This window comes from Amblyraja radiata, chromosome 4 (genome assembly GCF_010909765.2).
Source record: "Amblyraja radiata isolate CabotCenter1 chromosome 4, sAmbRad1.1.pri, whole genome shotgun sequence".
Classification (NCBI taxonomy): Eukaryota; Metazoa; Chordata; class Chondrichthyes; order Rajiformes; family Rajidae; genus Amblyraja; species Amblyraja radiata.
The window spans coordinates 81,359,518-81,497,808 of NC_045959.1; the positions used below are offsets into that span (position 1 = coordinate 81,359,518).

Consider the following 138,291-nt stretch of genomic DNA (forward strand, 5'->3'; position numbering starts at 1 on the left):
CGCAGCGGGGAGAGGGAGTGCGCGGCCCGGGGCAGCGGGGAGAGGGAGTGTGGGGCCCGGGGCAGCGGGGAGAGGGAGTGTGGGGCCAGGGGAGAAGGAGTGAGCAGCCCGGGGCAGCGGGGAGAGGGAGTGTGGGGCCCGGGGCAGCGGGGAGAGGGAGTGTGGAGCCCGGGGCAGCGGGAAGAGGGAGTGTGGGGCCCGGGGCAGCGGGGAGAGGGAGTGTGGGGCCCGGGGCAGCGGGGAGAGGGAGTGCGTGGCCCGGGGCAGCGGGGAGAGGGAGTGTGGGGCCCGGGGCAGTGGGGAGAGGGAGTGCGTGGCCCGGGGCAGCGGGGAGAGGGAGTGTGGAGCCCGGGGCAGCGGGAAGAGGGAGTGTGGGGCCCGGGGCAGTGGGGAGAGGGAGTGCGTGGCCCGGGGCAGCGGGGAGAGGGAGTGTGGAGCCCGGGGCAGCGGGGAGAGGGAGTGTGGGGCCCGGGCAGCGGGGAGAGGGAGTGTGGGGCCCGGGGCAGCGGGGAGAGGGAGTGCGTGGCCCGGGGCAGCGGGGAGAGGGAGTGTGGGGCCCGGGGCAGCGGGGAGAGGGAGTGTGGGGCCCGGGGCAGCGGGGAGAGGGAGTGCGTGGCCCGGGGCAGCGGGGAGAGGGAGTGTGGAGCCCGGGGCAGTGGGGAGAGGGAGTGTGGGGCCCGGGGCAGCGGGGAGAGGGAATGTGGGGCCCGGGGCAGCGGGGAGAGGGGCATAGGAGGGGGGGAGACGTTCTAGTGTGGGGGCAGGCGAGGGAGTGCCAGGGGGGGGGGGAGAGTTGAGGGGTGGGGATAAGGCCTAGTGTGTGTGAAGTTGCGGGGAGGTTTACAATGTTTCTTATTGAATGTCCCTTGTCTAGTCTGAAATAAAGTTCATCATTGGATCAGAAGAAATATAATTGTGTGTGTTATATGATTATATACATTTATATCACATTCATGTATGTGTGTTTATAAACATTTTATTCTTTAACAAGAATTAACAGAATTATGAACTAACAGAATTATGAATCAAACCCTATATCACACACAAAAACTTCCCCCGCAATGTCAATTACCCTGCGAGTCGGGTCGGTTCCGGTTACTACAAAATCAACTCAAACACTGCTTGTGAGCCATTTAAAAAGAAATGATTTAAAAAACATTAAAAAAGACAATTACCAGAGTCAAATGTTATTCTTGACAAGAAGTATGAACTGACAGAATTATGAGTCTAACCCTATATCACACACACAAACTGTTGCCCCGCAACATTGATTACACTGCGAGTCGGGTCGGGTCAGGTAGGCTCCGATTACTAAAATGGGCGGGGAAAAATGCCCAGGATCCCCTCCGTAGCGTACTACACGTCAGCCCATTGTATTTCGCAGGAGTAGCCCATTTTGCTCTGCTCTAAGATCTTTGGTGTTAGCTGTGAGGAGGATGCTCGGAGGCTGCAAGATGACTTGGATAGGCTGGGTGAGTGGGCAAATGCATGGCAGATGCAGTATAATGTGGATAAATGTGAGGTTATCCACTTTGGTGGCAAAAACAGGAAAGTAGACTATTATCTGAATGGTGGCCAATTAGGAAAAGGGGAGATGCAACGAGACCTGGGTGTCATGGTACACCAGTCATTGAAAGTAGGAATGCAGGTGCAGCAGGCAGTGAAGAAAGCAAATGTTATGTTAGCATTCATAACAAAAGGATTTGAGTATAAGAGCAGGGAGGTTCTACTGCAGTTGTACAGGGTCTTGGTGAGACCACACCTGGAGTATTGCGTACAGTTTTGGTCTCCTAATCTGAGGAAAGACATTCTTGCCATAGAGGGAGGACAGAGAAGGTTCACCAGACTGATTCCTGGGATGGCAGGACTTTCATATGAAGAAAGACTGGATAGACTCGGCTTGTACATGCTAGAATTTAGAAGATTGAGGGGGGATCTTATAGAAACTTACAAAATTCTTAAGGGGTTGGACAGGCTAGATGCCAGAAGATTATTCCCGACGTTGGGGAAGTCCAGAACTAGGGGTCACAGTTTAAGGATAAGAGGGAAGTCTTTTAGGACCGAGATTAGAAAATCATTTTTCACACTGAGAGTGGTGAATCTGTGGAATTCTCTGTCACAGAAGGTAGTTGAGGCCAGTTCATTGGCTATATTTAAGAGGGAGTTAGATGTGGCCCTTGTGGCTAAAGGGATCAGGGGGTATGGAGAGAAGGCAGGTACAGGATACTGAGTTGGATGATCAGCCATGATCATATCGAATGGCGGTGCAGGCTCGAAGGGCCGAATGGCCTACTCCTGCACCTATTTTCTATGTTTCTATGTTTCCACTCTGCAAACCTTTTGCTGGAAGCTTGGCATGTGCACCTCGGATTGTGGTTACATAGCAAAGCACATTCAACGTGAGGATTGGTTCTAGATAAAACACCGTTTGAGGAGGAAACAAAAGAGGTATTGAATTCAGAAACCTTTTGCCCACATTCCCGCACTACCCAGGAGTCATAGAGTCATATAGCATGGAAACAGGCCCTTCAGCCCAACTGGCCCACAACAACCAACATGTCCTATCTACAGGTACACAAAAATGCTGGAGAAACTCAGCGGGTGCAACAGCATCTATGGAGCGAAGGAGATAGGCAACGTTTCAGGCCGCAAAGAAATTAAAAGAAAAAAAAAATCCTCAAGGCTTGTCCTATCTACAATAGTCCCACCTGCCTGCATTTGGCCCATATCCCTCTAAACCAGTCCTATCCATGTACCTGTCTAAATGTTTTTTAAACGTTGCCATAGTGTGGATCATGTCTACACCAATATCAAGCACGCGTATAGAGCCATTCCCCTCCCCCAACTCGGCCAGTCAGATCATCTCTCCCTCCTGCTCTCCCCAGCCTACACCCCCCTCAGACGCAGTGCCAGGCCCACCATAAAGTTTGTAACAACCTGGCCTGAAAATGCACTCTCCAAACTACAGGAGTGCTTCATACAGACAAACTGGGACATATTCGAACACCAGGATCTGGAAACATTCACAGGAACGGTACTGGACTATATCAAGTTCTGCATCGGAAACGTGACTGTGGACAAAAACATTCAGGTTTTCCCAAACCAGAAACCCTGGATGTCCAGCCAGGTCCGCACACTCCTCAGAGCCCGCGATGCTGCCTTCGGGTCAGGTGACAGAGCTCTGTACAGGGCTGCTCGAGCCGATCTGGAAAGTGGAATTAAAAAAGCCAAGGCGGACCATAAGAGGAGCATAGAGTCCCACCTGTCCAGCAATAATACACGGGAGGTATGGCGGGGCATACAAGACATCACAAACTACAGAGGCTGTGCCACAACGACAGAAGACCTGAGTGCGCCGCTGGCAGAGAAGCTAAATTGCTTCTTTTCCCGCTTTGAAACATCACAACAGCAGCACTCACCTGCTACAGCCCTGCTCCCACCCTCACCTGGCTCCTGTACTACTCCACTCACTGTAAGGGAGCACGATGTCAGACGGGTGCTCCTGGCAGTGAACCCCAAGAAGGCTGCCGGCCCAGATGGAGTACCTGGTAAGGTGCTCAAAGCGTGTGCCCACCAGCTCACCATCATCTTCACCAGAATCTTCAACCTCTCCCTGGACCAGGCAGTTATCCCGTCCTGCCTAAAATCAGCCACAATCGTCCCAGTGCCGAAGAAGTCTCCCATCACCAGCCTAAATGATTACCGTCAACTCCGGTAATCACGAAGTGCTTCGAGAGATTGGTCCTCCAGCACATCAAGGACTATCTCCCTCCAGACTTCGACCCCCACCAATTCGCCTATCGCCCAAACAGATCCACAGAAGACGCCATCACCGTAGCTCTCCACTCTGTGCTGAGCCACCTGGAGCTGGGGCAGATCTACGTCCGGATGCTCTTTGTGGATTACAGCTCAGCTTTCAATACTATCATTCCGGACATTCTCATCGACAAACTGGTCACTCTCGGCCTCCCCACTCTCACATGTGCCTGGATAAAGGACTTCCTCACCAACCGGCCCCAGACTGTGAGACTCGGCCCCCACCTCTCCTCCACTCGCATGTTGAGTACCGGCTCCCCACAGGGCTGTGTGCTAAGCCCCCTCCTATACTGTCTCTACACCCACGACTGTAGTCCGGCCCACAACAACAACCGCATCGTCAAGTTTGCTGACGACACTACAGTAGTCGGACTCATCTCAAGGGGAGACGAGGCAGCCTATAGAGAGGAAGTCCTGAAGTTGACAGCCTGGTGCTCAGAAAACAACCTGGCTCTGAACACCAAGAAAACAAAAGAGCTCATTGTCGACTTCAGGAGGCACAGCACCGACTTAGCCCCCCTATACATCAACGGCGAGTGTGTGAAGAGGGTCTACACCTTCCGGTTTCTCAGCGTCCTCATCTCCGCTGACATCTCCTGGACAGACAACATCACAGCGGTCATCAAGAAGGCTCAGCAGTGGCTGCACTTCCTGAGGGTCCTCAGGAAGCACAACCTGGACCTCCAACCTGCTGCTGACCTTCTACCGCTCGTCCATTGAGAGCCTGCTGACATACTGCATTAGAGCATGGTACGGCAGCTGCACCATGGCAGACAGGGAGAGGCTTCAGAGGGTAGTTAGGGCAGCACAGAAGATCATTGGCTGCCCTCTCCCCTCCCTGATGGACATTTACACCTCCCGCTGCCTCAGCAGGGCGAAGAACATCATCAAGGACAGCTCTCATCCTGCATTTGGCCTGTTCGACCTGCTGCCCTCAGGGAGGCGCTATAGGTGCATCAGAACAAGGACAAACAGACTCAAGAACAGCTGCTTTCCAAAAGCCATAACCTCCCTGAACTCACACATGTACTGACTTCACAGCCTAACCCCCGGACTTCCATTTATCCACCTACTGTAATTTGTACTGTAACTGTAATTTTTTTTTAATATGTGCAATAACCCATACTGTATATAGGAATCCTATTTATTCACTCTATTCATTCATTGTCTTTTTATAGATATGTATATAGCGCCGCAGAACTGTGCACCTTATCCCCCCCCCCCCCCCCCCCCTCCCCCCTTTGTTTTGTTTTTTGTTTTTTGCACTAATTACATGTCTGCACTGAGTAGGAGCTGCTTTTAATCTCATTGTACATGTGTATAGTGACAATAAAATGGCATTCTATTCTACTTGCCTCAACTACCTCCTCCGGCAGCTCATTCCATTCACCCACCACCGTTTGTGTGCAAAAGGTAACACTCAGGTTCCTAATAAATCTTTCCCTCACCACCTTAAAACTATGTCTGGTTCTCAATTCCGCTATTCTGGGCAAGAGACTCAATCTATTCCTCTCATGATTTTGTACTGCTCTATAAAATCACACCTCATCCTCCAGCGCTCCAAGGAATAGAGTCCCAGCCTACTCAACATCTCCCTATAGCTCAGGCCCTCGAGTCCTGGCAACATCCTTTGTAAATCATTTCTGTGCCCTTTCCAGCTTGACAAGGAGCTGGGAGCTTCCTCCACCAAGTGGCCTTATCCATCATTATGTTGGAAAACATTAATTGTAATGTACAGGAAACCTTAGTTGTGATTTCTTGGTATTTCTCTCCTTGAGCGTTATTCAACATTTTAATTGTGGCTGGGTAAACAGTTCATTTAAACTTAAACCAAACTCAGCTGACATCCACGCATGGATGTTTCTCTAGAATTTAAATTAGATTTGTTTATTGTCACATGCACCAAGATACAGTGCATCGAGCTCCAATGCATCGAGCACATCACTGGACTTTTCACTTTTGTAAATGGCACCAAAATATGACAAATCGTGTATATGTGAGCTGTTCAACACAAATGTTGCTGTGCAGTGCATACGTGACAACAAAGAACCATTCTATATTCTATAACCATTCTATATTCAAAATGTAGGCTCACTGCCACCTTCTCAAAGGTATTTAATGACCGGCAATGAGCAATATCCACATAAGGACACGAAGTGCTGGAGTAACTCAGCAGGTCAGGCAGCATCTCTGGAGAGCTGGAGACCTGGAAAGTATGCCTCCCCATGTTCTCTAGTGATACCACCTGACTTACTGAGTTACTCCAGCACTCTGTGTCCTTTTGTGTATTAACCAGTATCTGCAGTTCTTTGGTTCCAGCAATATCCACATTCTGTGAATAAAAAGGCACACTCTGGTTGTGTTGAAGCTGGAGCTGCCTTTGGAGTCAGTGTAGTCATAAAACATAGGGTATAATGCAGCAATGCGCCATTGAACCAGTATATAATAGTTCAATCAAGCTTCCTCCCACTACTCTCCTACCAGCCATGTAGCACATCTGTTGGTAAATAGCCAATCTAACACTTAACATAACAAGAGAAAGTGGTTAAAAATTCTCAGCAGGTCAAGCGGCTCCACACTGTGATGGTGGAAAAGGCTAATTCAGACCTGGCAAGATGCCTGGATAATCCAAAGCCATTTGAAAGCTCATGCATAACCAATTATATCCGGCACATTGCACACACACTTAACACCTTAATTGTCCAGCCATAAGTCACTTGGCTGTTTAATTTTGAGAGAAGATAGATACAAAATGCAGGAGTAACTCAGCGGAACAGAAAGCATCTCTGGAGAAAAGGAATGGGGGACTTTTTGAGTCAAGACCCTTCTTCAATCTTGACCTGAAACGTCACCCATTCCTTCTCTCCAGAGATGCTGCCTGACCTGCTGAGTTTAATCCAGCATTTTGTGTCTATCTATAGTGTAAACCAGCATCTGCAGTTCTTCCCTACACATAACTCTTTGAGAGATCGGAATTTTGAAACAACAAAATTAAATGTAGTGTGCACAACATTTATAACTAGCAATATTTTATAAAACCATGTGGAAGAAGGAACTGCAGATGCTGAAAATAATGATAAGAACACAAAATGCTAGATTAAACTCAGCAGGTCAGGCAGCATCTCTGAAGAAAAGGAATAGGTGACGTTTCAGATCGAGACCCTTCATGAGTGAGAGTCAGGGAGGGGGACACTGGAGGTAGGGAAGGTACAGAACAAAGCAGAGCCTGCATCAATGACTTGGGAAAGGTGGAGACCACAATGGTCCATTGTTGGCTGGGGACGAGATGATAACGAAGGAATACAAACAGTGAAATTAGCAAAACTAGGGTGGGGGTGATGGCAGAGAGAGGGGTTACAAGGGTTACTTGAAGTTGGAGAAATCAATTTTCATATCACTGGGTTTTAAGCTGCAATGCATGTTAATGACGAAAATAGAGTCTGCTTGTAAAAACACCCGAAGCAGAGGAAGGAGTTCAGCTGACAGCCTTTCAGAAAAAGACTCAAAGTTCTGGAGTAACTCAGCGGGTCAGGCAACATCTCTGGAGGACATGGATAGGCGATGTTTTGGGTCAGGACCCTAATGATTCATGTGGAGGAAAGTGTTGGTGGAAGTTGATTGGATGAGAACATACAATGCAAGATTAGCAAGTTTGCAGATGATACAAAAGTGGGTGGTTTTGCAGATAATGAAGATGGTTGTGAAATATTGCAGTAGGATCTTGACCGATTAGCCAGGTGGGCTGAGGAATGGTTGATGGAATTTAATACAGAGAAGTGTGAAGTGTTGTATTTTGGTAGGGCTCTGGGGAGTATTGGAGAGCAGAGGGATCTAGGAGTGCAAGTGCATGGTTCCTTAAAGGTGGAGTCGCAGGTACACAAGGTGATCAAAAAGGGCGTTTGGCACATTGGCCTTTATCAGTCAGAGTATTGTGGCTGAATAAGGATCTTGACCCAAAACGTCACCCATGCCTTCTCTCCAGAAATGCTGCCTGTCCCGCTGAGTTACTCCAGCCTTTTGTGTCTATTGAGTGTATACCTGTAAGTTGGGAGGTCATGTTGCAGTTGTATAAGCCATTGGTGAGGCCGCATTTACAATATTCAGTTCTGGGCACCATTCTATAGAAAATATGTTATCAAACTGGAAAGGGTACAGAGAAGATTTACAAGGTTGATGCCAGGGCTAGAGGGTGTGAGCTAGAGAAAGAGGTTGAGAAGGTTGGGAGTGCAGGAGGATGAGGGGTGATCTTATTGAGCTGTATAAAATCATGAGAGGAATAGATCAGGTAGATGCACAAAGTCTCTTGCCCAGAGTAGGTGAATCCAGGGGCGGAAATCCCGGGGGGCGGGCCAGGGGGGACACGCCTCCCCCCCCCCCCCCCCCCCCCCGTTTTGAAAGGTGGGGGATGAGCCCCCCCCCATTTTTTGTAATCCGGATTTTAAAACCCGGTGAAATCTCCGCTTTCCGTGAGACAGTGGAGGTGGGACTGATGATCGAGGGAGGGCGCCGATTGGACGAGAAAGACGTTGGTCAGCAGGCAATGGGGGCGGGACATGATGGTTCAGCGCGAAGATTGGAGGAGGGAGGTGTCGGTCAGGGAAGTAAGGGGGTTGGACTAAGGATAGAGCGCGGTGATTGGAGGAGGGAGACGTCCGTGGAGCAAAGATCATGGAGCAGAGCTTGAATTGCATGCGCAGGTCATAGGTCACAAGCGAAAAACACTCTCGGCAGCCCTGGACACAGACCTGCGCCTCATCCGCAGCCAGGATCGATCCCGGGTCTCCGGTGCTGCAATCGCTGCCGAACCGCCACTGGACCATTCCCGTCCCCACCCGTGTGGCCCCACGCCCAGGGGTAGCCAGAGACATTGAGTGTCAGACGGGAGCAGTGCCTCCAGACCCACAGCCAGCGCAGAGAAGCAGCGCTAAACCCAGCTCAACCCTGCCTGTTTAAGAAGAAACTGCAGATGCTGGAAAAATCGAAGGTAGACAAAAATGCCGGAGAAACTCAGTGGGTGAGGCAGCATCCATGGAGCGAAGAAATAGGCAACATTTCGGGTCGAAACCATTCTTCAGGCTGATGAAGGGTTTTGACCCGAAATGTCACCTATTCCTGGTCCGTATCGAACTTCTCCAAATGCGAACGCTTCAAGTTACGCTTCTTGTGTGGTGGAAAGGGAAGGGGGGGGTGGGGGGGGAATGCTAGGATAAAATACCATATATTTGCATTTATATAGCGATCCTGCTGCAAAATTTTTAAGTTGAGAGTTGTATTGTATTTCAAAGTGGGAATTGGATGATAGGGACAGAGATGCTACACAGAGATTTTGATAGGAAGGAAACGTTTCAGCAGCTGAGTAAAAGATTGGTCAAATGGTAGGTTCAATGAAGATCGGGTGAGGAGGATTGGGGGTGGGGGAAAAGTATCTATAGCTTGGGACTTGCCTAAATACGTACTGAGATGGATTATCATTCCACACCAAATTTCTTAGACAATAATACCTTTTATGTAATTATCAAAACATTTTGCTGGATATGGATCAACAGACTCTGTATGGTACATGCTCGTAAATTTGTAAAACAAATGTTATTCTTTAAGTACTGTTGTTTCTGGGATGGGATGACTGATAACAAATAACCTACATTCTATATTTTGTCATAATGTGACTGAAACAATGGCATATTTTGTGATATTTATTGTGATAGAATGATACAACTGAGTTTGGGCAAGATATTACCTTGCGGCTCTAAAGTGGGAAGCGGCTGTAAAAGGCAGCGCTGCTTGGGGGGGGGGGGGAGTTCCTTTCAGAGCGTGTGGGTAGTCTGTCCAGGGGTAAAGTTGCGGGGAGAGCAGGAGCATTGAGAAGGAGGGAGTTGGCCCGGGGATCATCCAGCTCAAGAGCGGGTCAGCGGGCGATGGATAACAGAACAGCGGGCGGTGGAGCTTACTCCATATGTCAGTGCGAGTAACCTCAATTGATCCCTTGTTCGCGCTAACATAGGAGTAAGCTCCACCGCCCGCTGTGATGTTATCCATCACCCCCTGACCCGCTCCGCTCTGTGATCTTTGCTCTTGAGCTGGTCCCCTCACTGTTCAGACAGAGAGCACTGCCAGAGGTGAGCGGGTCGGTGGAAGGCGCTAGGATGGCAGTCGGTTCCGCTGTCCGGTGATGGAGGCCGCTAGTAGCCACGCGAGCTGCTTCCTTCCCCGGCCACAAGGCGGTAGCTCCGCGCCCGGAGCGCCGCGGCAGCGGTGAGTGAGTGAGTTACTGGCATGAGCCCGACCCCCTCCTTCTCAACGCTCCTGCCCTCCCCGCAATTTTACCCCTGGCTCTGAAAGGAACTTCCCCCGAATTGGTCCCTTGATAAATTGAACTAGTATTAAGATGACAACTGATTCATGTTGTCCCGGTGTGCTCCCGTTTTTCCCACCATCTTTCCACATGCCGTCACCCTCCACCCCCCACCCATTCAGAAAGATGGAGACTTGAAAGCTGTGGGAAAATTGAATTGGTACTTTATTTATTTTTATTTTTATTTTTACGGAGAGAACGGAGAGAACTGCACATGCGCGGTTTAAGATTTTGTTTTAAAAGCCGACTGACTGTCATATTACTCATGACACGTGACTTATTTATAATCATTTATTTATATTTCTATGAAAAAATTTCCCAATTGGGCCCCGCACCTCCTAAGGCCGGCCCTGGCTACACACACACTCATGTTGGAGTCTAAAACATGAATGATTTATTTCCAAGTCAACGGTTACTGACTGATTTACTGAGCATGTGCGAGAATGAGCAAAGCTCATATGCATAAATTACAGGGATATTGCCGAGAAGAGAATGTCAAAATATTATCTGTTAAAAGCAAAATAGGTCAATATTTCGATATAATATTCAAGATAAAAAGTTAAAAAAAAGTAAAACAGAAACAGAAACAACTTGAAGCACACGGTATTGGGGGTTCAGTATTGATGTGGATAGAGAACTGGCTGGCAAACAGGAAGCAAAGAGTAGGAGTAAACGGGTCCTTTTCAGAATGGCAGGCAATGACTAGTGGGGTACCGCAAGGCTCAGTGCTGGGACCCCAGCTATTTACAATATATATTTATGATTTGGACGAGGGAATTGAATGCAACATCTCCAAGTTTGCAGATGACACGAAGCTGGGGGGCAGTGTTAGCTGTGAGGAGGATGCTAGGAGGCTGCAAGGTGACTTGGATAGGCTGGGTGAGTGGGCTAGTGCATGGCAGATGCAGTATAATGTGGATAAATGTGAGGTTATCCACTTTGGTGGCAAAAACAGGAAAGTAGACTATTATCTAAATGGTGGCCGATTAGGAAAAGGGGAGATGCAACGAGACCTGGGTGTCATGGTACACCAGTCATTGAAAGTAGGCATGCAGGTGCAGCAGGCAGTGAAGACAGCGAATGGTATGTTAGCATTCATAGCAAAAGGATTTGAGTATAGGAGCAGGGAGGTTCTACTGCAGTTGTACAGGGTCTTGGTGAGACCACACCTGGAGTATTGCGTACAGTTTTGGTCTCCAAATCTGAGGAAGGACATTATTGCCATAGAGGGAGTGCAGAGAAGGTTCACCAGACTGATTCCTGGGATGTCAGGACTTTCATATGAGGAACGACTGGATAGACTCGGTTTGTACTCGCTAGAATTTAGGAGATTGAGGGGGGATCTTATAGAAACTTACAAAAGGGGTTGGACAGGCTAGATGCAGGAACATTGTTCCCGATGTTGGGGAAGTCCAGAACAAGGGGTCACAGCTTAAGGATAGAGGGGAAATCCTTTAGGACCGAGATGAGAAAAACATTTTTCACACAGAGAGTGGTGAATCTCTGGAACTCTCGGCCACAGAAGGTAGTTGAGGCCAGTTCATTGGCTATATTTAAGAGGGAGTTAGATGTGGCCCTTGTGGCTAAAGGGATCAGGGGGTATGGAGAGAAGGCAGGTACGGGATACTGAGTTGGGTGATCAGCCATGATCATATTGAATGGCGGTGCAGGCTCGAAGGGCCGAATGGCCTACTCCTGCACCTATTTTCTATGTTTCTATGTAACAGCGTCTACTCACATTGCCACTGTTCCGTGTACTGTACTGCAGGTTACAAGATCAAGCTAGATCAGGGCTGCCAACTCTCACGCTTTGAGCGTGACACTCACGCATTTCAGCCAATTCTCACGCCCTCACGCTGAAGACGGAATTCTCACACTGACAGGCTGTCTTCAGTCCCTGCACAGCAAAGATCCTATAGCGGAGCTATAGGATCTTTGCTGCACAGTTTGGCTCTTTGCGCCACATGATGGCGATCAGCACGGATTGGGGAAGCGCGTCGGTCCTGGGCAGCGGGTGTCAGCGCTTTTGTGCGCCGTCTGCGAGCGCTGCCCTTCCGGCTGCCGCGGCAACCTCGCTCCCTAGCTCCCCCCCTCCTGTCCAAAGGTCTTATAGCTCCGCTATAGGATCTTTGCTCCTGCCGTTCAACTCACACGGCAGCGCCAGCGCCGCCAATCCACACTACACCGTGCCCGCCAGACTCCCCATTGGGTGGCCCGGGAAAGAGAGGGAGGGGAGAAAGAGAGAGAGAGAAAGAAAAAAAGGGAGGGATGGAGGCAAAGAGAGACAGGGGGAGGGAATTTAGAAAGGGGATGAAGGAAAGGAAGGAGAAAGGGGAGAAAGAGGAAGCATGGGGAAAAAGAGGGAAGGTGAGGAAAGAGGGGGAGGGGAGGAAAGAGAGGGAGGGGGGAAGGAAAGGTGTGTGTGTCTGTTTCCCTGTGTGTGTGTCCCTGTGTGTGTGTGTGTGTGCCTCCCTGTGTGTGTGTGTGTGTGTGTGTGTGTGCCTCCCTGTGTGTGTGTGTCTCCCCGTGTGTGTGTGTGTGCCTCCCTGTGTGTGTGTGCGTGTCTCTGTGTGTCTCCTTGTGTGGGTGTGTGTCTCCCTGTGTGTGCGTGTCTGTCTCCGTGTGTGCATGTGTGTCTGTGTGTGTCCCTGTGTGTCCCTGTGCCTCCCTGTGTGTGTGTGTGTGTCTCCCCGTGTTTGTGTGTGTGTGCCTCCCTGTGTGTGTCTCCTTGTGTGTGTGTGTCTCTCTCTGTGTGTCTCCCTGTGTGTGTGTGTGTGTGTGTGTGTGTCTCCCTGTGTGTGTGTGTATCCCTGTGTGTGTGTCTCCCTGTGTGTGTGTGTGTGTGTCTCCCTGTGTGTGTGTGTGTGTCTCCCTGTGTGTGTGTGTGTGTGTCTCCCTGTGTGTGTGTGTGTGTGTCTCCCTGTGTGTGTGTGTGTCTCCCTGTGTGTGTGTCTGTCTGTCTCCCTGTGTGTGTGTGTCTGTCTGTCTCCCTGTGTGTGTGTGTGTCTGTCTCCCTGTGTGTGTGTGTGTGTGTGTGTCTGTCTCCCTGTGTGTGTGTGTGTGTGTGTGTCTGTCTCCCTGTGTGTGTGTGTGTCTGTCTCCCTGTGTGTGTGTGTGTCTGTCTCCCTGTGTGTGTGTGTGTCTTCCTTTGTGTATGTGTCTCCCTGTGCGTCTGTTGTCACATCCTGGCCTTAGACAGGGCTGCCAACTCTCATGCTTTGAGCGTGAGAGTCACACATTTCAGCCAATTCTCACGCTGATGACAGAATTCTCACGCTGTCTTCAGTCCCTGCACAGTTTGTCTTTTTGCGCCACATCACAACGATCTGTGCGGTCTGTGGAAGCGCGTCAGTTGGCGGCTGTGAGTGACGTCGTATCTCTTCTCTTCTTTCTTGGTTGGATGTGCAGCCGCCGACAACATGAAGCAGCCGGTGATAAAACTAACCAGGTGAACCGGTTGTAAAACATGGGGAGGACCACAATGAGGCCAAACATCTAGGACAGGGTTCGGCAACCTACGGCACACGGGCTGAATCCGGCCCGTAACCCGAAAAACCACGTTTTTTTTCAATTCGTTTTTGCAGGGTCGGGGCAGGCGAGCCGACCTGAGAACTGCAGTCAGTCCCTGGGACGCAAGCTGATCTGGGAATGGCAGCCAATCCCTGGGCACGCAGAATGCCAACTTGATCATTATGGACAAATTGGGCCAGCCACGTACATGTTGTATAACTCTATGAAGATCTGAATGGGCGTAGAATGACCATTTAAGCAAAATTGCCCCCACTTTCCCAATTTTGATTCTTGAGATTAATATCCCTTTGCTCTGTTAACAGCGTTAAAGTACTTATGAGGTCGAGTCAGGAAAGGGAACATGTTATTTCTTTTTTGTTTGCTTTAATTTGTTAGTTGATTGTTTGTTCAGTGCCATCATTTCTGAAATGGTCTTAAAGTAACTTAACTGTTATAAAGCAGTAATAAGTGATTTTTGTCCAAGCAATTGGAACTTGCATAAAATGTTTGCATTATTAGCAGGACTGCCAACTCTCACGCATTGAGCGTGAGACTCATGCATTTCACAAAATTCTCATGCTCTCACGCTGATCACAAAATTTCTCACGCTCAAATATCTGCGGGTGCTGAAAGTTCAAAATAAAGCAAAAATTGTTTTAGAGGTGAGTAAAAACCATGAGGGGAATATCAGGTGAATGCATAGTCTTTTTCCCAAGATATGTGATTCAAGCACTAGAGGGGATTGGTTTAAAGCAGGGCTATCAAACTACCGGCCTGCGGGATGATTTTGGGGGGGGGGGGGAAAGTAGTTTAGTTTCTCCCATGCAGATGGTGTGATAGGTGAGACACGGCGGCGGTGGTCCCAGCACCAACCCCCCTCCCCCTTCCCCCCTGAGGCACGGCACACACCTCCCACCCTCACTTCCGGCGGCTCTATGTCCGTCGACCGCTCAGTCCACACCCCATGGAGTTTTAACCCCGGCCCGGAGCCAGGAGCGGACCGGGTGAGTGGGGGCGTTGGTGCCGCCTCCGGAGCCTACTATGGGAGGGGGAACCCCCCCTCCCACACCCTCCACCCCTCGATCGCTACGCTCCCTCGCAATTTCTCACTCTCAACTCTCACCCAATGTTGGCAGCCCTGAGCTAGATAGAAAGCCACAGTGCCATACAACACAGAAGCAGATCATTTCCCCCACTGTGCATATACTGGCTCTGATCATTTTGAATGGGAAAGTGGGCTCAATGAGCAACATGGCCTGCTCCTGTTCCATTTGTTGGTCTCAGTGCTTTCTTTCTATATCTCAATAATTCAGAGGATTATGTCAAGAACAATTATTTGTCATATGCACTGGAACAATATCATTCTCGCTGCAGTTAGAGTTGCACATTGGTGCAGCGGCAGAGTTGCTGCCTCGTGGTGCTAGAGACCCGGGTTCAATTCCAACAGCAGGAGCTGTCTGTGCAGTTTGCACATTCTCCCTGTGACCGCATGGGTTTTCTCTGGATACGATACGATAGAACTTTATTTATCCCAGGAGGGAAATTGGTACCCTGGTTTCTTCCTATATTGCAAAGACGTGCGAATTTGTAGGTTAATTGACTTCTGTAAATTGTCTCCAGGGTGCAGCAAAGAACTAGCATATGGGTGATCGTTGGTCAATGCGGACTTAGTTGGCCGAAGGGCCTGTTTCCATGCTATATCTCTAAACTGAGCTAAACCTTTATAGGCATGTTAAATGCAAAATTTGACAAATGAATATACCATCAATTATTATTTATGATAGGCAAGCCAGATTGTGATAATGCAAGTCAAAATACACTTTGTAATGTAAATCCATGGTAATTTGGTGCTGAGGTAGAATTATGGTTAGGGTTGTGCAGGGTGTGTTGCAAGTAGCATGGCTGTGGGACCTGTCTATTAGGTCAGGCTCTACGATCTGAGAAAGAAAAACTGAGCTAAAATCACAGATGGATGACAGCCAGCAAAAATGTACAACAAGGATCTCACAGTCCTGCTATGTACTTAATGCTGCTACTCCGCAAAGCTCTTTTAGATTTTCTGATTCTGATGATTAATTGAAATGACAAATAACGAACAGTAATAAAACACAAGGAAAATATCAAATAGTCACATCAAATCTGTCTGCGTTGATATGCTTCGGAAGGAACTGCAGATGCTGGTTTACACCGAATATAGACACAAAATACTGGAGTAACTCAGCGAGACAGGCAGCATCTCTGGAGAGAAGGGATGGGTGACCTTGAGGAGAGTCTGAAGAAGAGTCTTGAATCGAAATGTCATCCATTTCTTCTCTCCAGAGATGCTGCCTATCCCGCTGAGTTACTCCAGCATTTTGTGTCTTATCTCTGTCTGCGTTGATATGCTACCAGCGTCAGGAGATAGGACCATTTGTCATGCACAATGCGCGCTGTCCGGTGAGTCCTGGCGGAGACGCCGGCGGGCGGGCGTTGTTGTGCAGCAAAGATCCTATAGCAGAGCTCAGCTATAGGAGCGTTGTTGTGCAGAGCTCAGCTATAGGAGCGTTGTTGTGCAGAGGCCGGGCTCGGGGAGGGGTTTAAATGTAGGACCAGGGGGGCAAGATGGCGGGTAGGGGAGAGCTGGCGCTTCTTTATTTATTTAATTAATCGTTACACCGCCGTAGAAACCATCCGTTCGCCCCCACCTCGCATGCAACAATTGCAGTTGTGTTTTATTTTGTTAATCTACAACTCTATGTTGTAATTTTTTTAATAAAGTTTAAAAAAAACCTCTTAAGAGGACAAAAAAAACTTAGTTGTGGAATGTTCTGGAGTTGTTAAATTCCTAAAATCTCTTCTTAGTTTCGGGCTCGGTTTTTGAAATGATTTTGTTTTCCACCCAATTTGTTGCAGATTTGTCGCTGGTGCAGGAGGAGCTGCAGGAGGATCTGGACGGATGTGAGTGGGGCTGGAGATCAGGGGCGGGATCCGTCCGGGGGTCGGGGTTTGGCCTGTGCTGGGATCCAGGGGCTGCAGGTGGGAGTCACAAGGCCGAGGGACGACCTTTCCCTTCCTATTTCCCCCACCCCTTGCTTGCTCGACCCCTTCTTGCCGTGGGCCGCCCTGTCTCTCCACCCCTCCTTCTCTCCACTCCCCACCTTCCCTCCCGTTCCCTGACCCGAGGGCTGCCCCCTCCCCGGGGCCCTCCACGACCTGAGGGACCCCCGGCCACTCCTCTACCCGGGCCTGAAGGCCGCTCATTGCCCCCGACCCTTCCCCTCCTGGCCCGATGGGTCGACCCATTCCCTCCTCGGGCCCGAAGGCCGCTCCTTGCCCCCTCCCGAGCCCCCCTCCCCCGGCCCGAGAGGCCGAGCCTTCACCTTGGTTGAATCAAGGGATATGGAGGAAAAAGCAGGATCATGGTACTGATTTTAGATGATCGGCCATGATCATATTGAATGGCGGTGCTGGCTCGAAGGGCCGAATTACCTACTCCTGCACCTATTTTCTTTCTATGTTGAAGGCCGCTCCCCCGGCTATCCTGCGCCATCGTCTCGGGCTCTTCCCCTGCACACCCCCACTGCCAAAAATGGGGTTGACTTCAGCAGCTGGAGCGGAAAATAAACCCGAAAACGCCCTAAAAACAAATACCACCCGACCGGTTGCCTGCTGAATAAGATTCACGTTGTCAGGCACAGTGCGAGCGGGCAGACGTGTCGAGACGTTGTCACTTTTTGAAAATGCTTCAAGTGTTTGGGTTTATTGTTTTCAAGGGAATGTAGTTGGCAGAAGGAGAGGAGCTGAAGTACAAGGAATTAGGAAATATGTATTTAAAATAAGTGTTAAAAAGCTTAGGTTTGTGTTAAAAGTGGATCATTTTGAATATAAAGTCAGTAGCAGCACATTGAACGCAATGGTTCTCTAATCGGTTAGCTGAAGTTGTCTGTTGTCACATTGTCTTCCTGTTGAAAATGTTTGGTGGAGTGTAATTTTTTAGCAGGGTTTGCCCAGCTTGATGCCTGCGTTGAGTTGCGCAATCAAAATACTTGGCAGACCACTGGCATCCAGTTGATTTTTTTTCCTCCCTCCGATTATTTTTAAGGTGCTGTCTGACTCCATGCTGGGTTGAACCTACGGGTGCCCTCCAATATTTAGTCCAAGTGCCCATTTTTCATATGTGACTTGGATGGTGAGTGGCAGCAGGCTGTCCAACTGCATCATATACCAGGCCTGATCCTATCCTTATCTGCTTTGCCAGTTTTCAGTAGGTAACTAGTCACAATTAAACTTCCTTCTTTGGCCCAAAAGTGTTGTCAATGTGGTTGAACGTCCAACAAGTTTCACAGAAGAAATTTAGGAAGTTGAGCACTTTAATTGTTTTTTTTTAATTATTTGACATAGGCTGTCAAAATGGCAGCATGAATTGTTGGCTCTGTAAGGAAAACATTAGTGTATTATTGGATTAATGAATGTTTTCTTTTTTTTTTAAATTGAGTAAGAATGTAGTGCAGTTTGTTTTGAAATTTGAAATCTGTGCATTAACCATTTGTTAGTGATCACTTTTAGTTAGTGATCACTGATTTTTGATTGTCCTTCACATTTCATCAATCAGATTGTCTAAAATGTATATACACTAGTCCTTGATATTTGAGAGAGTTAGAACAAAATTCACACAGATAAAGTAAACATGAATGTAGTGAGACCAACTGATGTTACCATTAAGGGTGCAAAGTATACAGCAGCCTGTCCCTCCATGAATCTACCAACCTGCATTATATTCCTGCTTTGCTACAACCTCAACCCATCCATAATCCTGACCCTAACTCTGAAATGTGCGCTTGGCACATAGTACTGATTCCAGAATGAGCCTGAAATCCATCTACGTCCCTGACCCCTGGTGTTCCCAATTCAGACCTTGACTCCAACCACACATTCCAGATACTGGCTCCAACTGCAAGCCTACTTGCATTCCTGACCTCTGTTGTTCCCGATCCTGGCTGCACATTATTGATATTTTATTATTTGCCAGCACAAGACATCAAAAGCAACCTGTCTCAAAGCAAACAGGATTCACTGGATATGATGAGAGAGAATTCTGAATGAATGCACTATATTTATTTATAATTAATGCTTTACAAAGGCCAGTGTTGCGAGTACACAGATCGTAGGTGTCATGATCTGTACATCTTCAGTGGCCAATGTCTAAAGCAACTAATAATTGTTAAAATAAATGTATAGGAATACAGTTGTTGGACCAAAGGATGGTCAAGGTCTATCTAATTTGTTTTCTATCAACCTGATTGTTACATGAAAGATGGTAGATGGAACGAGTATTTTTGTATGTTATCCACAGAAGCATTTTTTAATTTAATGTACAAACACAGGTGATATGTCATTTTTAACACTTTAAAAGCTTGCTAAATATTTATAAACCTTGTGGAAGTGCTGTAGAATGAATCTTTGTTGTTCGAGCTTGTGAATCAGTGGACCTCAGATTTGCATCAGATTTTTCTCTACTGGTGATTTCCTGTTATCAGCTGGGTCATTTTGGGGGAGGCATTGTAAATTGCAAAAGTGTGGATAACTTGGATATAGTTGACGATCTTGTTTTGTACACTTCAAGTGGCATTGGCAGAATCCTGAAATATTTCACCTGTTTTTCAACGTTTACCAGAGATGATGGATAGAATTTCTTAAACCGAGTATCAATTTGAAATATATGGGAGAGGAGCATGCAATGAAGGAAATTGCCTATATATTAGAATCCCTCCGTTCTAGGTAGATATGGGAAAGGAGGATGACTTGTGTTATACTGCGTATGTGCTTTGTGGAATAATTTCAGGATATCATTCTGTGAACCTAGTATTTGTAGTCTGGCAATTTCTGTGTCTCTAGATCTATGTGAAAGCAAGTTTTTTGCATGAATACCTGAAACGTTTCAGTTTTGATATATGAGATGGACATGGTGTAAAATACAGATCAGCACAAGTAAAATTGCTTCATTGCATGGACAGATTTCTCTTGACAGTAGATGTGTAGACTGTTGTCTCTCAATTGTGCATTTAGTCCCAACTTGAGTTCTCATTAATGATTGTGATATAGTTTTAGGAATGACATGGACAAACTGGATTTAAATCCATGAACGGCTTTCATCATAATTGCAATTCAAGCATTTCCTATTGGCAATTAACTTTCCAAGCCACCCATTGCTGTAATAAAGTCATTTTGAAATATCTTGGGATGATGTAGTCAGCAACTACAATGGCATGATAACAACTTATTTAAAAATTAAAATCTTCTACATTTTAGTGGACATTTGGAGAAAAAAGGGGTACAAAAACAGATTGGGAAAATATTCAAGAGAGCATTTTTAATTGTTGGCTTCACTTAAAAGTGAAAAAGCCAGCCATTTTGATGATCAATCGGGATCTATTGTAACATTTTAGGGTGCAGTTTTAAGATTGTAGCATTTGCTCATAAGGTTATGTGATAGAAGAATTATACCATTCGGCTCATCAAGTTTACTCTGCCATTCAGTCATGGCTGATCTATCTCCCTCCGAACCCCATTCTCCTACCTTCTCTACATAACCTCTGGCACCTGTACTAATCAAGAATCTATCTCTGCCTTAAAAATATCCACAGCCTCTGTGGCAAAGAATTCCAAAGATACACCACTCTCTGATTAAAACAATGTCCTTTAATTCTGAGGCTATGACCTCTAGTCCGAGATTCCCACTAGTGGAAACATCCTCTCCACATCCACTTTATCCAAGCCTTTCACTATTCTGTATGTTTCAATGAGGTCCCCCCTCCAGCGAGTACAGGCCCAGTGCTGACAAACGCTCATCATAAGTTAACCTACTCAAGTCAAGTCAAGTTTATTTGTCAAATGCACATACAAGATGTGCAGTGAAATGAATGCGGATTGTGCAAAAAACGACAGAACAGATAGAACAGAATTAGTATTTACATATTAGGAAAAACCCCCAGCAATCTTGAAAAGACAAAACACAACAGTAAATTGGTACAGTAAATTAGTCCCTGGTGAGATAAGAGTTTACGGTCCTAATGGTCTGTGGTAAGAAACTCCATCTCATCCTCTCTGTTTTCACAGCATGACAGTGGAGGCATTTGCCTGACTGTAGCAGCTGGAACAGTCCGTTGCTGGGGTTGAAGGGGCCCCATAATGTTGCTGCCTCTGGATCTGCACCTTCTGATGTATAGTTCCTTCAGGGGGGCGAGTGTAGTTCCCATAGTGCGTTCGGCCGAACGCACTACGCTCTGCAGAGCCTTCTTGTCCTGGGCAGAGCAGTTCCCAAACCAGATTGTGATGTTGCCGGACAAGATGCTTTCTACAGCCCCTGAGTAGAAGTACTCATTCCTAGGATCATTCTTGTAAACCTCCTTTGGACCCTCTCTAGAGCCAGCACATCCTTCCTCAATTGGTGCCTAAAATTGCTCACAATATTCCAAATGCGGCCTTACCAGCCCCTTATTGAGCCTCAGCGTTATATCCCAGTTTTTGTATACAGGCCCTCTTGAAATATATGCTTTCTTTGTCTTTTATGAGTTTGCTTTCTTTATGTCTTTTGTGTCTTTTAACTCTTCCTGAAGGCACTACACATTCGATGATGAAGAATGTAGGAGACATTGAAATTCCAATGCTGTTTTTCTACGGATCATGGGCATTTCCTACATGTTTGAGTCAATAGAGAAAACCAATTGAATTCTATTATGCATCCAGCTGGCTCTGATTATCGTCCCTCTATATCAATATTGATATTGATATATCAATATTGCTCATTGCTCTGCTGAATTAGTAGCAGGTTCTTAATGTAGATCTTAGCAACCAATTGGTTCCAGGATAAGAATGATTGCAGGTATGGGATAATTAAAACTGAATTTCCATATTATACATATATGTACATGGGGCATTTGTCAGATGACTTTTTGTTGCTTGGATCTACTAATAAACTGACGGCTTTGCTGCCAGGGAGATTTTTGTTCTGCAATGTAGTTGGAGAGAGGTTACCTGTAGAAAGTTTTATGGTTTGTTCTGGGATGATTTGACATAAATTGCTTGCAAGTTATTGATATAACGTGAAAGTTTTCTTATCGGAATTGTTATCCGATCTCCAGGCATAAGGGGTAGAATTGCTCTTATACCTATTATCCCCTCTATTCAATGTTGAAGGCAACATTCTTGACAATCCAATAGAAATTTGAATGAGATAAAAGTTAGGTCTGCAGCTCCTTAGCCAACTTATCTAAACTGAAAATCCGATCCCTCTCTACCTTGGCTGAGACAGGAATTTCACACCCTTTTTTTCAGACCTTTGGCATTCTCTCAGACTCTTCAAGGTCATGTATGATTAATGTTGGCAAGCTGTTTAACATGAAGTATTGCCTCATCCTACTCTTAACCTGGCACCCATCCAGTTACTGGATAGTAATCAGGTTATTGCAGTTGCAATGGATGTGAACTGGAATAATGAAATTCTCACTTGCTACAGCTTTAAAGCCACATTAGATAATAACACCAAACAATACGATACATTATCAGTTACTCTAAGTAAACTGGATCATGGTTCAAAGGCCAAAGTATAATAGAGTAACTATAGTCTTGGAAAGTCCATAGTGGTTCGAAGGGTTGTTGTTAGGCTTGTGCAGATGGTTCAAGAACCTGATGGTTGATTGGAAGAAGCTGTCTTGATCCTGGGGCTAAAGGTCCTTGGGCTCCTGTAACAACATCCCGATGGTAGCAGTGCGAAGAAAGTATTGACTGTATGTCTTCGATATTAGCTGCCTTTTTGAGGCACTGCTACCTGTAGATCTCTTCGATGGTGGGGAGGTCAGTATCCATGAAGGATCAGGCAACGTCCCCCACGTTATGCAAACTCCTTTGCTGTTGAATGTTTGAGTTTCCGAGCTAGGCCCTTGTGCAACCAGTCAGTATTCTTTCCACCTTGCACTCGTAGACGTTCTCTAGCATGTTCGATGATATGCTGAATATCCTCAAACTTTTGAAGGAGGTAGAGGCGTTAGTGACCTTGCTTTGTGATTGCATTAATGAACTTGGCCCAGGACAGATCTTCAGATATATGTGCCCAAAATTCTGAAGCTGTTGACTCTCTCCACCACCATCCCTCAGTGAAGGCGAGTGTGTAGTCTCTGCTTTTCTTTCTGGAAGTATCTTTCTATTTAGATTATTTATTGAGTCTTGGAACAAGCTTACTGAACCTTTGAGTGAGCCTTCAAATTCCTCTGTAATCAAGCCGATTATATAAATGGCTTCATGAAATCATTGAAGTTATTTTAAACGAGCGTAAAACAAACTAGTTGGCGCGGACTCGGTGGGCCGAAGGTTCTGTTTATGTGCTGTATCTCTAAACAAAACTAAAATGATTTCACGTGACAATAAAAGCACCATTGAACCACCTGTCACCTCACACTCTCTTTATACTGGCTATCCTCCCTCTCTACCATCAGTCCTAATGCAGGGTCTTGAAACGTCAATAGTTCCTTCCTCCCGACTCAACCTGTTGATTTCCACCAGCAATTTATTTTTTGCTCCAGTTTCCAACATATGCAGTCATGTGTGTCTCCACATTTACGTTGAGTTTATCAAGGTGGAGAAGTGATAGAAGCTAACACTGCTTTACAGAATAGCCCCTTGAGTTTCTGTATCTACTGTGAATAGGCAGGTGGTTTATAACAATGTAGATTTTCCTGTTTATCAGCACTGTATATAAGGAATCATTCAAATTTACAAATTAAACAGGTTGCAATTGCAAATAACATTTCTGATGTCTCTGCCAGTTGGTGTGGATGACTACAGCTCAGAGTCTGATGTCCTTATACCTTCAGCCTTGGATTTTGTCTCTCAAGACGAGATGCTAACACCGTTGGGCCGACTGGATAAGTACATTGCTAGTGAGAACACATTTAACAGGTATGATGTGGAGAAGTGCATTTATGCAGAAAATCTCGGAACTATTTATCCTCTATTTTAATATCTATTTTAATCTTCTGTAAATTAATATTTCTGTTTCAATAAGTAAATTTTATACCCCAAAATTCCGAATCATGTTAGATGGCTTTGTTAGAGTTAATTTAACATCCATAAGGGCTATAAAATTAATCCTTATTTGGGGGCTTTTGTGGGGAATAGGGGGTACAGTATTATTTGGGTATTGCATGGTTAAGATAAAGCCTACTTATAAAGTACTTGTATTTAAAACTCCCAAATATAATATTTTTCATAAATAGTTTATTGCACATGATCTATTACCATAACATCTGATATACTCTTTGTTGCCAAACCATAAACATAAGCACTGTTTCTATTTTACATTATGCATTTATCAAATGGGTAACTGCATGGGTGGTACTGAGTAATTATAAGAAGGCATATTTAAGTTCTCAAATGTGCGGTCTCAACCCGAAATATCGATAATTCCTTTTCCCCTCTCCAAAGATACTACTTGCCTGCTGAGTTCCTTCAGTAGTAGTTTTTTTTCTGCTTTAGATTCCAGCATCTGCAATCTCTTTTCTCGAGCTTTAAGTTCTGGTCTGTGTTGTGTTAATTGCATTTGACTTCTGCAGTTGTGGGGTTTTTTGATTGGGTTTGACATTTCTTTAGGGAAGAGCAATTGTCTACTTTGTACTACAAATCCCTGTTGGGAAATATACTTGAGACGAGTGAGCATTGAGGAAAGATGGGTTCATTGCCAGTTATGAAGCATGCCTTGATTGTAACGTAGAGCCTACAGTGGGGATTGTTCTTAGAAATGGAGTCTACATCGATTAACTCCATTTGGGAGAGTAGCAGGGTTAATTGTGGTTCACTTCTTTGATTATGTTTAGATACATTTCCCAGCATCTTATGGCGAATTGCATTTCTATACTGATTTGTCACAATCCTTTTTGTGAAAAAGAATTGCATTAGAAACTAGTCTATAGTAGGTGCTAATTTAACAACCGTGGAAGGACTGTGAATGCAGTTTATTGTAGTTCATTGTAGTCCTCCAGTTAAGTGAATCGGTAACTGGCATTGCTGAATTTGTCATTGAGGCTCTATTCTTTCCTCTCAACCCCATTGATAATTTGGCTCACCATTGCTCTTCAGTGAAGAAGAGAATCTAACAGGAATAATAAAAATTTATGAAGACTGCATTATTATTTAAAGGTTTTTGATCGCTAATCAATACCAGAATGCTTATCACAGTAGCGGAGAGTCTAGGAGCTGAGGTGAAGTGAAAATATTTGAACCTTTGCTCTTGTCAATCAACACTTGGCTTCTGACTTTGTATGTATGTGATGTGTTTGAGTTAAGTATGTGTGTGCAATTATCTTAGGGAAAATATAAGCCTGCATGCAGAAAGCACCCAGGAGCCCCTCTTCCAAAATGCAGTGAAAAATGCTTGTTCTTTTTCTTTGTTGTTAGCATGTTGGTGCCACTACTGAAGATTTCTGAAGTCTTGTTTCACATTTTCAAAATCATGAAGGGTAACAATATCATTTGGAGTGATAGAATTCAGAAACCTATGTAAAAAGTTGGAAAGGCCCATGCAGGGGCAGCCTTTATGACGTGCCCTGACATGGAGTTCAATGTACAGAAGGATCCTGGTAAATCCTGGCAAAGTTCCTGCCAGCTCCTGTTATTGTAGACTCCTCGGCACTTGTATGTAGAAGCATATTTCTGAGACATAGAAACTTAGAAAATAGGTGCAGGAGGCGGCCATTCAGCCCTTCGAGCCAGCGCCGCCATTCATTATGATCATGGATGATCATCCACAATCAGTAATCCTTGCCTGCCTTCTCCCCATACCCCTTGATTAGCTAGCCCCAAGAGCTCTATCTAACTCTCTTTGAAATGCAACCAGTAAATTGGCTTCCACTGCCATCTGTGGCAAGAATTCCACAAATGCACAACTCTGGGTGAAAACTTTTTTTTCTCATCTCAATTTTAAATGGCCTCCCCTTTATTCTTAGACTGTGGCCCCTGGTTCTGGACTCCACCAACATTGGGAACATTTTTCCTGCATCTAACTTGACCAGTCCTTTTATAATTTTATATGTATCTATAAGATCCCCCCTCATCTTTCTAAATTCCAGTGAATACAAGCCCAGTCTTTCCAATCTTTCCTCATATGACAGTCAAGCCATCCTGGGGATTAACCTCGTGAACCTACACTGCACTGCCTCAATAGCAAGGATGTCCTTCCTCAAATTAGGAGACCAAAACTGCACACAATACTCCAGATGTGGTCTCACCAGGGCCCTGTACAACTGCAGAACGACCTCTTTACTCCTATACTCAAATCCTCTCGTTATGAAGGCCAACATGCCATCAGCTTTCTTCATTGCCTGCAGTACAAATACAAGCATTCATTAATTTGACTAGATGTTAACATTGTAATTTGAGTTTTCACCTAATGATCTTTTGGAGTTTTAGAAAATCAGGTTAGATTTTCAGTGAGCTGAGCACTTACTCTGTCTGTGACACCAATAGCAATGGATCCACCACTGCCAGTTGTGGGTGAATATACTGACTCCTTTCCACGTGCTACCAAATTGCAACGCAACACTTGATTGAAATAGTCATGCTATTTTCTGCATATAATAGCAACATTGGGTGCAGATTGCAAAATATATTTTCCAAATGCAGTGAAGTAACGTTGTTACAAAATAAAATTGGGGAAGGAAATAGCATTCGGAATGATTCATTGATCTGCTCAAAGCCTTCCTGTAATAAAATGCAGCATCTCTTGCCGCTTGGGAATCCCTCGCCCAAAGTTGGGAAAGTAATGAGAATTTGAGCGCAGAAGACGTGCATAAACAGACAAAGGAGCACAAATTCTCATAATCTGTCCACCTGGTCATTCTGTAGAAACAAAGAACTGCAGATGCTGGTTTATACCAAAGGTAGACCCAAAGTGCTAGAGTAACTCAGCGGGTCAGGCAGGATCTCTGGAGCAAAAAGGATGGGTGACGTTTCGGGTCGGGACCCTTCTTCAGACTGACGACTTCTCCAGCACTTTATGTCTATCACCTGATCACTATGTTGGGCAACTTGTCTTGCATTGGCTTTGAATTAATTCGGAAATTACAAAATCACAGGTGTCCTTGATTCTGAGATGCGGAAAATAAACAAACGTAACCTTAAATGAACAAGCATGGCAGTACAACATGAAATAAGACACGTGAATGGGCTTGCATAAATTATAAATTACAAAAAGCATGTATCTGAGAACATTTCCCCCAGGAGCTCTTCTGGTAATAAACTAGTCACAAAAATACTCATCAAACATTGCCATTTATTTCCTGCAGCTGTGTCAATTTTGGATCCAAGGTTTTTCATGACATCCCCAAGTACTTGGTCATCATTGAAGTATTCTTTCAAGTGTAAATACTACATAGGAAACATGGCAACCAGATTTTACCGAGCAAGATTTCACTATAGCAGCAATCCGATATTGAATTGATAATCTGTACTATTTCTGGCAATAGTCGCTGGGGAGAGCTGTTCTTAGAAATGGTGCCATGTGATATTTTGTGTCCACTTGAGACGGCAAAAGGGCCAATGATTTAATGATTCACCCAGAAAACGCCATTTAACACTCACACTGTACTGCATTGGAGTTTTAGCCAAGGTTCTGTTCTTCATTCTCTTTAATGTAATTCAACTCCCCAATCACATGACTCGAGAGCCATATGGAGTCAAATTATTTATGTATCCCAATTATTTTGCCGGTGCTGGCACAAAGGGCCGAATGACCTACTCCTGCACCAGTTGGCCATTGTCTATAATTCCATTTTCATTTTTGAAGCAAATTATTTTACTGCTCAGACTCTTGTATTTTGGTTGAAACGGAGGTCACTGTAACTCTCCTTCATGCTCGAGAGAAGTTCCCGCATACTCGCAGCCTCAGTTTGGTCGAGGAAAATTTTTCAATATACTGAAAATTTTTCCGCAAGCAAAAATTGGTCGGCAGGGTTCTTTTGAATTGACTTTGCAATGAAATGTTGTCAAGTCTGCTTGGAACTGCTGTCATTTCACACTGACTGCCAGCAAGTTCAGAATGTCTGTGTATATGTGTGTGTTTGTGAATGCTGAGATCCGAAACCTCTGACTGCAAGTCATTGCTGATTTTCTGATTCATCTCTGGCTGTTGATTTTATGGCATCCAATGCAATAGTAAGAATTTCCAGCAATTGTCCAGCATTAAATGGACAGTCTGCCCATGTAACCCTTGACATATTGAACCAGGTGCAGGAACATAGTTTATTCTCTTCAATGGAGAGGAACAGATACAAGGGACTAATGTATCATGTTTGAGTTTCTCTAATTGATAAAGTAAGGGGAGGTTGTTTAAGTTGTGGAAATGTTAATAATTTTATCGGTTTAAGTGGTTTGAATAGCGGAAACATTCAAAAAAATTCAAAGTTTTGTAGAAGTTTTTCTTGTGGATGGGCTTGTTCTGATTACACTCCTTTTTAGACGCATGTCACAGGACTTCCCATCACAGTGCAGATGTTTGCTGCCAATGATCAAATCTGCTCTATCCAGAAAGTGCAATAGTTAAGAGCAAACATGGCAACTTGCCACCAACCCTGATATTTAACATTGATAAAAATACATCTATTGGTTGATCAGACCACGACTTGTGTTCAGGTGACATTCGTTCCTCCCCTTGGACCTAGTCTCCTGATCCAGAGCCATCTTGAGGATTTCTCCACTGCCTCTGTGGTGTTCTTGTTGGCTCTTCTCCTCTCCATTTTGTTGATGCCCAGTGCACTCAAGGCTTTGTAGAGCGATTGCACTGCAAAACCTCTGCAGCCAACCTCGATGGGCATACACCTTGCCTTCCAGCCCTGCTTGTGGCAGTCTATGACCAGCTCTTCATACTTGGTCATCTTCCCCTCGTGGACCTCCTCCAGGCGAGCTTCCCACGGCACAGTCAGTTCCAACAAGACAATGTTTTTGGTTGCCTCTGAGACCAGGAGGATGTCTGGCCTCGGGTGGTTGTGGCAATATGCTGTGGGAACTTCAGCTATTTCACCAGGTCTACAGAAAGCTGCGAGTCCTGCGCAGATTACTTGTGCGGTTAGAATAGCACTGTATTGAACACCCAGTTTATAAAAACATTAACAACATTGTTCTTGGTGTTGATTTCTCCAGTGTTTAATCATTATATAACTTATTATTAATTTTAAAGGAGCTCCTATGACTTTAGGCTTGTACCGTATGGAAATGGGCCATTTGGCCCACCACATCCATGAGAATAGACCCATCTTCCAGCAGTTGGCCCATTGCTTTCTATGCCATGGCGATTCAAGTGTTCATTTAGACACTTAAATGCTGTCAGTGATGGCTTGCATGGGCGCAGGGTTTTCTGGAGCTCCTTCCTAATGGCAATATTTTGTATGTTCAAAGTTAATAAGGAAGACTAGGCGGGAATATCAAAATGATCACCTGCACCTGAGGAAAATTTTTTTTTGTGTGGTATTTGGTAAAATAATAGCAATATGAAGACGCCATGACCAAAGCAAAGATACTAGAGCGGAGACGGAAGCCGGTTATGGAAATGGCGCTAAAGATTTACGCATGACCTACTACGGCTTTTTCGTCGAGTGGACTATCTTGCTCCGCTGTAGTATCTTTGCTGCCTACCATGTGGGAACGAGTTGAAGGCTTTACTGAAGTCCATGTAAACCCTATCTCCTGTACTGCCCTCATAAATACAACTTTTCAAACTAGTCGATTAAATTGATCATACAGTATCTCCCCATGTCAAAGCCATGTTGCCTATCTGATTAGTCCCTGCTTTTCCAACTGATCATTAATCCTATTGTATGAGCTTGTCAGTGTGTACTGGGAAGCAGTGTTACTGACCTGCAGTTTTCCTTGCTGAAAAGCAGTTCCACTTTGTCTTTTACCCTATATATCTTTGGAAGTACAACTGACTCAGTATTAGTGCAATGGCTAACAGATAGCAGCTAAAGTAGAGTGAATAAACCTAAGAAATATTGGAGTTATTTTCATTTCCAGTCTAAGCCTTTAAACCTTGATGTTTGTGTAATCTAACATAGTGGTACAAAGGCGTGGTACAGATCTGCATTTAGCCTTCTGCTCTCTTCAGTCTGAAGAAGAGTTCCAACTCAAAGCCACACCATTCCGTTTTCTTTAGAGATGTTGCCTGATCCACTGAGTTACACCCACTCTTTGTGTCTGCTTCAGTATTAACCAGCATCTGCAATTCCTACCTGCAAGTTTAACTGCTGGGAGATATGGGATGGCATGTAACAATCATTATGGGAATGTTTTCATAACCCAAATAGATAGTATCAAAATGTCCCTGTATTAGTGCATTTGAGATACCTACTTGATGTAGGCCTAGGCCGCTGTGTGCTGTTCTCTACTATGGAGCATAGCATGTCGTCACTAAGTGTTGTAACTTATTGAAAGGTAATAGTTTATGTTCCAAGTACCTGGCCTATGAGCAAAACTGATGCTTTTTAATGTGACCAGGATTCTGTGAAATGTATTACTTTGCAATGAAATACTACTAGTATCAGTTGATGAACAACTTTTTTTGGTTCATTTTGAAGCAGAGCATCAAAATAGATTATTTTACCGCACCCAAGTCTGTGCATGCTTGTTTGTGGTATAGAAGGTTGGGAAATTATCTTATTGATTAAATAGCATGTTTAATATTAAGAATAACTTTGTTTATCAAGGGCTTCTGGTGAAATGTTGAAGTGTTTTGAGTTTTTTTTTTTTTTTTCCTTTAACAGACAAATGGTAGCAAGAGGTTTGCTGGATACGCTGCGGGCAGTCAGCGACGATGAAAAAGACTGCCTCGCAGTGCTCGAGAGAATAAGTAAACTAGCAGAAGATCCAGGTAATCAGTTTCTATAACCAATCCATAATGTGGTGCAGTGCTTAATAAGGAATAGAGAGAGTTTATCTTAACTGCTGTGTTTATATCTTTTGATTCACCTGTATTGATTTCTTGGCATAACCAAGTTTACTCACCTTGCTGTCCATAAATACATTCCCTATCAGGAGTAATTAAGGATTCTATATGGAGGTATTCTGCTTTCAGAATTCCTTACCACAGGTAGATAGGATGGCCAAAAAGTCTTTCAAAACATGAGCCTTCATCAGTCAGAGTATTGAATATAGAAGTTGAGAGGTTATGTTGCAGTTATATAAGACGTTGGTGAGGTTGCATTTCAAGTATTGTGTTCAGTTTTTGGCACCATGTTGTAGGAAAGATGCCGTCAAACTGGAAATGGTGCAGAGAAGTTTGCGAGGATGTTGCCAGGACTCGAGTGTCTGAGCTATAGGGGGTGGTGGGGTGGTGGGGTGGTGTGCGGCGGGTGGGGTGGTGTGCGGCGGGTGGGGTGGGGTGCGGCGGGTGGGGTGCGGCGTGGGGGGTGGGGGTGCGGGGGGGTGGGGTGGTGTGAGGGGGGTGGGGTGTGGTTGGCGGGGGGTGGGGTGTGGGGGGGGGTGGGGTGGGGTTGGGGTGATGTGGTTAGGGGTGGGTGGTGTGGGGGTGGGGTGGTGGTGCGGGTTGAGGTGGTGTGAGGGGGGTGTGGGGGGGGTTTGGTGGGGGGGTGGTGTGGGGGTTGGGGTGTGTGAAGGGGGGTAGGTGTGGGAGGGTGGGGGGAAGGGGGTAGGAGGGGTCCGTGGGGGGGAGGGGTGTGTGGGGGGAGGGGGGTGTGGGGGCAAGGGGGGTGGATGGACTCCACTCAGCGGCCACTGGCCGTGGCACCACACAGCACCTCCCGACCCCACATAGCACCTCCAGACGCCACACAGCGGCTTCCCCGACTCCACGCAGCCGGCTTACCCGACTGCACACAGCCGGCTTTTCCGACTCCCCTCTTGCGGACTCAATCAGCACTTCTTGCGGACTCTGTCCCGCCTCCGGGGCGTTATTCTCCAGCGGGTGCCGGAAGGGACGTTACCTTCATGGTGACTGACAGGCGAGAAGACCAATCTGCGATTAGTCTCGCGATCTCACAATTTTTTAAACCTTCATAACTTTTGTATAATTCCACCGATCGGAAAAAAACTTGGTGGGTTGGAGTAGAGAAGAACGGTGAGTAAGATGGCGAAAAAAATCCTATCGATAAAGGGTACTGGTTTTGCAAATTAAAAAAAATTTTTTTTTTAAACGGAAGTGGTCAAGATGAGAGTTTTAGTAATAGTATAGATGGGCTAAACGCAGACAGGCGGCAGTGGAGTAGATGGGGCATATTGGTTGGCGTGGGCAAGTTGGGCCAAAGGGCCTGTTTCCATGCTGTATGACTCTATGACTAAATGGAACTAAATTTATGAATTTGAGCACAACACCAGACATACTATGCTCTATATTGTGTTTAACATTTGTGGCTACAGTGAATACACAAAAACATATTTAACCGGGCGCACTCTGGCCTTAGTGCCAGATTGGTAGATTTTCCAGACTAGTGGATGGTGTAATTCAACACAATAGATGTTGCATGGTATTAAGATGTTGCCGGTGAACCTGGTATTTTTCTTGGGGAAATCAGGGTTCTAGTGTGCAGAGGGAGTGTAAGAATTGGAGCCCTGGTCTGCTGAAGGGTATATTAATGGAGTAGATTAATGCATTTGCACCAAATTAACCTCGGAAGCATCTAAAAGTGTGTATTTCCTTTGCCCCATCCGCAGTTCCCCAAAATTAGGAAGTGAAATATAATACACTGAAGATTGAAACTAATTTACTCTGATTTGTTATATGTTTGTTCAAAAGGCAATCTTTTGGAGTTTTTTGATGTTCAAGCACTGATAAAGCAGTTATTTGGGATATTTCAGACTGCAGTTCATTCATTTCAAAGTGTGACAGAATGCTATACAAGTTATGCCCAGCAACAAATTATAACGTTCTGTTATTAACCAGGGTTTCCTTTGGCAAATGTAATATGCTTAGCGCTGGTAAATCACTTGTCCTGCATATTAATTTATTGCCCATTATTAGTGATGACTGATGCAACCCATTGTCAGTATAAAATTTCATTCCTAGTTACTGTAACCTACAAACAGAATTTACAACACGTTTTGTTTAAACCCATTCCAGGAATTGAAGCGAATTTGAATAGGCAAATGACAATGATTTTGTGACTGTTGCTAGGGTGCTATTTTCTCTGCTCTAATGGTTGAAGCTTAGATTTTACCATTAGCCCATAAAGGAGAGGAATGTCATAAAAACTCCAAATATGTAAATAAGAAAATAGTATAATCAGGAGAGACGACATAAAGATGAAAGTTTTCCACTTGCCAAAATATTTTGAACTGTTTGATAGTATTGAAAAACAGTGGGCGGCACAGTTGGGCAGCAGGTAGAGCTGCTACCTCTCAGTGCCAGAGACCCGAGTTCAATCCTGACTTTGTGTGCTGCCTGTGTGGAATTTCCATGTTCTTTGCGTGACCATATGGGCTTTCTCCATGTGCTTCGGTTTATTCCCACATCCCCAAGATGTGTGGGTTTGTAGATTAATTGGCCTTTGTAAATTATACCTAGTGTGTAGGGAGTGGATGAGAAACCAGGATAACATTGAACTACTGTGAATGGGTAATTGATGGTCGGACACAGTGGGCCAAAGGACTTGTTTCACAGGTGTATCTGCAAAAGAAATGGTGTCATTAATGAGTGATGTTCATTTTTGCCCTGCCGATTAATTAAATAAATCTATTAGGGTGATGTTTGTTTGGGTAATGCGATTCGTACTTTGCCACATTAACAAATAAATCAGATTGACATGACAGGAAGTACATTTTAAATACATATTTAAATAACTTGTAGAATAGTTTAGATGATTCATTAAATTCCTAATTTCAGAGCACACTACAATGACATTTATATGGGTGATTTGCTGGTCCCTTTTTCAATAGGGTAGTCTTGAGATGGGCGACTGGAGTTATTTGGGAGTCTCGAGTAAGTTGCAACATTGGAAAATTAAATAGAAAATCAAATGCAAATTTGAAAGTCAAAAGCCATGAACGCAAGGTAGTTGAGGAAAATAATTTCTACCATTGCCATATTCTCAACTTTACAAAGATTTTGAAGCGCTTAATCCAAGGGAGGCAATTTAGCAATGTATGTTCTATCTCTGCACATTTTAAAAAAAAACATCTTCTCTTCAGAATACACTCATAATAAATCATCAGGTCAACAGTGTTTCAGATAATTTTGTTCACTGATCATTGTGTAATGTAAACTATGCTTTTTACAGAAGCAAATGTTCGTGCAGAGTTGATGGAACAGGTGCCTCACATTGCCATATTCTGCCAAGAAAATAGGCCTTCCATTTCTTATGCTTTCTCCAAATACTTATTGCCCTTCATGGTTAGATGCCTTGCAGATTCAAACAACCAGGTAAATATCTTTTTTTTTTCTTTGAATGTGCCAGTAAATGTTTTATTTTTACTTAAACGCGCTCAATTTTTTTCCCCCATTTGATTGCAATCCTATGAAAACTTTTGGTTTACCAGAGGTGTAGGCTTAATACATTGATGCCCTTTTCCTGATTTGTTTATTGTTACATTGCTCTCTTTCTATATATTTAAACAACGACAAGCTAGTAAACTGCTTATTATGGCCTAATTGTCTGCAAGCATATTTTTCTTATGAACCATTTCCACTTCTCCAAGACCCTGACATGCGGAGTTACTGTCTGATAACTACAGGAAGCTATCTAATAACTCACTTTTGCGGCCATTTAAATCTGTTTCTGAGTGGGGCGTGTGTGTTGGATCCAAGGTTAAGTCCATGCCACAAGCATTCTGACAGAAACCTCGGTTTGGATATTGGGGTTTTACCCCTTCCTTCCGCCACAAACAGGTACACCACCAAAGGTTAGCTAACCCTGCACTAACTGGGGATTGCACTCAACACTTCAGTTTTATAATATTCAACACATGCTGATTTGAGCCATGGTTGCAATGTCTAAGTTTAATGGACATCAAACTCGTGGACAGACAATGTTCTCCAAGCTCCGTCATGGGAAGAGATTGCAGATTTGTCAAAGGGAAAGGTTGAAGGAAAAGCTCAAAGCCCCCTTGGGGTAAAAATGCCACCTCCACTGGTGGGTGGTTATTGAAAATCTGAAGGGCATGCTTCAGGAGATCACAGAAACTCTGTGCAGGCAACAAGAAGCAAACTGTTTTATAAACTGCTGACGAGATCCCCCATCTATGGAGGAGTCTGCAGTTTCCACATTGGCCTTTTTGATCACTGGAGCCAATGAAACCAGAGTGAAAGCAAGTCATCCTCTATTCCGAGGGAGTATGAAGGAGAAGATTACATGCAGTTTAATACTCTTTCCATCATCGCATTGTCAATTGAATCATTCATGTATTTTCAGTTGACTTTTCATATTCTGAATAGTCATCCGTTAGATTTGGAATCTCGCCCCTGCCCCTCTCTTTACACTGACTCTCTTCCCTCTCGATCCTCTCTTGACTGAAAAGACCACCCATTCCTCCCCCTCAGATGATGCCTGACCTGCTGAATTCCTCCAAAAGCTTTTTGCTCCAGGTTTCAGCATCTGCATTCAGAATCATAGTCATAAAGCAAGGAAACGAACCCTTTGGCCCAACTTGCCTTGTGAACCAAGATGCTTCATCTACACTAGTCCCACCTGCCTGTGCTTGGTCCATATCCCTCTAAACCTTTCCTAACCTGCCCAAATGTCCCAGTGTACAATTGACTATTTGATAGATTCTATTAATATGTTATTAGATTTTGTTAATTGGTTAGATGTGTCTTAGCTTGAAGGATTGTGCTATTTGAATTTCTCCCAGGTGTAATTAAAACATTGTGAAAGTTCTCATGCCATATTTAAAAGTTAATTAACTGTTGTAATAAATTACTTTATAATAAAAGTATTTCTATTTATATCAGTCAATTGATTAAAATATACTGTATAAATGTTATCTTTTTGAACTATGGTCTTTTGTGACAGGTCAGCTGATAATTTTGTTTATTATTTACAGGTGAGAAAGACCAGTCAGGCATCATTGCTCGTGATATTAGAACAAGAGATAATAGAAAGATATGACGTGGAGACCAAAGTATGTCCTGTTCTACTGGATCTAACTGCCCCAGAGAGCAATGATGATCTGAAAACAGAAACTGTAGCAGTAAGTGAAATGCCTATTATTTTTAAGTATAATTGTCTGATAAAATTGAAAGCTTTGGCATGTATATTGGCATGTATACCAAAGTATAGTTAGAAGGTTTGTTTTGCATGCTATCCAATCAAATTTGATACTATAGATAAAGACAATCAAACCAAACTCAAAATACAATAGATAGAACAAAGGGGAAGATCAGTGCAAATTGTAGTTGTCAGCATTGCAGCACAATAATTCCAAAGACAAAGTTCTATGTCCACAATGAAGTAGAGAGGGCGGAGTTGGATTCATGGGAGGTGGTCTTGGAGGGGAGGATGCTCCTCAAACTGCAGAGCAACTTGGACAATGCAGCTCACCCCCTCCATGACGCACAAGTCAACCTGAGGAGTACCTTCAGCAACAGACTGGTTCCACCAAGATGCAGTACAGAAAGCCATAGGAGATCCTTTTTCCCTGAGGCTATCTAACTGTACAGTTCCTCCCCCTTGGTCGTGGGGTAGACTGATCTCCCCTTCTCCTCCCCCCCCTCCCCCTTCCCCCAAATCTTTGCACATTCCCAATAATTTCCACTCATCACTTAATTTCATGTTTCATGCATGTTGTGTTTTGTGATTCCTGGGATACATGATGTTGTGTTTTCCCTCCTGGGATACATAAAGTTCTATCTTATTGTGATAATGTACCCTAGCTCATGGAAGGACAGTTCAAAAGCCTGACAACAGAGGGGAAGAAGCTGTTCCTGAATCTGGTGGTGCAGGCTTTCGGATTCTGTATCTTCTGCCCGACGGGAATGGGAAGAAGGAATGGCCGGGGTCAGAAAGGTCTTGATTAGTGTTTCAGTCAGACCTAGAGCAAAGATATTTGGGAGGAGATTTGACAGGGCAGAACAAGATCATGACTGATTTAGATTTAGTAAATAGAGCCAAACACAGTAAAATGTTGTGGAAGATAGGGGAAGTTAGGAGAAATGTTTTTACTTCAGAGGGAAGTTTGCATCTGGAATTCACTACCTGTGAGGGTGATGGAAACAAAATAATTTGGTGCCTTAAGTGAAATCTGGATAAGCACTGGTTTGCAGAGTTGGGTGAGGAAGCCTAAGAGTGACTGGACTGCTTCACGTGGATTTGACATAGTTTTGATGGGACCAGTGGTGTCATTGTGTCACATTTATGAAGTTAGAAATAGCTTGTTTCAACCTAGTTTATATTGGCCAAACTAAACTGTTTCGGATTTTAAATGAGAGGTATTCCGGTTGTATGTTTTGAGTTATTCCACTTGTGATTTTTGAAAGATTAAGACATTTTTCTTTTTTGTCTTTTCATTACTGCCATTGTTTACTTTTACCTTGATTATAGATAATGTGCAAAATGGCTCCCATGGTAGGGAAAGCTATCACTGAAAAATATATACTGCAACGATTCTGTGAAATGTGCTGTGATTGTCGGATGTTCCATGTTCGGAAGGTCAGTATATGTAATCTGATTTGTTGGATTCTCTAACTTTTTTAGTTAATACAGGAAGAACAGAGCTCCTTATTGCTATAGTTCAACCTCACCACTGTTCATTTTACATTAACTTTACATTAAAAGAACAAAAATTTAAATGGGGTGCAATTCCTCAAAAGTGTTCAGGAGCGTTTTCTCAAGCAGTATGTAGAGGCTCCCACACGTGAGAGGGCAACACTGGATCTAGTATTGGGAACAGCAAGTTAATGAAGTGTTTGTGGAGGAGCCTTTTGGGACCACTGACCACAGTTCAATTAGGTTTAAGATAGTTATGGATCGGGACAGAGAGGGCCCACGTATTAAAATGCTCAACTGGGGTAAAGCCGACTCTGAGGGTATGAGAGAAGTTCTCGCTCAAGTTGACTGGAGCATGTTATTTGAGGGGAAAGGAATATCGGCCAAGTGCCGATGAAAGCTCAGGATACGTACGTCCCCGTTAGAGTGAAGGGCAAAACAGGCAAATTTAAGGAAGCTTGGCTGATGAGGGAAATTGAGGTATTGGTCAAAAACAAGAAGGATGCATGGGACAGGTATAGGCAGCTGGGATCAAGTGCATCCCTGGATGAGTTTTGGGAACTAAGGAGTAAACTGAAAAAAATCAGAAGTGCAAAAATCAGACGGGTAACTAGAGAGAGTGGGACCTCAGGAGTCAAAGCCACAAGAGATGGGCAAGGTCCTCAATGAGTATGTCTCCTCTGTATTTACCAAGGAGAAAGACAGTAGGATGGAGGAACTTGGGGCAGTCAATGAAAGTCTTGAGAGCAGTCAGTGTTACCGTCGAAGAAGTACTGAAGGCACTATCGTGTATAAAGGTAGACAAATCTCCAGGGCCTGATCAGATATGTCCGAGGACATTGTTACAAACCAGAGAGGGAATTGCAGGAACCCTGGTTAAAATTTACAAGTCAATAGACAATAGGTGCAGTAGTATGCCACTCGGCGATTCTAGCCAGCACCGCCATTCACTGTGATCATGGCTGACATCCACATTCAGTACCTCGTTCCTGCCTTCTCGTCATCCTTAAATAGAGGAGAGGTGCCAGAAGACTGGAGGGTGGCAAATGTTGTGCCTCTTTTCAAGAAGGGCTGCAGGGAAAATGCTGGAAACTATAGGCTGGTGAGCTGTAGTTGGAAAGTTACCAGAGATTATTCTGAGGGATATGTTATACAGGCATTTGGACGGGCAAGGGCTGATTAGAGATAGCATGGTAATGTAAGTGGGATGTCGTGTCTCACAAATCTGAGTTTTTTGAAGACGTGACCAAAAAGGTAGATGGGAGCAGAGTTGTAGATGTCGTGTACATGGATTTCAGCAAGGCATTTGACAAGGTTCCACATGGTAGGCTGCTCTGGAAGGTTAGATCTCATGGGATCCAGGAAGAGATGGCTGAATGGATAGCAAATTGGCTCCGTGGAAGGTTGCTTCTCAGACTGGAGGCCTGTGACTAGTGGTGTGCCTCAGGGTTCAGTGCTGTGCCCGTTACTGTTTGTCATCTACATCGATGATTTGGAGGAGAACATGAAGGGCAAGATTAGCAAGTTTGCTGATGATACAAACGTGGGTGGTTTTGCAGATAGTGAAGATGGTTGTGAAAGATTGCAGCAGGATCTGGATTGATTGGGCAGGTGGGCTGAGGAATGGTTGATGGAATTTAAAACAGACTGAGAGTGAGGGGAAAGGGAAACGACAGATATAGACGGTGATATAGAGAGATAGAACAAATGATTGAAAAATATACAAAAAAGTAATGATGATAAAGGAAACGGGCCATTGTTAGCTGTGAGTTGGCTGAAAACGAGTTACAGACAATGAGACTAAAAAACGGTGTTGGATACATGACTACTAGAAAAGTGAACTAAAATGTTCACTTTGATTGGATTGATGTATTCAAAAGAGAGTTAGATGTAGCTCAGGGCTAACAGATTCAAGGGATATGGGGAGAAAGCAGGAACAGGGTACTGATTTTGGATGATCAGCCATGATCATATTGAATGGCGGTGCTGGCTTGTTGGGCCGAATGGCCAACTCGTGCAACTATATTCCATGTTTAAGTTGATTTTATAAGAAGGTTTGACTTCTCTTTTCAGGTGTGTGCTGCCAATATTGGGGATATATCTAATGTTGTTGGTCGGGAAGCTACCGAAGAATTGCTGGTAAGTATCATAATCTGATGATTAACACAACATAGCAACTCCAACCTTTGACTATCAGGGGTACAAAAATAAATTTAAAGTGTTTTGACAAGTGTTCAAAATAATAATGTGCCAGGTATATTGTTATGAATAAGTAACAAGGTGAAGAGTTTTGCTGATCTTGACAAGCACTGTACAGTAGTTGAATCAACCCACTAGCAACAATGAATTCATTTACTTGCTGTTCACTTTTAATGAACACTGTTTTATGTAATGAGACAGCAATTTGTCAAGGTTATTTGTGCACCAACATAGTGTTAGTAAGCACTTCAAGAACAAATACTGACCATCGATACTGTTTCCTATGGCAGCTCTCGAGGATATATTTCTATTTTAATGGGCAATAAAAACTACTTTCAAAAGGTAGAATTAAGTAGGTTTTAGTGTTTTTTCCCATTTATTTGTTTCCTATTTCCTTCTTTTCCTCCCTTTCCCTAGAAGGCTCATCCTGGGGGTAAGGTTCAGCAGATGCCGCCAGCCTTCTGGTAATTACCTAAGGACCATCCTTAACGTGTGCACCTTGGCAGTGAGTGTCTGTAGGTTATTTGAGCAAGGCAAGAGTGAGGTTATTAAAGCTGATTTTGACCCCTGCCCCAACATGTGCCTTCAGTAGGGGTGGGAGGGAGTGGTAGAAATTGGATAGAACTTAGTGCCTCTGAAATTTTAGGCACTAAGAGCAATTGATGCACTACTCCTGCATTTGCCAAGATTGGAAAAACTAAGCAGAGACCAGTTTAAATACTGTATAATTTAAATGTATAGAGCTCCGTTTACATCTCGCATCATCACAGTTTGCTTTCCATATATTCCCTGCTGCTATTGTTGGGATATAATATAATCTAGTACATTTTGAAGTGTCAACTTTGTGAACTCTCTTTATTTTATTGTGCATTTTAGTTTCAAAGGATCCAATAGTTAAATCCAAGAAATGAACTTTGCACATGGCATTGAAACTCATTTTTAATCCCATAACCATTTTAAACATTCCCTATTCCTGGCATGCTGTTGAATTCTTTTGTATTTACCACTTAAACTTTAACATCAATTTTAAGTTATATTGTACTTGGGTCTGTTATTTTGTTGGAAACTCAGAATTTAATTTTGAAATGAATACTTTAATGCAGTTGAAATCTATAATTTCTGTGAATTATATTTTTGTATGCTACAGTCTCAAATGATGTGGCAACTATGATTGAAAATACTGTTTTCTTGGGTTTTTCTGTGTAGTTACCAAGGTTCTTCCAGCTATGCTCTGATAATGTGTGGGGAGTGCGGAAAGCATGTGCCGAATGCTTTATGGGTGTTTCTTGTGCAACCTCTCAGGAAGTTCGTAGAACAAAACTGTCTTCACTCTTCATTAATCTGATCAGCGACCCTTCACGTTGGGTAAGTTTAAAAAGTATTTTCTGTATATGGATGTTGTGAACATCAGAGGTAGGGAATGAAGTGACCACATTTGTTTTGCTGTTCTTGTTATGTGATTTCTCTGATTCCCATGTTCAATGATTTCCAGAGGCCATCCCATTCAGGATCTGTAGTTTTTTTAAATCTGTAAGACCAGATACAGTGACCTCCATAATGTTTGGGACAAAGATCCATCATTTATTTATTTGCTTCTGTACTCCACAATTTGAGATTTGTAATAGGAAAAAATCACATGTGGTTAAAGTGCACATTGTCAGATTTAATTAAAGGGTATTTTCATACATTTTGGTTTCACCAGGTAGAAATTACAGCAGTGTTTATACATAGTCTCCCCATTTCAGAACACCATAATGTTTGGGACACATGCCTTCATAGGTGTTTGTAATTACTCAGGTGTGTTTAAATGCCTCCTTAATGCAGGTATAAGAGAGCGCTCAGCGCCTAGTCTTTCCTCCAGTCTTTCCATCACCTTTGGAAACTTTTGTTGCTGTTTACCAACATGAGGACCAAAGTTGTGCCAATCAAAGTAAAAAAAGCCATTATGAGACTGAAACAAGAATAAAACTTAGAGACATCGGCCAAACCGTAGGCTTACCAAAATCAACTGTTTGGAACATCATTAAGACGAAAGAAAGCACTGGTGAGCTTACTAATCACAAAGGGACTGGCAGGCCAAGGAAGACCTCCACAGCTGATGACAGAAGAATTCTCTCTATAATAAAGAAAAATCCCCAAACACCTGTCTGACAGATCAGAAACACTCTTCAGGAGGCAGGTGTGGATTTGTCAATGACCATTGTAAGCAGAAGACTTCATGAACAGAAATACAGAGGCTACGCTGAAAAAAGCAAACCACTGGTTAGCCGCAAACATAGGATGGCCAGTTTACAGTGTGCATGTAGTACTTAAAAGAGCAACCACAGTTCTGGAAAAAGGTCTTGTGGACAGATGAGATGAAGATTAACATATCAGAGTGATGGCAAGAGCAAAGTATGGAGGAGAGAAGGAACTGCCCAAGATCCAAAGCATACCACGTCATCTGTGAAACACGGTGGTGGGGATGTTATGGCCTGGGCATGTATAGCTGCTGAAGGAACTGGCTCACTTATCTTCATTGATGATACAACTGCTAATGGTAGCAGCATAATGAATTCTGAGTTGTGTAGGCACATCCTATCTGCTCAAGTTCAAACAAATGCCTCCAAACTCATTCTACGGCAAGACAATGATCCCAAATCTGAAGAAGGGTTACGGCCCAAAACGTTGCCTATTTCCTTCGCCCCATTGGTGCTGCCGCACCCACTGAGTTTCTCCAGCAATTTTGTCTACCAATGATCCCAAGCATACTGCTAAAACAACACAGGAGTTTTTCAAAGCTACAAAATGGTAAATTCTTGAGTGGCCAAGTCAATCACCCGATCTGAACCCAACTGAGCATGCCTTTTATATGCTGAAGAGGACTAGCCCCCAAAACAAGCATAAGCTAAAGATGGCTGCACTACAGGCCTGGCAGAGCATCACCAGTGAAGACACCCAGCAACTCAAAGACTTCAAGCAGTCATTGCATGCAAAGGATATGCAACAAAATACTAAACGTGACTACTTTCATTTACATGACATTGCTGTGTCCCAAACATTATGGTGCCCTGAAATGGGGGGGACTATGTATAAACATTGCTGTAATTTCTACATGGTGAAACCAAGATGTTTAAAAATGGCCTTTATTAAAATCTGACGATGTGCACTTTGACAATATGTGATTTTTACTATTACAAATCTCCAATTGTGGAGTACAGAGGCAAATAAATAAATGATGGGTCTTTGTCCTAAACATTATGGAGGGCACTGTATGAGCTTCCAATTGACACCAAAACAGCTTTCCAATTTCTTCTATTTCCTGATGATTTTGATGATTGATTTTTTTTTAAGGAAGGATTTGTGGCTATCGCAGTTTCTACAACTCCCCAGTTTCGAGCCAATCTTTGTGGAAGCAGCCGCTATTATAGAGCCTCCTGATTTCTTGAAATTCAGCATAGATTTGGTGCCTTTAGCTTTGACTCTTGCTTCTTTTTAGGATTTAGTGTTCAATCAGGTTCCAGATTTCTGAGATGCATTTGTCTTATTCACAAAGCCAGCATTCCATGGAAGCCTAAATGGAAAATATCCTGTGCTTCATTCTTCCTGTGCAGAACAATATTGGAGATGTCCTGTAATAAAGTTCTTTCCATTTCCTCCAAAGTTGATGACAGGCAGTGAGGCTGGAACGGTGAGCGGAGAGATTCCAATAGTCAGAAGTAATTGTACGTATTTGATAAGGCAGAATTTCAGTCACCACAAAATTTATGAGGGAATTAGAAGAGAACCTGCCACGACCATTTTTCTTAAACTAACCAGATGTATGGATACTGATTTACAGAAGTATGCTCCATTGTGCAGTAATGCAGAAGCTTTTAGGTGGGCATTGAGAATTTTGGGATGACTTAACGTTTTAAAATGAACTTGGGTACATGCAGTATATATTTAGCATGCCCTAAAGAAAACTGATAGCTACAGTCAGTTTGAGGAAGAAAAATCAATTTTGATGTTGGCTTACTGTTCATTTTTCTTAATCTCTTTTAGCAACTAAGTGTGCACTGATAATGCATAATTTTAACTCACTCATGCTGGCATTTGTTGTTTGTTTCGAATTAGATTATTGAGCAGTGCAGCACAGGAACAGGTTCTTCAGTCCATTATGTCTGTACCATACAGGAGGATTAACTAAACTAATTATTTCTGCTTGCACGTGATCTGTATGCCTCCAGTCCCTGCATTTTCCGCCACCCCAGAAGAACATTCCAGGCACCTACAACTGTGTTTGAAAAAAAACTTGCTCCATACATCTCCTTTAAATCTTCCCCCCTCTTGACCGCAAAGCTATGCCCTCTGGTATTTGACATTTCCACCATTCCATCTATGGCTCTTATAATTTTATCAACTTTTATCAGGTCTCCCCTCTGTCTTTAACACTCTAGAGAAAACAATCCCAAATTGTCCCTGAGGTTATGGTGAGTCATCTTAATGGTCATGATAAACCAGTTTCCATTAAGCATAGTTAACTCTAAACATCTAAATATCTGTTGCGCTGCTACTAGTAAGAATTTCCTTGTTCTGTTTCGACCATATGACAATAAAACACTATTGACTCTTGACATTTATGCATTTTGTCTCAATCATCAGTTCCTATATCATCCATTCTTGATACTGATTCGGAACTTATGTTTTATTTTGTTCAAATTGCCTGCAAAGCCCATGCAATTTCCTAATCCCCAGTGGTTTTCATTCACTTTCCAGAGAGGGCAAACTAGTGGCAGAGGCAAATTAACTTGATCCTTTTCTCTCCTCTGTTCCTTTTGAATTGATCTCAAAGCTCGACTGAAGATTTTAATCAGCAATCCATTATGAAAATGAACAGTATTTTGGGACTTCAACAGCCTTCTGAAAGAATGTTCATATGATTAGATGCATTCCTTCTAAATTCCCACGCCAAAACTGCCACATATTACATCTGTTTTGAAGAATTGCTGCTTGATGTCCCTTTTGTGCAACCCTTCTCAATGCAACTGAAATAATGTTACATCAGTAAATTGAGAGTTTCCCAAGGATAACCTCACTGAGGTTGGTGGGTATATGGAATGAGCTGCCAGAGGAGGTAGTTGAGCCAGGTACTATAGCAGCATTTAAAAAACGATTGGACAGGTACATGGATTGGGAAAGATTGAGGGGATACATGTCAAACAATGTGCAAATGGGGCTAGCTTAGATGAGGATCTTGGTGGGCGGCATGGGCAATTTGGGACGAAGGGCTGTTTCTGTACCGTGTGACTGATTTTTTTTTTCAAATGAATATTTCTCAATGTAAAAGTTGGTATTGAAAATTCTTCTGGCCTTCATAATATAGCTGGCCTTATTGTAGGGAAGTATTAATTGTTTGCGGGCAGCACAGTAGTACAGCGGTAGAGTTGTTGCCTTACCGTTCCAGAGACCCGGGTTCGATCCTCACTACGGATGCTGTCTGTATGGAATTTGTACGTTCTCCTTGTGACCGTGTGGGTTTTCTCCAGGTGCTCCGGTTTCCTCCCACATTCCAAAGGCGTGCAGGTTTGTAGCTTTGGTTGAAATTGGCCCCAGTGTGTAGAATGGTGCTAGTGGACAGGGTGATCACTGGTCAATGCGGACTCAGTGGGCCAAAGGGCCTGTTTCAGCACTCTATCTCAAGTCTACATCTTGTGGGAATGTATTGGTGTTAATTTATTTTGTGCTCTGATACTCACAGGTTCGTCAAGCTGCCTTCCAGTCGTTGGGCCCTTTTATCTCAACCTTTGCAAACTCTTCTGCTGCTGGTCATTACTTCAAAGAGGAAGATGTGCCTTCTTCCACGAATGTACTGAAGAGTGAAGCAACTGAAAAGAATGACAGGTGTGTTGCGTAATAAATGTCTCAATGTACCAACTATGTTCTTGATAAGAGTAACCATCACTGGGTTTCCTGTACCTCTTAGTGGCCGTCTAGATCAATTTGAGGGTCATTTCATAAACCTAAATGAACCAATGCAGTTTAATAATAATCCAACTCGCCAAAAGAGCAGCACAGTGGAGCAGCAGTAGAGCTGCCTCCCTACAGTGCAAGAGATCCTGACTGTGGGTGCTGTCTATGGAGTTTGTACATTCTCCCTGTGACCGACTGGGTTTTCTCCGGGTGGTCCGGTTTCCTCCCACATTACAAAGACGTGCAGGTTACTTGGCTTTGTAAATTGCCCCCAGTGTGTAGAATATGGGTGATCACTGGTTGGCGTGAACTCGGTGGGCAGAAGGGCCTGTTTCCATGCTGCTTCTCTGAACTAAACTAAACTGTGCACATGTGATTTGAGTTTGTATTTCCTGCTTTATTGAGTCAATATGCTGATGTTCTAATCTAATGTTATTTATTATAGTGCGTCTATCTTGGGATTTATTTCAATGCTATTGATTGGTGTTCCTCGTTGATATTGATATTAGGCATCAAATTGTTTGCAAACGTCTCATTATTTGATATCGTCTCAACTTTCATAATTCAAGTGATATTTGAAATGCACAAAGCCTCTTTGTCCAGTGAATAACATTTTAATTATTAATGCTACTCAAGAGTTATAACCTGAAAGGTTAAGATTTTGGGGATGTGCTACATTACTTTATCAGGAAAGGTTTAAGCAGTGAACTAACTGCAGCATATTTAACTTTGTTATTAATTATTATTTGTAATATTCTTGTTTGTTCATCTTAGTTCAAAATGTGCAGCAGAACCAGAAAAAGTTGCAGGTGAAGCCACGGAACAAATTCCAGGCTGTGGCACTGTGGAGTCATTAAATAGAGATCCTGAACTCTCTCCGAAAGGTGAACTGAAGGGTGACAATGAATGGAGAAGTGATCTCCATCAAGATCAGACAGCATCATTGCAGTCGCACTCTGATTCCTACATATGCACTAAATCTCAATCAACTGAAGCAAACACAGTTTTCAATGAAAGTTGTTTGCCAAATTTACACTGCACACATTCAGCGCAATCTACACAAGAACCTTGGTCCAGTTCAGAAAAGAATGATGCTCCAGTGGACATGTACAACTCGTTCCATTATTGGAGGACTCCTATCCCGACAATAGATCTTGATTTGGAACTGGAGCCACTCCAATGTTCAGATAAGCAAGAAAGAAAAGATTCAACACAGACAGAAGCATCATTTGGTTGTCCAAGCTTTAGCACAGCTACCAGAAAAGAACTGGAAGAAATGTTGGAAAACCTGGAACCACACATAGATGATCCAGACGTCAAAGGTACAAATTTAGTTATCATTATTTGAGTGATTGTACCTAAGATGGGCAGGATCCAGAGAATTATATAATGAATCAGCAAAGACAAAAGCTACTTAGCCCATCTTTTTCTTGTAGTCCCTTCATTTTTGAACAATGCTATTGCTCTTTTCCCATCTGGAAATTAAGATTTGAATCAACTTAATAACCTGCCCTGCAAACTGTGCAGAGTATTCCTCTACTGTATTTATTGAATTATGTCTGATACGAGCATTCAAAAGCAGATGAAGAACGATTTGAACTGTATGTTCTATATTGAAACAAAGTTTATGATAACATAACTTGCCAAAGAGTTGGCGGTTTAATTTCAACAGAAATCCCTGTGCACTTATGGTTGCAAATTGATGTCATGAAAGTCAAGCAGTGAGCAAAAGAGTAAGAAAAGGTTGTTTTAGATTTAAGAATGAAAGCGAGAAAGAATTTTGCATTCTGCGGAGTCCAAATAAGACAGGAGTAGGGATGCTCAATTTTGAGCAAATCTCTGTGCTGATCTGGGCCAAGAATAGGCCAGTGGGAATAACTTGTTTAGTCCTTCTTGCTTTTGAAAGTGGGCATGGATGCGTTGGCCTAAAAGCCTGTTTCCATGCTGTATTGCTCTATGTCCATGATTCTTTGTGTAGGATTGAGTTGAACTGGGCAAACTTGTATGCCTTTACATTGAGAAGGTTCTAGGCTTTGGATATTTAAATGAGAGGATATTCTGAAGTAAATTGGGAATAGCTTTCCCATTTTAATGGGGCAATACAGTAAAGGAGGAGGCATAAATCCAGGATTATGAGCAAATGACACGTATGTGCCAGTTGCTCAAAAGCAAAGGCTATTGAAGTGTGCAGGTCAAAATGGTCACAATCTTGTACAGAAATGAGAAAAGTGTGTAGTGGACTTTATTGTATAGGAATTAGGGAAGCATTTCATCTTGAAATTATCTTTATACTTATAAAACTCTGCTCGTGTGTCTTTGTGTGTGTTTCACATCTCCTCTAAAACACGACGCGCTAACAGTGAAATGTTTACATATTCCGATGTTTACGCCATGATGTCAAAAACCACCTTATCTGAAAATTTCATGCATAAATATCGAGTTATTTATGAAAATATTCACAAATCTTAAATAACTGAGAAAATAAATGAGATGGTCTCGCTGATGACGTCACAATGGATCTGACAGCCTGCCTCCACTCGCGCTGCGAGTTACCTACCTGTTCTGTCTTCTGTACTTTTTGGCTTCTTAACTTTTATTTCTTTAAATTTGTCACTTAATGTTTTTAAACTGCTGCTCTGGTCGTGCTACGCGCTCTGCTGGGCTTCTTGAAGTTCTAGAACATGGCGGCTGCGGCGCAGATGAGGGTGCGGGGAAGGGCGCTAGGTAGGTCGAAGGTTGTCGTGGCGGCCATTACTCCCTCTGGGAGAGGCCGTCTATGGAGACCTGTGATTCCTCCGTCGATCGCAGGGACTCAGGGAATCGTGACGCCTTTTCTTCGCTGTTGATCCCGATCCTACCTGGCGATCTCTGGCCGTCACGGGGGACGACATCCTCTCCGTCTCCCCCGACCGATCGTCCGTCACGCGGGTGGGTGAGCTTTCCCCCCCCCCCCACCTCCTCTCCCCCCCCCCCACCTCCTCTCCCCCCCCCCCCCACCTCCTCTCCCCCCCCCCCCCACCTCCTCTCCCCCCCCCACCTCCTCTCCCCCCCCCACCTCCTCTCCCCCCCCACCACCTCCTCTCCCCCCCCCCCACCTCCTCTCCCCCCCCCCACCTCCTCTCCCCCCCCCCCTCCTCCTCTCCCCCCCCCACCTCCGCTCCCCCCCCCCCCACCTCCTCTCTCCCCCCCCACCCCTCTCTCTCCCCCCCCACCTCCTCTCCCCCCCCCACCTCCTCTCCCCCCCCCCACCTCCTCCCCCCCCCCCCCACCTCCTCTCCCCCCCCCCCCTCCTCCCCCCCCCCCCCCCCTCCTCTCCCCCCCCCCTCCTCTCCCCCCCCCTCCTCTCCCCCCCCTCCTCTCCCCCCCTCCTCTCCCCCCCCCCTCCTCTCCCTCTCCCCCCCCTCCTCATCCTCCCCCCTCCTCTCCCCCCCCCCTCTCCCCCCCCCCTCTCCTCCCCCCCCCCTCTCCTCCCCTCCCCTCTCCTCCCCTCTCCTCTCCTCCCCTCCCCTCTCCCTCCCCCCTCTTCCCCCCCCCTCCTCTCCCCCCCTGCTCTCCCTCTCCCCTCCTCTCCCTCCCCCCCCCTCCTCGCCCCCCCCCCTCCTCTCCCCCCCCCCTCCTCTCCCCCCCCCCTCCTCTCCCCCCCCTCCTCTCCCCCCCCTCCTCTCCCCCCCCTCCTCTTCCCCCCCAGCCCATGTCCTCCCCCCCCCCTCCTCTCCCCCCCCCCTCCTCTCCCCCTCCCCCCTCTCTCCTCTCCCCCCCCCCCCCCCTCCCCCCCCCCTCCTCCCCCCCCCCCCTTCCCCCCCTCCTCCTCTCCCCCCTCCTCTCCCCCCCCCCCCCTCCTCTTCTCCCCCCCTCCTCTTCTCCCCCCCCCCCTCCTCTCCCCCCCCCCCCCCCCTCCTCTCCCCCCCCCCTCCAGAGATTTGATCTGGCTTGAGTCTTTGAAGGCTACACATTAAATTATGTTGTAGTAGTTGATTCAAGAGGTGAATAAAGGCGTGTGTAAGTGATTTTAGAATTACAAGTTTAATGCTTATATAATGTGCATGGTTAACAAAGTTAAGATGAGGATTGAATGTCAAGATTCCAGTTCCAATTCCAGTTTGAACAAAGTAAAAATAGATAACCCTGAGTGGTAATGGTTGGGAATGGATAGTAGTGGTAGTCGTTTATGAATCATACTTTGTATAGTTTTGAGAGTGGTCACATAAGTAGCACACTTACGGGATTCACAACATGCTGGAGAACATTGTCTTTCTCTTTCTGTTTTCTCTTTCTCTCCTGGGAACAGAGCATTCTGTCCTCAATACATCCTGTCATTCAATGTAGTAATAACCAGTCTGTCTCTAATTGGGTTCCATGATATTTAATACACTTACCCAATGGTATTAAAATGTTTGAAATTGTTCATTGATTTTTTTAAACAACCTTATCGATTGTAAAATTTATACAAGGATTGTCTTGAAAATATAACACACATCTTTCCTTAAATTAGCAACAAGATCACAAAAGTAAGTGCAAAAATTACTTTATTTTTGTCTTGCAGCACAAGTGGATATTTTAACTGCTGCACTGCAAGCTTCGGATCTTGACTTTGAGGACGAAACATCTGTAGAGTCACTGTTTAATCCAACAAGGTTGCAAACGGAATCTGCTGCAGTTGATCCTAGAAGGGTTGAGCAAGACAATGTGCCTTTAACTGCTGACATTTCAGCCATTGTTGAGGTAGGGGAGCCGTCATGGGGTTTAGGACTTTGACTTTCTTTTAAATAAATGACCAACTGCATTGGCAAAATCCAGTGGTTGATCAAAGCTTAATTGTTTATTGATTAATTGTGGCTGTATATTGATCTGATTTTATAGTACAGGCACCTCACGTTTTACGGGGGGAGGAGGGAGGGGGGAGGGGGGAGTAAGGGCTTGAAAACAGCAAATCAAATTATGTGACTAGGTTGACAATTAAAATAAGGATAAATCACATCTGACAACGTTATAAAACTTTCCCTTCCATCTGTACAATTCATTACCTGAAGTAAGTGCATGATGCTAGACATTGGAGCATAAAACTAAGCAAATCACACGTTTATGCTCTATTTGGGAAAAATATATCCCAGAAGCAGATATATTTCAGCATAAAATGTAACAGGAAAGCATTTGAGATTTCTTTCTATTTAGCAATACTGAACTTTGAAAGCTGATGTGCAAGTTTGCCAGGCCTGAATCTAAACGCATTATTGTGAAAATAGGGGTGTGGAAATTAAACTTCAGCAGTAATTAAACAAAGTGTTATTCCAAAAGTGCGTAAAATGCAAGGTGCCTGTACACTAAAAGTAATGTGTTCATGTCGGGTGGCATTAAATTTGAAAAAGTAAAGTAGACCAGACAAAGCTAGATATGCATGGGGGCTGCCAATTATTTGATCACTCGTTCAGAAGCGACCATCATTTTCATTTAAAAATCAAACTCGTCTGTTCCAATGTCTTCCAGCTTTAATAATAACAATATTATGGGAAGAGAACAACCCCTAGGAAGTGTTCATTTATTGATGTATATATTTTCTATGCATTGTGTATAGATGAAATATCATAAGACTGTATTTACACACTTTATTTTGCACATAGGCATCTGAGGGGCTTTTTTTTTACACAAAGGGTGGTAGGTATATGAACCAGCTGCCTGAGGAGGTAGTTGAGGCAGGAAGTATAACAACATTTAAAATATATTTAGACGGTTACATGGATAGGAAAGGTTTAGAGGGATATGGGCCAAATGCGGTTGGGCTCGATAGCATAGATGATGTGGTATCTTGGTAGGCATGGGCAAGTTGGGCAGAAGGGCGTGTTCCCATGCTCTATAGCTCTGACTCTATCTAAGTTATTGTTTTATCAATATTGTTGGTTGTTTCCCTGTGTTTTCAGGAAGACTGTGTTAGTGATACAGTGCATATCGACCAATCACACATTGCACCACCCTTTTCTACAATGGTAACAGATGACCGCGTGTTTACCTACTTTGAGACGGTGAGGTTATGGAAAAAGAGATTGCGGAGTGCTGAAAGGTTTATGAAAATCTTAAATGGTGTGCTGAAAGAAAGATGATTTGTAAATTACCACCCTGACAAATTGGTAGCCAAGTAGTGCAGTTCTTGTTTGCGAGAGCTACCTGTTCCTGAAATCCAGATAGTCAGGGACTTCAGCTGTTGCTTCTCTGAGCACCTTCCCAAATTAAACATCTTGAAGCAAGGAGAAACAATTTCTCTGCATCCACTCAATGGACAGTGTAGGCAGCCAATTAATAGCTGCAAGCAGATGAAACTGGGCTGATTCTCTAAACATCCAGTGATGATCTAAAAGCATTAAGTAGCCTGTCGTCCTTGTTCGCTTTTGGCCCTACATTTGGTCTGCTCTCCCCTTCGACAAGATCAATGGCCAATCTTCCAATGAAGCTCCATTTGTAGCACACTTGCCATATCCCTTCATTCCCTTCATATCCAGAAATCTATTGATTGTAGTTTTGAATGATCTCATTGTGTGAGCTTCTTAACCCTTCAGGATAGCAAATTCTAATGATTCACTATCCTCTGAAGTTTCTAATAGTCTCTACTAAATGGCTTATTGCTTTATTCAGAGATTGTAACCTGTGGTTATTGACTCAACCAGGGAAACATCCTCCCTGCATTCACCCTGTTGAGCCCTGTAAAATGTTGTAAGTCTCTGAAATCTACCTAACCTTTGCATATAGGGCAGACATGCTATCCTCGGGGCGAACCTTTTGATTATTTATTGCAAGTAAATATTTTTGGGTAACAAGACCAAACCTGTACACTAGAGTCCAGGTCTGTTCTTGCGACGTCTTTAAATAATTGGCAAATGACACCTTTACGGGCTGCGGGTTTGCGGAGCGGAGAGGCGGCGTGCGTAGAGGCGGCAAGGCGGCAGTGAGGAGAACGGGCGCTGACTTTATCATCTGGAGCCTGGGAGCTCCAAACCGGCGCGGCCTTGTCGGCTTCGGCAGCCGCGGGCTCCAACCAAGAAGCGGCCGTTCCAAGTGGCCCAGCCGCCGAAAGGACGCTCCCGACGCCGGGGCAAGACCACCCGGTGAGAACGGCCAGGGACATCGGGCCTCCGTAGAGGCAACTGCGGTGGCCTCAATAGGCCTGACTTTGGGGAGAACATGGGGTGGGGACTGGACATTGTGCCTTCCTCCACAGTGCTATCCACTGTGGGGGGATGATTTTTTTTTGTCTAACTGTAGTATTGTAGGTCTGTGTCCAAGATGGCTGCCGTGAAGGGAGAGTGGACGCTGGCACGAATTGGTTGCCGCTGCTCCCTCTTCACACTGTGTTTTTGATTTTCTGTTTTTGGATTGAATTCTGTTTTAAATTTGTGTCATTGTGATGTCTTTAATTACTTGTTTTACTCCGATTATATGTTTTTATTCCGATTACTATGTAAGGTGTCCTTGAGATTTTGTATGAAAGGCGCCCATTAAATATAAAATTTATTATTATTATTATTACATTCATATTTCAATTTTCTTAAAATAAGGCCAATCTTTCAATTGCCGTTCTTGCTTATAATTAAAGTAACACAATATATAAATATTACATTTATTGTCATGTATAAGCGAGTTCGGTATTCCTACTGCGCATGCCCAGGTCATAGGTCACAAGCGAAAAACACTCTCGGCAGCATGGACATAGACCTGCGCCTCATCTGCAGCCAGATCGATCCTTAGTCTCCAGCGCCGCAATCGCTGCCGAACCACCACTGGACCATTCCCATCCCCTACCGAGTGCCACCCCCACCCCTCGTCCGGGGGTGGCGCCCCCAGGCCCACAGCCAGCGCAGTGAAGCAGTGCTAAATCCAGCTCAACTCTGCCTGTCTTGCCAGATTAACCTGCAGCCCTGCCTGGATTTACGGGAATGACGGCCCAGGCTCACAGCCAGCGTGGAGAAGCAGCGCTAAATCCAGCTCAACTCTGCCTGATAAACTACCAGCCCTACCTGGACTTACGGGAACGGCGGCCAGGCTCACAGCCAGCGCGGAGAAACAGCGCTAGCTCAACGGCTCCGGGCTGGTGTCCCGTCAGTCCAGGAAGGGCTGTCAGTTAACCCGGCAAGATAGGCAGAGTTGAGCTGGATTTAGCGCTGCTTCTCCGTGCCGGCTGTAAGCCTGGGCCGTCGTTCCCGTAAGTCCAGGCAGGGCTGGTAGGTTAACAGGCAGAGTTGAGCTGGATTTAGCGCTGCTTCTCTGCGCTGGCTATGGGCCTGAGGGCTCCGCTCCCGTCTGGCTCCCGACGTCTCTGGCTGATTGGGCAGCGATTGCGGCGCAGGAGACCCAGGATTGATTCTGGCTGCAGATAAGGCGCAGGTCTGTGTCCATGCCGCGGCACGGCTACCGAGAGTTTTTATCGCTTGTGACCTTTGACAAATCCCATGATTCCTTGCGTTTTTCAGAATACCCGAACTCATTATAAAGCAATCATTTGTTTATATGATTTATTTAGATTTTGAAGCATTTTCCATTTTGTATGCTGATTGCTTGTATTTAATTTGTTCTTGGAACCTGACGTTTTGCAAAATTAAAGCGTTTAATTTCATGTTTCATCAGAGGCAAGAGATGAGAGATCTCTGTAATTTGAGTGACACTAAAGTGAGTGGTTGAGCGAAGATGGTTGTCAAAAATTGGTGCAGAATTTGGTCAGTTGAGCAAGTGGGCTGCGGAATGGTTAATGGGGTTTTAATACAGAGATGTGCCAGGTGTTGATTTTTGAGAAGTCAAACCAGAGCAGGACCTATACAGTGAATGGCAGGGCTCTGGGGAGTATTGTAGAGCAGAGGGATCTAGGAGTACACATACATAATTCATTGAAAGTGGTGTCACAAGTAAATAGGATGCTCAAGAAGGATTTTGGCTCATTGGTCTTCAGATTATTGAGTGTAGAAGTTGGGAGGTCATGTTATAGTTGTACGGGACATTGGTGAGGCCACATTTAGAGTATTGATGAGGGCATGACGGTATATCTGATTTGTGTGGACTTTTAGTCAAGCATTTGTCAAGGTCCCACATGGGAGACTGATGCAAAGAGTTGGGATCCAGGGTAAATTGGTTAACTGGATTAAAAATTGTCCTCGCAGTAGGAAATAGATGGTTGTTTTTGTGATTTGGATGCTGGTGACAAGTGGTGTACCACAAGAATCGATGCTGGGACCTTTGCTATTATAATATATGTGAATGATTTGGATGTGGGAGACAAGATTAGTAAGTTTGTAGATGACACAGATTGGCGGGATTGTTAAGTGTCAAAGAAAGCCTTGGACTGCAGGGAGAAATCAACATGTTGGTGAAATGGGCTGAAAAATGGTAGATGGAGCTTAATCCAGACAAATGTGGGGGGCGATACCTTTATTGATTTTGCCTGGAATGGAGCAGTTCAGTTGTGAGGAGAGAGTGGAGAAGCTATGTCTGTCCTCCCTGAAGAGGAGACCGTTATGAGGGGATATGACTGAGCTATGTATATAAAATTATGAGGGGTGTAGATCGGGTAGACCGTAGGAAATATTCCCCGTAGGAAGAGATTCAGAGTATCATAAGGGGGACCACATTCATGCAGAGAGTGATAAGTACTTGGATTGAACTACCTGAGAAAATGGTTGAAGCTGGGTCACTGAAGGCATTTAAGCAGCTAGAGGATCATTTTTAATTAAGTGCTTGGAGATAGGATTAATGTGGAAGAGTGCCCAATGGTCATGGTGGATAAGTTGGGCTGGAAGGCCTATTCCTGTGCTGTACGATTTGATGTTTCGAATGTAGTCTTGCCCTTTTGTGTTCATATGTTCAGCGTTTTGGAATGTGCCCAAACCTCAGATTTGTTTCACTCTGTTGCTTCCCTCAATAGAATCTGGAAGGCAGACTTCAGTTCATCCAAGATAGTTCATGTAGAAGGCAAAGCAGCTTTGAAGACGATAAGAAATCTAAAATCCAGGTAATTCATGTTAGTGGGTAAAGATTAATAATAATAATAATAATGCTAAAGAATATTCTGCATCATTAACTGATTTTCATTCACCTGGCACAGTAGATGCCTGTTTTACTATGGTTAAATTTCCTAATCAAAGGTTGTGACTGGTGACCTTCCATAAATGTATACTGCAATGATGTGTAATTGGAAGTACTATGGCACTGGTTGGAAGGTGGCATTTGACAGGAGGTGGCAGTGCACTACTGACTAAGGAAGTCCTCGCTGCAGTAATGAGGGAGGCTATCCTAGAAGGCTTTTCAAATTAGTGCATATGGTAGTTTAAAAACAAAATTTAGGAATAAGCTTTGTGCTTTACAAACCTCCTAAAGACTGGGGGATAGGGGTACAGGTGTGTAGAAACAAGAAGCTTCAATGCTGGTTTACAAAAAAAAGACAGTGCTGGAGTAACTCTGCTGGTCAGGCAGCATCTGTGGAGAACATGGATGGGTGACATTCTGAGACTGGACCCTTTTTCAGACTGGTAGGAGCAGGCAAATCACAGAGTTGTAAACATAATAAGATTATAGTGATGAGGGATTTCCACTTCAAAATAACTGCAGTTGCCCTCACGTGAAAGGCTTACAGGGTGGAATTTTTAAAGTGCTCTTTAAATTCCAGATTAGATCCTTGGTACCAATTTACCGCTGAGTTAAAAGTAATCAGAGACTGCTTGCAAAATCCTTTGCAAAAGAGTGTTCCATAAATTCCTGACCCTGAGAATATTTGGTTTAAATTGGCAACCCATTACTTAAAAATGGACCCCATGAGGGGAAACTTCCACCTCCATGTTCACCCTGCCAACCCGCTCTGGATTTTGCATATTTCACATCTTCGAAGCTTCAGAATGTGCATGCCCATCTTGTCAAACCTTAAAGGTCAGATGCTGATTTACAAGAAAAGACACAAAGTATTTGAATAACTCAGCTGGTCAGGCAGCATCCTGGTGACATTTTGGGTCTGGACTAAAGGCAATTTGCTTGTTCCAGTTTTGTAAACCTTTGTTTCCAACATTTTAACATATTTCTTTAAATAAGAAAGCCATTACTGCGCATATAGTACTCCAAATGTGATCACACCAAAACCACATATGATTGAAGCTTCACGTACATTTGAATCCAATTCTTCCAGAATTAAGCATAAACAACTTGTTAGCCTTCCAAATATTTTGCTCTCTCACCATTAAAAAAAAAAAAGTAAAAATAAGCAATTTCTGCACTTTATTAGGCAATTCCCTGAACTTTACCCATTCACTTAACTTGATCACTTTGTCGTTTCCTGAAGTACCCTTCATAATTTTCTAGCGATCTGTGCCTGTTCCACAAATTTAGCAACCATACCTTTGCTGTCATCCAAATCAATTACATAAATTGTAAAAAGTTAAGGCACCAGCATAGATCCCTGTGATCACATCCTGCCAAGTATTTTGCAAATGCCCAAGTGGAAGTGAATGCAGGAGCATCCAGCCTATTTTTCTGGACAGCATTTGCCAGAATGTAATGATTGTGGCCTGAGGTCAGAAATGGGCAGTATGTAACATTGTTTTTCATTCCCATCTTGGTCTTTGATGAAATTATGCTCCTTTTATGCTATTAATTGTATTTTAGCACTTGAATGTGTACGACAAACTAAGCATTAACTGGATGTTCACAATACTTGTCTTAGCTTTAACCATTAATCATTAACTTTATTGTTGTATTGCAAGAACTAGAAGACTGATTTTCTTTTAAAACATTTTATTTTATTTTTAATGTGTCCAGGATGTTGTTCCACAAGCATTGCTAGATCAATACCTTTCAATGACTGATCCTTCACGTGCCCAGACTGTTGATACAGAGATTGCCAAGCACTGTGCCTACAGTCTCCCTGGTGTGGCGTTCACTTTAGGAAGGCAGAACTGGCATTGCCTGAAGAATACATACGAGACATTGGCCTCCGATATGCAGGTATAATAATGTCATCTTGAAAATAAATAGTTTTGTATGTATATACAATTTGCATTTGTCTTGATAGAAATAATTTTCCACTTATTTCTTTTCAACTGGCCTGAGAGCCTCGTCTATGGCCGGAGGTTGAGGGGAGACCTGCTCGAAGCATATAAAAGTATAAAAATTATGAGGTATAGATAAGGTGGGACCTTTTTCCCAGGATGGAAATGTCAAAGACTAGAGGGCAAAGATTTACAGTGAGAGGGGCAAAGTTAAAAGGAGATGTGCAAGCCACAGGGTGATGGATGCCAGGAATGCACTGCCGAGGATGGTGGTGGTGGAGGCAGATGCTAGTGGCATTTATGAGGCTTTTGGATGAGCCCGGAATGGAGGGGATATGGATTATGTGCAGACAGATAAGAGTTTGCTTCATGTTTGGTGCAAACATTGTAGGTCAAAGGGCTTGTTCCTGTACTGTTCTATGTTCTAGTTCAAAGGTGATTATTTGCATATACACCACATGAACCAGAATAATGAAATTCTTTCTTGCAGCAGCTTTACGGGTGGTTTAGTTTAGAGATAGTGTGGAAACAGACCGTTTGGCCCACCAAGTCCGTGCCGACCAGTGACCCCTGCACACAAACGCTATCCTACATACACGAGGGACAATTTACAATTTTCCCAAGTCCATTAACCTACAAACCTGTACTTCTTTGAAGTGTCGGCGGAAACTGGAGCTCCCAGGGAAAACACACAAAGGTCACGGGGAGAAAGTACATACTCCATGCAGACAGCACCGGTAGTCAGGATCGAACCCGGGTCTCTGGTCCTGTAAGGCAGCTACTCTACCACTGCATCACCGTGCTGCCCCAAATTTCCAGTCAAGGTCTGTGATAATTTCATAAAGGCATTTGAAAACTTTACTTGGTAAACACACAAACTAACTATCCTGTGTGAAATCAAGTTTAGCATTGTGGATGCACATGGCCATCTTTGAGAAGAATAAGTTTACTGGGTCCAGGAGTAGTCCTGCTTTAGCTTGGCTTCACTTGTTTTAGGATTGCCCTCACTCCTTCCTAACTCCAGCACTAACTGATAAGTACAATTTATCTGAAATAGGGTTGAGGAAAGGAAATCCATCTGAAATAGGGTTGAAAATGAATATAGATAAGGATCTGCAAGATAAGGTGCTCGTTTGCAAAAAAGACAATGTGCTGGAGTAACTCAACGGGTCGAGCAGCATCTCTGGATAACTTGAATAGGTGATGTTTGGGGTCTGGACTCCTCTCTAGAGTAGGGCCCCGACCTGAAATGTCAGCTATTCATGTTTTCCAGGGATGCTGCCTGACCCGCTGAGTTACTCCAACACTTTGGATAAAGGATAATCAGCATTGCAAACAATGGCTGAGATAAAATTATATATATTACGGTTTAGCACTGTGTACGTTATATGCTTGCTTTAAGTATGCCTGTTTTACATTTTTAGTGGAAAGTTCGACGGACTCTTGCTTTCTCCATTCACGATTTGGCAGTCATTCTGGGAGACGAGTTGACTGCAGCAGATTTAGTTCCCATTTTTAATGGTTTTTTAAAAGATCTTGATGAAGTACGAATAGGAGTCCTAAAACACTTATATGACTTCTTAAAGGTAATTTCTGAATTGTATTAATTTTAATCTGTTTATGCTCTCGGAAGCTGAAATGACTGGGTAGCAGAAGATTTCAATACTTTGTCTTTCTATATCTGCAACGTATGTTCAGTATCTCTTGTGTGGCTGAGATCGATATGGCTGCAGGGATCGAGTCAAAAATTACTTCATCCTCTGGCACTAGACCAGAGGACAAGAGTGCTATATTTCAATACTAAATTGAGATTTTCAATTTAGAGAGCTGAGGGAAGAGAAAAAAACAATTAATATAACATAAAAATCATGGATTAATGAGGATTTCATATTGATCCAATTAAATTTAGTGATCCTTGACCATCTGTATCAGTTGTGCAGCAAGGATACAAGCCTACCAAGTCCACGCCAGCCATCTACACTCATTGCATTTTCCAGCTTTGTTTATTTAGTTTAGTTTAGAAATACAGTTGAAACAGGTCCTTCAGCTCACCGTGTCCATGCCAACTAGCAACCCCCGCATGCTAACACTATCCTACGTACTCTAGGGACAATGTACAATTTTACCAAGCAAATTGGCCTACAAACCTGTACGTCTTTGGCACGTGGGAGGAAACTGGAGAAAACCCATGCAGATCACGATGAGAACGTGCAAACTCCGTACAGACAGCAGCCATTGGCAGGGTGGAACCTGGGTATCCGACTGTACAACAGCAACTCTACCACCTTGACGCTGTAGTTTTCTTTACCATGTCATTTAGTTGGTTATTTTTAATGTAAGGGAACCACCTCCACCACTCCCTTGGGTACTGGTTCAAAGAAGGGGACATTAAGTATGAACATATTGAACCCCATGCACATTTTTCAGCCGCTTCACCTGCGACAAGTCCACACATGGCCAGATGGCCAATTACAGGGGAATTCCTAATATTACTGGAATGACATCTCAGCCATGAATCAAAGCCTTCATAAAATGAGAATGTGAAAATGTGTGGAGCAAAATAAACTGTGTGGGGGGGAAAATCAGAATGCTGTGATTTCCACGCCTTCCCCCCCAACCTAAATTATGGCTAGCTGGACTGCACCACTATTACACTTGAGCTTGTAAATGCTTGCACATTAGTACTGAGTCAGTATGGGGGGAAAAGTAATCCACTCGCCAATAAATATTCGCTGAGTATTTAAGTATTGTTAGTAGACTAAGTTAATAACTGCTAGCAAATTTGAATTAGTAGATAGTTCAATGGTACTTAAAGAATGTTACCTTACAATGGTACTGAAGAATTTCATTATTCTATCTGGGACATATGACAATAAAACTCTCTTCTTTGGTACTTGCATTGTGTACCAAAGTACCGTGATTTATTTGCATGCAATTCAGTGACAATCCTACTATACATTTGGCACCATCATACTAAGTACAATAGTGTAAGGTAGCAGACCACATTGAGTCAGTACACAAGAGTTGCCATGTTTTGGGTGCCATCTCGTACCCCTCAAGTCATAGATGAATTTGTAAACTTTAAATATTGAACTCATTTTTGAGAACTCATTTTGAAAACTTGAGTATTTTAATATCTGCACTAGTGAAATGTAGCTTTTATTTCATTGTTTATTATTGTAAGGGGATACTTATTCCTTTCAAATTGTTTGTCTTCAAATTATTTTTGTTTTGTTCCACAGTTGCTTCAAACAGAAAAAAGAAGGGAGTACCTTTCTCAGCTCCAAGAATTTATGGTAACAGATAACAGCAGGAATTGGCGCTTCAGAGCTGATCTTTCCGAGTATGTGCTTCTACGAACAAATATTTGAACATTCAGTAACTTAGATGTATTTTTCACTCGGCATGAGTGCACTTATTTTGAACATATGTGTAGTCAAAGTCAATTTTATTCGTCACAAACACCTGAAGGTGCAGTGAAATGTTTGAATATAAATTCGAACAATTTCGAATAGTGCTAAACTTTTGCATGTAATTGGAGCTGCACTGATCCAAGTTTTTGGAGCCTTCCAACATTTCAGATTGCCTGGTAGTTAGGTTTTGGAATATAGGTGGTGAGTTGTTCACTATCACTATCCAGCTTCAAACGTGTTAGAATTGCCAGGTTGTGTGTGTATTGGGGCCGATGAAATTGATTTTGGTCCTTAGTTGGTTTCAGGATGTCGGTGATGTTAAATGAAATTAGTTAAACCCCTGAATATCCTTACACCAATCTAGCACTAACTTTTGGAGTCCATAATCTATGCATACATAACTAAAACTCTCACCTTGTTATCTTCCGGTTTGCATTGTTTTTGCATATGTGCAAAAACGGTACATGATAGCGCTACAATTTTTCGCCACCTTACCATTCTTCTGTGCTCCAAGTGCAACAAATTTTGTTCCGATTGGTGGTATATTTTAAAAGTTATTAAGGTTTAAAAAATCTTAAAAACCGGGCATGCACAGATTGGTCTCCTCTCCTGTGTGTCACCGCTGGGATGGCGATGCCCCTTCCTGCACAATCGCCGCACTGATTGGCCGCGTCCGCTGTCGGACACCGGCGGCGCCCGCCTCTGCCCGGCATATCTTCCGGTCGGCGCAGCCTTCGATCGGCGCGGCCTCTGGTCAGATGAGCGGCAACCTCGAGATCCTGGGATGGTGAGGAGAGAGAATGGGGGTAATTGAGGGAGAGGAGGGGGAACGGAGGGAGAGGGGGGAAAATGGGGGAGGTGAGGAGGGACACTGGGGGGATTGAGGGAGAGGAGGGGGAGGGAAAGTGGGGGAGGTGAGGAGGGACACTGAGGGAGAGGGAGGGGAAAGGGGGAGGTGAGGAGGGAGTGTGGGGGAGGAGGGGGAATAGAGGGAGAGGAGGGGGGAGGTGGGGAGTGGGAAATAGAGGAAGAGGAGGGCAGTGGGGGAGGTTGATGATAGAGTGATCGGAGGAGGGTAGGGAGGGGAGATGAGTTATTGCGGGAGGGAGTGACGGGGTAGGGGAAAAGGGAGGGAGGGATTGGGGGAGGGAAGGAGGAGAGGGAAAAAGAGGGAGGGGAAGGGAGTGCTGGGGATGAGGGGAAATGAGTCACGCCTGCGCATTTGGGGGCTATGGGTGAGTGGCGGAATATTGCGTTGGGGAACCAGGCCTCCAGTGTGACAGAGACCCAACGGGTCCCACTTAGTCTAGTATATGATACAATTTAAATTACATATGTAAATCAGGGGTGTAGGAAAGAACTGCAGATGCTGGTTTAAATCGATGGTAGACACAAAATGCTGGAGTAACTCAGCGGGTCAGGCAGCATCCCTGGAGAGAAGGAATGAGTGACGTTTCAGGTCGAGATCCTTCTTTTGTCACCCATTCCTTCTCTCCAGAGATGCTGCCTGACCCGCTGAGTTACTCCAGCATTTTGTGTAAATCAGGGGTGTTCAGTGTAACTTTTTAAAAAGCAAACCTGTTTGATAAATGAAATGATATTGGAGGGAATATAGTCGATACAGTAGTTGTTTAGTTGTTGAACTATTTGACACAGGTTGTTGGAGGAAAATTTAGGTGTTTCCATTACAAACACAGCTGACAGCATATAATGAAAGGCTCTGGTAAGTAACAAGGAGGGTTATAATAGACTTCAAAGTTTAAGATCAGTCAAATGAACTAGGGAATACATTTTGACTGTATCATTTGAAGTGGGTGAGCAGACACTTCCTTGAGGATGTGCTAAGGATCTGAGTGCAAGTTCGTGCTTGTGATATATCAGAAGTAAGGTTTATCCGTTCTTTTTCTTGATTTGATGTTAGAACAGTTGGAGCAGAGTTCCAATCCAGATATGGGCAAATGCCCCACCAGACTAAAAGCCTCCCTTTTACACCATCTGTAATCCATCCGACCCCCGAATCACCTTCTCCCCTAATTGCAAAGTATATTACTCTGGAAGTAATTACTTTTTAAAATCTGCAATGTTGCATTGAATCATATAAAATTAATGAAAAATCAAAATTCAAGCTACTGATTTTCTAAGATGTTTATTGTGGTTAAAAGATGCATCTCGGATGGGTGAACTGCTCCTTATGGTAGAAGGCAAGTTAACGTGTGCATAGCCTCCTGGTCAATGTGAGAATCTTTCCAGAGACACTGGCTTTTCCCAATGGAGAAATGTGATGCAAAACAATGTATTTTTATTTTCTTGCACTCTTTAAAAATATATATATATATATATATATATATATATATATATATATAACCCTTTGCTGTCTTTTATTTTTCTCCTCTTATATTGTCATCTTATTTCTTTGATAACGTTTTCTTATTCCTCTCTTCCCTCCTCCCTCACTCCACAAACTTAGTCATAGAGGCATGCAGCACAGAAACTGACCCTTCAGCCCAATTCCCCAAGCGGGACGAGATGCCCTATCTAAGCTAAACCCATGTGCATGCAGATCTCTAAACCTTTCCTATCCATGTACCTGTCGCCAAGTGTGTCTAAAGTGCTATATCTATCTCCTCTGGCAACTTGATCCATAGACACACTACCTGTGATTTGCAAACTTAATTTGCATGCAATACGGTGTTTTATGTTTGCATGCTATGTTTCTTCATTACAGGTGTAGTTTTTGACAATTTCTTAACTTAATTTCAGACAACTTATTTTGCTGCTGGAACTGTACAACCCCAAAGATGTGTATGACTATCTGCGCCCCTTATCTCTCAGCCTCTGCGCGGATAAGGTATCTTCAGTCCGATGGATTGCCTACAGACTGGTAAGTTGAACAACTGCTGATGGTGAAACACCTGCAATCTCTTTAACAATGCACAATGTAACTATATTTCCATCCTCAAAGACACTAGTTTGATTTAAGTCTGAGCAAAATGTTTCACGTTGAACAGGATTTGTTGAGGGATTAAATGAAGATTGGATCTGAACCAGCCAATCAACTTGGAGTACCTGTTATTTAGACTGTGACAAGACAACGTTATGGATGCTATCAATCTGAAATTAAAAATGTAGTCATGGAAATAATGTGCAGTATCTGCAGCGTTAGAGAATTAGTAAAAGGCAGAAGCTGCAGATGCAGAAAATCTGAAGTAAAACAGAAAAATGCAGAAAATCCTCAGCTGATCAGGCAGGATGTGCAGGAAGATAAATATTTTGGGTCAACGATATTTTGTCAGAATGGTGTGAGCTTTTTATCGGGACTCTAGATGAAAGACGACTCATTGATCTGAAAATGAAAAGGAACCTCAGATGCTGGTTTATACCTATAAAAAAGCAGTGCTGGAGTAATTCAGTGGGCCAGGCATCATCTCTGTTCTGCAGAGATGCTGGCTGATCTGAGTTACTCCAGCATTTTGTTTCTTAATATTAACTGTTTGTTCAACCACAGAGTGTATCTGGCTTAAGTTTCCAACATTGTGTGTTTTTATTTTGGTCATTGTAAGTGTTGTAGAATGCCTTGTAGCCATGGAACTACATTTTAGGAAATGGAGCATCTAATCATCTTTTAACAGTCATAATGTTAAGATATGTCACAGTGTTTGTACCCATTAATTTCAAAGGTTTATCACTATTGCAAGTAAAGGTTTCAGTCATTTACAGGCAGGTTATTATAGTTCAACACTTCCATAAATTATAGGAGCAGAATTAGGCCATTTGGCCCGTCAAGTCCACTCCACCATTCATGGTTGATCTATCTCTTCATCTCAGCCCCATTCTCCTGCCTTCTCCTCACAACCCCTGACATCCGTACTAATTGAGAATCTGCCAATCTCTGCCTTAAAAACATCCATTGACTTGACCTCCACAACCTTCTGTGGCAATGAATTCCACACATACTCCGCCCTCTGACAAAATTAACTTGTCGTCATCTCCTTTCTAAAGGTCCTTTCTAAAGACTAAAACAAAAAAAACAGAGTAGCAACATAGCGCTGCTCCTTTTAGAATGATGTCGAAACATCCAATGGTTAGCAGTGCAACTAGTCCAATATTGTTGTTGTCCCTCATTGCTACATTATATTTGATTCTTCAACCAGTGATTTAAACCCTTCAGGTAGCTTGCAAACTGATAGCATCTTGAGGAGCAAAAAAAGAAGGATGTGAGATATAATAGTAATAACTAATTTGCCTGCAATTTGATGGATTCTCATTCTAATGAAAGGGCCTAAAACATGATTTCTATTTTTGTCTTCACATGTGCTTCCTCGCAGGAGTATTTCCAGCTTTGTTTTATTTCATCCAGCTTGCATGCTGTTGCACAGTTATAAATGTTAGCATCCTGGCTGCCTTTTCTTAACAAGCATTAAACACCATGATGCTCGTTTAAGTGTCATTTTTCTCGTTGGTGCTGTTAATTCTTCGTCAGGTGTTCCTGTAAATTCACAACCTTAAACTTTAGACTTAAGAAATTATGTTTATTTCTGGCACGAAAACTGACTGATTGACTGGTTATTGATTAAACATCTCTTTTACAGGTGAGTGAGATGATCAGAAAATTTTATGCAGCTTCAACTCCTGCTTTAGCGGTGGACTTGATCAATGAACTTGTTGATAAGTTTTGCCACAGTGTGAAGTGGTCAGGTCGTCAAGCCTTTGTCTTTGTCTGCCAGGTAAGAAAGTCCAGTTTGTCATGAACGAGCTTGGTTCTGCTCTCAACTATAAGAGTAGTTTACATAGAGCATGCAATTAAGCCTACATTCTGGGCAGAATTACTGGCACTCCATTAACACTTTTTGGAGTATACATATGGCATCTTGCAGCTTGGAGGCCATTTGGCCCAGCATTGCATATCACCAATTTGGAATTATGGGTAAATAGGCAAGAAAACTGTCATTTCAAGGTACAATTATTTAAAAATTCTGCATATAAGGGGCGCTGTCCCCTTTTACCCTCGTCAGGGGCGTTGCCCCTTGGAATCCTACCAGGGGGCAATGGCCCCTGGATCCCCATCTCTCTTCCTCTTTTTTTCCAGTTTTCTCCTGTCTCATGCCTGCAGAAGGGTACACCCATATGATGAATGAATGAAATGTTGCTGTGCTTGTTTGATCTGGCTGAAATGTGAGTCGAGAGCAATTAGGCCGTGGGCCGAGCATCGAAAATGTATCTAGAATTTAACTTTCGTGACCCATGACTGCTACTTGAAATTTGGCACAGATTAGATAAAATATAATTGAGAAGGAATTCATAACTTGTCAGTGTCAAAAGTTGGATACTAATTAATTAAGCTAATTAGAAAATTAGATCGAAAAAGTAACAGCGCCATCTAGTGCTTAATGCTCATATTGCTCTATGGGGAGCCTAAAGCCCCTGTCCCACTTAGGAAACCTGAACGGAAACCTCGGGTGACCTTTAGGGAGAGATGGGGAGAGAAGGGGGGAAAAGGGGAGAGAAGGGGGGGGGGGGGGGAGAAGGAGTGGAGACAGTTTTAAGAAGTTTAATAAAGTTAGCGGGCATTTTACCTTCCGGCGGATCTTCTAGGTCCTGAAAACCAAAGATCCTACAGGATCTTTGCTGAAAACTCCAATGAGCCAATCAAAATGGCCGGTCAGCGAAGGAGATTGCCTTCGACTGCCTGTAAGTGAATAGCGACCCCACTCCACTGGCTTCAACCAAACGGCAACCTATTTTTAGCCGAGGCCGGTTTTGATTTTGTTGAAATAATCGCAGGAACATAGAAGAAGCCTCGACTACGCGGAAACCACTTTCGACCATTAGGGAGAGTGACCAAAATCTCAGGGAACCTCACGGAAACCTTGGGTGGGGCGCAAGGTCACCAGAGGTTTCCGTTCAGGTTTCCTAGGAGGGACAGGGGCTTTATTCTGTGCTGCGGTCTATTTAAACCATATATAATACCATATGTATATGTAGATGTAGATATATATATATATGTGTAGATATGTATATGTATATATATATATGTATATGTATATGTATATATGTATATGTATATATATATATATGTGTGTAGATATATATGTAGATATATACACGTACATGTACACGTACATTACATTAATAAACTGTTTACAGCGCCCCTTCAAAGGGCCTCAAAAACGCTAGGGAATAGAAATAGGTTTTAAGCCTCGATTTAAAGGAGTCGATGGAGGGGCAGTTCTGATGAAGAGAGGGATGCTATCCCACAGTCTAGGTGGTGCTGTAACTGCAAAAGCGCGGTCGACCCTGAGCTTAAACCTAGATTGTGGGATAGTCAGTAGCCCCAAGTCGGCTGACCTGAGGGACCTGGAGGTAGAATGGTGGGTTAGAAGATTTTTGATATAGGAGGGGGCAAGCCCATTAAGGGCTTTGTATACGAATAAGAGGAGCTTGAAGTTGATTCTGTACCGTACTGGGAGCCAGTGGAGAGAGACCAGAATCGGGGTGATGTGGTCCCTTTTACGGGTACCAGTCAGGAGTCTCGCTGCGGCATTTTGTACCAATTGCAGGCGGGACAAGGATGATTGGCTGATGCCAGTGTATAGGGAGTTGCAGTAGTCAAGGCGGGAGGAGATGAATGCGTGGTTGATTTTTTTTCCAAGGTCGTCGAATTGGAGGAATGTAGTTTGATTTTAGCTATGGTACGAAGCTGGAAGAAACTTGCTTTTACCACAGATTTGACTTGTGAGTCTGACTGGAGGTGCACGTTGAGTGAGACTGCTGCAGAGGTCCCAGGTTTCACCGGCTCCTGAACCCGCCTAATTAATGGGTCAGGGCAGATCCTGTGCACTCCCTAACCCTAAGCCTTAACCCGAAATCATCCAGCCCGCAGACATATTTTATTTCAATTAGTTTTCGCGACCTGGGAATTGCAGACAGAACTGCTAGCCGACCTGGGCGCTAATCAGTCTCGGGGCAGGCGAGCCGACCTGTACGCGAGGCTATCTGGGAACTGCAGGTCCTTTGGCCCACCGTGTCCGCGCCGACCAGCAATCACCCTGTAGAGTAGCCCCATTCAGCACACTAGGGACAATTTACAATTTACTGAAGCACTTAACCTACAAACCTGCACGTCTTTCGAGTGTGGGGTAGGCGAGCTGACCTGGGCGCTACAGCCTTTCCCGAGCGGTTCTACTGCAACATGTTTCACAAAACATGGGGGAGATTGTCCCCCACCTCTCAAAACATGGGGGGGGGGGGGAAAGGCTTCCGTCCGTGTGTCTGTCCTGTCCCGTCCCCCCAGGATTTCCACCCATGGTAAGTACATGGGCCCTGCGGTCGGAGCACTTCTTCACGGCAAATGATCGCAGGCAGATCTGCGATTAGATGTTAAAGAAGACTCTTCTTTGACTTCAACAAGCTGACATTAGTGACAAATTTTTATTTAATTTGTTCAGGAAAGACAAAGTTAAAGTCCTCAACTTCAGCCTCAAGATCTAATATCTCACATTATAAGAGGTTAAAATTTAATTAATTAATATCAATGCAGGTTGATTTTCATAAATTCTGATTTTAGCTCTTACCTTTCCGTTCCAGTTGCTTCACAATGTTTCACTGGTCCCACGACTTGGCTGTCCTGTTTGTGGTGCAGCACCTTGGCAGCGACTTTGCTTTCCAGACTTTCTTCCACTTCTATCCACTTATGGGCCTGTCCCACTTGGGCGACTTTTTAAGCGACTGCAGGAGACTATGCAGTCTCCGCATGTTCGCGGGCGGTTACTGGGGAGTCGCCTTCATAGTCGTGAGGAGTTCCCGCATTCTGGGAACTAGTCCTCATTATGGGCGCCGCAAATTTTTCAACATGTCGAAAAATTAGGGGCGACTAGAATGAAGCCGCCATGGAGAGTAGCGAGAATTTACGTACCGTAGATGAGTCGCGAGGTCCTGGCAGGTTGCCAGGGGGGTTGAAGGTTCACCGGTGCTGACCGGTGAATTTCATTGGCTCATTGGAGAGGAAAAAAACGTAAGCAGCAGTTTTCAGAACCGAGGATAACCGACTAGAAATGTTAATGTGATTCACAGCCGTGTATCTCTGGATTCTTAAAAGGTGTCTCCATTCCTTCTCCCCCGCCCCCCCCCCCCCCCCCTCCTTCCCCCTCTACGCCCTTCTTTTAAAGGATTTACCGGACACTGTGCTTGGCCGTCTTAATTACAGCACCAACCTTCCTGTTCATCACGGTGTGTCACCTTGGCTTTGCACCATGTGAATTCTTTATACAGCGCTCCCCTCGCTTGCCCTGTCCCCCGCCTGCATAACGGGCTGGTGACGGAAGCGATGTCTGTGTGTGTGTGTGTGCGTCCCCCCCCCCCCCCGTTTTCCCGCCCCCCCCCCCGTCTTTCCCCCCCCCACTCGCCTCAGGTCACTGGCACCAACTTGATGATGGCCTAAGTGGGACAGGCCCATTAGGTCCACATTCTTCAGACTTCTTAATGCTTTTCTCACTCAATTCAATTACGTTGCTGTGAGTTTCGACGACATGTATTGCACAGAAGACCAAATGATCTTCATTGGAATCTCCTGTAACACTAGCATCAGTAGAAATACTCTCCGCCATGATGTGGGCTCCCTGCCGAGCTAACCTGTAACAAAGCTTGTGCTGGGTCAATTGGCGTCTGACTCAATGTCAAACGTGCTTTGATTGGACAATTACTACTCGGAAAATTGGAGGTTTTTCTCATATATTAAAAATATGTGCCGGTTTTGTTCTTGACGTGTTTCAGGTATGATTTCTATAATATTATTACACAATATGTTATAAATACGGGTAGATACGTGATTTGGGTCACGAAATGAAACGAAAAAGCACCTCTGCCAACGGTCTACAATGTGGTTGAGTATTAATGCCCCTGAACAGAGAAGGCATTTTGGGAATGAACGGTAAATGGCATCATTGCCAATGACATCACCATCTTATTAACAAATGCTACATTTCTGTAATTAATGTCGTGCCCCAGTGTGTTGGAGCTCATCAACTGATATAATGTGGTGTAATGGGTAAAGATGACAATGCCATTTCTTTTGGAACTGAAGAGCTTTCACTGTTCCAGTCAGTCTTGCTTCATACACACTAACATTAGACGTTCAGGGTTGATTTTTCTCAGTGTAATATTTTCAATTGCAGGCGGTGATTGAAGATGATTATATCCCAATCGAACAATTTGCTGAGCATTTGATGCCACATTTGCTACAGCTGGCATCTGATCCTGTGGCAAACGTCAGAGTACTGTTAGCAAAAACTTTGAGGCAAACCCTAATGGAAAAAGGTAGGGTCCACTTCTCCATCTGCAGTATCGTTCTCGCTGTAACTATTCTTTTTTTTTAAATATATGTGTTTGCAATTAAAATTTAAAAACATTGCTATCTTCCTAATTAATGGCAAAAACGGTCCACATTTGAAACTGGAATTGTGGGAAGGAACTGTAGATACTGGTTTACACCGAAGATAGACATAAAATGCTGGAGTAACTCAGCGGGTCAGGAAGCATCTCTGGCGGAAAAGGAATAGGTGACGTTTCGGGTCGAGACACTTCTTCAGACTGAAGCAGGGAAGAGGTCTAAAGGAGGATCTCGACCTGAAATGTCAATTATTCCTTTTCTCCAGGGATGCTGCCTAACCCGGAGTTGCTCCAGCTTTTTGTGTCTATCTTCTATTTCAAACCAGAAAATATTCAAGGCTGATCAGATTAGATATGTTTTTGTATTTCATTATTTGTCATCAAAGTTGTTGTCTCCTAAGCTAATCGCCATTAAACATCATCTGTCTTCCACAAACGTTAAACCTCTTTCCTTTTGCACCCACAAATAATATCAACCTCAACCGGTTTGGAGCCACAAGGTTAATGGAGAGAAAGAAGAACTCCTTAATGGGATGTTGTATTGATGTACAGTTGATCAGTGAGGGACAGGTAACATAGATGTCCATGTGAACATTTTGGTGTTCTCAAATTTCACTTGCTTAAAAAAATATTTCTTCTGAAGGACTGTACACTGTGTGGCATGTCCTCCATAATGTTTGGGACAAAAACCCATCATTTATTTATTTGCCTCTGTACTCCACAATTTGAGATTTGTAACAGAAAAAAATCACATGTGGTTAAAGTGCACATTGTCAGATTTTAATAAAGGCCATTTTTATACATTTTGGTTTCGCCATGTAGAAATTACAGCAGTGGTTATACATAGTCCCCCCCCCCATTTCGGGGCACCACAATGTTTGGGACACAGCAATGTAATGTAAATGAAAGTAGTCATGTTTAGTATTTTGTTGCATATCCTTTGCATTCATGGACATCACCAGTTGCTGGGTATCTTCTGGATGCTCTGCCAGGCCTGTATTAACCATATAACAATTACAGCACGGAAACAGGCCATCTCGACCCCTCTAGTCCGTGCCGAACACATAGTCTCCCCTAGTCCCATATACCTGCGCTCAGACCATAACCCTCCATTCCTTTCCCATCCATATAACTATCCAATTTATTTTTAAATGATAAAAACGAACCTGCCTCCACTGCCTGCATAGTATTGCAGCTATCTTTGGCTTATGCTTGTTTTGGCGGCTAGTCTCCTTCAGTTTGCTCTTGCTATCACTCTGATATAAGTTAATCTTCGTCTCATCTGTCCACAATATCTTTTTCCAGAACTGTGGTGGCTCTTTTAAGTACTTCTTGGCAAACTAACCAGGCCACCCTGTTTTTGCGGCTAACCAATGGTTTGCATCTTGCAGCTCTGTATTTCTATTCATTACGTCTTCTGCGGACAATGGTCATTGACAAATCCACACCTGACTCCTGAAGAGTGTTTCTGATCTGTCGGTCAGGTGTTTGGGGATTTTTCTTTATTAGCTGTGGAGGTCTTCCTTGGTCTGCCAGTCCCTTTGCGATTACTAAGCTCTCCAGTACTCCCTTTCTTCTTAATGATGTTCTAAACAGTTGATTTTGGTAAGCCTAAGGTTTAGCTGATGTATCTAACAGTTTTATTCTTGTTTCTCAGTCTCATAATGGCTTTTTGACTTTCATTGTCATAACTTTGGTCCTCTTGTTGATAAACAGCAATAAAAGTTTCCAAAGATGATGGAAAGATTGGAGGAAAGACTAGGTGCTGAGAGTTCTCTTATACCTGCATTAAGGAGGCATTTAAACACACCTGAGCAATTACAAACACCAGTGAAGCCATGTGTCCCAAACATTATGGTGCCCTGAAATGGGGGGACAGTGTATAAACACAACTGTAATTTCTACATGGTGAAACCAAAATGTATAAAAATACCCTTTAATAAAATCTGACAATGTGCACTTTAACCACATGTGATTTTTTGTTTCTAGTATAAATCTCAAATTGTGTAGTACAGAGACAAATAAACGATGGGTCTTTGTCCTAAACATTATGGAGGGCACTGATTTTTGTTCATGACTCCTACAGTCTTTGGAAATGACACTAGGGCAGGTGCAACACTAGGAAAGATTTGGAGGCTTGTGGGCAAGGCGCAGGCAAGTGGGACTAGCTCAGTTAAACAACTTGGTTGGCATGGACAAGTTGGGCAGAGTGGTCTACTTCCATACTGCTTACTCTGAGGATGAAGAAGCTAGCTCTTGTTTTACCAAACCACTGGTTTTATCTATTATTACTCTTTTACAGAATATTTTCTGAATTCTGGCAGTTCTCAGCAGGAAGCCGTAGAGCAAACTGCAATGGCATTGCAGGCAGATCAAGACCGGGATGTCCGATACTTTGCCAGTGTACACCCCAACAACACGAAGCTTGGTGACGATGCTATGAGCACAGCTTCCTCCACGTATTAAAATCGGCGCATGTTCTCCATGCTATCAGACTACAGACTGGGAGTCCCTGACAAGTGCTTTAAACAAATGCATCTGTTGGAACCTGCTGATGGAGTGCTCCAGAATACAGCAAGATATCTGTTCAATAGATCGAACCATGGGATTTTACAAACACAGTGACCTGTCCCAGCCCTTGAATAACACTGAGATTCAGTTAGACCCTTGCTAGTCGTGGGTGCGTGACTTCCATTTTATGCATTTTGACGACTGAAAAGTTCTCAGAGGATCATACCACCGAAGCCTTAAACTCCTGCATCAAACTAGAAATCTGGAACACCTGGAGACTCCTTCAATGAGGGATTATCCATGTTGAGTCTTAGCATTCTTTCCAGAAAATGTTATAAGAATGTTACTGACAATTTTACTCTATAAGCAACAATTAACTGCATTTACAAAGAATATGAACCAGTAAAGTTAATGCGTATTTATCTTAATGCTGATTCAGAACAGTTTTTCTTTATCTGTACTGGTTAGAGGTTTTACTTTTGTACCGGATCAATTATACCTCATTTAATTTGAACACGGACATTAGGATTGTTTTGGGTTCTTACTGTTGCCCATTCATATTACAGCAAATTTCAATCTAGTGGGTATGAAAATATGGCTGCCACTGTTTTGCATTGACTCTCTTTAACCAACTTGTTTATAACTTCCAGTGGGTTTTGTTCTACCTACTTTGACTGTTGCACAGGACTTAACAGAAGTAACATGGAAAGAAATAAGAGGAGGAAATGTATGCATACCTGCAAAATGCTTTTTAGATTCCTGGTCCTAGCACAGAGGTACTAAGTTGCCATGTGAGGGGTTGGTGTGCACCCTGCCAAATTGACCTCAATTTCATACCTCTGGCTGAGATGCACTTGATTTAACTTTAGATGCTGAAGAACTTTTTTCCTTTGTTTAGTTTGGTGTGAACTTCAGGAATTGGATTTATTGAAATTTACATACAAATCAGACTTCAAATGATACCTGGCATCTTTTTACTTCTCTTCGCTCAAGATATGGACAGGATGATTCCCCAGCTTGGTGGAGAGGAGGGAAAGAGACCAGCAAGTCTGAGTAACTGCCACTGGACAGCTTTTGTCCACGTGAGGCAGTTTTGATTTCATAACTTTCCACTATATGTAGATTCTGTTCTTAGTTCTGACAGCCATCTTGTTTCAAGCTGATGGTGATTGTGCCTTAGTGGCAGCCTCCTGAGGTCTGTCTCAATTGACTCGGTTCTTTGGCCTCTGGTCACTGCCAGCCTACAGTGAATATCCTGCGTGGCTTCCAGTAACAAGCATATATTGAACTTGTCTTCCATTCTTGCACGTCTTTCTAAACTTTCAGGCTTAGTTCTAATTTTAACATCCATCGAAAGGTCACATTGGCTGCAAACTGTAGATGGAATGGCAGATTCTCATCAATCCCAGGAACTCGGACCATTCATTAAACAAGTTTGGGGTGAGATTGGCTAATTATGAAGTGGATATTGTCATCTTGAATAGCTCTTTGTACAGTGGCCAGCTCGTGAGCTCTCATGTGGTGGCTTCCCTATTGTCTATCTGAAGAATTAGTGTTTATTCCTCCCCCACACCCACCTCAAGCCTTGCTGTTGTGGCCTGAAAGTGTAAATGTGGTAAGTAATTTGGTATTGCTGTGTTCCAGATCATCCCGCAGCTGTCAGTCATCAATGTCCCACCTCCAATTCCGGCACGGGTGTTGTATATCTGTTAGTGGGGGTTGAATGTCTAAAGACAACATTGTGGATTACCAACGGGTCTCCCTTATTGTTTGAATGAAATTCAACCTCCCACACATAAATTGCTCACTATGTCTGTTAGTCTGCCTAATCTCAGGTGGACGCACCTTGAGTTGAAAACTAGTGGCTCGATGGGTCTTACCTCACTTCAGTTTGAGGCCTCGTGTAGCTACCTTGGGTAAAAGGATCTCATTCCAGGCAAATTGGCTTTCATGTACAGCAGGATCGAGAATGTTCATCTGATGCTCTGCACAATTAACAATGTTATTAAGCAGAATTGATGTCTTGCATCCACCCCTTCCCTATGACCATCACTACTTGCATCACCAAGGAGAAATCAAGAGTTGATCCGTTCCAAGCATGGATCTTGGACTTATTTGGGGGAAATGAGGTGTTGCCGTTGGCAAGTAATCTTAATATCACATGCTGCAAAGTGTGAGAAGTAGTCAGATTTCTGCAAGTTTGAATGTGTGCAGTTGGAACTCGCACAGGCTTGGGCTCAGCATTAACACTACAAAGTAGTTAATCATTTTAAAGTACAGCACATTTCTGTGTGTGTCATGCAGAATTGTCTTTTTCATGCTGGTCATGTCCTGCGGAGTATGTTTGAATTGGATGAGCACACAAGCTTTAAGTCTGAAAATTCAGGTATTTTAACTTTTTATCATGATCGGCTGAATGCTGCACCTTTTTGTATGTACATATCTTGTGAGCACTCTGAGTGCCTGTTGTTGATCATGTCATAAAAAGCAGTTGTGATACAAGTTGTTCTGTACTTGTCCAAATAAAAATATGCAACCACATTTCTTCTTGTTTAAAGGTTACTGCTATGTTATTGGATTTTTATTTCCTGTAATTCTGTTTCCAGAAAGCAACTGAGATTTCAGTCCCATATCTCCTAACCTCACTAATAAAATTGGATGCTGATTGGTCAGTTATTGCAGTTCAGACTGGAATACTTGAACGTGAAGTTAATGCTCAACTTGTAATTTGAACTATTCTCCAGTTTCTGTGAAATTTGCAGAGAACAGGCCCTTCAGCCCACAATATCTGTGCTAAACATGATGCCTATTAATCTCTTCCTGCACATAAATCTATATCCCTCCATTCTAAAACCCTCTTAAATGTCACTATTATATCTGCTTCCACCACCACCCTTTGCAGCACATTCGGGCACCCACCAGTGTGTATATATATTTTAAAAATATTCTTGCCCCTCGCATCTTTCAAATGTTGCCCCTCTCCTAGAAGCTGTGCCCTCTCGCCTTTGACATTTTCTCCTGGGGGAGAAAGGTTCTGATTGTCTACACTATCTGTGCCTCTCATGATTTCATATACGTCTCTCAAATCTCCCCTCCGTCTCCGATACTCCAGAATCAAAATTTGTCCAACCTCACCTTATAGCTAATACCCTCCAATCCAGGCAGGATTTTAGTGCATTCTAGGCAGAAACTTGCACTGAAGTCACCAACAAATTACATTTATAAACTACCTTTTGATGTAGTATGGTAGCCCAAGAGATATAATCGGGCCAAAATGACTTCCAAGGAGAGAGATGTGGAAGGTATCTTGGATTGTATATATACCCATCCGTTAAGGCATTTGGACTGGTCAGCAAGATTATCAAAAGGTACATGAGAAACAGTTTTTTTAATCTGTTAAATCTTAAGTTTTGGAAAATGTGTAATTCGTGTAACAGTATTTGTCGAGCCACTTATAGTACCAGGGATGTAGATCAGGGCTTTAGGTTTGATCTGTTTTCAGGTTCATTAACTTATCCAATAGTTGTCAAATTGATTTAAAAAAAATGTTTTTCCTCATTTGTACATCCTGCGTATCGCGTGCACAGCCTAAAGTTGTAAGTCAACTTGTTCTATTTGATTTGTTGTTTGTGCACGTCGGGTTGATTGCATTAGTCGAAACAGGTAGACCCACGTGAAATTTGCAATCTCCCACGCCTCATTTGTACTGGGTTATTAGCTCTCCAGTATTTCAGTTTTGTCATCTTCTGGAATGTTTGGTTTATGAATTGCTTTGCACATTCTCTCCAAACCCAGTTGGAATTTCTTCTTCTCATCTGAGTAATTCCCTCCACCTAACTCAGTGCTACGCCAAACCATTATCTATGTAATTCTTCAAACCCAAGAAGTAAAGATATCTAGAGAATACTGTTATGTGCTACTAAACAATCCCATGGGATTCACATACCAGTTCTGGGATGATGGAAAAGGTTAGTGTAGAACCTGCAGATCTTGCCAAAAGTGTGGCAAGCGTTACGTGATGGAGAAACAAGGAACTTCAAATGCTGGTTTACACGAAAGGACACAGTCCTGGAGTAACTTAGCAGGTCAGGCAGCATCTCTGGAGAACATGGATGGGTGACATTTCTGGTCAGGACACTTTAGATGGATTGTGTGGATGACTTTTTTAGTTGGTGCATGCCGTTGGCTGCTTGCACTGGGCTTCTGCATGTTCCCAGTGTGTGGACCTGAAAGTGCCTTTTCCACAGGGAACTGCCCACTTCATAATTGGAGCTAAGAACAGCATTTTGAGAATCTCCTCCATTTTATTACCTACACGGTCTGTCTAGGATTGATGATGGTGCATTTAAGACCTAGATGTTGGCCTAGGAAAGAACATTGTTTTGTGGAGATGGTACCAGTGGTAAGTCACTGGTACCATCACTGTTTATTGGAGGTAAGTCAATGGGTGGAATAGAGGCGGTACAGGTAATGCTGCTACTTGCAGCTCCAGCGACCTGGGTTCAAGACTCACTTTCTGTGCAGAGTTTGCAAGTTCTCCTTGTGATTGTATGGGTTGTCCAAGGTGCATCAGTTTCTTCCCACATCCCCAAAATGTGGATTGCTAAATTGGCTTGTGTAGTTTGCCGATGTAGATAGATTTTAGGATGATAGGGATATAAATCGGGGTATGGGATCGCCCTGTGGACAGCATTAGCTTGATGGGTTAAATGGCCTAAGAAGTAGTCATAAGGGCAGCTGAAATACAGTGCCCTCCATAATGTTTGGGACAAAGACCCATCATAATGTTTAGGACAAAGACCCATCTAAGAACTGTTCCAGAGCCGCTGCCTGAAAAAAGCACTGAGCATAGCAAAGGACAGACTGCACCCACTCCACACACATCTAGATCTCCTGCCATCAGGGAAGAGATACCGTAGCATCAAAGCCCGGACAACCAGAATGCTAAACAGCTTCCTGCCACAGGCTGTGAGGCTTCTAAACAGTCACTCCACCTGATTCTGCTGCTTTTGCACTGACAATTTAATAACTGGCACGGAGTAATAATTCTGGCACTGGCTCAGGCCACTTAAATCAGCTGCCCTGGACATTTTATGACTGTTTTTACTTGTATTTTAATGTTGCTGTTTTTACCTGCGCTTTTAAAAAAAACTTCGTACTGTTTTATCAGGAACTGGATTGTTTTTTTAATCGTTTTTATTTTATGCGTGAAATGTTTACGTTTTTATGTGCGATGCTCCGGTATTCCCTGGGAAACGTCTTCTCATTTTGCACTGTACAACTGTTGCTTTGCAAGATGACAATAAAGGATGATAATGATCATTTTATTTGCCTCTGCATTCCACATTTTGTAATGGAAAAAATCACGTGGTTAAAGTGCACATTGTCAGATTTTAATAAAGGCCATGTTTATACATTTAGGTTTTGCCATGTAGAAATTACAGCAGTGTTAATGCATAGTGTCCCCGTCCCCCACCCCATTTCAGGGCACCACAATGTTTGGGACACAGCAATGTCATGTAAATGAAAGTAGTCATGTTTAGTATTTTGTTGCATATCCTTTGCATGCAATGACTGCTTGAAGTCTGCGATTCATGGACATCACCAGTTGCTGGGTGTCTTCTCTGGTGATGCTCTGCCAGGCCTGTATTGCAGCCATCTTTAGCTTATGCTTGTTTTGGGGGCTAGTCCCCTTCAGTTTTCTCTTCAGCATATAAAAGGCATGCTCAATTGGGTGATTGACTTGGCCACTCAAGAATTAACCATATTTTAGCAGTATGTTTGGGATCATTGTCTTGCTGTAGAATGAACCGGCGGCCAATGAGTTTTGAGTCATTTGTTTGAACTTGAGCAGATAGGATGTGTCTTATACACTTCAGAATTTATTATCAGCAGTTGTATCGTCAATGAAGATAAGTGAGCCAGTACCTTCAGCAGCCATACATGCCCAGGCCATAACACCCCTACCGCTTGTTTCACAGATGAGGTGGTATGCTTTGGATCTTGGGCAGTACTTTGCTCTTGCCATCACTCTGATATAAGTTCATCTTAGTTAAAGGTCTCATCTGTCCACAATACCTTTTTTCCAGAACTGTGGTTGCTCTTTTAAGTTCTTATTGGCAACCTGGCCATCCTATTTTTGCAGCTAACCAGTGATTTGCATCTTGCAGTGTAGCCTCTGTATTTCTGTTCATGACGTCTTCTGACAAATCCACACCTTACTCCTGAAGAGTGTTTCTGATCTGTCGGACAGGTGTTTGAGGAATTTTCTTTATTATAGAGAAAATTCTTGTCATCAGCTGTGGGGGGTTTTTCTTGGCCTGCCAGTCCCTATGCAATTAGTAAGCTCACCAGTGCTCTTTCTTCTTAGTGATGTTCCACACAGGTGATTTTGGTAAGCCTAAGGTCTGGCTGATGTCTCTAACAGTTTTATTCTTAGTTCTGTCTCATAATGGCTTATTTGACTTTCAATGGCACAACTTGGGTCCTAATGTTGATAAACAGCAATAAAAGTTTCTAAAGGTGATGGAAAGACTGGATGAAAGACAAGGCGCTGAGAGTTCTCTTATACCTGCATGAAGGAGGCAATTAAACACACCTGAGCAATTACAAACACCTGTGAAGCCATGTGTCCCAAACATTATGGTGCCCTGAAATTGGGAATTTGTATAAACACTGTTGTAATTTCTACATGGTTAAACCAAAATGTATAAAAATGGCCTTTATTAAAATCCAACAATGTGCACTTTAACCACATGTGGTTTTTTTTCCTATTACAAATCTCAAATTGAGGAGTACAGAGGCAAATAAATACATGATGGGTCTTTGTCCCAAACATTGTAGAGGGCACTGTATCTTGGAAGAATCTCTGCTGTCTTGTCGACTACGAGCTTTGGTCCACGTTTGATGTTTTGCATCATCAAAGAACAGCATTTTATTGCTGTTTTCCTTTGCCTTTTAAGCAATTTGCAACCTATTTTACCTCCTGATTACACGTACTCAAATACCTAAATGCAAGCTGCCTTCTGAAAATGCATTCATCTCAAAACATCCATACTTGATTAACATGGACTTAATGTCAGCTGTGACTTCATTTTGTAGCACTGAATTAGTGTAGTTAAGTCTCATTTAAGATGTTTGAACAAACTTTGTTTGTTAACACTCCCAGTGCAGACTAATTGAGCACTACATTCTGAGGTGGTATTATTGGTACATGTTAGAGCAAGGCTGTTGGCTTTTGGTTTATGCCCTCAACAAACATTATCTCCAAAGAGTACCAGAAAGAGAGACAGACCTCTTGTCATTATCACTTTGCATTTTGTAGCTGTAAGGATTTTCCACTTTACGTAACACTTCAGACATACTTAATTGAGCTGGAGAGCTTCGGGCTGCCCGGAAATGAATGTGAGAGTTGGTTACGATACAAGGTGGCAGTATTTCATAAGTCACTTGGAACAGCAGGAAGTCATTCTATTTCTGTGCTTATGATTTAAGTTTTTAATCATCAGCTTTTATTATACTGCAGTATCAATATGTCTAATTGTGTAATGCCAGAGAGCATCCTTTCCAACCAAGATAGAAAAAGACTCCAGCGTTTACCTAAAGGGCCTGTCCCACTTACTGTCTTCGACCTTCAAGCTCGAGGGCACTCGCCTGAAAAACCTCCAGCTGGATCGACCGTCACACATCGCAAAGGTGGGGGCCGGAGAAAGCGGGGAAGCGCTGTCTGAAATTCGCACCCGCAATGAACAGGGAGGTAAAAGACAGCTGGCACAGTTAGTCAGTCCTTTAGAGAGCGGGCGGGTGGGGGGGAGAAGAGAGAGAAGGAGTGGAGACACTTTTAAGAAGCCAGACAACTTTTAATAAAGTTTAGCGGGCATTTTCCTTGGTTCTGAAAACTCCAATGAGCCAATTAAAATGCCCGGTCAGCAAAGGAGATTGCCTACGGCTACCTCGACTGCCTAGCGACCCCAATCCACTGCACTACGAGTTCAAAAGGACCATGCCGACCAATTTTTACTCGCGGAAACACGCTGATAATTTTTCCTCGACCAAAGTGAGGCCACCGCGAGTATGTGGGAACTTCCCTCGAGCATGAAGGAAAGTTACAGTGAACTCCTAGGACCACGTGTCAACCATGCTGTGAGTTTGAGTCGAGGTCAAACTCTTCTAAACTCGCAAATTAGGTCGCTGCAGTGGGACAGGCCCTTAATTAAAAGGTTTCCTTCCCTATTGTGATGACAATAATACTTTTTCCTAACATAAAAGCCCAAGAAATAATAGATTATTTCCTATTCTTCAAACAAAAACCAGCTGTGCCACATTCCTGAATGAACCTTCAGATTTCTTTATCTTTATCTTAGATCTCACTATTGTGAAATTTCTACTCATTGGTGCTGTGGAAATCTGTCAATCAGTCCTATTGCCCAGAAAATTCTAGACACATTACACTTGGCTGCTTTTTTCCCCCTTGCATATTTGATTTTGCCCACACATCTTGTGGCTCTTGGTATTAGGTAGCCTAGCAAGGAACATTCTCAGGTACAACACAAGCCCCATATCAATTCTGCACACTCCAGTGATCTTTCATTTTTCTAACATTATATCTCCAACAGTATTGGTTTCTGGATACTATGTTGTATGCTTTCAGCAACAGTTGGGGTAGTTTGGTTTGACTTTTCACAATAGTAATATCAAGTATCCATTAATGTTAATCATTTACCAATGGCATTAAGATTGGAACATCTAGGACCTTGAATGCATTACTAAATGGATGCACTAGACATGGTATTAAAGATAAATATTTGTGTGTAAGTGCAATAAAGGACATGACAAATATTTAAGAAAGAACTGCAGATGCTGGAAAATCAAAGGTAGACAAAAATGTTGGAGAAACTCAGCGGGTGAGGCAGCATCTATGGAGCGAAGGAAACAGGCAACGTTTCGACCCGAAACACCGCCTATTTCCTTCGCTCCAGATGCTGCCTCACCTGCTGAGTTTCTCCAGCATTTTTGTCTACCTTATGACAAATATTCTTGATTTCTCCAATGAACTGCCACTCTTTTTCAAGAGATGGTGTTCCTCCTTACAGGGGCTTTGTCACATGAAGTCCACTGAGGAGTCAACATTGCTCGGCCCAGTACAACCATAAGAAATTAAAGTCTGGTCTGGCATTTGGTACTGGAGTCTTTTAGCTGTTGCTTAAACCTACAATTATGCAAAGTCTATGAAGAGCAAATCAAGTTGTTAGTCTGAAATGGTGCTTTGATGTTTAGGTGAGCATTTTAATTCCCATCATCTCTCGATCCTCTTTACGATCATGTCATATGACATGGGTTCAATATTTCTATAATCACCCTTTCCTTTCTCCAATCCCAGTGACGTTACTCAAACTATGCACCTGTCACCAATCCCTTTTCTATCCCAGCTGCCCTACTTTACAGCCTCTGTTCTGTGTGCATGTAAGTTTACCATTGCCATTTCTCACCTCACCAACAATAGGCATAACCATAAGCACAGTCTATATCTTCCCCACTAACCATCAGGTTTAAATATGTATGGAAAGGCAAGGGAGCAAGACAAGAATAACATCTCCTGGGCTCTGCTCTTGCTACAGCTCCCGTGTGACTAATCAACACCTTGATGATGTGGGTTTATGACACATTTTATCACCATGACCTTGTAGAGGTTGAACAGTCAAACAACCTTTTATTTTGTAACCACCACGGGCTTCACTTTTACCCATCCAGTTACACCAGGAACCCTCTCCGGCAATGGTTTCTTGGTTTCCTCAGATCAAATGCAGTTCTCCATTTCCTCACTGGATAAGGTACTATTGAATAGTTCTAGTCAGCTTCCACAGGTGTGCAACCTATCCCCCGTACCATACCACTCTTACCAGTGTTACAGTTGCCAACCAACTGAGAAGAGTTTGAACCCAATATATTTATCGAATTTTTAACCAAGAATCACCTGCTTCATTAAAGTTTTCCCGAAACCTATCACCCCGAGACATCAGATTATTTCAGGAAGGATCAAACTATGCACACTCTCCATACATCAGCTCATTCTAACTACTGTCGTTTTCTCCTACGAATGAGTTCTGCCCTCGATCATTCCTATTGTCATAAACTTCAATGGCTCCTGTGCCAACTTAAAATAAATATTACCCTGTTTAAATCATTCTACCCCTCTTCTTCCAAATCCACTGCACTTTCTATACCTAGATTTGAAAGGTTACAGACAGATTTTAACATCTCAACACATTGGACCAGCACGAACCTGTAGGATGCGAGTTCAATCAAAGTTGAATATGCGATTCTGAGTTAGTGTTGTTAGGCAAGCTACATCTCGAAACAATACATAGGGTTAAAACAGGGAATGATCTTTAAGGGTCCGTAATCCAATCACACAGTTACAGTTGGGCAAAAATCAATATGCACTGTTCTATTCTGAATGCGGGTGCTGTCTGTACATAGTTTGTACGTTCTCCACGTGACCGTGTGGGTTTTCCCTGGGTGTTCCAATTTCCTCCCACACTCCAAAGATGTAAGTTCTGGTTTGTAGGTTAATTGGCTTTGGTTAAAAAAAAAAAATTATGAATTGTTCCTGGTTGGCGTGGACTCAGTGGGCCGAAGGGCCTGTGTCCGTGTTGTATCTCTAAACTAAATTAAAATCCTTAAACCTCTACCTACCAGCATTTATGGGACTATTGTCACCACATGTGCTGGTAGCAGGTCAAGGTGACCCACCTCTTTCTTCATAGACATCTAGAGGGCTACCCATAAACATCAGCAACACCCATTGATTTAATGGCACAGATCCACAGGAAAGCGACATGGTTACATTATTCTAAACCTTGGGGCATTGGAACTTTAGACCCATATCGTATGGAAAACAAATGAAGTTTGAAAGGTTTTTTATTTTTGTGAATGAATTACACAAAAAAAATTTGAAAGCAGATACTTAATATTCGAACAGCAGATAGACTGGATAATCAAGTGACGATGAAAATTCAAATTACCTTGACATTTGCACCAGGCACTCTTTGTCATTAGTGGCAATAATTAGTAAGATAATGGCACTTGAACGATTGAGCTGAGATTGCGTTCATGAAAATGTCCGCCCTCTCAAGCTGAAATATGCTTCACAAAAGCCTCAGCTTGCTCTGGAATGTTCAACACATGCATCTCTGCATGAGCATTTATTATTTTTATTTTAAATTATGGATCAGTGCAAACAACTGTACAAAAGCAGGAGTTATCAGAAGTCCAGGGCACAATCTAATTTCAGGTTGGTATTACTGTGAACTCTGCATATATTCCATCAAATCAATTCATGACAAAATACTGAGTTTATAAAAGTAAAGCCAACAAAAGAGAACTTACTGACAACCACATAATATTTATCAGCTTTGCTCATCGTGACAATTCAGTTCATCATTCATCCGTTTTAATCGTTTAAAGGCCTCTACTCTGAACATTCCTGCCACTGACTGATCCTCAGCTAGAAATATAGATTTTTATTTAATAGGGAAAATTCAATTTAAAATAAAGTACTTTCCACATGCATAATTACAAAACAAAAGTGGCCCAGAGACTTTTCACAGTCCTTTTCAAACAAAACAAAACCCCATATCTCCATTTAAAAAAAACTCAGAAGATTTGCCTCATGTGCTTACCAACACCATTTCACCTCATGGCTTTCGACTTTATACTTGGGACATTGTAACTTATTTACCAAAAATGAACTGTAGAAAAAGATGATAACAATTGTTACAGTTCACCGCTTGTACAGCTTTCTGGTCAAAGTTTTGTTAAGTGCAGCTGCAATGCAACAAATTGCCTGGAACTCTTCAGATTGAAGTCTCCTTACGGTCTTTGCTTGGAGATGGTTTCAAGGTTTCCTTCACAGACTTGGGCTGCTCATGTGCAATTCTGGCATCGCTCACAGCGTCCCTGTGCTGAAGAGCACTAGTGGCATTATCTCCCCGCTCCTCTCCATCATCCTGAGTCTGCTGCTCCTGCATCAGTCTCTGCATCTGTAACAGTCGAAGCTGCACTCTCAACTCAATGATGGCCTCTCGCTCGTCATGGATTGCTTGGTTCAGGTGGTTGTTCTTCACCTTGCATAAGAAGACAATAAACTTTAAACCACTTTACCCACTATAATACCATTCGGCCCATCGGGTCTGCTACACCATGCAATCATGGTTTATCTATTTTTCCCTCTCAACCCCATTCTCCTGCCTTTTCCCTGTAACCTTTGACGCCCTTATTAGTCAAGAACCTATCAATTCCCTGCTTTAAAAATACGCAATGACTTAGCCGCCACAGCTATCTGCGGCAATTAATTCACAGATTCACCACCCTCTGGCAAAATAAATTCCTCCGCATCTCCATTCTAAAGGTATGTCCTATTATTCTGAGGCTGTGCGCTCTGGTCCTGCTCTATTACTAGTGGAAACATCCTATAATAGATAGCAGTCATTTCTGAAATTCAAAAAAATATTAATACAAGGCCCTTTTTCACATTAAAAAGCCTAAATGAATAAATAATATTTGGGGTGTCAGAATGGCGCAATGGTAGATTTACTGCCCTACAGCGTCAAAGACCCGGGTTTGATCCCGACTATGGGTGCTGTCTGTACGGAGTTTGTATGATCTCACTGTGACCGTGTGGGTTTCCTCTGGATGCTCCGATTTCCCCCCCCACACTCCAAAGATGTACAGGTTTGTATGTTAATTGGCTTCGGTAAGTTGTAAAAAAATTGTCCCTGGTGTGTGTAGGTTAGTGTATGGGGTGTGTGCAGGTCTGTGAGCAGAAAGGCTTGTTTTTCGCGCTGTAGTATCTCTAAAGTCTGTTCCATACATTGGAAAGAGTAGTTGTCACTGAAAACTGGGTTATATTTGCTAGATTAGCAAATATAAGGTGCAGCAGGCAGTGAAGAAAGCGAATGGTATGTTAGCATTCATAGCAAAATGATTTGAGTATAGGAGCAGGGAGGATCTACTGCAGTTGTACAGGGTCTTGGTGAGACCATACCTGTAGTATTACATACAGTTTTGGTCTCCTAATCTGAGGAAAGACATTCTTGCCATAGAGGGAGTACAGAGAAGGTTCACCAAACTGATTCCTGGGATGTCAGGACTTTCATATGAAGAAAGACTGGATAGACTCGGCTTGTACTCGCTAGAATTTAGAAGATTGAGTGGGGATCTTATAGAAACTTACAACATTCTTAAGGGGTTGGACAGGCTAGATGCAGGAAGATTGTTCCCGATGTTGGGGAAGTCCAGAACAAGGGGTCACAGTTTAAGGATAAGGGGGAAATCTTTTAGGACCGAGATGAGAAAAACATTTTTCACACAGAAAGTGGTGAATCTCTGGAATTCTCTGCCACAGAAGGTGAGGCTAGTTCATTGGCTATATTTAAGAGGGATTTAGATGTGGCCCTTGTGGCTAAAGGGATCAGGGGGTATGGAGAGAAGGCAGGTACAGGATACTGAGTTGGATGATCAGCCATGATCATATTGAATGGCGGTGCAGGCTCGAAGGGTCGAATGGCCTACTCCTGCAATTATTTTCTATGTTTCTATTACAGATGAGAGGTGCTGACTGAAGTCTATAAATTCATTGTGCACTTTCAGTCTTATACCTTTTTCAGCAGCTGATTTAAGATCAGTCTTTAGTGGTGAGCAAACTACAGGCTACAGAATTAGTCTAAACAAAGAACATCCTGGAACAATGTTAGGAATAAGTCACATCAGTTAATGTCATTCTGATTGGACACTGAAAAGGAAAGCTACTAGGTAGCGTTTCAAATCTTGGAATTGTGATAAACAAAGCAAAATGAAGTGATCCAACACAAAGAACTTACTAACATTCATTACTTAAATTGCAATTAAGCTGGTACAAGTTAAGAGAAGTTATACGAGGATGTTGTCAGGATTCCTGGGCCAGAGCTACAGGGAGGTTAGTTAGGCGAGGACTTTATTTCTTGGAGCACAAGATGCTGAAGGGTGATTTAGAGGTGTATAAAATAATGAAGGGGACAGATAGAGTGAATGCATAAATTATTTCCCCCAGGATAGAGGAACCAAGAACTAGAGGGCATACATTTAAGGTGAAAGGGGAAATATTTAATAGAAACCCGTGGGGTAGCTTTTTCCACATATGGAATAAACCACCAGAGGACGTAGCTGAGGCAAGTACAACTATATCATTTAAAAAACATTTTGACAGATACATGGTCAGGAAAGGTTTAGCGAGCTAGCTGATATGGAGCACTTCAGTTGGCATGGACGAGTTGGGCCAAAGTGTCCCTTTCAAAACCAAGTGACTCGATGACTGTAAATTGTGTGGGTTGTTTAGTGGCCCCTGCCGGAGCAATTATTAACCTGAAGGGATAAATTACCTCTAACTCTTCATTTTGTCGCTGAAGGTCCTCCAGGATGAGCTGCAACTCTTCCTCATCCTCACTTTCGCTTTCACTTTCGGAAGAGTATTCCTCCGTTTCACTTCGGCCATGTTGTTGCTGGCGACTATGAAATCAACAGCACAAAAACATTATGAAACCTCATCTCACCCGCATGTCGGCCACATTTTAACAATGCCCTTGATACTCCTGCCACTCACATGGTGAAGAAATTTACAGTGATCAATTAACCTACCAACCAGCAAGTCTGGGTATGTGGGAGAAAACCAGAGCACCCAGGGAAACAAATGAAGGTGGTGATAAGGAGAATGTGAAAAAATCTGTAGCCATGGGCACATGCATGGGCTCCAGCTACGCCTGCCTTTTCATTGGTTGCGTTGAAGTCCTTGTTCCAAAAGTACACTGGCATTATCCCCCAAGACATCGACAACTGCATCGGTGTTGCCATCTGCACCCGTTGTTTTCATTACCTTTACCACTAACCTCTACCCTGCCCTCAAATTCACTGCACTCAGACCATCTCTCTGATGCCTCTCTCCCCTTTCTCCTTTTCTCTATCTCCATCACAGGCTATAATTAGACTATCGACTGACATCTATCTATACATAACTAAAACTCTGAACTTGTGCTCTTCCGGTTTGCGCGGTTTTTCTATTTGCGCAAAGACGGTACGCGATAGCGCTACGATTTATCGTCAGCTCACTCACCGTTCTCCTGTGCTGAGAATGCAACAAGTTTCGTTCCGATCGGTAGTATATTGTAAAAGCTAGCGAAGTTTAAAAAACACGCGTGCGCAGATCGATCTCCTCTCCTGCCAGTCAGCGCCGCGCGGATTGGCTCTTCTCCTGTCACTCCCCGGGACGGTTCGCCCCTTCCTGCACCATTGAGTCTTTACTGGAGCTGAGGGACGCTGCGGGTGGCCGGCGGAGGTCTCCACAATTTTCGAAGGGACCAGAAGCGGCCTGGCGCGGGACGGAGATGTCGCCAAACGTAAAACGGAGAGTCGGATCCCGGCGGAGGAGAGCGTCCAGCACCCGCTGTGAGTCCCAAACGCAAAGCCATCGCAACACCCTGTAGCTCCAGCCCCTTCCCCTCTGGTCCCCCTCGCTGGCTCCTTCCCCATGATACCCCCCTCTCCCCCATGGCACTTCCCCCGCCTTTTCTCCTCCCACCCACCCCCCACCCCCCACACACCACACACACACACACGACCGTAGTTGCTGGTGTTTCCGGGCCGAGCCGAGCCGAGGATTCGAGGCCTGGCTCCAAGGACGCCGACGGCTGATGGTCCTCCGGGGCATACAGCAAGGAAGAGGAGTGGCAACCTCAAGATCCTGGGGAGGTGAGGAGGGAGTGGGGGAGGAGAAAGGACAGAGGGAGAGGAGGGGAGTAAGGAAGGGAGAGGAGTAGTGGAGGGGGGAGTTACTGTATGTAGCGAAACGGAGGTGAAGGAGGGATTGTGGAGGGTAGGAGAAGAGGGAAAAGAAGAGAGGCGGTGAGGAGGGAGAGTGGGGGAAGGAGGGGGAAATAGAGGGAGAGGAGTAGAGGAGGGGGGGAGTGGGGAATAGAGGGAGGGAAGAGCAGTGGGGGAGGATGGATAGTGGGGGGATAGGAGGAGGTGAGGAGTGGGGGATAGAGGGCTAGGAGGGGGTAGGGAGGGGAGAGGAGTTATAGAGGGAGGAAGAGAGTGACGGAAGGTAGGGGAAAGGAGAGGGGGGGGAGAGAGGTGAGGGAGGGATTGGGGGGGGGGAGGAGGAGAGGGGAAAGAAGGGGGAGGGTGAAGAGGAGGGGGAGAGAGTGCTAGGGGTGAGAGGAAATTAGCTCGCCTGTGCAGTTGGGGGCTATGGGTGAGTGGTGGAATATTGCGCCGGGGGACCAAGCCTCCTGTGTGACAGCGACCCAACGGGTCCCAATTAGGCTAGTTTACCACTACAAACCTACTGACTCGCACAGTTATCTGAACTACACTTCCTCCTGCCTTTGTAAAGATGCTATTCCCTACACTCAACTTCTCCGTCTCCGCCATATCTGCTCCCAGGGTGAAGCTTTCCATTTTAGGACATCCTAGATCTCCTTGTTCTTTAGTAAACTTGTTTTCCCCTTTGCTGTCAAAGATGGATCCCATACCCACGTTTCCAGTGTCCCCATAGTTCTGCTCTCATGCTTCCTCTCCCCAGAAGGAACAATATCCCCTGCAGGTTAATTAGATCATGGAGCTGTGGCTAGTCTTATTCTCCTTAATCCTTTTTAATGGTGGAGCAGAGCTCAGGGGCATGAAGGACTATTCTTGCTCCAAAATCTATTGTTCATATGTATAAAGGTTTAAGCAAAGACCCTATGGACTAACAGTGCGGCATGGTGGCCTAGTAGTAGGCCTGCTGCCTTACAGCGCCAGAGACCTGGGTTCAATCATGACTACGGGTACTGTCTGTACGGAGTTTGTACGTTCTCCCCGTGACTTTTCTCTGGGTGCTCCGGTTTTCTCACACTACAAAGGTGTACAGGTTTTTAGGTTAATTGGCCTTGGTAGAATTGTAAATCGTCTCTAGTGTGTAGGATAGTGTTAGTGTACAGGGGTCGCTGGGCCGAAGGGCCTGTTTCTGTGCTGTATCTCTACAGTAAAGTCTAAACTTAGGCACTGTTACTTACCTCTGAATTTCTGCAATCTCTGCTCTGAGCCGGTCAATCTCCTCTTTCTCAGTTGCAATCTGTCTTCGTAAAAACTGCTCCATGGCCAGCAGTTCCTCCTGTTCAGTCAGGATTTCATTCTCCTTTAAAACAATCTTGCAATGTAAGAACGAAAGCAACTCGGGGATGATAAAAGATTTACATTGAAGCAAGGTGTGTTGGAACTAAATATATATCACACGTTGCAGGGAAGACTGTATACTTTAAAGTTTTACACCAATGGAAAGCCAGCACATTATTAACCTTCCACTATGTTACATTTTTTCTTAAAGACAAATTTGCAGTACTTTTCCATAGTTACTGGTTTAGGTTAGTCTATTAGTTTAGAGAAGCAGCGCAGAAACAGGGTCTTTGGCCCACCGAGTCCACACCAACCCTCGTACACCACCAGCTAGCTGTACACTAGGGACAATTGACACTTTTTACCAAAGCCAAATTTACCTGTATGTATTTGGAGTGTGGGAGAAAACCAAAACTCCCGGGGAAAACCCACACAGTCACAGGGAGAACGTACAAACTCTGCACAAACAGTAGTCAGGATTGAACCTGGGTCTGTGGCGCTGTGAGGCAACAACTCTACCGCTGCGCCACCGTGCCACAAACAGTTGTTTCCCAGTACTTTGTACAAATGTTGGTTCTCATCAATAAACCTAATGACATGCATGGCTGATGAGTCAATCGCTCAAAATATTGCAGTTAAGTTTATCCTATCCCTTTCCACCGTTGTCAATGAAGAATCATCAGGGGAACACTGCAAGAGCAGATTTTAACCATCCTTAGCCACAGTACGTGACATTTGGTGTTCACAATGTGGTCTCCTCTACACTGGAGAAACTAAACACTCTTGAGTGATGCTTTGCAGAACATCTGTGCTCAGTCTGCCATGATGACCCAGACCTTCCTGTTACCTGCTATCTTAATCCTACATTCTGCTCCTTGACTGTGCCCTCCTGGTTTAGATTGTAAGCACAAAATATCAAGAATGAAATGACAAAATTACATTTTAAGCATTAAACATGATTACACTGTTATGCATCCGAGCATACCTGAGCCAGGAGAATATTAATAACTTCCTCTTCATTCTCATTCATTTCTTCTTTAGAAACATCTTCCTTTGAAAGGCTAGCTATTTCTTGGGCAATCTTTGTTTCACATTCCTGAAATTGCATAGAAACATTCTGATAAAATCACTGTTTGGTCTGTTCCCAAAATATCAACAATCTCTCTTTTCTCCAAGTGTTATGCTTCAGTCTTCATGTGAAAATAAAAGATCACATGCCATCCAGGCAAAACAAAATATTTTCAAATAAATCTTGAGGAGAAAAAACAATTAGAAAGCATTAGTCATCCAAATAGTTTCTGTAGCTGTACTTCAGCCGGGTATGAGCTACAAATTTTAGTACGAAATCACTGTACACCATTTCAGTGGGAAAATCTCTCATTAATGCCAGACTCAGCCAGGATTCATCCTCCAGACTTTTCTAAAAATAAAAGACCTGTCAGAAGAAGGTGTATTAGGCAAATCCATACTCATTACATGTTAGTAAATACAATAGCAAAATTGGAAAACAATTAAAATGTAAAATGGAACAAGTAATTATTCGGCTTTAATACTGAATATTAAATCCTTTTGGGACCAAGGAATGAAATGTTGTTGAGCCAAAACCAAAGAGGCCGACGTCAGGCAACACCATGGTAGTTGGAGACTCCATTGTGAGAGGTACGGACAGGGGCTTCTGCGGCAACAGACGGGATTCGAGGATGGTGTGCTGCCTCCCTGGTGCCAGGATGTCACGGACAGAGTGCAGAAAATCCTCAAGGGCGAAGGTGAACAGCCGGATGTGGTGATGCATGTCGACACAAACAATGTTGGAAAGAAGGGGATGAATATTCTGCAGCGTGACTTTAGGGAGCTCGGAAAAATGCTGAAAAGCAGGACCTCCAGGGTTGTTATCTCCGGTTTGCTTCCAGTTCCTCGTGCTGGCAAGAGCAGAAACAGAGAGATACAGGACCTGAATGTGTGGCTGAGGAACTGGTGCAGGGGGCAGGGATTTAGATTCTTAGATCACTGGGATCTGTTTTGGAGTAAGGGGGAACTGTACAAAAGGGACGGAATGCACCCTAACAGGTGGGGGACCAGCATTCTGGCAGGCAGGTTTGCCACTGCTACACGGGTGGTTTTAAACTAAATAAGGGGGGGGGTGTCAAATGGGATAGTCAAGGACGGAGTTAAAGGGAATGAGAGTAAAGATATAGTTAATGACCACAGAATTAACAGGAAAGAAAGCTCACAAAGGGATAGGAGAGTATGGCCAAATGTAATAGGGATCTATGTGAATTGGTGAGATGCATAAGGAATTAAAAGTATTGGGATGAGGATAGGTGATTGTGAGTGGGATATTTGTTATACTGATTGTATTGGGAAGGGTGATTATAGGGTGATGGGTTGTATATATGACTAAGAGATACTGTATAGTATATGAGGGTTTCTTCTTTTTTTTCTCTTTTTTTTGTATGGCTTTGTAAATATTTGATTAGTAAATGTAATGTAAATAATTTGGTGTACACATAACTGCTGGTGTACATATGGTGTACATATAGCTGCTAAATTTGTATAAGATAATTATAAGCAGTTGAATAAGGGGTGGGAATTAATAATCTTTGGCTTCTTCCTGCTCCTTTTCGGACACATACGATTTCATTTATTTATAAATATTGTTTATGACATTTTATAAATATTCTTGTTTTGTTTTTTTGTATGCTGTTTCACACTTGCTTTTTATTCTTTTATTCTGTTCGAAATAAAGAATTAAATAAATAAAAAATAAATAAAGTATTGTATATGAATGCGCGAAGTACAAGAAGTAAAGTAGATGAGCTTGAGGCTCAGTTAGAGATTGGTAGATATGACATTGTGGGGATTACTGAGACGTGGCTGCAGGAGGATCGGGCCTGGGAACTATATTCAGGGTTATACATCCTATAGAAAGGACAGGCAGGTGGGCAGAGGAGGGAGGGTAGCTCTGCTGGTGAGGGATGGAATTCAGTCCCTTGCGAAGGAAGACATAGGGACTGATGAGATAGAGTCACTGTGGATTGACTACAGATGGTGTTATCTACAGACCCCCAAATAGTAGCCCGGGTGTAGGGTGTAAATTGCAGCAGGAGTTAAAACTGGCATGTAACAAAGGTAATGCCACTGTGGTGATGGGGGATTTCAATATGCAGGTAGACTGGGAAAATCAAGTTGGCTCAGGACCCCAAGAAAGAGAGTTTGTAGAATGCCTCCGAGATGGATTCTTAGAGCAGCTTGTAATGGAGCAGACCAGAGAAAAGGCAATTCTGGATTTAGTGTTGTCTAATGAACCAGATTTGATAAAGAGAACTCGAGGTAAAGGAACCGCTTGGAGGTATTGATCATAATACAATTAGTTTAAATCTGCAATTTGAGAAGAAGGTTTAATGGCAGTGATGCAGTTGAACAAAGGGGACTATGAAGGCATGAGAGGGGAGCTGGCCAAGGTAGACTGGAAAGGGATCCTAGCAGGAATAACGGTGGAACTGCACTGGCAGGAATTTCTGGGCATAATCCGGAAGACACAGGATCATTTCATTCCAAAAAGGAAGAAAGAATCTAAGAAGGAGGCAACTGTGGCTGACAAGAGAAGTTAGGGATAGAATAAAACTAAAAGAAAAGATGTATAACACAGCAAAGAGTAGCCGGAAGCCAGAGGATTGGGAAACTTTCATAGGACAACAGAAGGAAACAAAACAGGCAATATGGGCTAAAAAGATGAAGTACGAGGGGAAGCTGGCCAGGAACATAAAAAAGGACAGTAAAAGCTTCTTTAGATATGTTATGGGGAAAAGAGTAGCAAAGTCAAATGTGGGTCCCTTGAAGGCAGACACGGGTGAAATTATTATGTGTAACAAGGAAATGGCAGAAGAGTTGAAAAGGTACTTCGGATCTGTCTTCACTAAGGAAGACACAAACAGATGTACTGGAGGACAGAGGATCTAAGCGGGTAGAGGAACTGAATTTTCATTAGGCGAGAAATATTATTGGGTAGGCTAATGGGACTGAAGGATGATAAATCCCCTGGGCCTGCTGGTCTGCATCCCAGGGTCCTCAGGGAGATGGCTCTAGAAATAGTGGACGCATTGGTGATCATTTTCCAATGTTCAATCGATTCAGGATCAGTTCCTGTGGATTGGAGGATAGCTAATGTTATCCCACATTTCAAGAAAGGAGCGAGAGAGAAAACAGGGAATTACAGACCAGTTAGCCTGACTTCGGTGGTGGGAAAGATGCTGGAGTCAATAATTAAGGGGGTAATAATGGGGCATTTGGATGGCAGTAAAAGGATTAATCCAAGTCAACATGGATTTATGAAAAGGAAATCATGCTTGACTAATAGAAACATAAAAACATGGAAAATAGGTGCACGAGTAGGCCATTCGGCCCTTCGAGCCTGCACTGCCATTCAATATGATCATGGCTGATCATCCAACTCAGTATCCCTATAGCTATAAAAACCTGGATGCAACATAACTTCCTCAAACTCAACAGCAATAAGACAGAATTCCTCCTCATAGGCTCCAAAGCCACACTCAGCAAAATCAATAACCCCACTCTCACCATCGACAGCACCACTGTCTCCCCATCTCCCCAGGCCCGCAACCTTGGCGTGATCTTTGATTCCACCCTCTCCCTTGAGCCTCACATCCGCCATGTCATTAAAACCTCCTTCTTTCATCTCCGCAACATCGCCAAACTCAGACCCTCTCTCACACCTCCCGCTGCTGAAAGACTCATCCATGCCTTCATCTCCTCCCGACTGGACTATTGCAACTCACTTCTCCTTGGCATCAGCTCCACCTACATCAACCGACTCCAACTGGTCCAGAACGCAGCCGCCCGACTCATCACCCACACCAAATCCTGGCATCACATCACTCCAGTCCTCAAACAACTTCACTGGCTTCCCATCTCCCACCGGATCACCTACAAAATCCTGATCCTCACCTACAAAGCCCTCCACCATCTGCCTCCCCCATATCTCACTGACCTCCTCTCCCCCTACCAACCCTCACGGTCCCTCAGATCCACATCAGCCGGTCTCCTCTCCATCCGCAAGTCCAACCTCCGCAGTTTTGGGGACAGAGCCTTCTCCAGGGCAGCTCCCAGGCTCTGGAACTCCCTCCCCCAACTGATCCGCAATTCCGTGTCCCTCACCATCTTCCAGTCCCGCCTCAAGACCCATCTTTTCACCTCTGCCTATCCTTAGCCCCACGTCCCCCTCCCTTTTCATCTGTGCATTAATTGCCTCATATTGTGTTTTGAATTGAATTCTGTCTTTACTTTGTGTACTCGTCATGTCTCTACTATTTATTTCATTCCCCTTACATGTTTTTCCTCTACCTGCTAAATTTTTGTAAGGTGTCCTTGAGACTCTTGAAAGGCGCCCATAAATAAAATGTATTATTATTATAGCCACATGGGGCACATCTAACTCCCTCTTAAATATAGCCAATGAACTGGCCTCAACTACCTTCTGTGGCAGAGAGTTCCAGAGATTAACCACTCTCTGCGTGAAAAATCTTCTGGAATTTTTTGAGGACGTGACAAGTAAAATGGATGAAGGGGAGCCAGTGGATGTAGTGTATCTAGACTCTCAGAAAGCCTTTGATAAGAGGCTCTAGGGGTTAGTGGAATCAATGGATATGGGGAGAAGGCAGGCACGGGTTATTGATTGGGGACGATCAGCCATGATCACAATGAATGGCGGTGCTGGCTCGAAGGTCCGAATGGCCTCCCCTGCACCTATTTTCTATGTTTCTATGTTCACCAGACCACCCAGGGTTCTTGCATCTAGGAGTTCAAAATCTACATAAGAACATTTTTTCAATCATTATTAAGTTTGTGATTATGTATTAAAGGGTGGATAGTATTTTGCATATCTGGAATCAAAATTTCCCAGAAAAGTCAACGATGGGAGATATGGGGAATTTTGCTGGGTACATGTTGATGATTAAGACAAAATTGTTGACAATTAAGCTTAAAATGACCAAAGTGGAACAGCTGTAGAGTGCTGCCTTACAGCGCCAGAGACCCAGGTTCGATCCTGACTACTGGTGCTGTCTGTACAGAGTTTTCTCCGGTTTCCTACCACACTCCACAAAGACATACAGGTTCGGAGGTTAATTGGCGTTGGTAACATTGTTAATTGTCTCTAGTGTGTAAGACAGTGATAGTGTATGAGGATCGCTGGTCGCACGGACTTGGTGGGCCAAAGGGCCTGTTTCTGAGTTGTATCTCGAAAGTCTAAAAGTATGAAGCAGTTAATGAGAGATAAGGGGCTGAGCATCTGATCAAGGAAATGATAGGCCATAAAGTTTCATGCTGGTAATAAAAGGCATGAATGCAGTAACCTATTACTGTTGCTACAAATGGAGGATTAAAGCCTAATTTGACTGCCAGCTCCATCTGCTGATTTTAAAGAAGGGTGAATGAATGGAGGAGGTAGTGGGGAAGGAGATACAACACAACTGTAGAGCCATTGGATGACAAACAGACAGGTGCAGAGGCGTACAGCTGTCACTGCCGTCATGCCAGCTGGACCCTCAACGTCGGTAACAAAACGAACATGGTAAAAACGGGTAAGAGAGATTTAAAGCAGCTGTTAAGGGAAGGGCTGGTTAGCTTCAGAATGAAAGGGAGTTAGGCTTGAACAGAGCAGCCATTTCAGAGCGACCATTTTGAGAGTTCCGAGTGCAGTATTTAAGAAGCAAGTGCTGAGGGGATACTGGCCTATAAAGTCAGTTGCGGAAGTCGGTTCTGGGAATGGATTTACCGGCTCTGGCTAGGCGGGTGTTCCAGAACCCCAGCCGCAGGCTGCAAATTAGACCCGTCGATCGGCCGCAGAAGTCGGCTCAGACTGGGCTGGAGTTCCAGAGCCCTGGCCACAGGGGGCAAATTCGACCTGCCAATCGGCACAAAAGTCCCGATGAGACTGGGATCGGCGGCCTCACCCAGCCTAGATGTCAGTTTTAGGGGGACCTCTGGGGGAGAGGGGAAGATTTTGTATGGATTAAAGGGGGGACTGGACCACTAATTACTGGAAAATAGGTGGTGGACCTGTACTAAATCTTTTAGTTATGATTGGCTTCATCTTGCCAACGACTAACATATCCACATTAAAAAGCAACGTTTCTTTGCTCTTATTTTAAAACTCTCTTGAATGCCTTGATCATAGCCGTGGAGGTTTGTAGTAGACTGTTATTTTGTCTCAGTGCTGAATAAATTCTAAAACAGAATGCCCAATGATTATTCATATCAGTAGTGTTACATATATGAACATTTGCAGGAACACCGACTCAAGCCATTTCGGGCTCAAGACCTGGAACCTTGTGCTTTAACATTCCCTACTACAAACACAAATGACAACAATGTTCTTTAGCCTCAATATATGAAGATTCTTATTAAAATCTACTGCTGACCTTCCCACAAAGGAGGTCGACTGAAACTCACCTGCCTTTTAGCTTCACGAAGTTTCCGCTTCAGTGCTGTTAAAATCCGTTGCACTTCCCACAGCCTCTCTTCTTTGGATAAGTCCTTTATGCCAGCTTGCAAATCTCTGTGCAAACAATTCAACAGGAATTCCTGGAGGGGCAGAGTGAAAATCCAAGGCAGTTAGTACCCGGGATGCACAAAAGAGTTGCACAGTAAGGAAATGCCCAGCACCCTTCATAGTTAATCTTCCCTTTAATACTTCATCACCAACTTCAACTTAATCCCTCCAAGGAAATTAGCATTCTGACTCATCTGTCTTTGTCACAAAGAACCAATCCCACAATAATGTAGATATTGAAACCATGGCAAAAACCACTTTTGTCTCTAATTACACAGTTCAAAAGCTTATATTTAAAATAAATTGCCAATCTGCACGTATCTAAAACTTGGATATACTGGGAAATAATTTATAATAGTAACCTGTATTAAATATAATGCTGGTCATCTGTACAACAGCCATACACAAACCATTGGGCAGAATGTCCTGGTGGTCAAAGTTTGCTGTCTGTACGGAGTTTGTACGTTTTCTCTGTGACCGCGTGGGTTTCCCCTGGGTGCTCTGGTTTCCTTCGAGACTCCAAAGACGTACAGGTTTGTAAGTTAATTTAGCTTCAGTAAAAATTGTAAATTATCCCTAGTGTGTAGGGTAGTGCTAACGTAAGAGGATCGCTGGTCCGTGCCCCGAAGGGCGCATTTCCACGCTGTATCTCTAAACTAAATTGAGCATTTGGAGAAAAAATAATAATTTTCAAACGTACTTATTTATTTCCACAAAGTTACAAGACTGTGCCCTATGTTGGAAAATTCCAAATTTTTTCCAATTCAAACTTTGTTCCGTTAAGAAGCCATTCACTTTAGCACTGTTACATATCTAACTGGTGGTGATATCCGGGTGTACTCTGCCTCTGCAAACCCAGAATCCAAAAGAAAACAAAAAAAATAACAGAGATATATATATATAAAGGATGTCACAGAACCCTGATATTGACAGCCGGCAATATGCTTTGTTGAAACTCACTGCTTGGTACAATGGCAGTACAGATTAGATTGGCCTATTATTTAATTTATTGTTTTGTTGTCACGATAATTTCTTAATGAATATTAAAGTAAATTATGCTTTTGGAACTGAGATTAACCTGTCAAATGTTTACACAAATGCACCATAACTGTTCTCAGCCTATTCCAAACGGACAATTGTAGGGGGCAGATAGAGTTTACTATTTTCTACTACCACAGCACTTAATACAAAAACAGTGTTTATGCTTAATAAATACACTATTATATGTATTTTGAATAGCTTAATTTAATTTTGTTGAATTGTGATTTGATTATTAATGTGTCAAATGTACCTAAATTATGACTGGTTTTATAGTTAAATAATTATTACTTCTTGCTAGCTGATTTGCCATTCATTTGCATCGTCTTTTTGCTGAGTACTTGCTATTTTTGTTTCACATTTTACATGCTTTGGTAGGAGAATTGTTCAAATAATAACACAACTGCATTAATCTGTGGAAACTGTAACACCATGTTCAAATAGCCACCACATAATACTCATCAGGAACAGCCACTGAAATGTTCCTACTTATCCAGAGAACATTGAAGTCCATCCAATTCAGCAATTTCCAACGTGCTGGCACAGATTACTACCAAAACAAGGAACTTTTTCACGTGAATTCCTTACTCCAAGATCTGCTAAGTATCGTAGCAAAAATTATTTGTTGGCATTTCAGAACGCAATACAGGTCCACCACCAATTTTCTGGCAACTGATTGCTGTCACCCCACCCCCCCCGTAATCCGGACAAAAACTGATATTGACCTCATCGGGACTTCAGCGCAGATAGGCAGGTCAAATTTGTCCCATGACTGGGGATCGGGTACTCTGGCCCAGCCACAGCTGGCAGATCCGTTCCCTCGGCTCACTTCCGTGGCTGACCTTGCGGGACAGTATCTCGGCCCCCCAAGGTCATGACCTCTGTTGGTCCAGCAAAAAGGATAATACAGAAAGGCTCTGGAACCAAGGGTGCCAGAAAATCAGTAGCAGACCTGTAATTGTAGCAAATCTAATGACATTTCAAAATACGGGCAAGTGTTTAAATTAGTGTTTTAATCCGGTGAAAAGCTTTTTGTTTTAAAAAAACGGTTGTGTAACATTCATGTAACCTTTTTCTGCTTTTCTCTATGCAGCTCACAAAATGATATCAAACATACCTGCCGCCGAATTTCTTCCTTAATACTCTCTTGTGTCTCGGGTAAGACCGGCATTGTTGCCACGTTAGACCAGCGAAGTGGTTTCACGACTGGTTTTAACTCTTTCTCCCCAAACAGCTCTTTGACATGAGTGAAAAGCAGGTACAGTACGCGATTGCTGATCTAGTGAAGGATGGACAAGAATTAGTATTTATTGAAACATGGAATTGCAGATGCTGGTTTATACCTGAGATAGACCCAAAGAGCTGGAGTAACTCAGCAGGTCAGGCATCATCTCTGTAGAAAAACGATGGGCAAGAACTCTGAATTCTCTCATTTTAAGTAACTTCGACTTACATTCCCCTCCCCTACTCATTCCCCAGGAATGAGAAGGTTAACCTATGATGAACGTTTGTCGGCACTGGGCCTGTACTCGTTGGAGTTTGAGGGGGGGGGGGGGGGTGCCTCATTGAAATATACAGAATAGTGAAAGATTTGGATGGTGGATGTGGAGAGGATGTTTCCACTAGTGGGAGAGTCTAGAACGAGGGGTTACAGCCTCAGAATTAAAGGGTGTTCTTTTAGGAAGGAGAATTTATTTAGTCAGAGGGTGGTGAATCTGTGGAATTATTTGCCACAGAAGGCTGTGGAGGCCATCAATGGATATTTTTAAGGCAGAGATAGATAGATTCTTGATTAGTACATGTGTCAGAGGTTAGTGGAGAAGGCAAGAGAATGGGGTTAGGAGGGAGAGAGATCAGCTATAATTGAATAGCGGAGTAGACTTGATGGGCCTAATGACCTAATGCTACTCCTATCACTTATGGCCCTCCACCCTAGTCATCTGTAGCTACGTGCTTACTTTCAGTGACTGGTGTACAAGGACACCCAGGTCTCGTTGCACCTTCCCTTTTCCTATTCTGACATAATTCAGATAATAATCTGCCTTCTTGTTCTTGCCACCAAATTGGATAACCTCACATTTATCCACATTACACTGTATAATGCACATTATAGTCCTAATATCTCCTTAATAATGGCTACGTGGTGAATCTCTTAGCATCTGTTTATTCCTTCTTTATCTTCCTTGCTTTTAAATATTTGCCACAGGTGGCCACTGCCAACCTATACAGTATATGTTTTTCCTTTCAAGTTGCTGCCATCCTAAACTTTTTTGTAAAATGTGGCAGTTAGTTCAGTTGATTCTACCATTAATCTTTTCACATGTGTTTATGACCTTCCCATCATCAAAGGCTTCTGTAGAAGGCTCTGCCTCAAAAACGCAGGCAGCTTCATCAAGGACCCACACTATCCTGGCCATGCTCTCATTTCACTCCTGCCCTCAGGAAGAAAGTATAGAAGTCTGAAAACCGGAACCTGCAGGTTCAAGAACAGCTTCTTCCCAACAACCATCAGACTCTTGAAGGCTGCAAACGAATAACTAAACTATGAACTGTATTGGTTGCACTAAGGACTTTTTGCAATAATAATTGTTTTTTTTACTTATTGAAATTATTTTATTTATTATGTTATCTATGACTACTATGTTTACATCCCTGCCCATGCTGCTGCAAGTAAATTTCAGTACACGTGTCAATTAAACATTCTTGACTCTTGCACCGCAATTTCTTCGCCTATCTATCGCCTGTTTAAATTAAGGAGATAAAATGCCAAAGGACAAACAGAAAATGTTAGTCTTTCAGTCTTAGAAATTTTTAATTTTCAGTCTTAGAAAATACCAATCACAACTTTAGCTGCAGAAACAAGGAACTGCAGAAGCTGGTTAATGCACAAAAAGACAAAATGTGCTGGAGTAACTCAGCGGGTCAGGCAGCACCTCTGGAGAACATGGATAGGTGACATTTTGGGTCGTGACCCTTCTTCAAACTGATTTAGCTTTCAAATTGAACAGCTGAAGACAACTTTAGCTGACCCCATCTCAGTATTGTTAGTAAATAGAAGCCAGAATGAAGAAATTCAACTGAGAGGTTTTACTAAGATAAACCTAAAGCAATGCTCCTGAAAGACCATTCTGAGCACAACTTTCTTTATCTCAGTAATGTTATCAAATATATTTCTGCATCATGCGTTATATATCCCCTAAAGAACAGTTACATAGCATGAGGTTGGTTTCTATTCTGATACCATCACTTAAGGTATGCCATGGTTTCCTTCAGGAATAACTGTCTCAAGATTCACTACCCTTTTCTGGCCTCCTGTCTCACAAGAGCGTCTTAGAAGAAAGGTCCCGACTCAAACGTCATCTCTCCACGTTCTCCAGAGATGCTGCCTGACTCGCTGAGCTATTTTTTGTAAACCAGCATCTGCAGTTCCTTGTTTCTATACATCCCTTGTCATTCAGCAAAAAAACAGTCATGGAGTCATAGAGTAATACAGTGTGGAAACAGGCAAATTTGCCCATACCGTCCAACATGTCCTAGCTACACTAGTTCCATCTGCCCACGTTTGATCCATATCCCTCCAACTACATGACAATCTTAACCCAACATATGAGCCTAAGTGCCTTCAAAATTGCAATGATATTCCACATATCTAAAATAACTGCATACACTAAAAGATTTCCCCAAATCTCAGTCCTACACCAACATTTCTCTCAAACACCAATAAAGAGATTATCATCATGATAGCATTCTGCATTAGTGAGACATTCTGCCGCAATGATTGGCTCCTATGTTTTCCATACTACAATTGTGACTACACAATGAAATTACTTAATTTGCCAGAGATGAAATAAGCATTTCTTTTACTTAAGTGACTCTTAATGGAGCTGGCTTTATACCAAAAAGCTATCTCACTTTTCCAAAAATAATGCTCATTATACAAATTCTAGTATCAGCATTCCACTAAAGGTAAGTCATGACTCAAGTACCTTTTGCCTGGCCAGCTGAAAAGAATCAAGTGAAAGTATACTAGCATTCATAGCATGTTCTACACAAGACATAGAGAATACCCGGAAGCAATGTCCATCATCCAATACAAAACACACCCAAGTTGAGTAAACATAGCAAAGTACAGCATATATTGGTATACCATCTAACCATATCATCACAAAACACTGGCCAGTTAGTCCTGTTCCAACCACCTTTCTATTAAAACACAGGTTTACGTGATTATCTAGAATAAGTGCGAAGTATTTTAATTTCCAATGGTAGGTCTGCGTAGAAATTCCATCCAATCTTAGGAAATATCTCAGAGTTGAAGCAACTCAAGACTATTGGGTTAACATATGATGAGCGTTTGACGGCACTGGGTCTGTACTCGCTGGAATTTAGAAGAATGAGAGGGGACCTCATTGAAACTTTCCGAATAGTGAAAGGCCCGGATAGAGTGGATGTTTCCACTAGTGGGAGACCATAGCCTCAGAATAAAAGGATGTATCTTTAGAAGAAGATGAGAAGGACTTTCTTTAGTCAGAGGGTGGTGAATCGGTGGAATTTGTTGCCACGGAAGGTTGTAGAGGCCAAGTCAATGGATATATTAACGGCGGAGATTGACGGATTCTTGATTAATAAGAGTGTCAGGGGTTATGGAGAGATGGCAAGAAAATGGGGTTGAGAGGGAAAGATAGATCAGCCATGATTGAATGGCGGAGTAGACTTAATGGGCCGAATGGCCTAATTCTGCTCCTATAATTTATGAACTTATTGCTCTTCTTATTCTTTGCTGCAGAGACTAGGATACATCATTAAACAACTGCAGACTAAATGAAGCCATCATTGGGCAGACAACAAATGTTGGATTTTGTGGAAAACGTTCATCATCATTCATCATCACATGTATGAGTGAACTTTCCTTAGTTTGAAATCTGCATAATCCATGGATCTCAAGGGTTTAAAAATGCAGGTATAAAACTTGTACATCTCATAAGAAAGATGCTGCATAGTGACACTTCCTTCACAGCAAATCAAAAGCTAAAGTCCTCAACATGAATTAATACTGACCTTCCCTGTACCTTAACAGAAAAATATAAGAAAATAGCAGTCGGCCATCGTCTACCCCATTTAAAATGATCACATCCAGTCCATACAGGCCTCAAATTCCTCTTCTTTACCATTTCTCCATAACCCTCTGTACCTTGATCTATCAAATATTTGTCCACCTCCACTTTAAATACTTCTGATGGTCCAGTTTCCACCACCCTGCCATGTCAGAGAACATCATCTTTTCTGAGAAGAGATTTCTATATACCTTAGTTTTAAATGACTTATAGTATTGTTCCCTTGGTCGAGACGCTCCCACTTGTGAAAACATCCCAACATCTACCATGTCAAGCCCCTTTAGGATCTTATATGTGTGAATAAGGTCACCATTTATTCTTCTGAACTCCACCTTTTTTTCTTGCCTGCAAAATGCGGTACTGGTAGTCCAAAAAGGGGCGACCCAGTAGTGCAGCAGTAGAGTTGCTGTCTTACAGTGCCAGAGACCCGGGTTAGATTCTGACTACGGGTGCTGTCGATATGGAGTTTGTACGTTCTCCCTGTGACTGTGTGGGTTTTCTCCGGTTTCCTCCCACATTCCAAAGACGTGTAGGTGTGTAAGTTAATTGGCTTCTGTAAATTGTTCCTAGTGTGCAGGATAGAACTAGTGTACCGGTGATCGTTGGTTGGTGCGGTCTCGGTGGGCTGAAGTGACTGCTTCCACGCTGAATCTTTAAACTAAACTAAATTGATAAAAGGTGCAATGGATGAAGAAAAAGCAAAGTACTAACTGAATAAATGGAACTACTAATTTCTTCTCTAATAATTATACTTAAAAACATATGCCACATTCGGTACCTGAACAGTAGGACTAAGAACAATAGAAATATTCTGGATGTTCATTTTTGTTTCACTTTCTTTTTCAATGACATGGTTCATATGGATAATAAGCCAAGTAAAGAGGAGGTAATTAGCTGCAGGCAGTTCCTTTAGCAGGCGCTGGCACTCCTGGACTTTTTCACTGTCTGTGCCTTTCCCACATGCATCTTCGAACTTCATCAAAAGTTCCTTGGTAAGAATGTTTTCTGGGAGCTCACGAAGGTATTGTTTCAAGAGGCTGGCCACTGTATTTGCATCATAATCCTCCAGATTTGGAGACTCTTCACGATCATATATAATCTTCAATTCATCAACTTTTGACTTGGTTCCTAAGTCAGAGAGAGTAAAGATGAAAACACAATATTCACTCAATTATTTCAATGATTATACTTAATTTCACACACTGGAAAATGTAACTTGGACAAGACTTTAGAGAAATAGCGTGGAAACATGCCCTTCGGCACACCGAGTCCGCGCCGACCAGTGATCACTCTGAACACTACCACTATCCTACACATTAGGGACAATTTACAAAACCCAATTAACCTATAAACCTGTACGTCTTTGGAGTGTGGGAGGAAACCAGAGCACTCGGGGGAAAAGTGTGTACAACCTTCCTACAGAATTACTTATTGTGGTGTGTGGAAAGGAATATTGATATAAAATGTCTCTGGAAGCTACACTGTGTACACAGTCCAGTTACTGGACTTGAAGTTTCTTGTTTGCCGTGTATTCATTGTAATTGGATACTTTAGTCCTTGGACAATATCAGCTAGTTCTCAACAGCATAAAACAGGGTTAAGCAGCTTCAGATCCAGGCAGCCCTGTCAACAAATAGAGGAAAGAAGCCAGTCCACAGCAAAGGCCCATTCTCACTGTGCCAGCCAAGATGCAGCCCCTGGCTCCATATCAGAGTGCTGGGTGTCCACAACACTTGCTCCAACACATCCAGTAACAGCCCACACAGGCAGATTGCACCGAACTATACAGTGACAGGATCACTTCAACTGTTTCGTAGCAACAAAGGCCTGATAGCACTGATCACATTAGTATTCACTCTCATTCCTGGGAATGCATAAAGGAAGAACTGACTCCCCATGAGCAACAGACATCCTTATGGCCCTAGAGATTCAAAACCTGGGCTGAAATCATAAACATATTAAATATGTACCTATATTACCATTTATTACTGAATATAGAGTTAATTATTGTCTGAGCATAAGTATGTATAAGCAGTTTAGATACTACTTTGGCATTAGGTTTGGTTTTATTGGTTGAGCGCTTAATCTGGTGTTATAGCACAGCACGTATGTTGTGTTTTAACAGTAATTTAACTTTACAAATTACCAAAATCAAAATTTAGACTACAAAATTCAAATCTTTTTCACTCAGAAGGTGGTGGGTATATAGAACAAGCTGCCAGAGGAGGAAAATGAGTGAAATACTATAACAACATTTAAAAGACAGGTTCATGAATAGGAAAGGTTTAGAGTGATATGAGCCAAAAGGGATTAGCTTAGACAGGGCACCTTGGTCAGCATGGACACGCTGATCCAAAGGGCATGTTTCAGTGCTGTACAACTCCATGACTCTAAAACTTCAGTTAGTTTCTTTGACTTTGCGCATTCACTATATAATTCAACTTGTCAAGGTGCATTAGTTTTTCCTTCCCACTGCAGGATATCCAAGGTTAACCTGGCAACTTGAATAAAAGGCTTAATGTTTAACTCACATGCACCTATATGTTCATTATGGTCTCAGTTGGAACAACCAATGTGGAATATAGTGTATAGAAAGGAATTGCAGTTGCTGGTTTATACAGAAGATAGACACAAAGTGCTGGTGTAACTCAGTGGGTCAGGCAGCATCTCTAGAGAAAAAGGATGGGTTGTAGTGCGTGGGTCTCAAAAGGAAGCACGAAGTCCAGTGTTTCGAGAGGCACCTTTAATTATGTTCCTCCCGGTTGTAGGGAAGACCAAACAAGAGAAAGATGGCACCCAAACCCCTGCCTTTAAACCCTCCGGCTAAGGGCCGCCTCAGGACTGAACCACTCCCGTGCCGAGGGGTTCGACAGTATAATGGCACGACCCTTGGGAGCCGCCACAGGGTGATGTTTCTGGTCAGGACCCTCCTTCAGACTCTGAAGAAGGGTCCCAACCTAAAATGACATCCATCGTTTCTCCAGAGATGCTGCCTGACCTGCTGAGTTACTCCAGCACTTTGTGTCTATCTTTAATGTGGAATATATATAGATTAAAAAATCAGATTTCGTCTTGGCTAGCTGATGGCCAGTCATTTAGTGCATTAAGTTACGAGAACAAAGTCAACACATTTTTTTTACCTGGGAGAATGTGAAACAAAATGTAAGAAAACGATTGTTGTTGCCTTATGGTTGATGCAGAATAACTGATTACAAACATATTGCAGATCAACCAGCATCTTACAAATCTCAGGAAGACACAAGGATCTTACCTAGATATTAAGTTTTAAGATTAAACTTCATCAGTTGTAGAGAAAATGTCATCTTACTTAACAAGTAAATGAGTCAAATTATTCAATACAATGCAACTCAAATGTTTTGGAGATTACTGATGGTTCTATATTCATTTTATTCCCTTCTTAAACAAAAGTATCAAAACAAAGTGAATCCGTACCTGATACTCTATAAATGCCTTCACTTTTCATGCCATAACTTTCAATATAGTCAATGCATTCTCGAAAAATTGCAGGCAGCTGGATCCCATCATAGAGCATAGTCCTCTCAGCAGCCTCTGCCAATGGAACACCAAAGATGGGCCTGAAGGAAGAAGGAGCATCCACCACAACTGCTTCCTGCTCTGGAGCAGGTTTCTTCTTTTTCTTTTTCTCCTTCCACTGTTTAACAACATCTGCTGCGGTTATATCTTTGGACTTTTTCTCCTTGTGTTTTTCCTCTTTATGCTTTTCCTCTTTATGCTTTTCCTCTTTGTGCTTTTCTTCCTTTGGCTTTTCTTTGACCTTAAAGTCTTTTTCTTTCTTCTTGGAGAAACTAGGCTTTTTGAAGACATGGATACCCTTTGGTCTTTTCATCTTTGACGGGCTTTCTGCTTCATCACCTGAGCTGTCCTCTTGAAAGGCTGCATACCCCTCAGCTGCATGGAAAGAAATAGAAAATAAATGTTATATTGTATTTTTCTGTTACCTTTTCAACCCCTTCAATTAAAACATAGGAATAGACCCTTCTGCTCACGATGTTTGTGCCTACCATGATGCCAATTTAAACGGCACATGATCTACATCCCTCTACATCCCTTTTTTAGCCTCTTCTTCTCTTCACAGTAAATAAGGTGCACCGTGGCACAGCAGTAGAGCTACTGCCTTACAGTACCAGAGACCCGGGTTCGATCCAGACTATGGGCGCTGTCTGTACGGAGTTTGTACATTCTCTCTGTGACCGCATGGGTTTTCTCCAGGTGCTCCGGTTTCCTCCCATACTCCAAAGACGTACAGGTTAAATGGGTTCGATAAAATTATAAATTATCCCTAGTGCGCAGGATAATGCTAGTGGTCAGGGTGATTTTTAGTCAGTGCAGACTTGGTGTGCCAAATGGCCTGTTTCAGCGCGGTAAGTCTAAACTAAATAAATACGTTTCATGCATTTTATGGGTCTTATTATTTCTGCTCATTAAGATCTGGGTGTTAATGTTCAGGAATTGTATGCTTTCCACTTCAGGCCAGATACTGCAAAACATGTTGCTTAGGGGGCGCCGTCCTATGGTATGGCTGCCCAGCCTGCAGCTGTCTGTTTTTCATCTTTTTTCTTATTTTTAGTTAGTTGAGTGTTTTGTTTTTAGGAGTTCTAGCCTTTTTATGTGGGGGGGGGGGGGGGGGGGGGGAAGGGGGAAACTACCTTTCAGGGTCCCTACCTGGTCGGAGATGCAGGTTTTCTCCGGGCTGCACCGTCGACCCGTCCTCGCGGCATACCAGCGGGCCTGGAGCGGCGTTTCCTGAGGGGACCGCCCAGAGCCTCGGCTTCGGCGGCGGCACAGCGCTGGATCGCTATCGCGGAGTGGCCGATGCCTTGCCCGGGTCGCCGCGCTGGAGCTCCAGTGAGCTGAAGACCACCGAGTAAAACATCGCGGAGCTGCGGGTCTGTGGAGCGGCCAGCTGCGGCGCTGAACTTTTCACCGAGAGTCTGGGATCTCTCGCCGAGATCGCCAGTAGTGGAGCTCCATCCAGCACTGCCTTGTTGGCTTCGGAAGCCGCGATCTTCGGAGGCGGCCGTTCCAGGTGTCCCATGCCACTGAGAGGATTCTCCTGACGCCGGAGCACCATCACCCGGCGAGAACGGCCTGGAACATCGGGGCCTCCGTAGCGGCGACTGCGGAGGCCTCAATAGGCCTGACTATGGGTGGACATGGGGATGGGACAGGACTTAGTGCCTTCCCTCATAATGGAAACCATTGTGGGGGGGTGTTTTTTATGTTAAAGTTCTTTATTATTGTCATGTTTGTATTCTTTTTTATGTGCTGCATTGACAACAAGAATTTCACTACACCTAGGTGTATGTGACTAATAAAGAAACCTTTGAACCTTTGAGACTGAAGTGATAGAAATGGTATGAATTATTTGTTATTTATCACTTTGGCCCAGGTGAGATTTCTAACAATTAAAGACAATTTCGTATTGCAGATTCAAGCTCTTTAGTAACCAGATGGAGAATTCAACATACAATCTTCACTGTCAATCTCAAGTATAATAAAATTCCAGGACCCACATATCAGTTTAATGTTTTACTCAAGATTGCAGTTGTTTTTGTCCAGTTTAATTCCTCCTGTTACCCATTACTTTCCTCATCACTATCACTGAGATCATATCACAGTCAAGTTACACTTTCATGGTCACAATTAACATGGCATGATCCTGGTAAATGTCACTTACTTCTTTTTTCCTTCTTTTTAAATTTGCCTTTTTTCTTTGAGTGCTCTTTTTCATCGTCAGACACTATGTCAACAGGCTCATGCAGGCCTTCGTGAGGAGGTGAAGCCTCACTGGTTCGGTACAGTCCTGGGAATTTTGTAGGACTAATCTCCTCAGAGCTTGGTGTACGAGCCAGGCCACTGCCATGCTCAGCCCTGCGATGTTCACCGGGACTGTTCGTTGGTGGAAGGAAGCACTCGGTCATTGTTGCGCCTTGGAATTTCTCTCTTTCATTATTGTTCCATAACACCTGAGGTTGAAAAAATACAGTTAATAAACAAAAATACTGCCATACGATACGATGGAACTTTATTTATCCCAGGAGGGAAATTGATCTGCCAACAGTCATAAAAGCATCTTGGTGGAACCAGTCTGTAGTTGAAGGTACTCCTCAGGTTGACCAGTACGTCATGGAGGGAGTGAGCTGTATTGTCCAGGATGCTCTGCAGTATGAGGAGCATCTGCCCCTCCAAGACCACCTCCCATGAATCCAACTCCGCCCCCAGGATGGAGCCAGCCTTCCTGATGAATTTGTTAATCCTGTTGGCTTCTGTGGCCTTCGCAATGCTGCCCCAGCACAAGCCAGGGAAGAAGATGGCACTGGCTACCACCGATTGGTAGAACATCTGCAACATCTTACAGCAGTTATTGAAGGAGCGGAGCCTTCTCAAAAAGTACAGCCGGCTCTGTCCTTTCTTATACAGGCCCTCAGCGTTCCTGGACCAGTCCAGTTTACTGTCCAGTTATTTGTACTCCCTGGTAAACTGCACATCCACACCATTGATGGAAACAGGGGTGTTCCTCTCCTCCTAAAGTCCACCATTAACTTCTTAGTCTTGTCGGTGTTGAGCTGCAGGTGATTCAGCCACATCACTCAACAAAATCGTTGACTACACCTCTGTATTCAGCTTCCCTCCTCTCATTGATGCAGCCCACAATTGCAAAGTCATCTGAAAACTTCTAAAGGTGGCAGGAGTCCAATTAAATTAAGTGCACAACTTGACTGTCTGGCAAAGAGAAAGACTTTCCTCTGGTACAGCTCTCATTACTCTTTAGCCAGGATGCTGATTGAGGCTATGAAAGTTTGTGGCTATTTTTTTTAAACCCTTTCTTCCTCCATGCAACAAGAAACAAGAGACTTAGGCCAGTTGTGTCCATAATTACATGATTTTTCAACACTCCACATACTGTGAATAAAGTTACACCATCCTTACAATAAAGACTTGTCAGCATATAACATTTGTTAACAGTGAGGTCATGATCATTTGGAGATTTGTTTCCATAGCTCCAAGTGGCTGCAGAGAATTTAAAATGTAATTCAAATGGTAAATAAACAGGAAATATCCACTTTTCTCAAATTTAAATGGAAATACTTCATATTCTTTTCAATGAGGAAACCTATTTGAGGCCATTCAGCATGTTGGTCCATTGGTTATTCCATACAGCAATGGGGGACAGAGTACCAGGTCACACATCATGGGTTAATTATTGACCCACTGAATAATAAAAGGGCTAAGAAAATGCTCCTATAACACTGAGAAATGGATTTGCTTCACTTCCAAATTTGAAACTTTTTTAATGACATGTTACTGTTGAACAGTCGGTCACCTTATTTCCCCCTAGCATTCTTCAAAATCTATGTATAGCTCCAAAATAGCTGAGCAAGTGGCTAGTCTGAAGGCAACTATAACATGAATAGTGGAATACAAGCAACTATAAACTCTAAGCTAAGGGGCAGGAACGTCTGTTACTATGTGCTTTCTGCGAGTTTGTCGTTGACGCATTTCCACATCATCAGAAATACGATACGATAATCCAGGCTACAAGGGCATCCTTTTCCTCGGGGATACAAAATTTGTGTTCTCAGTGACTCTTTGGGTAGGAGAAATATGTATATTTTTGTCTTGCTCCACGGAACAGATAATCAAAGATCTTGGAGGGGTCCACAGGAAAAAAGCGAGGCTTGCTAGCTTATTATCTCTTGGTGTTACTGTTTGACATTAAACCCCTTCAACTACAGCAGGGGCAGGATCTGAACAGTGGTCTAGATTTAGCCCACATCAAAAGTGGCCAGTATCAACAACCCATTCTACCTTGGCCACGTTCTTATTACGCTGCTGAGAGGCAGCGAGATGGGAGCTTGGCCAGGGTAACGTGGGTCATTAATGATATTAAGTGAAACCTGAAAACCACAACCTCTAGGTTCAAGAACAGCTTCTTCTCAGCAACAATCAGGGCCTTGAACGACACTGCACAACCCTAACCACAATCCTACCTCAACAATGACTTTGTTTTGATTGCACTATGTACTTCAGGTTTGCACTATTATGGTCCGGTTACCTAGTAATACAGATCATTAATTTATTACATTATTGATTCTTGTAAATGTATTTGTTGTGTTATTACGTTAATGGACCTGTAAAGCCACAGCAAGCTGGAATTTCATTATTCTATTCCTGGCGCATATAGGAATTAAACAATTCTTGACATCCACGACCCCCACTATCTGAACAGCTTTGAGGAAAGACCTCAATGCTCACCTTCATTGTCGACCATCAGTGCATATGGGAATTAAAGTGCAATGATGGCATATTTCGATGCTTAACCCCCTTTAATTTCCCCAATATTTTCAGGGATCACCAGTTTCACATTCAACTTCCACAACCTTCCTGTAGATAATCAGAAAGTCAATAACAATTATATTAATGGATTTAACCATCAGCATTTGGGATAAAAATAGGAAGCTGATCCTGAACTGGACTGCCTCATCCGACTGTATTACTCCACCTGCAAGGCTGCTGAAGATAATGTACAGTTTGGCTTCTTTCACCTTCTCAATTAGTAACCTGCACAGTTTGTTCTCAGTTCATACAGATCATTTAGACAATCAATTATGCACTAAAAGTCAGCACACTGACCTGTCACCGACAGCTGTGGGAACTATAAATTCATTCTTTAGAGCAGCAGCATTAATGTTGCAAAGATAGTGTCTGCTCCAAGGAGACAGGTACCAAGCCCCCCAGTCTTCATCGTGAAGTTGCCTAATTGCAGCAGAATACCAAGACTGTGGGAATCATAGTCATTGTCTTCTGACCACATTGGTTCCTCGTGGGTCCACTGCCAATGGGTGCCGAGGTACAGTCCGTTGCTCTCTCGGCAACGCAGCTCTGCTTTAACCTTCATGGGTTGTCCCAAATTCACAGCAATCCTTTTAACACCAGATTCACAATCCAACTCCCATGCAAGTGAGACAGACCATGTCTCCAGGTCACACCAACTCAATGTGGACAGCGTCATTAGCAAGATTTCTGCCACAAATATGCCAGGCCATGACATCTCCAACAAGGTTTCTAACCACCTATCCTTAACATTCAAGAGCATATTCAAGACAACCAATGCCAAGTGCCACACCACCACCACCCTGGGAGTCACCACTGGCCACCTATATATTATGCTACAAAAGTTGGTCACAGGATATATTTAGGACACAATGGTGGCGCAGCAGTAGAGTTAACCCTTACAGCGCCAGAGACCCGGGTTTGATCCTGACAGCGGGTGCTATCTGTATGGAGTTTGTTCGTTCTCTCTATTACCCCAAGGGGTTTCTCCGGGTGCTCTGGTTTTCTCCCACACCCCAAGGACGTACAGGTTTGGAGGTTAATTGGTTTCAGTAAAGATTGTAAATTGTCCCTAGTGTGTAGGATAGAGCTATTGTACGGGGCGTGGATTCAGTTGACTTCTGGGCCTGTTTCTGCATTTTATCTCTAACCTATAAACAAGTATCCTGCAAAGGTACCTCACCTCCTGACAATTTAATGTCATTCCACCATCTACAAAGCTCAATTTAGTAGTGTGATGGAAAATCCTCCACTTGCCTGCAGCTCCAAAAGCTCAACACCACCCAGCTTAATTGGTGCACATCCACCACCCTAAATATTTAGTCTCTACGTCACCAGCACACATTGGCCGCCGTTGTACTGTCTACGAAATTCATCTGGGGTATTCTGCCAAACCTGTGACCCCTATCATCAAGAAGGATAAGGGCAGAACATGCATGGCATTACTACACATGCAAGTTACCCTAACATGGAAATATTTCCTTTATAGTCACCGAGTCCAAATCCTGGAACTGCACTGTAGCAGTATCTTTACTCAAAGGTCCACAGTGGCTCAAACAGCAGTTTACCACCACCTCTTAAAGGTAGTAGAAGGTTGATATGTGGAGATATAGGACTGGATAGGTATGTTTTGAGAATAGACTAAATGACCTCCTCCTGTGTCATATAGAAAATATAATAATAAGCAATTAATGCTGACCTAGCCAGCAATGCTCAGATCATGAAAAAGAAATAACTTGTTAGTAAGATTATTTTCTTGGTGCATTATGTTCTCCGATCTGCCCTAAACTTGGCCAGCTAATGTGAGGAACCTAAATGTGAGAAGCTTTGCATCTTCCAAGGTCCAGTGTACACTTAATGCCCTCTCCCACTTGGCCGTCATTTGCGCCTCATTTACGCGTCATATGTAAAATAGGTCGACGCGTCGTGACGCATGCATTGCGCATGGCGAGGCGTGGAATCGCATGCGGCGGCGTGCGGTGCTCCAGGATTTCGTAGTGTAACAAAATCCTCGCGTGCCACCTGCTTGACGTATCACGTACGCATGCTGACGCATTGGCGGCGCACACTGGTGTCCCGACGTCTTACGTGTATCGCGTGGTGACACATGGTACATCACCTTGCGTCGACGTCCGTAACCATGTATCGCCGCACGCCGCAGGGTATTCTAATGACATCACGCGCACCAGACGGCTGTGCTGACGCGTGATTTGCGCACGACGTCGCGCATCACTACGCGTCGACCTATTTTACATATGACGCGTAAATGAGGTGCAAATGACGGCCAAGTGGGACAGGCCCTTAAAGCTTTCTGCAGCCACCACATGTAGCCTATGAAGAAAAGCAACAAGTTTCAGTCCTGCCACCACTACATACCGATGAACTGGAATCCATATAAAAACTCTTCAGACTGTTTGTTTTAACTGTGCACAGACAAATTGATGCAAGTACAATGGTACAGCTTGGACTGAAAGCGATGACATTCCTTCAATCTATACAGTTTTACATTTTCATAAAATTTGCAAATGTAAATTTCCAGGGAGGAGTTCAAAGCTTGCCTTCCATCCATGACAATTGACATCCTAAAATTGATACACACTTAAACATTTCTTCAAGGTAAATAATATAGCACAAACAACCACAAATTAATTTTGATACTTCTTTTCGACAGGGTCCCAGAATGCATGCAGGCTGTCACACTGCTTAGTTGACTGGTAAACTTGCAGTGGAAGTAAAGTATGATCCCTCAAAGTTTATTCGTGAAAATCCACAGTCCAAAATAATAATGCTCTCTTGGTTGCAAACACTTTCTTGCAGATTTGGTAGTAATCAAATATCTCCAAAATATTGTTAAAAAAAATGGAACAGGAAAAAAATATAATCGCAAGAAAGCCACAGTACTTTCAAAGTACGTGCAACAAAGTACAACTGGGACATTTTGGAAAAGGTACAAACAGATTGTGCCTTTGAATATCAATTTTTATCGATCTCCATCAGAAATCCAATAAATAAAAGCTATGGAAGGCAAACAGCAGGAGGAATATGTACACTTTATTAACTACAATTACAAGGGATACTGGAAGAGGGTCTGCGCTCGAAGGTGAATTGGAAGAGGCAATCCACTGCACATCTTGGGAGAGATAAGGCTGGGTGGGAAAAGGATAAAGACTGCAACCTGGGAGGGGACAGGAGGGAAGAAACTATGTTTGGAAGAAGGGGGTCAGTTTGCTTGCATGAAAGGATATGGAGGAGGAATGGGGGGGGGGGGGTTGAGGGAGGGAGTGAGGAAGGAGGTGGAGTGGGGGTGGAGGAGGTGGAGTGGGGGGGGAGGAGGTGGAGTGGGGGAAGGGGAAGTGGGGGGGGAAAGGAAGGGGAAGTGGGAGGAGGGGAAGTGGGGGGGGAGGAAGGAGGGGGAGTGGGGAGTGGGGGAAGGGGAAGTGGGGGGGGGGGAAGGAAGGGGAAGTGGGAGGAGGGGGGAGTGGAGGAAGGGGAAGTAAGGGGAAGCGGGGGGGGGGGGTGGGGGGGAGGAAGGGGAAGTGGGGGGGGGGGAGGAAGGGGGGGGGGAGAGGAAGGGGGAGTGGGGAGGAAGGGGGGGGAAGGAAGGGGGAGGGAGAGGGGGAGGGGAGGAAGGGGAAGTGGGGGGGGGAGAGGAAGGGGAAGTGGGGGGGGGAGAGGAAGGGGGAGTGGGGGGGTGAGGTCTCCGGGTTGCGGCCCAGGGAATTAGCGGCCCGTGGCGCGACTACACGGCCTCCGTTCGCCGGACGACCCATCCGAGCGAGGCCCCACCGCCGCCGTCGCGATTTCCCGCCACCTCACCTGCTTTATACCGGCCCCCGCCTCCGAGTCGCGTCGCCCATTCCCCGCCGCCGGTCGGTCGGTCCGTCCGTCGCCCGCTCCGCCGCAGCCTGGGCCCGGGGACGAGGCGGCGCTTCCCCGCTGCCACCGCGCAGGCGCACACCACCGCGCCTCGCCACTGCGCAGGCGCGTCCAACCCAGCTCCCTCTTGCTCAAGGCAAGAAACAGAGACATGGAAACATGGACTGAGGAAGAGACATAGACACAGACACAGAGACATAGGGACAGAGACACAGAGGGACAGAGGCATAGGGACAGAGACATAGGGACAGAGACATAGGGACAGGGACACAGACACAGAGACATAGACACAGAGACATAGACACAGAGACATAGACACAGAGACATAGGGACAGAGACATAGGGACAGAGACATAGGGACAGAGACATAGAAACATAGATATAGAAATAGTCATACTCCGCTCACAAGTAACAACACGGCATACAGTAAACAATTAAGAATAAAACATAAAACATTAAGAATTTTAATGCCTCTTTTATCTTGGATCAAACATCTCCAAAATTAACGCATCGTCACGCTCTCCACTTATCATCCTGGGGGGCGATTTCAATGTCCCAGGTGTAGATTGGTCTGACGGCACACAAAGCAAACCAAAAGGGGCTCTCCAGGAAGCCCTAGCTGGCCTTATTCTGGAAAATCACCTGTCCCAAAAAGTCACTTTCCCTACCAGGCGTGATACAAAGGATACAAAGGACATTTATTATCACATATACCAAATGGTGTGAAATTTGACTTGCCAATGCAGCACACGAATAAAGATAAAGACACAACATTAAAGAATTTACCAATAAACATTAAAATTTAGTTTTAAATGAGACAAGTGGCACCGAAAATACTTTAGATTTATTGTTCACTTCACATCCAGATTTAATTTGGGAAGTTTCATCGTGTGCTGGAATTAGCAATCATTATATTATCCAAGCAAAACTGCACACAAAGCTTAAAGTTCCTTCAAAACCACCGAGTAAAATTTCCCTCTGGAGAAAAGTGAAAAGTGAGGAATTTAAAAACTTAGCAAAAAAACTGGGAAAAGATTTCTTAAATCTGCAACCAGAAAAGATCCGTAAAAGACAACTGGATGTGGCTGAGAGACTCTTTAAATAATATTGTTACATATCATGTTCCTCAAAAACTCATTAAGGGCCGTATGCGTGAAAACTGAAACGTCTCTGCAGTAAGAAAGAGAAGTTTTATATCCGTGCCAAAAAAAGGGGTACAAAACTGGACTGGGACAATTTTACTAGAGTGCGAAAGCAAGTCGATCATGCAATTAGGAGTGCTCATAGACAACATGTTTCTTCTATTCTTGGGGGCGAGCAACCCAAGGCTTTTTGGAGATATGTGAAATCCAGACGGACAGACAACACTGGTGTCCAGATGCTTAAAGTGAACAACTGTCTGATCACTGAGGACCAGGCGAAAGCAGAAGCTCTTGCAAACCAATTTCAACACGTTTTCACCCGGGAAGATATGGAGCCTTCATCATTTCCAGATCTATCGCCCAGCCCGTATGCTGATATGACTGTGATTAAAATTGAGGTTGAAGGTGTCAAGAAGTTACAGGTGTCCTAAATTTTCTGAGACGCAACTTCCACCATTATTCAACTTCTGTCAAGGAGAAGCTATACTTCACCCTCGTTAGACCTCATTTGGACTACGCAGTTGCAACATGGGACCCATACACAAATAAAAACATTTCCTCCATCAAACGTGACCAAAGATAGGCAACTCGATTTGTTACTAATACCTATGAGAGAGAAGCGAGTGTCACCAAACTTCTGAATTCACTGGGGTGGAACCCTCTCCAAGACAGACGTGAAGCTCACCGTTTGACCTGTTTTTACAAAATGTTAAATGGTCAGCTCGACATAGATTACAAAACCTACACCAAACCCAAACCAATTAGGAGTAGACGAGGGCATTCAATCCAATTTGAGATCCCAGCTACCAAGACAGATGTGTACAGCAATTCACTCTTCCCCCGCACAATTAAAGCATGGAATAGTCTTCACCCTACTATAGTTACCCAACCAGATGCAACTAAATTTAAGGTAGCTCTTCCTTCCCCAAAACCCTTTCTGGCTTGTCCTCCCTCCACCACCTCCAGTTTAAATTCTATTTGGAATATTTTGGAGGACCAAGAAACCAAGAACCAATAAAACATTATAGTTTAAACATGTGAATGAAATAGAATACCATAGCAAAAATAATCTACAGACTTTTGGTTATTGAGTAGAGCTACTGCTCGTGGAAAAAAGCTGTTTTTATGTCTGGCTGTGGCGGCTTTGACAGTCCAGAGTCGCCTTCCAGAGGGAAGTGCTTCAAAGAGTTTGTGGCCAGGGTGAGTGGGGCCAGAGATGATCTTACCCGCTCGCTTCCGGGCCCTTGCAGTGTACAGTTCGTCAAAGGGGGCAAGGTTGCAGCCGACAACCTTCTCAGCTGATCGGATGATTCGCTGCAGCCTCCGGATGTCGTGTCCGGATAAGATGTGCACTCTTATACATCGGCGAGACGAAACGTAGACTGGGCGATAGTTTCGCTGAACACCTTTGCTCAGTCTGCCTGGACCTTCCTGATGTCCTGGTTGCCAAACACTTTAATTCCTCTTACCATTCGCACACTGACCTTTCTGCCCTAGGCCTCCTCCATTATCAGAGTGAGGCCAAACGCAAATTGGGGGTACAGCATCTCACATTTCACTTAGGCAGCTTACAACCCAGTGGTATGACTATTGATTTCTCTAACTTCAACTAACCCTTACATCCCCCTCTCTCCATCCCTCCCCCACCCAAGTCATACCAGCTTCAAAGTCGTCTTGTTGGGTCTCATTGTTAATACTCATTTTCACCTGGGCCACAGAATTATCATTAGCTGTTCCTTTATCATCATTACTTTTTTGTCTATCTTTCATTAATTTGTTCTATATCTCACGATAACAGTCTATATCTCTCGATTCTCTTCCCCCTGACTCAGTCTGCAGAAGGGTCTCGACCGGAAACGTCACCTATTCCTGTTCTCCAGAGATGCCGTCTGTCCCACTGAGTTACTCCAGCATTTTGTGTCTATCTTCGGTTTAAACCAGCATCTAGGAGGGGAGAAAAAAGCAACAGGAGGGGAGAAAAAAGAGTGGAAGGGCAATAGTAATAGGGGATTCAAGTGTAAGGGGAATAGATAGGCGTTTCTGCGGCCGCAAACGAGACTCCAGGATGGTATGTTGCCTCCCTGGTGCAAGGGTCAGGGATGTCACTGAACGGCTGCAGAACATTCTGGATGGGAAGGGTGAACAGCCAGTTGTCGTGGTGCACATTGGCACCAACGATATAGGTAAAAAAAGGGATGAGGTCCTACAAGGTGAATTTAGGGAGCTAGGAGATAAACTTAAAAGTAGGTCCTCAAAGGTAATAATCTCTGGATTACTACCAGTGCCACGGGCTAGTCAGAGTAGAAATAGGAGGATATTGCAGATGAATATGTGGCCTGAAAAATGGTGCAAGAGGGAGGGATTCAAATTTCTTGGGCATTGGAACCAGTTCTGGGGGAGGTGGGACCAGTACAAACAGGACGGTTTGCATGGAATGGAACCAATGTCCTTGGGGGAGTGTTTGCTAGTGCTGTCGGGGAGGATTTAAACTAATGTAGCAGGGGGATGGGTGCAAGAGCAGAGAGGCAGAGAGGTGTAAAATGAGGGTAGAAGCAATAGGTAGCAAGGTGAAAAGTAAAAGTGGCAGGCAGACAAATCCAGGGCAAAAATCAAAAAGGGCCACTTTTCAACATAATTGTATAAGGGGTAAGAGTGTTGTAAAAACAAGCCTGAAGGCTTTGTGTCTCAATGCAAGGAGCATTCGTAATAAGGTGGATGAGTTGAATGTGCAGATAGTTATTAATGAATATGATATAGTTGGGATCACGGAGATATGGCTCCAAGGTGACCAAGGCTGGGAGCTGAACATCCAGGGATATTCAATATTCAGGAGGGATAGACAGAAAGGAAAAGGAGGTGGGGTAGCGTTGCTGGTTAGAGAGGAGATTAACGCAATAGAAAGGAAGAACATTAGCTTGGAGGATGTGGAATCGATATGGCTAGAGCTGGGAAACACTAAGGGGTAGAAAACGCTAGTGGGAGTTGTGTACAGGCCACCTAACAGTAGTAGTGAAGTTGGGGATGGCATCAAACAGGAAGTTAGAAATACGTGCAACAAAGGTAAAACTATTATAATGGGTGACTTCAACCTACATATAGATTGGGTGAATCAAATTGGCAGGGGTGCTGAGGAAGAGGATTTCTTGGAATATATGCGGGATAGTTTTCTAAACCAACATGTAGAGGAACCAACGAGAGAGCAGGCTATTCTAGACTGGGTATTGAGTAATGAGGAAGGGTTAGTTAGCAGTCTTGTTGTGCGTGGCCCCTTGGGCAAGAGTGACCATAATATGGTTGAGTTCTTCATTAGGATGGAGAGTGACATTGTAATTCAGAAACAAGGGTCCTGAACTTAAAGAAAGGTGACTTTGAGGGTATGACATGTGAATTGGCCAAGATAGACTGGTAAATGATTCTTAAAGGGTTGACGGTGGATATGCAATGGAAGGCATTTAAAAACTGCATGAATGAACTACAACAATTGTTCATCCCAGTTTGGCAAAAGAATAAATCAGGGAAGGTAGTGCATCCGTGGATAACAAGGGAAATCAGGGATGGTATCAAACCAAAAGATGAAGCGTACAAATTAGCCAGAAAAAGCAGCTTACCAGAGGACTGGGAGAAATTCAGAGTCCAGCAGAGGAGGACAAAAGGCTTAATTAGGAAAGGGAAGATAGATTATGAAAGAAAACTGGCAGGGAACATAAAAACTGACTGCAAAAGTTTTTATAGATATGTGAAGAGGAAAAGATTAGTTAAAACAAATGTAGGTCCCTTGCAGTCAGAAACAGGCGAATTGATCATGGGGAACAAGGACATGGCAGACCAATTGAATAACTACTTTGGTTCTGTCTTCACTAAGGAAGACATAAATAATCTGCTGGAAATAGCAAGGGACCAGGGGTTAAATGAGATGGAGGAACTGAGTGAAATCCAGGTTAGCTGGGAAGTGGTGTTAGGTCAATTGAATGGATTAAAGGCCGATAAATCCCCAGGGCCAGATAAGTTGCATCCCAGAGTACTTATGGAAGTAGCCGCAGAAATAGTGGATGCATTAGTGATAATTTTTTGAAACTCTTTAGATTCTGGAGTAGTTCATGAGGACTGGAGGGTAGCTAATGTAACCCCACTTTAAAAAAAAGGAGGGAGAGAGAACAGGGGAAATTACAGACCAGTTAGTCTAACATTGGTGGTGGGGAAAATTCTGGAGTCAGTTATTAAAGATGGGATAGCAGCACATTTGGAAAGTGGTGAATTCATTGGACAAAGTCATCATGGATTTATGAAAGGTAAATCATGTCTGAGGAATCTTATAGAATTTTTCGAGGATGTAACTAGTAGAGTGGATAAGGGAGAACAAGTGGCTGTGTTATATCTGGACTTCCAGAAGGCTTTCGACAAGGTCCCACATAAGAGATTAGTATACAAACTTAAAGCACACGGTATTGGGGGTTCAGTATTGATGTGGATAGAGAACTGGCTGGCAGACAGGAAGCAAAGAGTAGGAGTAAACGGGTCCTTTTCACAATGGCAGGCAGTGACTAGTGGGGTACCGCAAGGCTCAGTGCTGGGACCCCAGCTATTTACAATATATATTAATGATCTGGATGAGGGAATTGAATGCAACATCTCCAAGTTTGCTAGGAGGCTGCAAGGTGACTTGGATAGGTTGGGTGAGTGGGCAAATGCATGGCAGATGCAGTATAATGTGGATAAATGTGAGGTTATCCACTTTGGTGGCAAAAACAGGAAATTATACTATTATCTGAATGGTGGCCGATTAGGAAAAGGGGAGATGCAACGAGACCTGGGTGTCATGGTACACCAGTCATTGAAAGTAGGAATGCAGGTGCAGCAGGCAGTGAAGAAAGCAAATGGTATGTTAGCATTCATAGCAAAAAGATTTGAGTATAAGAGCAGGGAGGTTCTACTGCAGTTGTACAGGGTCTTGGTGAGACCACACCTGGAGTATTGCGTACAGTTTTGGTCTCCTAATCTGAGGAAAGACATTCTTGCCATAGAGGGAGTACAGAGAAGGTTCACCAGACAGATTCCTGGGATGGCAGGACTTTCATATGAAGAAAGACTGGATAGATTCGGCTTGTATACGCTAGAATTTAGAAGATTGAGGGGGGATCTTATAGAAACTTACAAAATTCTTAAGGGGTTGGACAGGCTAGATGCAGGAAGATTATTCCCAATGTTGAGGAAGTCCAGAACTAGGGGTCACAGTTTAAGGATAAGAGGGAAGTCTTTTAGGACCGAGATGAGAAAATCATTTTTTACACAGAGAGTGGTGAATCTGTGGAATTCTCTGCCACAGAAGGTAGTTGAGGCCAATTCATTGGCTATATTTAAGAGGGAGTTAGATCTGGCCCTTGTGGCTAAAGGGATCAGGGGGTATGGAGAGAAGGCAGGGATGGGATACTGAGTTGGATGATCAGCCATGATCATATCGAATGGCGGTGCAGGCTCGATGGGCCAAATGGCCAACTCCTGCACCTAATTTCTATGTTTCTATGTTTCTATCTGCATAATGGGATACCTTGGGCAAAGTACACTATATCCTCAGGAGATTATAGAAATTCAACATCTCTGTAAATTTCTCGAGGTGCACTGTAGAAAGCATCCTATTGGAATGCTTCTCAACTTGGTTTGGTAACTACTCTGCCGAAGACCACAAAAAATTGCATAGAATTGTGGATATAGCCCACACACAAACCAGGCTCCCCAACCCCCTGCTCCACTACGCTTCACAATACCTCAGAGAAGCAGCCAACATAATCATGAACCACTTACACCCCAGTATAGTTACACCATCTTCTCTCCTCTCCAGTAAAACAAAAGATACAAAGGTAGAGATGCAAGGGCCCTGACATCAATGCTGCCTTTGCATTTATTTCTGCACTTTCTGGGATCTATCGTTAGATTCTGCACTATGGTATTTTTCTCTCTGCACCATCTAATGTCCTTGTGTATAGCTTAATTGTACTCATGTGTGGGTATAATTTGAATGAATAGCACAGAAAAAAAGCTTTCCACTGTATCTTGGTACATGTGAGAAAAAAAACAATACTAATGCCAGTATCAGCTGCAGAAATCATTCCTGCCAGAAGATGAGGGAAGTAATATAAGGAAAGCATGAGAAACAATGAAAATCACTTTGTCAAATCCTAAGTTCAAGCTTCTCAGAGCACTGTGTAAATTGAAATAAAACTAAATCTACAATGCAAGTCATGTTATACCTCACGTACAGTCAACCTAGAAAATGCAATCACAAACAAATTATGTTTATGGACACAAAACGCTGGAGTAACTCAGCGGAACAGGCAGCATCTCTGGAGAGAAGGAATGGATGTCTTTTCGGGTCGATACCTTTCTTCAGCATTTTGTGTCTATCTTCAGTTTAAACCAGCATCTGCAGTTCCTTCCTACACACTCCAACAAATTATGTTTACATTGATTGCCAAATGGCACTATGTTCCATCTTGGAAAAATCTGTACTACTTGGGTTATGTTTAGATTTATTGTTGTCACTTGTACTGAGCTATAGTGAAAAGCTTTGTTTTGCATGCTATCCAAACAGATACCGCACTTAGATACCTAGAACAATGCCCTAGTTTATGAATGAACCATTCAGAAGCCTGATAATGGAGAGAAAGGGGCAAGGGCTGTATCTGAGTCTGGTGGTGCACGCTTTCAAACTTCTGTACCTTCTGCTGGACGAATAGTAGAATAGTATTCTTATTCACTACATTGTGTGTCTTAAACTGATATCTTTACTTTAAAAATTGTGCTGACATTGAAACATTCTAGATTTCTTTTCAAGTTATTTCTTCTAAACAGTATGAATATTGCTTTTAGTTTAAATGCAACCGCAATTCCAAAATGTTAATTTTCCCATCATAGCAATCATGCCATCAAATGATTGAGGAACATTGGTATGTGGATAGATTTCCACTGCCTACATCGTGCTCTGAATTTTTAATATTCTTCAGTTCTACTTAGAGCATCTAGCCTTGATTTTAAATTTTGGGTGTGGATTTGTAAGTTAATTGGCCACTGTAAATTGCCCCGAGTGTGTAGGGAGTGGATGTGAAATTGGGATAGCATAGAACTAGTATGAATGGGTAATCCTTGGTCAGTGTAGACTTGGTGGGACGAAGTGCCTGTTTCCATGCTATAGCTCCAAACTAAATACTCCTGATGGAAACTCTAATTTCATGAATGACAAATTTTATTGGTGCCCCTGCTTTCGTGGCAATAAGATATTTTGCGATTAAATGAGTGATGAGATTGTAAAATCACCAGGTGTCCAATTGATTTTACAAATCAAGGGTAGGAACTTGATGTCCAGAAAGATAATGTGGATGCAAAGTAATTAGAAGAAAGTGTCAATGGAGGAATCATCAATGGAGGAATCATCAATGGAGGAAAGGGCAGTAACTGAAAACAGTAAACTGTATCCGAACTGTCCTCCCTACGTGATTGTTAACAGAGGACAGAATAGTATCCTTTCTATCTTTAAACATGATCGTTCCACTACATTTCTACCTAACCTCTCATCTTTACACCAAATAAATCTAAGATCATCTAGAGTGCTGCTGCTCTTACACAGTGCAATTTGCTCAGCATTCACGACCTGTATTGGCTATTGGTGAATTAATACCTCATTTTGAAAATACTGATTATGAATTTTAGATCCTGCCATAGCCTCAACCCCTTCTTATGGGGTGGGAGATTGCAACCATCACCTGGTCCACCCTGTTTCGACGAATGCAATCAACCAGGTGTGTGCACAAACGGATGATCAAACAGAAACAGTTGTCTTACAACTGTAGTCTGTGCACGCCATGCACAAGAAGGAGAACCCCTTCTTATCATCGAGCAATAGAGATGTTTACCACGGAAACAGGCTCTTGGGCCTACCTTGTCCATGCTAACCAAGTCGTCATTCTGGTCTAGTCCCAGTGGGCTGCATTTGCCCCATAACCCTTGAAATCCGTCCTATCCTTATATCTGTTCAACTGTCTTATGAATATTGTATTCGTATCCACTTTTCCAACTTTCAAAAGACATAGGTTCAGGTTTAAGTCTATTATTGACATGTGTATCGAGGTAAAGAGATTTTTTTTGCGTGCTATGCAGTCAAATCAGATACTATACATGTAAACAATTATGCATCACTGTGTTGTGTGTGCTACAATAACAGGTCCACCATCGGTTTTCCGGCAACTGATGGTCCAGCACCCCCTTTAATCCAGACAAAATTACGAGAGCGCACTTGAAGTTCACTGGAGGGCCACAGATGGCGCTGCATATGACATGTCCTCTTTCGGGACGTGTCGCTCCGTCCATAAAGAGTTATTTGGTTACATCTACTGTTGCTGGTGGTGGTCATCACTCGGTTTTATGCAATTCTTAGCTCATGTTGCTTACATTTAACCCTAGCTTTGGCTTCCAAGCAAGGTCCACGTGATAGCCGTGGTGTCAAGCATTAGCACGTTTAATTTACATTTAATATTTGTTTTATTTAAGTTTCTTGGAGTCCATGGTGCTTTAGAGACACAGGGGGGATATCATTAGTGGGTCAGAGGTGTATAGGGAGGTTGCACGGCAGTCGAGGTCACGACCCGTGACCAGTACTGTTGCCACGCAACGCTTTCTGGAGTACAAGCGGTGAACTGCAGGTAAACACTTACTATGGCTTCCAGTGCAGCGGGCCCGTCTTCTGTCCCAGCATCCGTTCAATTGTCGAGGTATGCTTCCAATCTAGCAAAAAATCCAGATTATAGGCAAAAATAAAAGGAAAAGTTCCAAAAAAGAAGTGAACTGCAAGTGTTGTGCTGAACATGTTTTTCATAAATACCAAATCTAGCATTTGTATACCACGTTAGCCTTGCACTGCATAAAACCACATAATAGGACATTTTGTAGTCATTTCACAATACACAAATACACAATACACAACAGTCTATTTTTCAAACTGTTAAATTTAAGTTTAATGTTAAAGATTTTGAAGTGCACTTTAACTTCTGTGTTTGTTATTCAAAGATTTGACAATTACTTGCAATTTTATCCATGCTGCTGAGCCAAGAAACTTTTTTGAAAGTTTTTGTTGTTCGTATTTGCCCCTTACGAAAGCATAACTATCTGCACCTACTGTGGGACTATGGATTCATTTAAGTTGAAAAGTGCCCAGATCCTTGCACTTTTGTCAATTTTGGGTACGACTTTCAAAGTTGGTCATCATGTACTCCAGTGATACAGTATGACTTAGAATTAGGTATTTTTGCCTGACACCACCAATCACACGCTCCACATGAATGTGCTAATTCACGTTTTTTCCACATCCAGTGCAGATAGTTGCGCTTCCCCTCTTGTAAATGCAGGGATTTCTGCTTCACAACCGTAAAATCCGGCATCATCTTTTATGTCAAAACCGCAATCAGCTAAAATGAATGAATATGAATATTTATTACATGTCATTTGAACCTCAGTGAGGCTCAAACGAAACTCAGTTTCCACAGCCATACAAACAGAGACAATTCCTACAAGACACACACACAATTCAATTTACACAAACATCCATCACAGTGAATCTCCTCCTCACAGTGATGGAAGGCAAAGTCTTTTCTCTCCCCTGCACCATTTTTCTCCCGATGTTGAAGCCCCAGGCGGGCGATGGTAAATTCCAACGCCATTTTAGGCCGCGCCGGGCAATGTACGGCCCCGCTCCAGACCCAAAAGTCACAATGTTGGAGCCCGTGGCAGGCGTTCGAATGTCCCGCGGCCATTAAAGCCGCGCCGGGCGATGTACGGCCCCGCTCCAGGTCGTTCCAACCCCGCGACATGGGCTGGAAAAGTCGCGTTGCGGGAGCTCCGGAAAGCGGTCTCTCACCCGGACCCGCGAGCTCCCGATGTCCCAGTCCACCGGACCTGCGGCTGCAGCTGGAGCTTACGAGCTCTCCAGGAAGCAGGTTGTCAAAAACGATAGATGAAAGTGTAATTGTTTTATCTGTGCCATGCCGCAGATAAATAGCACCACATGGTGTTATGTCCAATTAACAGCGAACAATTATGCCATTCCTTGGTTTGCATTTGAATAAAATGTAATTCAAACCCCACGTATGGTTTGCGATTGTTTTAATGATAAATAGTAAGATTAAACGAGAACTTACCAGTTTGAAGTTTGATCTGTATTTTATGAGGAGTTACGATGAGGGATTACGTGAAGAAGCCCGCCAGGACGCATGCGTGACATTCTTCAAAGCAGTGGTGTGAAATCACAGATAACTGTAATGACTAAACATAGTAAGATTAGAGAAGAGATACCAGTTGAGTATATGATCAAGGGTGGGAGCGGAGGGCACGTAATCCCTCATCGTAACTCCTCATAAAATACAGATCAAACTTCAAACTGGTAAGTTCTCGTTTAATCTTACTATTTTACTTCGGAGTCACGTGAGTGACTACGTGAAGATTTTAAAGCTCTGTGATTTCATGCCGTGGAAACGAGTCCATGCATCACGTCTGCCTTGATGACTGTAGGAGGAATTGTGTTAACATAATTTGGACATGAATTCGACATTGAAATCATAAAATTTATTAACACAAAATTATAACCCCTTTTTATGGGTTTAAATTAATTTACAGAACTTAAAATTGTTTCTGCAAACGTTCCATGGTTTCATTACTGTTTGTAAAATAGTTGGAATGTTTTTTTTCCCCAGACCATCCTGCTGCCTTGAGGATTTGGTCCATTGGTACATCCAACTGTATCGCTGCCGATGTAGCTGCAGCCCTGGTGGAATGAGATTTTAAAATATTAGTATCCACCCCAGCCTGTGTTAGCACCTGTTTCAGCCATCTTGAGATGGTCTGGACCATCACTCTTTTGTGTGGTTGCTTGTGGCTGACCAGAAGTGCCTTCTCATTGCTTCTTATGATTTTCGTTTTCTCCATGTATAACGACAAATGTCTTACTATACAGAGACGGTCATCTGTTGGGTATGACCTAAATTTTATATTGAGGCCTGCTGATCCCTGTCTGTTCTACTTTATTAATCCATAGATATGAAACGTAATATTTTCAGTTGAGGAAGTCATGTTGTCCAGTCTTAGTTTATGCAGTGACTGTACCCTCTGTGCCGTGACCAATGTCATTAGCATGACTGTTTTTAATGTCAGCCTGCGTAGGGACAGAGCTGTTGCTGGAGAACAATTCCTGAGTATCTTCAGGACAATACTTACATCCCATATTTGGGAGTACCTGGTTCTTGGGGGATTAGTATTAAAAATTCCCCTCATAGGTTTTGTTACCAATGGGTGAGTCCCAACAGAGTAACGCTCTGTCCCCTGCCATAGGTAAGTCGATAGGGCACTTCTGGCGCAGTTGATGGCACTGTAACTGTGCCCCTCATCATAGTGGAGGCCTGCCAGATATTCCAGAACAGACGGGATGTTCATGTCTCTGTGGGTGATGTTGATTTTGTGACAATGCATCTCCCGCTTCCTGATATAGACCAGATACTGTTTTTTGGTTGACTGTCTTTGGGCCGCCGAGATCATGTTCACTGTTCGGTCCGTCAGTCCCAGTTGTAGTAGAGGTGTTTTTAAACTCTACAAATTAATGTTCAAATGGTTATGGCATGGGTGGCTATCCCTTGTTACAGGATGTAGCAATAAATCTGGTCTATGTGGGATGGTGATACATGGTTCTAATACCATGTTTAGTAACACTGAGAACCATGGTTGAGTAGGCCAATCGGGTACTACCAAAATACCAGACGCAGAGTCTTGTTGTATTTTCCTTAATACCCGACTGATGAGGCAGAAAGGAGGGAATGCGTAAATAAATAATTTCCCCCAATGCAGCGAAAATGCATCTGTTGCCGCTGCCCCAGGGTCTGGATCCCATGAAATAATTTGCTAACTGGTGGTTAAGTCTGGATGCGAATAGATCGATATCTGGTGTTCCATATCTTGCTGTGATATCAGCAAATACTTTTTTATTCAACATCCATTCGGTGTTTTCATTAAATTTGCGTGACCTGGTGTCTGCCACTAAATTTAGTCATCCTGGTAGGTAAGTGGCTGATATCCAAATATCTCTCTGGATACACCATTGCCAAATTGTATTAGCCAGATTGTCACATGATGTCGATTTGTTTCCACCTATGTGGTTAATGTATGCTACCACGGTGGTATTGTCTATCTGTAGTCTAACATGCTGGTGATATGACCCAGTACAATATGACTTTAGGTCATGGAATGCACCCAACATTTCCAGGTAGTTTATGCCCAGTGTGAGTAATAATGATGCCTCCTGAGCAGTCCATCTACCTCCACAGCTGGTGATGGTATTGGTGGCTCCCCACCCAAGTGCACTGGCATCAGTTTGTAGTACCATGGAAGGGTTACAGACAATGATTAGATTGGAACAAAGGCAGATGTTATCTATCCACTATTTTAGTTCCATTTTAGCTTTGATTGGTAGTTTCATAAGTCTGTCAAAGTGACCTGCATTGATTTTGAGTGCTTGTATTTTTGCTCTCTGTAAGTTTTGGTAATGTAGAGGTCCAAATTGTTTGGCTGGAAAGGCAGCCACCATTTTGCCAATTACTTTTGCTACCAATCTGATGGATGGTTTGCTGATGTCAATGAGGTTATTGCAAGCCTCTATTAAATCTCTAGCCTTTCCCTTAGGCAGAGTCACCGACATGTGAACTGAGTCAATGGTGAACCCCAAATAGTCCATAGTAGTGGAAGGCGTTAGTTTAGATTTAACTGGATGGATAATAAATCCCAGTTTTTCAAATAACTGTTTTGTGGCTGTTACGGTTTGTTTGGCCAATTCCAAAGTTTTGCCCACAATGAGTATGTCATCTAAATATGCCATGACCATGTGTTTTCGTTTCCGTAGAAACGCTAGGGCTGGTTTCAAAATTTTTGTGAACAGCCTGGGGGCTGATGATAATCCATTTGGCAGTGCTTTATACTGCCAATGTTGTCCCATCCAGTTGAATTTTAAGTAACATCTGTGGTCACCTCGTATAGGCACTGAATAGTAAGCATCTTTTAAATCGATGCTGGCCATGAAGTAACCTTTGGAAATTAATTGTTTAGCAGTAACAAAGGTTTCCATTTTGAAGTGAATATATTGTACAAATGTATTCAATTTTGTCAGATCTATGATGATGCGACAACCACCATCTTTTTTGTTTTTGGTAAATATATTGGACACGAATTCTAATGTTTCGTGTTGAGTTTGCTCAATTACACCTTTTACGTAAAGCCGCTCCAGTTCAGCTTGCGCTTCTGATTTTTCTTTATCAGAAAGCACGAACATTCGGTTCGGTATATGTTGAACTGGAGGGCTGTACTTGTGTATAAACTCTATTGTATATCCCTGGATACTGCTTAAGATGTAAGTATCGGTTGTTAACATGCTCCATGCATTCAGAAAAGAGTGTAATCTCCCACCAACCTCCATGCTCCCTGTATTTTGTAGGGAACCAGACCCACCTACCTCCATAGTTACCAGTGGCAGGTTTACTTCTTTTTGTAGGTTCTTCGCTGCTGTTGTTGCGCTGGTGTCTGGATTTGTGGTTTCGTTGGCGTTGGAGGTCCGCGCATCTTCCAAGAAGGCCGGCCTGGGCCATGGCCTAAAAAGACTCATGTTTTGAGTACCGGGCCTTCGAGCTTTCACCAGTCATTCTTGTTCTGCTGGTGGGTGCGTAGGGGTGCTAGGTGTCTTGATGTGGTGTCCAGTACAGCCTGTTCTTGTAAAGCGGCCTTTTCACGGGGCGACTTGACGCAAGAGTTAACCGGAGTTTAACATCGTGGGTACCTCGTGCGATAACAGTACGGCATTCGTGGACCACCGTGGACCACCGTAGCGCTAACGGCAGGTAGTCGTGTAACTTGGTCACTCGGGAGAAAATTCAAGAAAGTTTGAATTTCTCCAAGAGTGACTTGTACACTTGTGGTTGAGTATTGCAACATTATATGAACGTAGTGGCCAGTGCGATATCCGTAATAACTCTTGCGGGTACCGTGGGAACTCCTGCGAACGGTGAACCCGGAAGCTGGACAGAGGGGACAGAAGGTGAGTAAAAATTATCTTCTGTGGGATTGAATTTAAAAAATAAATAAAAATAAAGATTTACATCCGCATATGGACATCAACTTATTCATGAATTATGTTAATGAGATTCAAGAAAATAACTATAATCTTTAAAAGGGACTTTAAAAGGGACTTTACTGAAAGGTTACGCATTTTTATGGTCCGTGAGAAATTTTTCACATGTACTTCTTTGAGAGATACAGGTCGGAGTCCTCGGGTCCAGGGGTCTGGAACGCTACCAATCAATGTTGTATAGAGACCCGTGTAAGGAATGAACTGCACATGCTGGTTTAAACCGAAGACAGACACAAAAAGCTGGAGTAACTCAGCGAGTCAAGCAGCATCTCTGGAGAAAAAAAGCTGATGTTTCGGGACGAGACACATCTTCAGACTTAATTCCGATTAGGCTGTCTGAAGAAGGGCTCCGATTCGAATCGTCACCTATTCTTTTTCTCCAGAGATGCTGCCTGACCCGCTGACTTACTCCAGCTTTTTATGTTTTTCTTCCCAGATCTGACTTACCTGCTGAGTTACACCAACATTTTGTGTCCTTCTGTGCGTATTAACCAGCATTAACCAGCGTCTGCAGTTCCTTTAGACATTACCTAACTTCAGATTTTAGAGATATAGCGCGTGGGAACTCCTGCGAACGGTAAACCCGGAAGCTGGACAGAGGGGACAGAAGGTGAGTAAAAATATCGACAAGGGAACATGTGTCCTTCGAGGACGTCCCACCTAATTGTCATTGTTGGATAATCTTTTTAACAGGAACACTTGCAGAGATGGCTCCCAGAAAATCTCAAAGAAAGGGGGTAAAGCGTGTCAGAGATGTTTTTGCCATGTTGCGCTATTCAGTTTCTATATTGTTTCAGTTTCTATATCTATATTGTTGCTCTATTCAGTTTCCCAGGGGGTCGGGACGGGACTGGAGTTGGGAGGGAAAGGTGTGGGAGTCGAGGGAGAGGAGTGGGAGACAGATGGGGGTGTCTTCATTTACTGGCGGCGGGTGTCTGTCACTGAAACAGGCAGGTGAGATTTCACATCCACCTTGTGTGTGCCTCTCTCTCTCTCTCCCTCCCTCTTACACAGGCTGAGAGACTCTGCCTCTGTGAGTGTACGTCTCTTTCTCCCCCTCTCCCACACACAGTAAGACCGAGGTACTGTGCTCAGTCCATCTGTGTCTCCCACATACACAGTAAAATATGTCTCCAAATGAGCCAATTCAACCAAGGGAGGATATATATAGTGTGTGAAAAAAAAAGTTACATCATTTGTGTCACGTGTAGTTCACGATGTTCATTCAAGATTTAACGCGAAAGCTCGGGAAACGGACAAGTCACTCGCACAAATAACAGAAATGCCGAGTACCGTGGGAACTCTTTATCTACCCCAGTTATATCGTGCGAGACTCGTGCTGGACCACGACCTCTTCACTCTGGTGACATCTTGCGTCAACTCGCCCCGTGAAAAGGCCCCATCACTGGTTTAGAGACATATAGTCTATACTGGCAGCTAGCTTTGGCTCCAGATTTTTACCAGTCTGGTCTGGCTGTATGAAATTGGACACCATGTCCAGTAGGTTCTTTCGTTCCTGCACCCCTTGCACACTTGTCTTTCCTTCTGCGGACCCCTCTTCCAGGTCACCCCAGAACTGACCCGCAGTGCTCCCCTCTGATGAGGTAGAAGCACTGTGCAGCCCTTCAAGAGGTACTGCTGTGGGTTTATCATAGGGCCCACTGTGACCCGACTCCATCTCTCGGAGTCTGTCACGTTGGAGCAAATGCTCCACACACCGCTCCATCCGGCTCCAGCGCTCACGGTCGCTGGCCGCCCGCGGTTGTTCAAAGTCGGACTCCTCTGAGTCCACGACCTTGTTTGTTTTTTGTCTCGCCTTACCGCCCGGCCGCGGAGTGGATCTGGCCGGTGCGGAGGCGACATCGGGCACAGCTGATCCCATTATAGGTGATTCAAGTGCCGCTGGCCGCTGCTAGCCCACCAGGTTTGTCGCAGCCCGTTGGTTTCTCCACCTGTAATCAGCATGGGAAAACACAAAAAGACCGCAGCTCTTACCTGCAGGTCCTGGTTTAAATTGTCGCTACGGGGGAACGTCGTTCCACCCCGCCTCCTGCCGTTTTCGACTTGTCAAAAGTCGACGGCCCCATCTGAATAGACTCCCACCCGGCCGTGGTGTTCTGGCCGGCGCGGGACCAAAAGGCGGCACAGCTGATCCCTTACGGGGCTTGTGCCTTCAGCTGCTGCTGGCTCCCGCAACTTTGCGGTCCTCCCCAGCCAGCTTCACTCGCAGCACTTGTGGACACTATTTTGTCCAGCTTCCCCCCCTGTGTAAAAACAGCGCGGAGTAAATCACTTACCTGCAGGTCGCGGTCTCAAACTTACCGCTGCGGGGGAACGCTCCACCCCGCCTGTCGTTTCGCAAGCGTGAAAGCGATATGACACGCATGCGTCCTGGCGGGCTTCTTCACTTAATCACTCACGTGACTCCGAAGTAAAATTTAGCTTCAGAAGCATTTTCTTTTTGCATGTAAAAACGCGATAATTCCCAATATTTTCAATCTTGATATCTGCACGGCCAATGTTCGCCAACCACTTTAGCTGTTGTTGTCCCTTCAGCTCTCGCTTCTCTCTCTTTTGGAATTCTGAAGTCGCACAACACCTACACTCAGTTCGCAATAACCAACCTGATCACCCGGTGGCTCAGCACTTCAACTCCCCTTCCCATTCCGAATCTGACCTTTCTGTCCTGGGCCTCCTCCATGGCCAGAGTGAGGCCCACCGCATATTGGAGGAGCAGCACCTCATATTTCGCTTGGGTAGTTTACACCCCAGCGGCATGAAAATTGGCTTCTCTAATTTCAGGTAGTCGTTGCTTTCTCCCTCCTTCCCCTCCCATTCCCAGCTCTCCCACAGCCTACTGTCTCCGCCTCTTCCTTTCTTTTTCGTGTCCCCCCCCAACATCAGTCTGAAGAAGGGTCTCGACCAGAAACGTCGTCTATTCCTTCGCTCCATAGATGCTGCTTTACCCGCTGATTTTCTCCAGCTTTTTTGTCTACCAATGGGATCCCACCACTGGCCACATCTTCCCATCTCCTCCCCTGTTGGCTTTCCGCAGAGACCGCTCCCTCCATAACTCCCTGGTCAATTCGTCCCTTCTCACCCAAACCACCCGCTCTCCTGGCACTTTCCCTTGCAACCGCAGGAAATGCTACACTTGTCGCTTTACCTCCCCCCTTGACTCCATTCAAGGACCTAAGCAGTCTTTCCAGGTGCGGCAGAGGTTCACCTGCACCTCCTCCAACCTCATCTATTGCATCCGCTGCTCTAGGTGTCAACTGCTCTACATCGGTGAGACCAAGCTTAGGCTTGGCGATCGCTTTGCCCAACAACTCCGCCCGGTTCGCAATAACCAACCTGATCTCCCGGTGGCTCAGCATTTCAATTCCCCTACCATTCTGAATCCGACCTTTCTGTCCTGGGCCTCTTCCATGGCCAGAGTGAGGCCCACCGTAAATTGGAGGAGCAGCACCTCTTATTTCGCTTGGGTAGTTTACACCCCAGCGATATGAACATTGACTTCTTCAATTTCAGGTAATCCCTGCTTTCTCTTCCCCTTCCCAGCTCTTCCTCAGCCCACGTTCTCCACATCTTCCTTTCTTCTTCCCGTCCCCCCCATCCTCACATCAGTCTGAAGAAGGGTCTCGACCCGAAACGTCACCTATTTCCTTCGCTCCATAGATGCTGCCTCACCCGCTGAGTTTCTCCAGGACTTTTGTCTACCCATTCACACAAGTTCTGTTATCCCACTTTCCTCACCCACTCCCTACACATTAGGAGCAATTTTACAGAGACAAGTTAACCTACAAAGCCAATGCGTCTTTGGGATGTGGGAGGAAACCCACACGCTTGCTGGGAGAATGTGCAAATTCAACACAGACAGTGCCCGAGGACAGGATGGAACACAGATCCATCGACACAGATCGAAAGGTGTGCATGAACATATTTCAGACCCAACCCAAAACGTAATCTTTTCCTTTTGTCCAGAGATTCTATCTGACCTGTTGAGTTACTTTGTGCTTTTTGTGTCTATCTTCAGTTTAAACCAGCATCTGCAGTTCCTTCCTACACACACGATACTATACGATAGAACTTTATTAATCCCAGGAGGGAAATTGTGTACGTGTGTGTGTGTGGTATATATACTATACACACACACACACACACACACACACACACACACACACACACACACACACACACACACACACACACACACACACACACACACACACATACATATATTTATATAGTTATATATTCATATATAAATATACACCGTTTTGTTTTCTCGTTTATAACATTGTTTACAGAGTACTATGTTTACATATTCTGTTGTGCTGCTGCGAGTAAGGATTTCATTGTTCTAACTGGGACGTGAGAGTATAAAACACTCTTGACTCTTGACTTACTCCGCTAATGTGTGGGATAGAACTAGTGTGCGGGTGATCGGTGGTCAGCGAGGACTCGGTGGGCCGAAGGGCCTGTTTCCATGCTGTATCTTTAAATTAAACTAAAAGCACTAAAACCAGAGGAAGTCTAAAGAAGGGTCTCTACCCGAAACGTCACCCAATTTCTTCTATCCAGAGTTGCTGGCTGCTCCATGGAGTTCCCCCGCACAATTAAAGCATGGAATAGTCTTCACCCTACCATAATTAGCCAGCCAGATGCAACTAAATTTAAGTTACCTCTTTTTTCCCCAAGAACCCTTTTTTGCTTAAGTCCAAGTCAAGAGTCAAGAGAGTTTTATTGTCATGTGTCCCAGATAGGACAATGAAATTCTTGCTTGCTGCAGCACAACAGAATATGTAAACATAATACAGAACAGGAGATAAAAGTTCAGTGTGTTTCTATACCATAGACCATATATATACACGATAAATAAACAGATAAAATGCAATAGGCTGTTATTGTTCAGCCCTCCACCACCTCCAGTTTAAATTCCATTTAGAATATGTATGGAGGACCAGGAAACCAGAAGCAAGAGTTACTCCAGATCCAGGGTCAGGGAGTGATTCTGCGTTGGTTTTCAGCAGCCGCGGCAAGGCGGCGACCGGACAGCAATGGCAGCCAAATCTCCCACAATTCAAAGCGAGGGAGAAAGTGCCCAGCGCCGACCAGTTGCCATGGCAGTGCCCATGCGGAGGGTGGCCGATGATGTGCGGGCCATGGTTGTGCGCATGTGCAGGGGAGGATGTGCAGGCCGTGGCAGTGTGCATGTGCAAGGCGGCCTGCCGTGCCGGCGGATGAGGAGCGAGCGGAGAGCGGAGACCCGGACACGGATACGGATGGCGGGCGGAGACGGAGATTGACAGACAGACAGAGAGAGAGAGAGAGATAGAGAGGGGGGCCCGCCCAGAGTTGAACGGCAGGTGTCCTGCCTTGGCAGGAGGCCGCCTAGATTTCGAGGCTCTAGGCTTCAGCCTATGAAGCCTAGTGGTAAATCCGGCTCTGCGAGACTCCCCTAGATCTCGAAGCCCTAAGCTTAAGCTTGTCAAGCTTATACGTAAATCCGGTCCTGCACTCCACCTTGGTTTGAAGTTGGGATCTCCCACATCTTTTACTTTTCAATTAATAAATAAGGCGCTGCCCAAGCAGCTGTGGCTTGTCTGCAGTCTGTCTGTCTGTCTTTCTTTTTGTTGTCTTATTAGATGTATTAGTCTATTTTTAGTTGAGTATATGTGGGGGGGGGGGAGCTTTTTAAAATATTTACCTTCAATGAGGATGCAACCTTTTCCTTGTCGTATCTCCAACTGGAATCGACCTTCAGGGCTCTGGTCACAGAGCCTGTGGACTTATCATTGTGGAGCTGGCTGACTTCGGAGGCTGTGGTGGTGCTGTGGCTGCGACCCGACTTTGGAGGCTTCGGCCGCGGGCCCTGTGGACGGTAACATCGGGAGCTTGCAGGTCCCTGGTTGGTCACCGATTTACATGAGCTCCCCTTCATCCGGCCCGAATCGCGGGGTTTGAATCGGCCTGTTCGCAGGACCTTTCATCGCCCGGCGCGGCTTGAAATCGGCCACGGGATCTACCATAGCCCGACGGGGGCTTCATCGTCGAGAGCCTCGATCGCCTCGATCGCAGCAGTTTGACTGCCTGACCACGGGAGAAGAAGCAGGGAAGAGATAACACTTTTTGCCTTCCATCACAGTGAGGAGGTGCCTGGATGTTTGTGTTAAATTGTGTTAATTGTGTGTTTTGTTGCTTTTTAGTGTCATGACTGCATGGTGCGAAATTTCGTTCAAACTTGTTTGAATGGCAATAAAGGAAATTCAATTAAATTTCAGTTTCACCAAGTCTTTTTCCGGGTTTAAGACCCTAAAACCTACTTATTTTACCAAACTTTTTATCACTTGCTATAATATCACATTATTTGGCCTGCTACCAATTTTTTCTTTGATACTGTTCCTGGGAAATTCCTTGGCATGTTTTATTATGTAAAATACAATATGGTGTGGTATGGAAAATCAGACCACTATAGCTTCCACATCTCTGCAAGAACCCAGCACATTGATATGATCTGTGTATGTAAAACCTAGTCAACCACATAACAATTTAATGAAGATGAAAGTAAATATTGTTATCTATATTGGTAGCTAGATCCTGATGATAGACCACAATGTTTACAAGAAGCTTCCATCAGAACTGCCTCACTGGTATAAACAGTAGGACACATGGAATAATGGCTTGATCTCATTCTGAAGGAGCAGATCTCAGATAAGCTGGCCCTATTATCTTTAGACTTTTAGACTTTAAAGATACAGAGTGGAAACAGGCCTTTCGGCCCACCGAGTTTGCACTGACCAGCAATCACCCTGTACATTAGCATTATTCTATACCCCGGGGAAAATTTACAGTTTTACAGAAGCCAATTAACCTACAAACCTGCATGTTTATGGACATCTCTACTGTCAATGGCTGCAGTTTTAAGATAACAATAGGAAGAGAATAGGTACAATAGGAAGGAAAAGCAAAGGGGGATCTCGACCTGA

General features: G+C 43.7%; 2 protein-coding genes across 5 annotated transcripts; one reads left to right on the top strand and one right to left on the bottom strand.

The window, feature by feature from the left end:
- The first annotated feature begins 16,205 nt into the window (after window positions 1-16,205).
- ppp4r1 (protein phosphatase 4 regulatory subunit 1) lies at window positions 16,206-75,357 on the top strand. Of its 3 annotated transcripts, none has more exons than XM_033019825.1 (21): window positions 16,206-16,286; window positions 16,571-16,615; window positions 23,479-23,611; window positions 30,460-30,566; window positions 33,928-34,070; window positions 35,690-35,836; window positions 37,186-37,293; window positions 39,424-39,489; window positions 40,756-40,914; window positions 45,269-45,411; window positions 46,255-46,802; window positions 50,024-50,202; window positions 51,396-51,497; window positions 55,379-55,465; window positions 57,259-57,444; window positions 58,913-59,074; window positions 60,731-60,831; window positions 63,662-63,782; window positions 65,491-65,625; window positions 70,072-70,213; window positions 72,588-75,357. In XM_033019825.1, exons 1-21 carry the CDS (start codon window positions 16,280-16,282, stop codon window positions 72,749-72,751), a joined length of 2,985 nt encoding a protein of 994 aa, XP_032875716.1. In that variant the 5' UTR covers window positions 16,206-16,279; the 3' UTR covers window positions 72,752-75,357. The 3 variants fall into 3 exon arrangements, with proteins under 3 accessions (XP_032875716.1, XP_032875717.1, XP_032875718.1); XM_033019826.1 differs by having other exon boundaries at window positions 23,527-23,611; XM_033019827.1 differs by lacking the exons at window positions 16,206-16,286; window positions 16,571-16,615 and adding an exon at window positions 16,658-16,693.
- Window positions 75,358-83,698: 8,341 nt separating this feature from the next.
- On the bottom strand, window positions 83,699-116,034 carry ralbp1 (ralA binding protein 1). Of its 2 annotated transcripts, none has more exons than XM_033019829.1 (10): window positions 115,898-116,034; window positions 109,425-109,713; window positions 107,159-107,635; window positions 104,484-104,833; window positions 99,709-99,870; window positions 97,454-97,585; window positions 90,969-91,079; window positions 89,884-90,005; window positions 87,214-87,340; window positions 83,699-84,837 (listed from the first exon to the last, which is right to left on the bottom strand). In XM_033019829.1, the coding sequence occupies exons 2-10, from the start codon at window positions 109,666-109,668 to the stop codon at window positions 84,652-84,654; spliced, it is 1,911 nt and encodes a 636-aa protein (XP_032875720.1). In that variant the 5' UTR covers window positions 109,669-109,713; window positions 115,898-116,034; the 3' UTR covers window positions 83,699-84,651. The 2 variants fall into 2 exon arrangements, with proteins under 2 accessions (XP_032875720.1, XP_032875719.1); XM_033019828.1 differs by having other exon boundaries at window positions 83,699-84,921; window positions 115,898-116,028.
- Window positions 116,035-138,291: the final 22,257 nt, after the last annotated feature.

Bases quoted from the DNA above. Each gene is read 5' to 3' on its own strand.
- ralbp1 (XM_033019828.1), bottom strand. From the start codon at position 109,668: ATGACCGAGTGCTTCCTTCCACCAACGAACAGTCCCGGTGAACATCGC. The intron at 104,834-107,158 runs GTACGGATTCAC...TCTCTGACTTAG, and splicing joins AGGCATTTATAGAGTATCAG to GAACCAAGTCAAAAGTTGAT. The intron at 87,341-89,883 runs GTAAGTAACAGT...TTGATTTCATAG, and splicing joins GAGATTGCAGAAATTCAGAG to TCGCCAGCAACAACATGGCC.
- ppp4r1 (XM_033019825.1), top strand. The intron at 34,071-35,689 runs GTAAATATCTTT...TATTATTTACAG, and splicing joins TTGCAGATTCAAACAACCAG to GTGAGAAAGACCAGTCAGGC. The intron at 35,837-37,185 runs GTAAGTGAAATG...CCTTGATTATAG, and splicing joins TGAAAACAGAAACTGTAGCA to ATAATGTGCAAAATGGCTCC.